The following is a 144,179-nucleotide window of genomic DNA, read 5'->3' on the forward strand; positions in this document are numbered from 1 at the left end:
AAGATGAATGGTGCTTCTTGAAGAAGTTGGGAGGGGGAGAGAGAGAGAGAGAGAGAGAGAGAGAGAGAGAGAGAGAGAGAGAGAGAGAGAGAGAGAGATTGAGAGAGAGATTTATGAATTCTACAAAAATTAATAATATTATTGAAAGAGATCACTCTCTCCTGGTATGTGTATCACACACAGCTAACTCAGAAATGATCTGTAGACCTTATCTCTAAATAAAATGTGAACAAAAGAAATAGAAGAAAAACAGGGCAATTTTTGTGAGTTTATATTAAGAAAATGGCATTAAGGTATTTGGAACTGAAGAGACGGCTCAAGAGTTAAAAGCATCTACTGTTCTTTCAGAGAATATGAGTTTAATTCCCAACACCTGAAACAGGCACCTCATAACCATCTGTAATTCCAGCTCCAGGCAATCTGACTTCTCTGGTCTCCAGGATCTCTAAGGCCTCCATGAGCAACTGTAAATTCAAAGGACCAAGGGAAAGATTTAGGTCTGCTTTTGGCAGTTTGAGATACATGACTACTTATTACAAGTATGTATCTCTGTCTCTCTGTCTCTCTGTCTGTGTGTGCGTGTGTGTGTATGTGCGTGTGTGAGTGTGTATCTGTGTGAGTGTGTGTGTATGTGCGTGTGTGTATGTGCGTGTATGTATGTGCGTGTGTGAGTGTGTATGTGTGAGTGTGTATGTGTGTGTATGTGCGTGTGTGTGTGTGTATGTGTGTGTGAGTATGTGTGTGAGTGTGTGTGTGTGCGAGTGTGTGTATGTGCATGTGTGTATGTGCGTGTATGAGTGTGTATGTGTGTGAGTGTGTATGTGTGTGAGTGTGTATGTGTGTGTATGTGCGTGTGTGTGTGTGTATGTGTGTGTATGTGTGTGTGAGTGTGTGTGTGAGTGTGTGTGTATGTGTGTGTGCATGTGCATGTGTGTGTGCATGTGTGTGTGTGCGTGTGTATGTGTGTGAGTGTGTATGTGTGTGAGTGTGTGTTATGTGTGTGTGTGTATGTGCGTGTGTGAATATGTATCTGTGTGAGTATGTGTGTGTGATTGTGTATGTGTGTGTATGTGCGTGTGTGTATGTGTGTGTGCATGTGTGTGTGCGCGTGTGTATGTGAGTGTGTGTGTGTATGTGTGTGCGTGTGCGTGTGTGCGTGTGTGTATGTGTGTGTGAGTGTGTGTGTGCATGTGTGTGTGCGTGTGTGTATGTGTGTGAGTGTGTATGTGTGTGAGTGTGTGTGTGTGTGTGTGTGTGTGTGTGTGTGTGTGTGTAAAATAGCAAGTACTATGGTGCTTATGTGAGTGGAGAATTTTCACTCCAACCGTTCTTAGAGCGCTGCATATTTTACTCCCCACAGAGTCCCCTCAGTAGCTGGCTTATACAGATCTTAGTGATTTAGAAATCAAACTCTCCTCGTTTTTCACGGGGAATTTACATCTGACTAGAATGCTAGAATATTATCTCAAGAGGTCCTAAAACTCCTCTCTGATACTCACATTTTTGATTCTGTTCTGGGCTATTTTTCTCTGTTCATAAATCACTGTGACACACATAGGCAGACAGGCACAGACCAATACGCATGCTTTGTGTCCACAGCGGGTCATAGAAATTGGCATAACTGATTGGAATAAGTCACTGCATTTTTTTTTAAAAATTAAATACAGAAAATAAAGTGATGAATAGAAAAATAGTGCAGAGTCCTGACTTGTGGTCTTCTATGATAATGTATGAAATAATATCTGTCTCCCACGCTTGTGTTTTTTTTTTTTTTTTGTATAATTGCTTGATTTTAAGGGTTTTTGTTTTGTTTTATGTATGTTTGTTTTTGTTTTTTTGGTTGTTGGTTTTGGGTTTGTGTTTTTTTGTTTGTTTGGTTTGGTTTTGTTTTTTTCGGTTTTGTTTTTTTTGGTTTTTGTTTTGTTGTTGTTGTTGTTGTTGTTGTTTTGAGACATGTAGCCTTTGCTGTCCTAGAACACACCATGTAAAACAGGCTGGCCTCAAGTTAGAGATCTGCCTGACTCTGTCTCCCAATTGCTGCTATTAAAGTTTTATTTTGTATGGTACCACCATCCAGCTCAAAACTTGTTTTTAAGGAGAAATAATGTCTGTGGGCAATTGAGGTATAAATAATATCCCCCAAAAATCTCTTTTGAATACTGTGTTATCAATACTTTATAAAATTTAACCACGTTTTTTAATGTCCCATCTTTCATGTCTTCAAGGCAGCTATAAAATTGAGTCACAAAACAGGACTTTTCCCTCTGGGCCCAGATGACTTACAGTGTGAGACCTTGTGTTGTTACTAAATGTTTCTCTGCTCACCTAGTCTTTTGATTTGACACTGGAAACCTTTAGTGCTTTCTTTAACTTTTAAAATCACATATCTCACTATCAAAAATGATGGCATGTGCTGTGATTGCAGTCGTCATCTGCAGACTATGATAAGAAGTGACTATTGGCTACAGACTGATTCTCGTGTGTGTCCATAAGTGTCTGTGATTTATCTTACTGTGATTTATCTGTTCTTTAGTCTTACTGCAAAAATAGAAGAGATCAAAATGAAGAAAGTCACATATATACATAAATATATATACTTATATATACTTATATACACACATACATATATACATATACGTGTATGTATATGTATGTGTGTATATGTGATATATATATATAAATGCTTTTTAGTCTTCTGATAATTTTAGTGAATGCATAGAAAAAGTAATAAGTTCACTGTTTTGTACAGTTTTAGTATTGGTTTTGTGTGTGTGTGTGTGTGTGTGTGTGTGTGTGTGTGTGTGTTTGCAATTGCTGCCTAAGAAACTAATCAGATACATAAAGCCATTTTGTTTTATATAGATGTGAAATTATTTGACTACATCAGTGTATCTGTGGCTTACACCAGCCAGATTGATAACACTAAACACATAATGAAAAAAAAAAACAAGCATAGGTTAATATTTAACTAAGTGCACATGAATACTAAAACTGTAATTCTGTAGCAGAAATTAATCTAAATTTATTTAGTTCCCTGCAAGATTTTCATAGATTTTTTCTCAACTGGATATAGTCACACTACAAAAATGAAATGCAATTCGGTTTATTAACAGTTAGGATATCATCTGGAAATGAAGCTCATTGCGATCTCAAATGGGCTCTACAAGGAGCTAATGAGCGAGCTCCCGCCTGATATTGACAATTAATCAGGCATAAAGGCATTTAGGAGCAGGGCGCATTGACAAGCGCGTAGGCTCACGCAGACTTCAGTGCAACATGATATGTGAACATATTTGTCTAATTGTACTTCAGGTTTCCTGAACAAATTCCCACCAAAACACTTCATTATCCATAGGGATGACACATCCGTTTCAGGGTCTGTAGGAAGCTCTTTGGTTTGCTGTAACCATATATAATGGATTAAATGAAGTTTTATTAGGCTTTGTTGCCAGTTTTCCCATTTAATTGCTATAGCAACCTGAAGCCAAAGTTGGATCATTGGATAGAGTAACTGAGCGATTCATTGTGCCCTGATTATCCTTGGGCCTTCGGGAAGGAAAAAAAAATGTTTAAAGTAATTGGAAAGCTGGAATAAGAATTTTTTTCTTATTTTTAAATAAAGGAATTCTAAATTAATATTTATATTTCTCCCTTTAAATAGCAGAAGGCACTCAAAACTTATACTTGATGTCAGCTAGAATTAAAATTGGTGTTTTATCTGATAGAGATCTGTTACTGATTTTTATGCTGGTATAAGAAGGGAAATGGCGCAAATGCTTATTTCGTAGGCTGGTACAGTAAAAACAACTGTGTTCGTGTCTACCAGGTTCTTGACATTTTATGATAATCATTTTATTCTGCTAGAAGGTCGAGTTGTGGCACAATGTCTCCCACACTCTGTTCCTTACTCTATAGTGTAGACCTTCCCCCAGTTTATTTAATACTTTTTATTCCTAAAATATAAAAAGAGAACCTTTGCCACCTCTAAATCTTATAGTTAAAAGCAGCCTTTGCATCCTGGGAAAGGCGGAGTGGCTTGTGGAGGAAAATTGTTCTCTGTTGTTTGTAGGTGCAGACATACTAACCACACTGGTGTTTTAGGCTGAGTTGATCGTTCTTGTGTAGAGACTTGCTTTTCACAAGGACATTTGGCGAAGACTATCCGGCATATTTAAAAGCCGAGGGGCAAGCTAAGCTACATGAAGAAAAGACGAATAAGCTGAATGAAAGCAATCAGAGATCGGCAGTGGAGAGTCAATATATTAAGAGCTCCTAGGGAAGTCACTGAAGAACAGAATGGATGTTTGCAAGAATACAAGAAAAAGTAAGCCATTGTAAAATATTTTGTGAGAATAAATTTGTATAAGGTATAAACTATAAATGCTCTGGTAATGGTATTTTGTAGTTTTTCCTTAAGCTGAAATTTCAATGTGGAGTAGTTTATACATTTTTTAAAGAAAGGTTGGCAAAGCTTGTTAGAGAATGTAATGACTGAAATCTTAAGCTAGTTGGGAATTCGAACTCAAAAAAAATACTATTTTTCAGCATTGAAGTAGATTAGCCAGTAAAACATGAATGGGACCAGAGGCAAAGAGAGAGAGCGGTGAAACCAAGACTCACGGCAAGCTTCCGTGGATGTCTGGAAGATCCCGCCCGCGCTGTCGAGATGAGGATGTCTTACTGTTTGACTGAGGATAACACGATCGGGAATTGGAAGCAGATGCAGAGGTGTTTCATGTTCCATCAGGTTTCAAGATGGCGTAGAACTAACGAGGAATCCTGAAACTTTAAGAGTTGGCGCTGTCTCCTATGTCTCCCCTACTACAATCACTTTCTCAAGCCCTCAATTGATTTCCCTTCACAAAAGACAACGTCAGTGTCTGAGAAGCGCAACAGATGGTTACACATGTGGGCACATTATGCCATGAGAGGGATGGCTCAGCCATAATGCTGAGATATCATGGGTAGAAAGGGAATGCCCTCAGGAAAAACTGGTTCTAAGACTGAGGGTTACCAGAATCATGTATTGCTTGAGTGCTGTTGGACCAGAATCCACGTGAGTGACCCACACTTCCTAGGAACAGTTTGTGGGCCCTGAAATCCAAGTAAGGATTATTAATTCATTTTACACTATACATGCATATATACATGCATGCATACATACATACATACATAGCCTGGTGAGGCTCAAACCTTCATTCTCTTACCCTTTATAAAAACATTCAGTCACTACTTCAAACCAGGCCAGTGTTAGGGATAGATAACATTTTAATGAACACAGGGACACATGAGTTCCCCTGGTTGTATATCACTATTGAAAGGAGAATATTGGAGATTGAAAATATTAGACTAGCTAGTAAATATTAAGTCTAGGGATGGGAAGAAATTCAAGCAGACTTAACACTGAATCAGTCAAGAACATGTAAGAAAAGTAATTAACAGGCTCCGGGGAGCACATTGGTAACATTTTATAAAACACAAAAGATTTTAAGATAAGAAACACCAATATTCTAGAATCAATAAAGTACTTTCAGAAATTTATTCTACACACATGTTGACTTTCATAAAAGTTGTTTATGGAAGACCATTTGGAAAAATGGCTTGTACTATCAAATATTGGACGTAAGTTAGATGTCTACCATAACAGAATCAATTAATAAAATATGCAAATCCACTAAATTTAACATTATGTAACAATTAAAAGTATCCTGGGACATAGTCATGATCTCAGATATATTATTTAGAGAAATAGCAGGAGAGGGGACAGGCATGCATAATAAAATATGTCTCTAAAATACACAGAACAACAAAACTCATTCTTCATAGATATCAGAAAAGTTTAACTTTTAAATCACTTAAGTGAAATGGAAGAACTGGTTGTTCTCCATGAATAAGGAAGAAATTAACTCTGTGGTGAAAACTATTAAAACTGAAATGAACGAAGACAGATATTTAACGTGAAAACATTTACTATAAGAAGCAAGAAACAGTAAATATTCTCAATTAATAAAAGACCACTTTCTGAGTTCCAGACTCAGAATGAAGGGTGCAGCTGCTGATATGTGCTGATATGCTATGAAGATATGATATGATGATACGATATACAAAAAATAAAATAAAATTCATAAATTAGATTAATTTGTATTCATTAATCTCTCAGCAACAGACAACGTCTGCTTCCCTCAGCTTCCGTAAAAATGTGTCTTCGCCAGACTCAACTCCCTGAATCCACTTACTATAATCTATGGCAAGAATAATGGAATGAATAATATTGAAAGCATAAAAACATGAAGCGTGTTAGAGAAATAAGATTAACTATCAACTAAGTCAATGATGAAATCTAATAGATTCCCAATGGGAGACAGTTAAGTGTGAAACAATCCTTCATGGCCAAGGTCCATGTCACCAAAATGTGTAGAGTAAATATGTCTGTATGTGTGGGATGATGTCATACAGGTGAGGCAGATACAAGATAGAAGGAGGCCTGTCATTGGACAAGAAGGAAGGATGGGCGGGAGAAAAGTTTGAGGGAAGAGGAAGCAACTGGAACAGAAAGGAGGGGAGACTGGAGGAGAAGGCAGAGAAGCTGTGGAGAGGACATGGAAGCTGATGTTAAGATTCCACTCTGTGTATTTACAGGTTGTTATGAACATTCTTAAGGGATGGATGTGTACAGGGCTGAGTTCATCTAGGTGGGCAATTGTATCTTATCAATTGGGTCAGAGGTTGTTGTTTTGTGTGTTCTTTCGTGTGTTGATTTGAGTTGGGAGACAGTATGGCAGCAGAGACACTGGGCCACCACGGAATTAGGATATGTGCTTCTGGCAAGATATCTAGGAGATATCTTGGGGCACTCTGGTGCTGGATCTAGTGGGGGTAAAGGAAAACCCTTTTTTATAATTATACAACAACAGTATGGATGTGGTACCTGTCAGTAATAAATTTAATGGCCTATGATCTAGGCAGGAAATAGGAGGTGGGACATATAGGAGGCAGAAAGGATTCTCAGATGGTGATAGGTGGAAATATCTGACAACACACACACACACACACACACACACACACACACACACACACACACACACACACGGTACCTGCACACAGAAAAACAGCTGTGTGGCAGAATGTAGATTCAAATAAATGGGTTATATTAAGTTGGGATCTAGACAGAGAAGACCCTGTGTATATAGCCAAGATATTTATAAATATATTTTGAGTCTGATTACTTTGTGGAGCATGGGGCTGGTAGGAAAGAACCAGCCATAACTTCTACAAAACTGCTCCTAACTTCTTGACTCATAAGACCTGATTTTTTTTAGGAATCACCAAATGATATTTTAAAGAAACTTAGCTTTCTAAATGTTTGAATTTTTAAAAGATTATGGTGCTTTTAAATTTATACTGCATTTTATATTGTGACATTTACAATGAGTTCTCCGGGGAATAAACAGAAAAGTAAAGGTTATGATTTGATACTGATATATTTGTGTAAAAGGATTTAAGTGGCTAGTTTTTTTCCTCAATTTACCACAAACCAGAGTCATCTGGGGAAATAGATCCTCAATTGAGAATCCCCCCACCATTAGATTAGCCTGTAAGCAATTGGGTAAGCCATTTTTCAGTTAATTGTTGATGTGGGAGGATTCCCTGAGGATGGTGTTAATCTTGGGCAGGTGTTCTGGGATATTCAAGAATCAGGCTGAGCAAGCCATAAGGATCATGCCAATAAGAAGCACTCTTTCATGCCTTTTGTGTTAGCTTCTGCCTCCAGATGCTTGGCTTGGCTTCCTGTCTTGATTTTGCTGTGTGATGAACTAAGATTGGTATGTGGAAGTCAAATAAATCATTCCATCCCAAGCTTTCTTTTGGGCATGATGCTTATCACAGTTACTGGAAACAAAGTAGGACCCTGAAATCTAGTCCTTGGGGTTTTTTTTTGTTTTGTTTTGTTTTGTTTTAGTTTTCTCTGATGAAAATCCATTTACTTACTGTGTTTAGTTCATTCCTCTCCTGGATTATGAGCTGAATGCTATATAGTTAGTTGCTTGTTTATTTGTTTTTTATCTCCTTATTATGTGTTTTATGTATTTGCAGGTGTGCGTGTGTGTGTGTGTGTGTGTGTGTGTGTGTGTGTGTGTGTGTGTCTTTTTACAGAAGCATACAGTTGATGTTAGGAATCTTCTTGGGTTGCTCTTCACATCATTCATTGAGGCAATGTCATTCAGTGAAACCCAGGATTCAATGACAGGTCTACTTTTACTAGTCCTCTTACTCTAAGTAGCACCATCTTTGAAGACTGGAATTAATAGTGGGCTATATGCTCACCAATATATACTGGGTTCTGGGGTCACAAAATTTAACCTTGATTTGAGTCAGACATTTTTTGTTTCTTTGTTGTTATTGTTATTATTGTTGCTGTTGTTATTATCATTGTGTTTTGTATATTTTTTAAGGAGATCAGCACCTTCCTATGTGTCCCATAATGACTTCCTCCTTGCTATGTAGGCCATGTAGAGGAATTTTAATCCAGCAACATGGCTGTTCTCACAAGGTATCACATGTAAAGACCTTCTAGGTCTATTATCTGGCCAAAATGCAGACACTCCTTGGATTGTAGAATAATTTGGTTGGAATACAGACACACCCTTGGTACACAGTTTTAACCTCTAACAATGAGGATAAGGTTGGTTTCTAGAAGGAAGCAGTCATATTTGAAAGTGACATCTAATTGAGGTACCCAGAGAGTGACAAATCAGAGAAAGATTTGACAGAATGACTCAGAGATAGGAACCACCCAACTCACATGGGAACAGCACAGCAAAAAGAGGCCACACAAGAGCTGCAAGAGGAAAGGAAAATAAAAGGGTGTTGGTGTTGGTGGCGTGTAAGGTAGTTTTACACAGAGACGTTGCAAAGAGAACAAGCTAGACATAGGTGAAGACAAAGCAAGCCAGAGAATGAGAAGGAGCCAGACTATCAGAACATATTGCCAAAGTTAATATGAAGAGAAGTAGAATAATTTAGACAAAAGTGGAGAGAAACCAGATTGAATTAGTCAGAATTCAGAAGATGTGGTCTGACAAACACACACACACACACACACACACACACACACACACACACACACACACAAATACACACACGCACAAACACATACCCAGAATGGCTATTTTGTTCTGTGCATGCCAGCTACTTCATATTGATGCTGTATTATGCCTACCAGTCATTGAGACAGAAAAATAACGTGACTCAGAACAAGGTCACGCTGATCACATATCAGTTACATAATGCTATGTTATGTTATGTACATTCTGAGGTTTGCTAATCTTAAGATATTCCACAAAGCTTTATGTAAGACCCATCAAATCAAAGGTCAACATGAACCACTATGTGTAAAATATCTTGAGTCAGTGCTGAACACCAGGCAGCACTTCCTGCCCTTCACCTTTGTATGAGCTCATTGTGTATTTTGTGTTGTTTTTTTTCTTTGTAGCTGACAGAAAAAGATGTTCATTGTCATAACTCAGGGAATTCTGAACCATTTCCCTGGTCTGACCAGTATTAGGATGTGGGTTTAATAACCATCCCTGTCTGACTGAGATTGGTGTTTGTATGGTTTGTGGAGTGACTTCTAGATCACAACAATGATTAGATTATAGAGAGACTATCAGCTTCCATGTCTAGGCCTACGTTAGAACTGAGAAAGACATACTCTAGGATCAGCCTAAGGCATGTATTCATATTCACACAGCTTGCATATGGCTTTATCTTATCCTATCATCAGAGGAAATTAAAGAGACATTTACATCTGGCACCCAATATGGGATTCAAACCCATGACCCTGAGGTTAAGAGGCTAGCCTGGCCTGGTATGCCCAATTGCTGTACTTGCACCTCTTGAGTGCTGAATTTAAAGAAATATGTTACCTTTGCTTACTCCAGTAACTGAATCTTTAATTTAAAAAGGCCAATAAAAACATGAGTGTGCTAGTAAAAATTTGTAATCTCTGTATTTCTATGCTGAAGCAGAAATATTGCTATTTAAGGCCTAGATTGGAAAAGACAGGGGAACTGTACTTAAAACAACAATAATAATATCAACAACAATAACAACAGCAATAATTATAAAAATGAAAGTGAGTAGGAGGAAAGTAGAAGAAAAGAGTCATCCAATAAAATTTTTAAAACAAAATTACTTAAAATATTATATTTAATAAGAGCTATCCAAGTTTTTACAAAATAAAATATTTTTCTTACGATATGTTGTGATCACAGTTTCCCATTCCCTTGACTCCTACCAGACCCTCCTCCCCGTTTCTTTCCAACAACTCCACACCTTTTCTTTATCTCTGTCTTTAGAAAACAATTAGGGACACAAATCCAAACACACACACACACACACACACACACACACACACACACACACACACACACACTAACAAACAAACAAACAAACAAAACACCAAGTAGGAAACCACAATATATAGGCAAAAGACCAATTTAAAATTGCCTAAGCAAGGCAATATGAGAGGAATCACTCCACAAAAACACTGTTGAGTTCATTTTGTGTTAGCCAGCTATTTCTGGGCATCAACCATGCTTTGAACTGTGGTCAATATACCTAGTGAGACTCCATTGGAGAAAATTATTTTCTCCTTTGCAAGTGGAAGTCAATTGCAAATAACTTCTTGGTTGAGCTGGGATGCCATTTCCATTCTCTCATCTCAGTGGTAGGACCCTATGTGGCTTTAATCCCTGCAGGTCCTGTGCATGCTACCACAGACTCTGAATTCCTTTGACCATTGATTTCTGCTAGCTTCTCAAATCTCTCTGTCTTTTCTTCCTTATAAAATCCTGATCCCTGAGGGAAGGGATATGATTAGGACATCCCCTTTAGAACTAAGTATCTGAAAGTCTCACATCTCTGTGTTACTGCCCACCTACTATGAAAGAAGCAAGACACTGATCTATGGAAATAGCAAAATGTCATTGGCAGTTGTTTTATTACCACATTTCTTTATTTTAAGATTTATTTATTTATTTTATGCATGTGAGTACACTGTAGCTTTCTTCAGACACACAAGAAGGGGACATTGGATTCCATTACAAATGGTTGTGAGCCAACCATGTGGTTACTGGGAATTGAACTCAGGACCTCTAGAAGAGCAGTCAGTGCTCTCAACCACTGAGCCATCTCTTCAGCCCCACTACATTTCTTTAGAAGAACAATAATAGTATTTGGTTTTCCCTTAGGCCCACAGCATTTGCTGTCTCAAGTTCTGGGTCACCCAAGAATGGCAGGCATAGATTCCATCTCATGGAACAGGCCTTAAATTCAACCAGAAGAGTGGTTGGTTACTCAAATGATATCTGTGCCACTATAGCAACAGTGTACATTGAAGGCTAGTCACCATTGTAGGGTACAGGGTTGGAGAGTACTTTCCACTCATATGAACACTAGTTAGCAGGGGTGAATCCTCTAGTCAGACACCAGCTTGACTTCTCCACAACTATGAGGTTCATAAAAAAATAAAAAGTGATACTAAAATATGAGAAATCAGTGAATTGCCTCCAAGTTAGAAAGCATTTACACTTTCCAATATTCATATTAAAGAAAAAATAGTTGGGTTTTGAAAAGATATTAAAATTAGTTGACAGTTTATAGATCATGATTTGATTTTCTGTTTAAACTTTAAATACATTTGTTTGAATTGATGACAATCACCTTTTAAAGGTAGTTTTAGATTCAGAGAAAAACATAATGAGGGGAAGTAAGGAAAACTATAGCATAGCTCATCTCCACAATGGTAATCACCACAGTATCCATATTTCTCACACAGAAATGTTGGCTATGATCCTTTAACATGGTCATATCATGGAAAGCCAATGTTCATGACTTAAGTTTGCCTGTTGGTCTTGGTCATCTGCATTCTGTTACTAATAAGTAATGATACTTGTTTCATCTGTGGCAGGATCATTCTGTATAGCTTCACTGCCTTAAGAATCTTCTACTCTCCTGCCCATTCTTCTTTTCCATCTAACCCTCTAGTGTCTTAACTCTATCTGCTTTTGCCTTTTATAGATAGAAGTGTAATAGAATATCACAAATCTGAGGCCTGTCCAAGTTGATTTAATTAAAGGTATTTCTTTAGATTCCTTTGGATTTCCTTCAGGGCTTTTCATGTCTTAACCAATCTTTTCTTTGAATGGATAAACAATATTGCAGTATTTATGTATACTATAGTATACTCCTTCGCATGCTCAAGAGCCATGCTCTGCCACTCCACGTAATCATTTTATTTTGAATATTGTGTTATATGAAATGAATTTCAACCATAAGGTATTCTATTGTAGAATATGGAGAAAACAAAGTAGTACCCACCTGAAAACTTCATCCCTAGTGACTGGAATTCATGGTTCTGGAAGGTTCTATGCATGCTGCTGAAGGAGAAAAGTACTCAATTTCACCCAGCTGTGAACCCTTACAACTACAGAAATATTGCCCTGACAAGGCATGCCCACTGGAGCAATAATGACACTAAGTTAGGGGCATTAAAAATGACTTTCTGATAGGCTCTGACCCCAAACACACCTAACAGTGGTTAAGAGGCTGCAACCTTGTGGCTAGACAGAACACAGACTGCAGAGGAGAACCCAAAACTATTATTTTTCTAAGTGGACATAGTACTACATTTGCTCCTAATGACTTATGCTATCCCCGTAGATCAGTGCGTCTGTAATGTTCATTAGAAAAGGTTCATCTTGCACTAGCTGGCAATTAATAAAGAGACCCCCAACTACTCAACCTGCAGAGAACAAATGATTGTAGACCTTAAAAGGAAAATTCACATCACACACCACGCACACACAGACACACACACATACACACAGACTCAGGGATATATATGGATGATGGGACTTAAAAGATTGTAAGAGTCTGAGGTAGACATAGCATCAAGTAAGAGTGATTTCCAAATACCATAGGGCAATTGCAAATATTAACTCACACCAACAATGGCAGCATACACAAGACTGTACAAGCCCCATCCAGAAACAGAACCCTGCATAAGGAGGAAATACCCCGTCAATGCTATCTGTAGACATTTGACAGCTGCTAGGAAAGGGAGATTTTTCTTTAATGATGAGAATCTTGGTACACTGACCATCCAGAGCAAACCCCACCACAAGAACAGCTGAGCAACATAAACTAGACTTGACAAAGAAAGGAGAAGAAAAAGAAGTAATCCCAACATCAGCTTGGAGGAGATGGGAAGGTAGAGAGGTGGGAGGAGCAAGGGCTGATATTTTCCATAAACACCACATCAAGCACATCATCTTTAACTAAAGAGAATTTTATTCTGTATTCACCATTTTAAAATGACAGTATCTTTGATATATATATATATATATATATATATATACATTTATATAAATCTTGTCATGCTCTGCTTTAAGTTTGGTGTTAGGATAACACTGGCCTCTTAGAATAAGATGGGAAATACACTAAATTCTTAATTTTCTGAAAGACAATATTGAACATTTCCATAGCTTTTCAAAACAATATTTTTTAATATTCATCAGAAAAATCATCTTAGCCTGATGCCTTCTAAGAAAGTTATTAATTATTGATTCAATTGCTAAAATGGATAAGAGGCCCAGTCAGATCCTTTGTTTCTTCCCAAGTGAAGATTTTTTTAGATTTCAGTGTTGAAGAAGTTAATCCACTCATCCTGATTCAGATTGGGGCATTGAAGTCTCTATACCATTGCTATATTATCCTCCCATCCTGCTATCTGTTATCAATAACCTATACAAGTTCTCTCTTTTCCTTACTTCATTGGGCCAGTGACTGATAATTACACAGAAATTTCCAAAGATCTAGAATTTTGTTTTGATTAGTTTTTGTAATGATTTTTTTATTTTTAATTTCTTTGGATCTTATTCAAAGTTTTAGTATTAGTTTTCTCTTTCTAACTTTGAACTTAATTTTCTTATTTTTCTGGCATCTGGAGGTAGAAGCTTAAATTATTGATTTCAAATCGCTCTTCATTGCTAATGTATTTATTCAATGTTATAAATCCCCCCTCTAAGCGCTGCTTTTGCTGTGTCTAACACATTTTACTAAGTTGTCTCTTTATTTTCACCAGATCTGTCCCAAGATTTATTCCATGACCGTGTCTTCTAGAGAAGTGTGTTCCTAGTACTGGGAACCTTCCAGATTTTCTCTCTGCCATTGACCATAGTTTCCACTGTATACATTGAAATTCCTTTTATCCCAGTATTTTTACAAGATAATACCCTTTTAACTTTTCTTCATCCCTGAGGATCCATCTAGGGCCTTGTATATGCTATGTATGCTTTCTGCCAATGATCAACACCCCCGGCTCCATTTTCAAATGTGTTAGTGTGGGACGGAGAGGGGATGGAGAGGCAGCTCAGCAGTTAAGTTTCACTGCTTTTCCAGAGGAGCCTTGCTCAATTCCCGGCGCACACTAACTCCCTCCAGTGCTCCCTCATACCCCCATTCCATTTCTCTTCAAACTTCTTCACCTCTAGTTGTTGTCATTGATAAATTCCTGACTCCAATTTAGTGCCACAAAGTACACATAAATATCAGATCACCAATTGGATGACAGACCACATGAACCTATGCCTCTAAAAAAAGAATATTTCTCCCTTTCTTTTTTTTCTTTATTAACTTGGGTATTTCTTATTTACATTTTGATTGTTATTCCCCTTCCCGATTTCCCGGCCAACATTCCCCTAACCCCTGGGCTTCCCCTCCCCATCCTCCCCCAATTACCACCCTCCTCCCAACAATCCTATTCACTAGGTGTTCAGTCTTGGCAGGACCAAGGGTGTCCCCTTCCACTGGTGATCTTACTAGGCTATTCATTGCTACCTATGAGGTTGGAGTCCAGGGTCAGTCCATGTATAGTCTTTAGGTAGTGGCTTAGTCCCTGGAAGCTCTGGTTGCTTGGCATTGTTGTACATATGGGGTCTCAAGCCCCTTCAAGCTCTTTCAGTCCTTTCTCTGATTCCTTCAACGGGGGTCCTGTTCTCAGTTCAGTGGTTTGCTGCTGGCATTCGCCTCTGTATTTGCTGTCTTCTGGCTGTGTCTCTCAGGAGAGATCTACATCCGGTTCCTGTTGGCCTGCACTTCTTTGCTTCATCCATCTTATCTAGTTTGGTGGCTGTATATGTATGGGCCACATGTGGGGCAGGCTCTGAATGGGTATTCCTTCAGCCTCTGTTCTAAACTTTGCCTCCCTATTCCCTCCCTTTCTTAACAACCAGCACCCACTTCCAACAGCTCCACTGCCAAAGGTGGGGCGCTTTCTATTTCAGGTTGAGGATGTGATCCACTTGATCTTGAGCAGTTCCGATGCCCGTAACCACAGCTGCTATGAAGTGATGTGTGCAGCAGTCACATAGTTTCCAGAAGCAGCAGCAATTCATAGCTCTCCCTCTCATCCATATGAGCTCTTATATACTTCATACCTCCTTTTGCTCTGCTATGATGTTCCCTGAGCCTTGTGTGCTGGGCAGTTGATATAGATGATCCATCTGTAAGTGAACATTTAAGAACATTTACATGCTTCACTTTGACCAGGGACAAGTCACTGCATTAACCCACTCACTGCATAAAGAAGCATCTCTGACCAAAGTAGTTATAGAGACAAATCTGTAATAGTAACGTAAGTATTTAGAAGAGTCTTTTCAAATACCCCTTATGCCTGCTCTCCACATAGCCTTACCCCATTGCCACCCCTGAATCTAACCCAAGTATTTCTCTCGTCTGTCCAGCCTTGGCAGGACAAGGGCTTCTCCTCCCATTGGTACCCAACAAGGCCATCCTCTGCTATATATGCAGCTGGAGCCATGGGTCTGCCCATATGTACTCTTTGTATGGTGGTTTAGATGATGGGAGCTCTGGTTGGTTGGCATTGTTGTTCTTATGGGGTTGCAAACCCCTTCAGCTCCTTCAATCCTTTCTCTAACTCTTCCAATGGAGACTCCATTCTCAGTTCAATGGTTTACTGCTAGCATTTGCCTCTGTATTTGTCATGTTCTGGCTGAGCCTCTCAGGAGACAGCTTTATCAGGCTCCTGTCAGCATGCACTTCTTGGCATCAGCAATATTGTCTGGATTTCGTGGCTGTCTGTATATTGGCTGGATCCAATGTGGTGGGGCAGGCTCTGGATGATCTTTCCTTCATTCTCTGCTCCAAACTTTGTATTTCCTCCCATGAAAATTTTTGTTCCTCCTTTTAAGAAGGACCATCCACACTATGGTCATCCTTTTTCTTGAACTTCATGTGGTCTGTGGATTATACCTTGGGTCATCTGAGCTTTTGGGCTAATATCCACTTATCAGTGAGTGCATGCTCTGTGTGTGTGTGTGTGTGTGTGTGTGTGTGTGTGTGTGTGTGTGTGTGTTTGACTGTATTAACTCACTCGGGATGATATTTTCTAGTTCCATCCATTTGCCTATGAATTTCATAAAGTCATTGTTTTTAATAATTCAGTAGCATTCCATTGTGTAGATGTACCACATTTTCTGTATCCATGCCTCTGTTGAAGGGCATCTGGGTTCTTTCCAGCTTCTGGCTATTATAAATAAGGCTGCTATAAACCTGGTGGAGCATGTGTCTTTGTTGTATGTTGGAGCATCTTTTGGGTATATGCCTAGGAGTGATATAGCTAGGTCCTTAGGTAGTACTATGTCCAATTTTTTGAGGAACCTCCAGACTGATTTCCAGAAGGGTTGTGCCAGCTTTCAATCCCACCAGCAATGGAGGAATGTTCCTTTTTCTCCACATCCTCACCAGCATCTGTTACCGCCTGAGTTTTTTATCTTACCATTCTGACTGGTGTGAGGTGGATTCTCAGGGTTGTTTTGATTTGCATTTCCCTGATGACTAAGGATATTGACCATTTCTTTAGGTGCTTCTCAGCCATTTGATATTCCTCAGTTGAGAATGTTTTATTTAGCTCTGTACCCCATTTTAATAGGGTTATTTGCTTTTTAGCAAGTCCTTCACTTCGGTTAAACCTTTTGCCATCATCCACTCCCACGTTTGAATCTCTCTGTCCCAGCATTCTTCCCACCCTTTCATTTTGCCTGTATTTGCTGTCTTCTCTTCATTCTACCTATATGTCCTGTTTTTAAAGACCTGGCTTCAACATGCACTCCAGTCAAACACACAAAAAAACAAAGTGTAAATGCCAGGATTCATAAGGGAGAAACACAGTGAGCTTGTCTTTCTGAGCCTCGGTGACTTCACTTCAGCTCAATTCATTGATTTGCAAGTTTCATGGTTTCAATGTAATTTTTAGCACCAAGCAATGGTCCGTGGTGTATATAGCACTGCAGCATTCTCTAAGGGAGACCCTTTCCCAACATCAAAGCCCCGTGTGCCGTTATTTATACTTACAATCTCACTGGTGGAATGGAATCTTAAAATGGTTCTAATCTGCAGTTTCCTAGATACTGAAGAATGCATGACACAGTTTAAAGTCTTCAACCACCATTTATATTTCTTGTTTTGAAAACTACATTCTTATCAGCCAGGCAGAGTGCTGGTTGGTCCCTCTTCCTGTTGGCTTCTGGTTGTGGGCTAAAACTGACCCTTCACTCAGGTTTGAATTTGTGCTTCCTTGATGAAGAAACTTCTAGACTTCTTCTTATGTGCACTTTTAAAAACTGTTAGGGTATCCATGATAAAATTTCCATGATTTCTGCCAATTTTGACTGATTTGCTTTTTATTATTGAATTGTAAGAGTTCCTTATAAATTACAAGCACAAGTTTTATTATATATATATTTATATATAAAGTTTTATATATATACATACATATGTACACACACATAAACACACACACACACACACACACACACACACACACACACACATATATATATATATATATATATATATATATGATACCAACCTGGTATCTTTAGTTTTAATTTTCTGAATTGTCTCTAAAAGAACAAAAGAATTTAATTCAAATAGTTGAATATATCATTTTAACTTGCTAGGTACATGCTTCCAATCTGCATCTTGTCAGTGTAAACATCTACTCACCTAACCTATCAATATGTGCTAATAACACATTGGTCTTAGCACCTATAACTTTGCAGCCAACTTTGGGATCAAAATAAAAATACTGTAGATTCCAGGGATGTTTTCCTATGTACAGAAAACCTAGCCAGTTTAAGGACACTTTGCTGGCTGGCTTTGTGTGTCAACTTGATACAAGCTGGAGTTGTCACAGAGAAGGGAGCCTCCTCTGAGGAAATGCCTCCATGAGATCCAGCTGTAAGGCATTTTCTCAGTTAGTGATCAAGTTGGGGAGGGCCCAGCCCATTCTGAGCCCATACCATCCCTGGACTGGTGTTCCTAGGTTTTAAAAGAAAGCAAGCTGAATTAGGCATGGGAAGCCAGCCAGTAAGCAGCACCCCTCCATGGCCTCTGGATTTGATCCTGCCTCCAGGTTCCTGCCCTCTGTAAGTTCCAGTCCTGACTTCCTTTGGTGATGAACAGCAATGTGGAAGTGTAAGCTGAATAAGTCCTTTCCTCCACAACTTGCTTCTTGGTCCGGATGTTTTGTGCAGGAATAGAAATCCCGATTAAGACAGAGCTTCACAACACTCTGTCTCCAAGAGAAATAGTAGCTGTCCTTCCTTCAAACATTTGTTGTGTGTTTGGTGCCAGCTATTTAGTCTTCTAGTGTACAATTTAGATTTCTTTATAATACACAGTCCTATGACTACAAACCCCTAAATAGTACATTTAAGGAAAAAAGTAAAAAGATTTGGTAATACAATATAATTTGGAATCCTAGGATATCTGGCTTATTCTGGATCATTCAGCTGGATCTAAAATTGGATCACAAGTGTTATTCATAAGAAAGATTCAGCGAAAAGGTTTTTGAACACACACACACACACACACACACACACACACACACACACGGAAGGAAGAAAACAGAAGAACATGTGGAAGAAAAATAGGAAGAGAAGAAAGAAAGAGTAATAAGAAAAGAAAATAACTTCACGAATGTTCCTGAAGTCAGTGGAGTGATGGGTTCCCAAGACAAAGAATACCAGTAGCCAAAACAAGCTGGATAATGCAAGAAACAGTAACTTCTCTTGGAGCCCCGGAGGACACAAGCTACAGATTCCTTCCCTTTTGCAGAAGTGGCACTGATTTCACTTCTAACTCTCCTGAAATGTAAGACCATATGAATTTATTAATTTACTGTGCCCATCTTGTATGTGGCAATGCTTACCTGTAAGGTAGAAGGATCAATATTTGTGGGTGATTTGCACCCCGAGAAGAAGCAGTGAAGGGATCTTAGTCTAATTCGATTCGCAAGCTGCTTTTCTTTCTGTGTGTCCGCCAGAAACAATCATTCGTCTTTTCATGTGAGAAGTCTTACTTGGTGTCATAGTGGCATTGGTCTCAGAGTTCTCCTTCTGTAGTTTTGGGAAGCATCAGTAATGAGTCGGCATTCACGGCCTGATGGAGTGTTATTCAATTGATTTACTCACTACAGATGTCTCCCTAAGGTTCCCTTGCCTTTCCCCCTCTCTCTCCTTCAGGGAACAATAGTATAACTGTGCTACAGGTCCTCACAGTTGATAGAGAGACAGCATAAAGCCTTGGTTTTTGGATCTGTCTTCTAAGTAGATGAGTCCTTTTCTTTGCCAATTCAAATGGTAAATTCCATCAGTCTTGTTGTTGTTTCAGTTTTGAACACTGTCTCCACTCTGACCTAAACTCTCTACATAGTCAAGGATAACCTAGAACTCCTGATCCTCCTCTTCCCTTCCAAGTGCTCAGATTGCAGCTGCACACAACCATTCCTGGTTTACCCGTGCTGAAGACTGTACCCAAGGCTTGGTGTGTGATAGGCAAGCACTGTTTTAACTGGGCTACAACCCTAGTCACTGCTCCTCTAAATTTTAAACCTAGTACTGATCTTTCTGTATACTCCTCTACTTTCCACATACGGTTTCTGCCTCTTCCTTGATATTACTAGTTTACAGTGAATTGTTGACCTAATAATATTCCTCAGTTTGGGGGATGCTGCCCTAACAGAATGCTCCTGATGTACTGCTAATATCTGACTTTCACTTAATACAGTGTTTCCAAATCTGGCTCCTTGAGGGCAGTATATATCGGAGTCTGTTTGCCCTTGTGCATCGGGCATTCTTTCTGTGTCTAATTCTTTAAACAATATTCATGTAATTTTGGGGGTAAGCTACTTTCCTTTGTATTGGCAGTAGTTAAAGTGTCCAGAATGATTTCTAATGTGATAGCTGCTTAAGTGTGTGGTCTGAGGTAGTCAGCAATCGTGAGATTGACTAGAGCATTATTGATGTCGCTGGGTTTTATACATGCCCTGCTTTTCCAGAAGGTTATGTGTATTAGATCTGGTCTCCAGTCTAACACAGGAAATGTCTACCCTAGTCTCCATTTCTTGCATAAAAATCAGAAAGAGATGGGTGGTTCCCATCATAAAGATGTTTCCAATGTCTATGGAACCATTTTAGACCTTGGTTAAAACCCATTGGTGTTTTCAGATCTTCAGTTTGAATTTTTATGACATCATATTCACATTGGTTGGTACCACAGAAATAACTTTTCAATTAAATGAAAGTATAAACATTGTGTGTGTTTGGGGGGGGTTATGTGAGTGTGTATGTATGTGAGTATGTATATGAATGAGTGTGTGTGTGTGTGTATGAGTGGGTAGGTGTCTATGTGTTTAAGTATGTATGTATGTGTTAGTGCTTGGGTATGTGTGTGTGTGTATGTGTGTGCATGTATGTATATAGGTGTGTGAGTGTATATGTGTGTATGGCTTCATTCTTGCATTTAGCAAAATGTGCTTAGGGTTCCTCTATGTTAGAATTCCTATCAGGACTTAAAGTTCCCTGCTGCAAAAATAGATTTTTTTGTACAGACTTAACTCACTTTACCTATTTGGTGTCATTGTTTATAATGGGTAACACTGTTAAAAATATCTTTGTACAATTTTTAAAGACACATTTTCGCTTCTGAGTGGACTTGCCCTAGGTTACTTTTGTGTTTTCATGTTTTGTGTAAATGTCAAGCTCTTTGAGTCATGCTGGACAATCTCTCCAGTGATGCCTAATCCTTCAACCTCTATACCTGAACTTGCTAGGGTCCACTCTTTAGATCCTATCCATCTGGTAAGTATGACTTGCAACCTCTCTGTGGTTTTGATTTGCATTTGTGGAAACATCAGTGCTATCATGTTGACTTTGTTCATTTATTGTCCTTTTATATGGCTTCTTTGGAGAACTGCTGGGTTAAACATTTCATTCAATTAGAGTGGATCATCTTCCTTTACCCCTCATTTGTATAAGTTGTCGTATACTCCATTCACCCTTACATGTTGACAGATATGCTTTCCACACTATTGCTCATCTGTCTCTCTGAAAGAGATACAAGAACAAATGGATTTCCATAATTAACACTTTTTTGGGGGAGTCAAGGCTCCTGGCTTTGGTGTCATTCTTCCTGCAGCTCTGTGACCCAAAACTACTACAGCTTTATAGTTAGGATTTCCTCTCAGGAATGCCAACCTTAAATCTTAGATCTAGAATGACAATCCATTTGGAGTAATTTTTATATACAATATAAGTTGTACATCTAAATTCTGGGTAATTTCTGTTTATTTAATGTCTTGTTTAAGATTCTGAATTATTTTCTTAGTCTTTAATTCATATGCCACACAAATGTTACATCCCAAGGAATTAAATAACAGAATAACAGAAAAATTGAATAACAGAAATGAATTGACTTTTATGCAGCTGTTTAAAATTCAAAGAATTGGCCTGAACTAGATACAATTTGGCCAACTTATGAAAGGTACTCTTTGTTGTAAATATTTAATTAAATTTTTGCTAGTTACATTTTAAAGGAATTATTTGGTGATTCAGTAGCTGCTCTTTTATTTTCCCAAAATGTCCCCGTTTCCTTATTTGAAAGAGTTTAACATCTGCCTTTATATCTGAAAAAAATGAATTCAATAAAATGATGCCAAGTGATCCCATAATGGGCAGAGTTTTTGAAAGATGAATTTTAAAACTGTCAGCCCCATTGAATCAGCTATACCATAGGGCTGGGGTGTAGTTCAGTGGTACAGTGCTGCCTAGCATGGGTCCTGGATTCTATTACAGAACAGGAAAAGAAAAATAAATAAACTTACCAATAAATATCAAAGAAATGTATTACTGCAGTGCAGTCACCTATAGGCACATGGATATGCTGTGGTCTTGCGCCATTTTGGGAAGGATTATTTGAATTGTTTTGATTTTCACACTGCTTGATTGTGTTTGTCCATTATCCCAAACCTAGTGCACCTAACCATTGACCATAGTCAAGGATTTGTTTGTGAATTCTAAGATCTACCACAGATATGCGTATAGAAGGTCTAGGATGAGTTCTTTTCAGTCATCTGATTCACAAACTCAATAATGCCATGCACAATCTAGCCCCTTGCACACCACTTCCACAGAAGTTTTCTCACATAAGTTCTACCGGTTAGGACACAGATCTTTTTTCTGGATGTTATTATTAGGACAGCTGGCTTTATATGATGTAATTCAGTAAATGGTTTTCCTATCCTAAGCTTCACATTCTTATAAGAAATTCTACTTGGCTTTGGTGAATAATTCTTAATTAAACATTTTATGCAGAGTAGAAATATACATGTAGCATATCCCCAGTCTGCCTCAATGGTAACATCTTATAAATATATCCTACAGTATTAATAGGAGAATATTGATACTGGCACACCAACCTTCTAAATTCATCATGATCAGAGTCTTATTTTTTTTAAGTTTTGGAAATATTTTCAATTATGCATGTGGATGAATGTGCACATGAGTGCCAGTGCCCATGGAAGCCAGAAGAGAGCATAGAATCCCCCTTGGAGTTGGAATTAGAAGCAGTTGTGAGCCATCTGGCATGAGCGCTGGGACCTGAACCAGGTCCTCCGCAAGAGCCATATGTGTGCTCTTAACCACGGATACACCTTTCTACCTCCCTGACGGGGAACTTAAACCTAGTCCCTTTGAGCACACACCTGTCAAATGATTTCCTAACCCAACTCTACCTCACAGATATAGCAACTACTAACGTGTGTTGGACATTTATGGACTGTTTTCCAAGGGTGCTATATAAATGAAATCATGTTTTATACAGTATTTAGTCTGTGACATCTCAGCCAGAAAAATCCTTTGGGGATTCATTCAGTTCATGGTGCATATCCATCAGTAGAGTGTTGATCGCTTTCTTATGTAGTATTTGCATAGAATGGTGAGATCTTTGTATTTTATCCAATACTTTTAGAGTAATGCTGTTTTTAGAATAGGGAATATTGTGAATGTCAAAAAAAAACCTTCATGTATGGAGTCTTATATGGACATATGTTTTATTTCTGAGGTATATATGTAGAAGAATGAAATTGATAACATATAATATGACTTAAGAAGCCAGTCCCTTCACTTTGTTTAAACTATGAATTGTTTTATTGAAGGCTTTCGCCTTGTTAAATACTCGTAAGCAATATACTAAGCATCCAGTTTCTCACCCACTTTCTAACATTTGATGGACACAGTTTGTTTATATCTAAACAATATGGCAACTGTGGGGTGAAGTTTCCTTGGGATTGTAATTTAGATTTCCCTGATGACGAAGAAACACTTTCCTCATTTCTCTGTCTGCCATGTGTTTCCTCCAAGAAAGTTGCTGTCCCTGTGTCTTCTCTGAGAAAGTATCTCTTCCTGTCTTTTCCTAGCAGGGATATTTACAATCTTTGCACTAAATCTCACAGTTCTTCACGGATTCCAGGTTTGAGTCCTCTGCTAGCTATTCTATTTGCAGATGTGTTTTCCCAGTACGTAGCTTAGCTTTTCACCCTTCTCTAAGAATATTTTCTATAGAAAGAAAATTTTACGAGGGTAAGTCCAAGTAATCGTTTTCCCTTATTTTTCATCTATAATTTTTCTGTCATTGATAGATTCATACTGCTAATACTTCAGTGTTGAGAACTGAAGCTCATCTGCATAGACAATCACCTGGTCAGGGGATGAAGGCAATCATGGCTTCAGTAGCTCAGCTGAGGTGTGTTTACAATCTTAACGTTTTATTTATTCTCTCTCTATGTATACAGATGTGTGGGTGCACACAATAAAATAGCTTCACCTCTGACTCCCCATGCAAGTCCTCTCCCTGTTACCATATCTTTATCCCTAATTCACATTGCCATCAGTGCTTCTCCTTCCTTCCTTCCTTCCTTCCTCCCTCCCTCCCTCCCTCCCTTCCTTCCTTCCTCCCTCCCTCCCTTCCTTCCTTCCTTCCTTCCTTCCTTCCTTCCTTCCTCCTCCTCCTCCTCCTCCTTTGTCTTGATAACTCATAATACCCAGTTAGTGCTAGCCATATAGGCACAGTTATGGGAAGACCCACTGAAGCATAGGAAACCTAAAAGCAGCCACGTCCTCAAAACTAACCATTTTCTGTTCCTGAGTCCCTGTCTGCTGCCACTGGCTCCTATCAACAAGAATGTAGTGAAGGGCTCACACTCAGCTCTCATGAATGGACCTCCTTTTTTCCATTAGGGGATATTTTAAGTTACTGATGTATTCTCCTTGTATAATCCATGAGCTCATTTCCTTCTTGCCCTGGCATACTCTGTCTCTGTGCTAGTGATAGGGCTCAGGATACTGATATGGTAAGTAAGTATTGCTGATTTAAAGAAAACAGTCCTGGAGATGGGTGTTGTCTTCCAGAACAATGGGGCAGGGCACACTTCTGAAGCTCAAGCACTGACACTAACCCCAGTGGCATCCTTTTTAGTGACTTCAATTGTGTACTAGTGCTTTCTCCTGGCTTCCACAGCTAGCCTTTTAAAGGAGTCCACCTACAAGTGTACCATGGCATTTGCTGAAGGACACTGCTAGGGGCCAAGAACTTCTTATTTTTTAATCAAATTTTGCATATTTTAAATATGAACTCTTTATCCTATTATATACCTGTGATTAATTTCCTTAGAAGGGATACTCTAATTTTTGTCAACTGTTGGCAATATTTTCAGAACTTTTGTAAAGGTGTGAATTACAAAGACTCATATTACACTTTTTCAGATTTTCCCCCAAAATATAGGCTGTTATTGTTCTCTGGTTGATCACTTAGAAAAGAAGAAAACACTATATCTTAAACATCCAAAAGTGACTTTGAAAACTCAGTCAAGTTGTGTATTAGAATCATGGCATTTCCTTGGTTTTGCTCAAAATAGTATGAATTTCAAAACTCCTTCTGGGTGTAGGCATCACACTGTCCTACAAAGGCAAATTTTAAAAGTTAATAAGGTAAGTTAAATCTACTAGGCAGGAGGTGGCTCGGAAAGTAAAAATGCTTGCCTCTAAGCCTGAAGACATGAGTTACATCTTTCATCTCAGGAATCTTATGCACACAGTGTGAAGATGCCTGACTCCCATAAGTTGTTATCTGACCTCTACTTACACACACACACACACACACACACACACACACACACACACACACACACAGAGAGAGAAAGAGAGAGAGAGTCACACTCACACTCAAACTCACACACAGACATATATGAACGTACACGCATATACAGACACATGCACACATACTTTTTCTCTTTCATACACATTTTTCTCACATATATACACACACACTCACACATACATACACAAACACACACATACAGAGACACATACATACTTTTCTCTCACACACATATATACAAACACTCTCTCACACACATACACAAACACATTCACACACATACACAGACAAATACACACTTTTTCTCTCACACACAAATACACATATTCACACACACATATGCACATATACTTTCTTTTTCTCTTTCACACACACACACACACAGACACACACAAGTGTAAAAGCTTTTTTAAAAGGCCATTTTTATGAGTGTGCTGGCTTTTATTTGACTGGTGAAACCACCAGGACATACTTTTCTCATTATAAATACTTGCAGTGCCTCCTCCAGTCCAGGGGAACTGAGGACAATATGACCAGCATCTATTTATCATCACCACACTTAGCAAATTAAAGTGCCAGTCATCTCGTTTCTGTAACTGAAAAATCTTAAAATTTAGTCCCCATGACAATCATATTTTCCTTGTCTTTCTAGAAAGCAATAGATATTTTAGTAGTTATTATTAAATACATTATACTGAAAAAGAGCTTTGATGACAGTTGTTTTCTTTTAAATTGATGTACTGGCTTTTAATCATGATGTTGTACCATCTCTGTAACCTGAGAAAGAGTGTCATGTTTGATGGTGGTCTCTCAGAAAAGCTGAGAAGCTAGTCCTCTCACGGCCCCATTTGCACATACTGAAAGTATCATTTCGGCGAGTGTTTGATTTATGAGGGCAGAGCGAGACTTCAAATGAGTGGCAAGAGTAAAATTTCTGGTACAAGTCTCTTTCTGTTTTTAATATTGTGGAATTCATTTGAATATAAGGTCTTTCTTTTTCTTTCTGTAATCCCCCAAACTAACGTTTGTATAAAAGTCACCTGATCATACAACCATGGAACCACGAAGGGAAAAAAAAAAAAAGCGACTTCACATTTCCATCCGTTCTCCAAGGGAATGTGAGAATTGCTGATTCAAGGAGTGTTTTTAACCAGAAACACAAGTTCTCATTCCTAGCAAATGAAAACCAAAAATGTAACTGATTTTTTTTTTGCCCTGGTGTTCTTCATAGACCATCTATAAAAAAATGTATAATTTGAACAAAAAGAATTTCTGCTAGTCACTTTTGCATCCTGGGTATCTCTGTCCATAATGAAAATGGCATGCTGACTTCTCTACTGTCTTTCATTAGAGTTTACTCCTTGCTTGATGGGCACCTAATATGTCTATATAAAACTCATTAGTAACCATCCTTGATCCTGTTGATGCTATCCATTCAAACAATGTCAAAGGGCTTACTCCATTATTTTCTTCTGAGCAGTCAATAAAAAGAGAACAAACTTATTTTTTTTAAAAAAATCTTGTTTCCTAGTACCACAGAATGGCTCGCTGACTAAAAATAAGTGATGCTCTTCCAGAAAATCAGGGTTTAATTCTCAGCATGCACATGGCAGCTTACAACTGTCTACAGCTCTTGTCTCAGGGCATCCAATGTCCTCTTTTGTCCACTCTAGGCACTGGGCACTCATATGGTATGCAGACAAACATGTAGGCAAAACACTGGGACATACATAAAAATAAAGAAAAACTTCCATATATGTGTGAATATCGTTTCACCCAACAAACTCAGTCTGCTTGTGAATTAAGAGGGCTGGTTTAGAGTTGGGTCCTGCAGAAAATGAACAGAAATGGTTGTTAACCTTAAAGGTAGGGAAAGAAGAGAAATCAGACCTGAGAACAGACGTGTCTTGACACAAATAGAATACCCAATGAGCAGGTGTGTGTCTATGCTGGGAAAGCACATGGACCTCCCTGTGTTTGCAGGAGGAATATAGATTTCTGGAGTGTAATTCAGGACACTTTCCTACAGAAGTCTTCATGTCTGATACACTTCTGAGTACCTTGCTTTCATATCCTTCACTTTGTCCATAAGACTGTGTATATTCAGCATTTAATTAGACACTGACTCTCAGGTAGATGGTCACAGATCTTTCCAGCTCAGCATGTTCTCTTCACTCTGAGTTTGATTCTTATCTTTTCATTAATATGAAATGAGTGTGCATGTTAGTAGAGATAGTCTGATACTTTAACATGGCATTCTTGACTCTAGGGTCTCAGCTTTTCCCTTCACCCTGAATCTTCATCAAGTGGCTTGATAAAGGCACTTAGCATATAGCTGTCTATAGGAGCGATGGTTCTTGTTTCCAAGCTGGGGCCATTCATGCAGGGATGCTTCCTCATCTACCTCACCTCTGTTTATTAGTAAATGTGCTTGGCCTGACTGCCTAAACATATTCACTTTTATCTACTCTTGCTACTCCCAAGTAATTCCAAACATTTCATTCCAAACATACATTCCATTGCCTTCTACAGTATCCATTGATGATACATTTTTCAAAAACTATTTTATTTCTTAAATCTATTTTAGCTGGTGCATATAAACCATGAAAAATTTTCATGTCAATGTATTAAAGTGGTGTTTTGATACATGTTTAGTGTTTATTACTAAGTATTTAATTTGATAAAATATATCTGTCTTACTCTGGTGGTTTGAATAAAATAATCCATAGGCTCATGGGGAGTCACACAATTAGGAGGTATGGTTTTTCAAGAGTTGGTGTGGCTTTGTTGATGGAAGTCTATCACTAGGGGACTGCTTGCAAGCTGCCGTGATTCCCACGAGGGCAATAATATACTAAACCTCTAAAACTGTAAGCAAGGTTCCAATCCATTACTTTCCTTTAGAAGAGTTGCTAACTCTTCCCTACTACTCTATTGAGCAAATTTCCTACAGATTAACATAAAGGTGAACGTTCATGAATTAATACTTTTAGATGAATTAATGATTTTACAGAATTCCTGATTTGATTCAATTAATATTAGGAAGAAAGATTTAAGAAATGGCTTTAGCTTCTGTAAGGCAAAGGACACTGTGGTTAGGACAAAACGGCAACCAACAGATTGGGAAAAGATCTTTACCAATCCTACAACAGATAGAGGCCTTATATCCAAAATATACAAAGAACTCAAGAAGTTAGACCGCAGGGAGACAAATAACCCTATTAAAAATGGGGTTCAGAGCTAAACAAACAATTCACAGCTGAGGAATGCCGAATGGCTGAGAAACACCTAAAGAAATGTTCAACATCTTTAGTCATAGGGAAATGCAAATCAAAACAACCCTGAGATTTCACCTCACACCAGTGAGAATGGCTAAGATCAAAAACTCAGGTGACAGCAGATGCTGGCGAGGATGTGGAGAAAGAGGAACACTCCTCCATTGTTGGTGGGATTGCACACTGGTACAACCATTCTGGAAATCAGTCTGGAGGTTCCTCAGAAAATTGGACATTGAACTGCCTGAGGATCCAGCTATACCTCTCTTGGGCATATATCCAAAAGATGCCCCAACATATAAAAAAGACACGTGCTCCACTATGTTCATCGCAGCCTTATTTATAATAGCCAGAAGCTGGAAAGAACCCAGATGCCCTTCAACAGAGGAATGGATACAGAAAATGTGGTACATCTACACAATGGAATATTACTCAGCTATCAAAAACAATGACTTTATGAAATTCGTAGGCAAATGGTTGGAACTGGAAAATATCATTCTGAGTGAGCTAACCCAATCACAGAAAGACATACATGGTATGCACTCATTGATAAGTGGCTATTAGCCCAAATGCTTGAATTACCCTAGATGCCTAGAACAAATGAAACTCAAGACGGATGATCAAAATGTGAATGTTTCACGCCTTCTTTAAAAGGGGAACAAGAATACCCTTGGCAGGGAAGAGAGAGGCAAAGATTAAAACAGAGACTGAAGGAACACCCATTCAGAGCCTGCCCCACATGTGGCCCATACATATACAGCCACCCAATTAGACAAGATGGATGAAGCAAAGAAGTGCAGACCGACAGGAGCCGGATGTAGATCGTTCCTGAGAGACACAGCCAGAATACAGCAAATACAGAGGCGAATGCCAGCAGCAAACCACTGAACTGAGAATAGAACCCCCGTTGAAGGAATCAGAGAAAGAACTGGAAGAGCTTGAAGGAGCTCGAGACCCCATATGTACAACAATGCCAAGCAACCAGAGCTTCCAGGGACTAAGCCACTACCTAAAGACTATACATGGACTGACCCTGGACTCTGACCTCATAGGTAGCAATGAATATCCTAGTAAGAGCACCAGTGGAAGGGGAAGCCCTGGGTCCTGCTAAGACTGAACCCCCAGTGAAGTAGACTGTTGGGGGGAGGGCGGCAATGGGGGGAGGGTTGGGAGGGGAATACCCATAAGGAAGGGGAGGGGGGAGGGGGATGTTTGCCCGGAAACCAGGAAAGGGATTAACACTCGAAATGTATATAAGAAATACTCAAGTTAATAAAAAAAAATGGGAAGAATACCAAAAAAAAATGGCTTTAGTTGTTTTGCTCAAAAGAGGTAATAAAGTTAGAATCAAAAATAGACTATACCCACTCCTCAGAATAGTAAGGAAAGGCTGCTTATTAAGAAATACAATGGGCTTTTCTACTACACTAAAAAGAAAAATAGACTTGGAACAAACTTCTGTTCAAGGCAAAACATTTGAAGTTTTGTTGAAGCCAGAGTTATGCACTATGATAAGGCAAGGAAGGCCATATGGAAACTGTTGATTTAAACTTATAATGAGCTTACAAAATGAAACACTACTTTGAACTTGTTATTGGTATCCTTTGGTTATTCTCCTTTTATATAACATTTTATCTATGACAGAATTTTCTGATGAACTTTTGGCTAGGAAGTTATAAAAAGGCTAAAGAAAAAAAAGTTCGTGTCTTTGGGTGTAGGGTCTCTGTCCATCCATCTAAATGTATATGTCTGTCTGGCTGTACTTTTATACACTTAAGAGTTAAAAGACTTCAGAGTTTCTTGCTGGTCATTCTTGATAGCCCCAGATAATTTAGTTTTGTTCTGTCAATAGTATTGACCCTATAAATCACTTGGTCACTGTCACCAGGCCCCATCTCCTATCAGTATGATCCCATTTGCCAGTACTGCTTACCTATTTGCTGTCTTCCAGACCTGAAAACCCTATGAATGCCTAGAAGGTCACTGGAAAATTCCTTTCAGTTAACCTGTTTTGCAACATCCCATACATTCTTGTTGATATTCAAGACTAACTTAGTACCAGTAGTCAATCTTTCCCACTCACTCCACCCCACCTTCATTTTATTCAACTTCTGGAACATAAGCTTATTCAGATACCAAATATAAATGATCCAGATGATATTCTTGAGGTATGAGTCACAGTAGGTAATTCTTAAGTGTGTGTTCTCTCTTTTACTTAAACTAAGTTCTTAGGCATTATTCATGATCTGAAACACCGTGCAGAAGCTGGCTGCAGCTCAAAATATGGGACCTCAACACCTATATGTCCCTACCTTTGTCTTCCTCGCATGTATTGAGACAGTTCTGGTTTCAGAGTCTTCAAAGTCATTGTATCTATTAATCAGAATCTTCTACCAGACATCAGGGGCTTCCTCCTCTAATTCCAATATATCTCCATTCAAATATCACCCAAATCTGTTATGATCCCTATTCTAGAATGATCTTATCTCCATTTTATTCTTCATTTCTCTTGAATATGTTGTCCCTTTAAATCATAGGTTCCCAAACTGTGGGTCATGCCTCCTTTGAGGATCTCATATCAGATATTCTGTATATCATGAATTTACATTACTATTCATGACAGTTACAAAATTACAGTTATGAAGTAGCAACAAAGTAATTATATGGTTATTGAACAAAACAGGAGGAACTATATTAAAGGGTTACAGCATTAGGAAGGTTAAAAATCACTGCCTTAGGTAAATGTAATTAAACAAAATGTATAAAGATCATAAGATAGTTGAGAACATTTTGAAGAAAAAACACACTGCTAATTTGACCATGAACTGATTCCTTCTTTGCTTAGAGTTGTTTTTTTTTTCCTTCCTTTTTACTCTAATGAAAAAGAGAATGACCACTGAAACTTCATTCTATTACAAAACATGAGTTATTTTAATCTCTGTTTTCTGTGGCTTCACCATCTAAGAGCTTCCGTCCTTCTGATTTCTTAAAATAACACCTTGTGATTACCTTTTGCATTGCTTCCAAGGCACTGATGGCTCTTGTACAAGTTGCGATGGATGTGTTTCGTAGGCCTATGAAAAATAGCCCATCCTGTCATTTTGCCCCTAACATGCCATCCTGATACCATAGAATTATAGACCACTTAGGAATAGTTTAGGAAAGATGCAAACAAGTTTGAGTAGAAAATATGATCAAAGTACCTTTCAAAAAAAAAAAAAAAAACCAAGATAGGAAGACAGCAGTGGCCCCGTAAGGTGGAAGCAGAAGGGGACATAGTGAATGTCTTTCTAGCGCCACTAATGTTAACCCAAATTTCAACCTTTCATAAATCATGTGCCCGCTTTCTGTCTCCTTCACATTACCCGGCACGTATGAGATGCCAAGAGGTTAAAGCAATGTATCCTGAAGCTCCTTCATAATACAGTCAGGTCTAACTCAAAACTTCCCTTCTCTGCCGCTTAGCTACATACACAGCACCCCTGAGAGGGGTTACTACTTACACAGAAGCAGAGATCAGGCTTACTGGGCTCGTGTGTCCCAGTAGCCCTTCTCAGAAATGACGATACAGTGGAGAAATCACCTTCAAGAGAAACGTATTCTAGAGGGTTAGTTCTATAAGATGCTTCAAGTCTGTACTGAACATTCCCCTGAATTCACAGAAGCACAATGGACCTCCACATGCCCAGGAATATTTCTGGAATCCCCCCACCCACAACTTTCCTTCAGAGACAGCAAAGAAGAGAGCTGGATAAGCAAAGGATGTAGGAACACCAGAAGAAAGCAAGCACAGGCAGCTTCTCATCAAGGTTAGATTCTGAGAAAGTTCAGAGCGATCTGTTTTTGTTAACAGGACATATTCAGACTAAGCTAACCTAAAGGACAAGGTTTGCTCAATTGGAAAACATTTTCTAATCGAAGAAAACAGTGAAAGCAGAGGCCAAATTATGTCTGTTGGTTGCCAAGTGGTACGAACCAGACCTGAAAATAGCAACCCTTGACTTCTTCGCCAAGTTAAGAGTAAAAGGTAAGGGCTTAGGTTATTCACACGCTGAGCACCTCTGTCCACCGTCAGACTAGACCTAATAGTAAAGCAAGTGAGAGCCATAGAACAGAAAAAATATCCTAGATAAAGACAGGATCCCTTTCAATTTCTCTCCCATCCGTGGTTCCAGAATCACTCAGTGAGACACTATTGCCAAAAATCACTTCTTTATTTAAAAATTTGATATCGGGTTCATTATGAATATTTTTGCATTTGTTTTATATTTCATTGCTACATTAAAATAACATTTATCTTGAGAGCCGAGGGGTTTCTCTTTATGCCTCCCTAAATTTTGTACTCAGAGCAAATGCTTCAGCCATCTCCACACTGCCAGTTACTATTTATTTTAATAAAAAATATTTGTGTTTCTGCCATTGTCAGACTTGAGCTGATCTGTCATTTTCAGATATTAAAATGATACTGAAGTTTTAAAAACATTTCATTTCCACTGAAAGAAGTGAATTTGATCAGAGTGCGTTAGTTTCTCCGTTTGCATTGTGTACGTATTTCTTCTTGTTCCCAAATGTTGTTTTGCTGCACTGCTTCACTACTGTGTCTACCTTTTAAGATCGAACAATAGAGCCCCTCTGCTCATATTTGAAAGGATGAGGCACATACACATGAACTCAGGGAGATGCCGATCCCAGCACACCTTTTGACACATAAAAACAAAACGAAACAAAAAGGCATATGAATTTATATGCTAGATCTCATTTTGAGGTACACAGGCAGAAAGTACTTAACCTTTGGCAACACACAAGGGGATAAGGAGAGATGTCTACAAAATTTATGTGGATTTTGTGTAAATTTGAGTAGAAAGAAAAGGGAGGAAGGAGAAGGAAGTTTGAGGAAAGAACAAATCTATTTGCAGGCCTACGTATACCATAAAGTTTTGCTACTTTTTGTCTTGGCATTTATCTTAGTGTTCTTAATTTTTGGCTTGTTTGTTTTCTGAGGAGGTAGCCCAGGGCTCTTTGGTGATACCCAATGACAAGGAAAGATGCTTAATCCCAAGAATGTTAAAGAAAGGGAAAGGGAGTAAAATAAGAAACTTAAACTTTGTAGCTTTCCCTTTTTTATCTGCTACAAATGTTTCAATTTTTTCTCAAGTGGTTCTCTAAGTACCTATGTCTCAGATTGGTGAAAAAGTGCCCAAGAATGCAAACACTGTGCTGACTGGAGGATGACAGGACTTCCGAGGGGCTAGCAGGTGGATTAGCTCTTAGTCTCATTTATCTTAAATTACCTAGGCTCTGTGATGAGAAGGCAGGGTGGTAGGCCCTGGTCTCTGTCACTTATATTTCATGCAGCATCCAAGAGGACAGGGCTCTTCACTTTTACTGTTCTGCATCGAATATACATTTCCCCCCAGCACTAGAACAAAGCCGTAAGCAACTTTTGATGGTTATAAAATCCTGTTAATTCAAAGCACCATGTTTACGCTTATTGCAGGAAAGACACAGTCATTTTTAGAGGAAAGTGAAACTTAGTACCAGTTCCATCTACCATCCTAATGCAATCTCACTCCTTGGCAAATGATGCTACATTTGACTCTACACCGTTCCATTACCTGTGGTCATTTGTTGTCTGAAAAGCAAATGAAGAACTCCAGTTGGAAATAATTTCTATTATAAATTGCCCACCATCTGAGCAGTGGCACTGTGTGTGCTATCCAGTCCTACCGTGTCTAACCTGCCTATCCCACGTGTGCTGACCTCTCATGGGGCAGTAGAGCTGTCAGTGCACCAGAGTCACTGCTGCTGAAGCCACAGTTCACCTGACTGACTTTCATTTACCAACGGGCAAGAGTGGAGACATTAGTGATTCGGCTATGCCTTAGAGAGGCCACAAAGGGTTTCCTTTATGGGAAAAAGTGCAATTTCTCCACTGAATAAGAAGAAAATATCATGGACTGAGACTTCTAAGATCTAGGGAAGGACAAAACTTTCAGCCAGGTCCTGAGGAGAGAGAAGAAAAACCCTGCTTTGATGTTACCCCTCAGCCTACCAAGCAGAGGGCCACAGTGCACAGTCAGTGACTAGTGAAGATGGGAAAGCATCGCTGTCAGTGGGGAAACATCCTCTGACTGATGGCAGCAAGCGCTCAACCAACAAGAGCACTGCCAAGGCAGTATTCCCCCAACCGGTGACACAGAGCGGTTTACTACTAGAAAGTGAATGCTTCACAAACTCAGGGAAAAAAAAATTGGATGAAGAAACTATAAAATATTAATAGAGAGGCTGAGTCTGCCAATGAAGGCTGCCATCTCACTCCTAATGAGTTGAAGAACTTGATTAAAGAGAAACTGCTAGCATCCAGAGCACTTCTTCAATTATTAACTCATCATTATCAGTTAATTACTATTAACTAACTAATAATTAGCTGATCGTTATAATTATTACTCATTATAACTAATTGTTATTGGTTATTGTGGTTACTCTCTTGCTGGGTCTAACTTCTAGATTAAATACTGTCAGACATTTGTGTGCACAAAAGGAAGACTGGCATGTACTGGAGCTGGGACTGGCCATGGTCTCCAGTGTCCTCTGAGTGTGCGCATTGAGAGTATGGATGGGCGGGGGAGGGGGTATCCTAGACCAATCCTTAGTAGCAAGGAAAGACTGCTATAAACATGAAGCTCCTGAGGATTAAACAAAGCACAAACAACATTCAAATCTGCTTAAAGCAAAAAGAAAAAAACCCCAACAACATTGTTTTGAAAATAAATAATTATAGGCTGTCTCTTGTAAGTGGATAAACATAAATTTGGATTGTGGCAATGTAAACTTGGTTTTGTTATAAAATCTCATTATCATTTTTCTATGTTTTGTGTGTGAAACTGGGTCTCTGGATTTGATAGTTGAAGTAAAGATTGAGAGAAGCTCAGGATGTGTAGGAGGAGGGTGTGAAGTCGGGAGCAGGAGTGATGTCCCCAAACCTCCCTTCCCGACCATGCTGCAGTCTGTGAGCATACGACTGTACAGCGTGCGGTAGAGGGCTGGACGGAGAGAAGCACACGTAAGGGAAAGATGTAAAGCCAAGTGTGTGAGCTTTATAAAGTGTGTCAATATAAGGTTGAATGTATGGATTTTATGTCATTCGTGACACCGTGTGTCAATTCACTGGGATTCGATAATAAAGGCATTATACTAAATAAAACATTATATTCGTTTTCTTTGGACTTTGGGATTTTTGAAAGAAAAAAAAAACCCATGATGAATCTTATAATCAAATGTCCCTAAGATAATAGGAAGGTTAAATAGGCTGAATTGTGCCCAGTGTTTAAACTTACCACTCTGAAAACTTATTAGAAACATTTGAGCCAAAATCTTGTGGCCTTTTCGAGTCTTTGGGTTTCTTTCTAGGACAGGTTTCTGGAGATGGAAGAGATTCTGTGTTCTTTCTCTATTGTAAAGTACTGTGCTACTGGAGGAGATCTTCCTTATTTTAAAGTGGCAATATTCCTGTCTGCATGTGTGTGTATTTATGTGTTTAGAAATTGGTGGGATGTAAAAATGTGTGAATGTACTATAAGCATATTTATACCTCTACACACAAATATTTTCATGTAAACCATAATGACTTTCAATATATGTATACAAGATAATATGTAAATAAATACAACCTAAGGCACAAATTACTTACTAAAAAATGCTATATACCATACAATAAGTTATTAGCTTACCTGTTTAAAAATAAGAGGACTACATTTTTTTCAGCAAACATTTGTTAATGACCAACTTAGTCATAAGTACTGGTTGGAGATTAGAGAAACAAAGAGAAAAACATATGATCTACATGTCCTGTACCTGTGAGGTCATCTCCAGTGCTTGAGGAAGGATCTCCTGGTATCGCTACACATTTCAAAGTCCCAGGAGAGGCAACGTGATCCAAGAGTGATGAGCTTAAGAGGGCACACTGCCTCCCATGCTTCTTTAGGTTGGTGACCAGTGAGATGAAGAGCTGGGCAATCCCACAGTACAAGAGGCTGATGTAGAACAGCCTCTTAGTACAGAGGAAAGTGCTACCTCATCATGTGTCTCATCGTATCGATGCCTTTTATTACTTAACTGCTCTCAAAATCTTGATCCTTATCAAGAGATCTAATCTGGATCTATCTGTCTGTCTGTCTGTCTGTCTATCTATCTATCTATCTATCTTTCTGTCTGTCTGTCTTTTTGTCCTTCTCCCTCTCTGTGTGTATATAGGTGTGTGTGTGTGTGTGTGTGTGTGTGTGTGTGTGTGTGTGTAGGCCTATGTGTGTGTACAGGTGTGTATGGTTGTGTATATGCATGTGTATGCATGTATTTACAGGTGTGTGTGTATATATCTGTATGCATGTGTATGGGTGTGTGTACAGGTGTGTGTATGTGTATATGTATACAGGTGTGTATATGTGTCTTTTAAATAGCTTTGAGCAGATACTATGACTCTTTTTCATTGGATGATAAATCTGCCATTCCGTTCTATATACGTTGGCATCTACTTTTGAAGCATCTGATTGTTTTCCATCCATTTAAAAATACTACTAAATCTTTAGAGACAGTCTTGCTAGCTCAGTAGCTAGAACAGAATCTGTTACTTTAAATTGTTTTATATTCTTGGAAAAATGACTGAAAACTGTAATGATATTTTATTCAAACAAGATATGACAATTACATGTAAATCGATGAAAAGGTACTCAACGCCTCTAATCATTACGGAACAACTGAAACTGCCGAGCCCTTCTTCATAGCCATCAGAACAGGTACTATCCAAAACACAGAAGGCCGCTAGCTTTGGTCATTATGCAGAGAAGTCGGAGCCCCTGTGCACTGCTGGAGGAAAATATACAGTTGAGGAAAAAAGACAGTTCATCTAAGACAGGACACAGATTGCCAGGCAACCGAGATTCCATTTCTAGGTGTGCATTAGCCAAGGTACTGAAGAAGGGGTTTTAAATATTTGTACAACAGTGCCTATAATGGTGTCCTACATAACTACCATTAGGCAAAATGCATTCTACTATGCATCAGTAGACGAGTTAGCAGGTGGGGAGATTATACGTGTGTGTGTGTGTGTGTGTGTGTGTGTGTGTGTGTGTGTGTGTGCATACATACATCCATCATAATATAGATGTATAATGGAATGCTATTTGTACTTAGAAATGAATAATTATGAAACATGAATGAACTTGCGAGCGCTGTCCTCAGCAAAACAAGACAAACACAAAGGACGGTCTCCTTAGAGCAGTTGTTCTCAACCTGTGGGTCACGACCCTATTTGGGGGTCGCTATCAGATGCCTGGCATATCAGATATTTACATTACAATTTGTAACAGAAGCAAAATTACAGTTATGAAATAGCAACAAAATAATTTTTAGGGTTGGAGGTCATCGTAACATGTAGAACTGTATTAAAGGGTCAAAACATTAGGAAAGTTGAGAACTGCTGCCTTGGATGAAATATCTTAAAGTTATAGACAAAGACCTCACCGGTACCAGCCGGTGGCACCATTTGGGAAGGCTTGGCTCCTTTAGGATATGGAGCCTTGCTGGAGGAAGTGGGGACTCATAGCAGTGCATCACTTTGGGAGTTCATAGCCTTGGTCCACAACCCGTTCACTCCCTATCCTTCCAAACATGACTGAGATGTGATCTCCCTGTCCCCGCCCTTGCTCTCACACCTTCCCTGCTACGACGAACACTGTTTTCTTCCTCAACCAAAATTCCCAATAAATTACTCCTCCTAATGGAGTTTAATCACAGTAACAGAAAACTCAACTAATACACAAAGCACGGCGGTCACTGACAGAGTTTGACTGAGGTGGAAGTAGGAAGCTTTGCTCCATAGATGAACCGCTCTGGTCCGTGATGAGAGGGAGGCTTAGGGAATAACAGGGCTGATGGCCACAGAATCCTGTGAGTACTCTCAGTCATCCTCAGTATTGCACTGGAAAGGTCTAACAATTGTAACGTCTAGGTTCTGTGTATCCCCACACATTAATATAATTCTATCGCACAAAACAAGGAAAGTTTGCAAAATTGTCACAGTTAAGACAAGCACATGGGTCTCTGACAGCTCGAAATGATAGTGAGAACTGGAGAAGATCCTGCAGCAGAGAAATGACTTTAAGCTACACACTAACAAAATTTGAATTAAGTATGGAGTTTTTGTGAATAAAAATGTCTAAACATCACTTCGTTAATTATTAAAAATGCATGATGCTAATATATGATATTAATTACTTCAGAATGCAGCATTGGAGGGGACTACTATTTTGTAATTTCTCTGCAAATCTAAAATTATTCCACAATAAAGTTTCCTCCTGAACACTGCAAAATCAACGCTTATGTAAAAGGGCAGAACAATTGCAGATCAAACTAAGTCAACATTTGAGGCTGTAAGAAAACGACTGCTACTCTTAAGGAAAGTTTTTAAAAGATATGCAATGCCTCTGTAATAAGAACTCACACACAAGGAAACTTAAAAAGAACTATAAGTAGCAAATCATGAAAGAAAGAAAGGAAGAAAGAAAGAAAGAAAGAAAGAAAGGAAGGAAGAAAGGAAGAAAAAAGAAAATGATAATTTTCATGCCACAAGTAAAATGTATATTCGAACAGTTAGATGGTGTTCTGAAAAAAAAACAATAATACAGATGAGAAAATTTAATGAGGTTACTATAATGAAAAATGGGAACAAAGATTAACTTTCTAAGATGTAATAGGCACATAAAACATGTAAAATATCGATAAGAGGGTATATCATTTAAGAAAAAAGTTGGTGATTTTATTAGTTAAATTTCCATTTAAAAAGCAAACTGGGGAAGAATGTGTTTATTTTGGCTTGTGATTCCATAGTAAGCATAGCATGTTTACTATGACGGCATGACACGGCAGTACAGTCATGGCGTGTGCTTCTTCATGAGAGACCCTGAGTACAGGCTACATGTCCATAGTAAAAGGAATGGGTGACAAATAATTCAGAGTCCATGAGCTATTAGGGGAAATGCTCTCCAGAGGATAGCTTATCATATTGAGAGGAAGCTAGTGTGTGTCGTGTGTACAGCACATGCTCCTATTTTACCATGTCCCTAGTTACAATTTGCCTTTTGATCAGTGCTATCCTGCTTACTTATAAAATAGTATGTGTACATGATTAGATATATTCTGCTGTTTGGTTCCTACTTATCACTTCTCTCTGTCTATCTCTGTGTGTCTCTGTCTCTGTCTCTCTCTTTGTCTCTCTGGGTGTATCTCTGTGTGTCTCTGTCTGTCTGTTTCTGTCTCTCTGTCTCTGTTCTTCTGCTTCTCTTTTTTCACCCTGTTTCATGTTTAACAAACATTTAAATGTAGCTTTAAATGTATCTTCTTATCTATTTCAAAATCTTCATTTCTTAATGGCTGCTCTTAGTAGTATAATATCTCTTTCTTACTCCAAAAGTGGACTTCAGGCTAATATTGACAATTCCCTGTTTTGAATAAAGTAAGTCTATTGTAATATAGCCTTGCTTTCCTTTCCGTCTTTTTGTGCTATGTTTATGTAATAGATGCAGATTGTATGTATATCTGTCAAAAAAACAACACTAGACTGTGATAGTCACTCTCTTAGGCAGTCTTGCCCTAAAATAAAAATGCTGTTTGGCTACTATATTCCTCCAGAACTCAAAATTTAACTTTCTGTAGCCATCTGTATCAGAAAATATTAAATGAAGAATTCCATAAATAAGGAAGTTATAGCCATACATTTACACACCACAGAGCAGAGAATGATCAGACTTCATACCCTGCCCATGCCCACCATCTTCCCCTATCTCCAGGATTGATTGCTCCCTCTCTTTTTTTCCTACAAGTTTCTTCCTCGCGTTCTGTTGTTGTTGTCGTTATTGTTGTTGTTGTTGCTGTTGTTGTTGCTGTTGTTGTTGTTGTTGTTGTTGTTGTTCTGAGTCCTTTTGGGAGTTACTGGCATTGTCTGCATGACTATGGGTCTGAACTATCTCTTAGTGTCCTAGGGACTCTGCAGTGGGTACCCTACTGAAGAAAAGGATCGTCTCTTCTCTCCAACCATCAATCCCCAACATCCCAGCTTTTCCTGTTCTCTTTCTGTGCTTGCTTATGCCAGTGCCATACAATATTGATTACCATGGCCTTTGGTATATTTTGACCTTAGGAACTTGTTAATCACCCTGCTTTGACATTATTTGGAGTATCTGAAGCCTGTTGATATTCCCCCGAAGCTTTAGAGTGGACCTTCTTTATTCTTAACTTTAATTTAATCATTCATTAATTTTTTAATTGACAGATAAAACAATGGGTTTTGTTACATCATTTTCATGAATACGTATGAATGAATGAGTTATGAATGAATGATTTGTGAATGATTATGAATTGCTGAGTTATTTCCTAACCAACTAATTTCCCCATTCTGTTTGCTCACCTCTACTGTCCCCTCCTTCCTCCCAATTTGTCCCATTTGTGATTTAATTTGCATGTATGTACGTATGCATATGTGTATGTATATATGTATGTATGTATATATGTATGTATGTATTGTTAAATCCTGATGATGTTTTTTTCAAATGTATATTTCATTATTATTTGGTGTGTGTGTCTGTGTGCGTGTGTGTGTGTGTCTGTGTGCGTGTGTGTGTGTGTGTCTGTGTGCCTGTTTGTGTGACTTAGCAAGTGGGACTATCAGCATACAACTTTCAGGAGTCAGTTCTCTACTTTTCTCATCAGTTTTACTAATAAGTGCCTTTCCCTCCTGATCCATCTCCCTGATCCTGAGAACGTGTTTTCCATTTTAATAAACAAACAATTTTGCTTCTGATACTGATCACACTGAATCTGCAAATGTCTGGGAGATTGACATCTAAAATACAGTTTCTATATATACGGGGGGAGTGGCTTTTCATTCATTTTTGAATTTGGTTATTGTGTTGAAATTTTTTAATTTTGGGCTAAAGTCTTTTGCCTCTGTGGTAAATCTAACATTCAATTATTTTCTCTTTTTAGGATATGCACATAAAGTTGATCTCTTAGTAGTCTAACCAAGTTGTCCATTGTCAGTTTATAAAAACCAACAGACAGAGAAAGCTGGTGATGGATTCCTATAATCCTCCTAATCTGGCAGCTGCACAGCAAGCAACTGATTGATTCTTCCTGGTGTTGGGTCCTGTGTCCCCCACTTACCTAAGTTCATTTTGTAGTCCTAATCATAGTGTTTCCAATTATGTGGCTTGTGCTACTTAGTATTATAGCTTCTGTGGGAAAAGAAATGTATCTTTCCTTTTCTAAATGTAAAGGTCTTTTGTTTGTTTTTATTGCCTGGTTGTCTAGGCTAGAACTTCCAGGATTATGTAAAATTAAAGCGAACTTTTAAGTCATCTTTTTTGTTCCTCCCGATGGCAATAAGAATGTTCCATTTTTCACCATTTTCTATAATAGTGGATACACATTCTTATTTTCTCTTTACCATGTTTTAAATCTGATTCTATTTCTTGATTTTTTTTTACAAAGAGCATCATCCAGTTTTGTCAGAACCTTTCCCAGCTTTCACTAGTCGCATGCTCTATCACAATAATAGGGTGTATTTTATCACGTGATTTTCATATTTCGAGCTATCCTTGCACTCTTTGGATATGCAATGGTTTATTACTATTGTAACATGTTAACATATTCCACTTTCTGGTATGCTAGGAAACATTTCCCATCAGGATTTATAGGGATATTGATCATGTTATTGATATACTGCTGTATCTATAAGAGTATCGATCCACAGTTGCATTTTTCCTACTTGACTTTCATTGTGAGCCAACACTAACTTCATGAAAGAGTTGAGAAATATCACCTTCTGTTTCCTTTCGAAGGAGTTTGTGTAACATTGGTTTTGACTTTCTTTCAATATTCTATAAATTCTAACCCTAAAGCTGAATGGACCTAGGAAATCTAATGATAAATGTTTACCATTATTATTATTGTTGTTATTATTATAATTATTACTATAATTATTATTAATTCATCAATAGTGTGTCAATAGGTTTCTTAGCCTTGATATTTGGAGGGAAATTCTAAGAAGGATGAGAGGCAGAGTGTAGCTTAGCAAGTTAAATATAAAACAAAACAAAACAAAACAAAAATTAAAGCAAGCCACAATGTGTCTACAATTTGCAGATTGACTGGGAATACACTAAGTAGCTATGATTTCCAAAGAGGTTGGCACTCTTAAAGGAAAACCTCATTTTCTAAAAAGTGACTTGATGAAAAAAGCCTCCACCTATAAAAAGCTTGTAAAAATTCAAGCTTACGAAAATAAGAACAACACTCCCCCCTTTAAAACTTATTAAGAATATTGCTGAGGGGTTCTCTGACCCCAAAAGTCCATCTAGGAAAGCATTTCAAATTCAGGGGCAAGGGCACAAAACGCTTCTGTGGCTTTGGTAGAATAAGGCCACTATACCTTAATATCAGAGTATAAATTGTCAACCTTGTATATAAGGTGCTATTTTGTGGGGAGGTTAGCTGCAAAAGGGAGAAGATCCTGAAGGCTTATGCTCACTGCTTAGACTAGGAAGGGGGAGGGGTTGACTCAGAGTGGACATGGCCTGGACTCTGAGTGGGCATAGCTAGTCTCAGAACGATGAGGCCAGGCAATGGTTGTCAGGACTCAATTTCCCACAAGGAGGACCTGAGAGCCATCACATGGAGCTATGATGGTGGAGCCTAAGTTGTATTGCAGACATCAGGAAATGGATATGCACGACACATGAAGTATTCATACAATAAAACTATGGGACTTGAGTGCAGACTGGTCAAGAAGTGGTCATATATTCCAAAGTAAGAGTGCTAGGTCCTTTGGCCAGAGGATGCCATTAAGATTTCCAAATGTTAGATATGGACGGACAGAATTTGACAGGTTCCTCACTGACAGTTTCTATCACTTCTATTTTTGATCAATCTTTCCATAATATGCCCCCATTTAAACTCTTTTTGAAGTAAGAGAGTCTGGTGTATAACATGGTTTACTGATCTATGCAATTAGAAAAATGTTCTAGTGGCTCATAATTAAGAAATGATTTTGACTCCTAGAAGACACTTTAGATTTTAGATGTATTAAGTGTTGGAATTAGAAAAGAATGAGAACTTTTGACATTGGATGGAAATATGTAGTGAGAATTTTGGTGTCTTTACAAACACAGCAATATTACAAGAATATATTTTCATTTTAACTCCAGGTGTGTGATATGGGCCTGCTTCAGAGTATCCACAGCAGCTGACTATGATTTGCCTCGTGCTGGTTTTGACAGCTGCACATTGTTTCTGGGAGCTTGTGAAGTTTGGAATTCTGGGAATTCTTCAGAGAGTATGTAAATCCTGGAGCCCCGATTGAAGGGACTGGTTGGGCGGTTGGTGGTTGGTTGCTGTTGGTTGTGGTTTCTTGTGCTTTTTCAAGTAACAGAGTGGAAAGGGACAATAAAAATAAATTATATATATTGACAGTGAATATCAAAGTGCAGGAACTAGATGTCCCTAATCAGCAGGAATTACTTTAATGATATTGTTGACTATTTTCCTCTTTATTTTTTTTTCTCTTAACCAGTGTTAGGGGGATAGGAACGGTGGAAAAAGAAGGGTGGTGAGGGTGGAAGGCAAAAGAACTCACAAAATAGCAAAACTTATTTTTGGACTATGAGCCTATGGGAGGTGGGGATGGAGTGTTTCGATTTAAATGACCTTCATGGACTTGAGTGTTTGAACATTTGTTCTGCAGATAGTGGAACGGTTTAGGATGTTGTGGAACCTTTCATAGGTGAAGACTGGTTTGTGGAGGTAGGTCACTGAGGATAGCTTAAGGCTTGCAACCTGGCTTTAGTTCTAATTCTAATCTGGGTCAGTTTCCTATCTTTTGCAACAGCAACCAAGAACAAATTCCTAGATGAAGGCTAGAACCACAGACAACATGTGTTCTCCCTGATGAAACCGTGAACAGAAGGAAACCCTTCTTCCTCTAAGGTGATTTATTTTGGGCATTTGGTCATAGAAAAAGTATCTCATGTACTCCAACATCCTAATTTCAAAAATCAAAGATTCAGATGGCCATAGCTGAATGCACCCTGATTTATGTGATGTTTGGAACCACTTGGTACTCCCTTAACCATTAGATGACAAAGACTGCCTTAGGCACCCATGGAGGTGTACATTTATTCAATTTGACTCGCTTAGACACTTAGCCTTAGCTAGCTGAAGACTAGGGACATGAAATTTTAGCTAGTTGCATTTTCTTTAAAATAATGTTTTACATAAAAAATTTAAAAGTTGTATATAGAAGTATACATTTACCCATATTCCCAGAAATGTTTATCATCAGGTTTTAGTATCTTTTGGTGATTTTGGTGAATAATTCCATCTTATTTAAATTTACATCACATAAGTGTCTGTATATGGCCTTGGTATTCAGTCTTGACATTTTATTTCTATTACCAATGGTCTAAACTACAGGCTTATGTTTCTTGCTAATTTTGACTTGTTTTTCTTTTAAAGTTGGAGAGTTAGAAAGATAGAGAGATAGGTAGACAGTAGATAGATAGGTAGAGGAATAGGTAGATGGTAAATGATAGGTAAATAGGTGATAGACACATAGATTGATAGATAGATGGTAGATAGATAACTTGTTCTTTAGCATTCTATTCTGTGAAAACACACGTTCCATAGATATATTATTGTACTGCTATACAGTTTCTCTATGCAAGTTTTCACTTTATTATTTGTGTATTCAATCTGGGAATTAATGTAGTGTTACATCCAAGAAAAGACTCTGGAGTCAGACTGTCCATTTCTAAACCTTAATATCTTTGGCCAGCCTGGGAGTCAATAAGCTAAAATGCAGTAGGTAATATTTCTGTTATTATACAAATAGGGATTCTTAACTCATGGAAAACCTAGGCAACATAAATAATAGCAAAAAGAATAATGCTTCAAAGCTTTGATTATGGCATTTCATATGTCTGTAGGTCTATACTTTTTATAATGTTTTCACAAGTATTTCAAGAACTAAATTTGTATTATTTTACCTCTTTTTTTTATACAAAACACATTCAGTATTCTGAATATTCTTAATATTCTTAATAACTATTCCCAATCTGTGTCAATGTCTTTCATTTTCCCCATCTGGTGTTCTTATATTATACTTGAATCAATACTACCTGTAATTTTAATTGGCAAATTCATTTATTCCTACTATAACATTGTTTACCAATTTAATTTCTCCAGGCTAATCACATATTTTAATCTTTTAGAATTTGTTTAATGCTATTCTTATCTTTAAACAACTTTGGTTCTCCACCTATATTTACCAATTATTAATACAAGAAAATATTTCTATTGGAATTGTGTGTATGAGTATGTGTGGTTTCTGTGTGTGTTAGTGTGAGAATATTTGTGTGTGTGTGTATGTGAGTGTGTTTGTGTGTGTTTGTAAGAGTGTGGATGAGTGTATATATATGTAAGTGTGTATGCGATTGTATATGTATGAATGTGTGTGTGCATGGGAGTGAGTGTGTATGAGTGTGTGTGTATGGGTTTGTGATTGTGTGATTATATGTGAGTATATGAATGTTTGTGTGTGTGAGTTTGCATGACTATGTGTGAGTGTGTGTGTACACATTTGCCACAGAGCTATCTTGCATATTGACCTTAAGAATTGTCTACCTTGTTTCTTGTGACAGAGCCAAGAACTTGCCAAGAGGGCAGCGAGCCCCAGGAACACTCCCACTTCTCTCCCTGTCCCTGTCCCTGTCCCTGTCCCTGTCCCTGTCCCTGTCCCTCTCCCTGTCCCTCTCCCTCTCCCTCTCCCTCTCCCTCTCCCACTCCCCCTGCCACTCCCTCTCCCTCTCCCTCTCCCACTCCCCCTGCCACTTCCTCTCCCCCCCCCCTCTCTCTCCACATAGTCAAGTGTGTGCTACCATTCCCAGCATTTTACACGACTCTTGACTTGAGTTCAGGTCCTCATCCTCGCAAGGCCGTTCTTGCATACTTTATGGACCGAGCTGCTTCCTGGCCCTGTATTGAAATTTGGACATTTATTGAAATTTATGAAAATTCAAAGATTCTCTTCAGAAGTTCAACTTTTACAATACATCTTTCACTTTTTATAGCAATCAAGTACCTTTGTAAATCTATTTATGATCATGTGTAGGCTATACGGCATCCCTTGAGACTTTCTTGTTAGGGATATATGTGCAGTTTCGTAGATTCCTGTGTTTCTGTAAGTTAGCTCTTACACATGTTTTTTGATTAGTCATTCCTGATGCAATTGAACCTTTAATGTTGTGTTGCACAGTGCCCTCCTGCTGGATCTCTATTATGTCCAGACAATTTTCGTTTGTGCCTTTGGAGTCTCGAGTTGGCTCTGGTATGGCCCCAAACAGGGCATCTTGTCCATTGAGATCTTTCATAATGGGATTTTACGCTTCATGTTACAATGCACTGTCCAGGACATTCTCTACAGCATTAAACAGTATTGGAGATGCTTTCATTTATTCATTTCATTTATTCATTTTAAAATAGTTTTATGTGCAAATATGAAATTGATGCAGACATTTAACAAGTGCTAATTCATATCCCAAATACTTTCTTCTGGTTTTGCCATGCAAAGTGTTACGAAATAATGTGTAAAAATCTACTGATATTAAAATTCCCTTTTGCCTGTTATATAAAATACTCACTGGTTAATTTATTTTGTATTTCCTATTATATATTCCTATTTAAACTATATGCTTAATTTATTTAATCACATAATTTATACTGAGCGTCAACCTTGATTATAGGACACATTAACCATGTATGAGAAACGTTCCCCAACAACAGTGGCCAAATGTCTAATTCATCATTTTCAGCTGATTAATTCCTGTATCTTTATTTCTACTTCTTATTCTATTTCTTAAAAAAAAAAAGCGTAAATGAGGTCAACTTTCTGAGTGTTGCAACATGATCTGGTAGAGATATATTTGGATATTGTTTCTGCCTCCCCAGTATTTAGTTGAATAAAATTAATTGATATTATGTTTTTAAAGGGATCTTAGTTAGTGGAGTTCCTGAAAAAGAGAGTGATATTTTTTCTTCATTGCTCCATTCGTCCCTTCTTCACCATCTCTCACCCTCTCTTGCTCCTCACCCTCCATTCTTTCCTTCCTTTATTTTCAAGGGAATAAGAAATTTGCCCTGCAGCGGTCTAACCTAGTCCCAAACTTCTGACCTTCAGATCCTGTTGTGGTGGTAGTTTGCAGGCTCTTGGGTGTGTAGTCTGTGTTCAACTGATATACAGAGATCAAGGGAACAGGATTAGTTGACAAGCACCTGAACTAACGACAGCAGAAGGACAATCTTGCTTGGAAAACAATACATGATTTTATTAAACAAAGTTTAATGACAAGCATCTATGTGTCATAGCTGCTCATGACTCATAAGAAAAATAAAAGAAAATTCAGTTCAGGCATTCAGAGCAGGGGTAGATTTCCAAGGAAGTCACACATGTAATCAGAGTTGGTTGATAAGATGAAGATTAATACATACAATTAGAAAAAAATTGGTAGACAATACTAGCAGTGGCTATGGAAATTAGCTAAGGCTGCAGAGGGTGCTGGGCATTTACTCTGCCTGGTATATTTCTCACTACTAAGTTCCCATGTAAGGAGTTATGTTGATTTCCATTTGTTGCTTGGCTTGGGCACTTAGATTCACAGATCAACACATCTTTACTATTCCTCTAGTCATCTGTGTGCTTATTTGCTTGTGAATATATGTCTTTAAATTCACCAAAATGTAGTGAATTGATGGGCCTCTGTTTGGCTCAACAGGAAGTAGATCAAACTGGGTCACGAACCTGATAACATTTTGTCCTGGGAGACACTACTATGAACCGAAATCTCTGGGGCAACTAGCAGTCACAGGACAAATTAGGTTCAACCTAAACTTATAAATGACTGCCTAAGAGACAAGTACATAATGAAAGGAGGGTCTGTGAAGCTGTACTTGAGCTGAGGCTTAAGGAATGTGTAGGGTAAGAGAAGGAGCAGAGGTTACAGCAGAGAGGTCAACATGGATAAAGATTTTTCTGACAGAAACACGGTGCAAGAGGGCGAGAAAGAGAGGGAAGGATTAAGGGACACCACTGTAGCATGATGCTGAAGGATGAAGAAGAGCTTGTTTTTCCTGAGTCTTAATGACCTTGTATGAAGTCCCTTTTTGACACAGTAGGGAGCTTAGAAGGCGTTGAACATAAGAGGAGACAACTGATTGCAAGGTAGCTGCAGCTTGCCAAAAGCATTTAGTGTTCCCAGGCCCCCATACCCTATAGCCAACACACTGTGTTGAATTTATTCTTTCTGCCTTTTGCACTGGCTACAGACCCCACTGAGATCCTCAGCAATGCATAACCTGTAGTTTCTATCTGTTGACATGTCCTTAAGTGCTTTACATATATAAATTGTAAATTTTCACCATTCTTATAGTTTAACATCTACTAAGATCCCCAGGGTATAATCAGGAATTGCAGGGACTGAATACCTTACCTAACTTGTCTGATGTCGCAGAGATCTAACATCTACCATTAATTTAAGTTTCTCTCACCCCTGGCCTTTTTTTTCACATTAATTCAATCTTTTTAATGATTTCTACAAGATATCATCTTAGATTTATTGAACCAAACATTTCACCTTAAACTAGGCTGATATTTAAAACTTCCTACACAACATATGATTTTTCAGTTTCTGAATTTTTCTAGTTTGCTTTCCATGAAAATATAGAGAGGCAATTGGTGTACTGAAAACAACCTCATAGGCATCATTATTTTAATGAAATATTTGAAGATTTTAGGGACATTTGGGCTTATAATAAAGTATCTCATGACAAAGTATTCATCTCTCAGAATGATCTTGATAAGTTTTGAGTCATAAAGTGTTGCGATGTCCATGTAGTTATAACTTTTTAATTTACATATACTTCAAATGTCAATAGGTAAGATAGGGTTCTGTTGCATTTGCTGTTCCCAAAATAGCATTCTATTCTAAATGTATTGAAAATGCACAGTATCACTATCCTCACACAGTATTTGTAACAGTTGCACATTTGTGAATGTAATTTAGACCACAACTTTTGATCTACACTATTTTAATACAATTTATTTCCGTTCACCTTATAGAGGAACGTTTTTTCCCCAAAATGGAAAACAATGTGGTATTCAAAATATAGAGCTACTAGTTAAATGCAGATTAATTTTTTAGCAAGAATTCCTATGCAGTAGGCAGATAGTTCCCACATCCCATTGTGATTGACAAGCCTGACATATGGAATAGTTCACAAATTCCCAGGTGACTGACAGATGGAGAATAGAAAGGCGGATAAAGTTGCCTAGAGAGCTGAGGATGATTTCATATTCAGCGGTTTTGATCAAAAGGATTCCAGATCTCACACTAAATTTAGCACCGCTGGCAATTAGTGCGTGATTTATTCAGCCCTTTCATTTGCTGGTTGACAAATGGAAAACAAGCACAAAATTAAAAATAAGTTTTATTTCCAGCATTTCGGATATTTAAAATGTGTGTGCCTTTGTTTGCACATAAATTAACATGAGATGAATTTATAGTGCGATTGAGTCCTGAAATGGAGGAACAAGCAATAAGTAAGAGTGTTTTTTTGTGTGTGGCATGCGGGCAGAACAGGTGTTTGAATTAAGAAATACTAATATGTTTAGCAGCATGGCTCCACCTTTAGCTCTGGGAATTGATGCTTTCCTAAATTTAGAGTAGTCGTCCCACAATCTAGAGAGTTATTTTTTTCATAAGCTTCCAACATAGGTGACCATCTGTATGACAATATTAATGTTTTTCCACCTAATAACAATAAAACCTTAAGATACCCTGTCCTGCTGTTTTTTTTCCATCATTATATGGCTCTGTTTGCTCTTTGTTTTGGGGGTACCTATGGTAAAGAGACCCCTAACTCTCATGTTTCCCCCTCTCACACGCTCAGAACTGGATTTTCTACCCTTTCTTGTGACATTTTTCAAGCTAGTCTGTGCGAAATCCCACTTCCGCTCCCTCCTCTATCTCATGGAGCAAGATGAATTCAATGCATAGCTAGAAACCTTCTGTTGTGTTGCTGAAGTCAGAACAGGACCCTACCACATCTACAAGGGAGGACAATGGCAGGACTACAAATAACCTTTCTCAGGAAGCCAGAGAGGCAGGGCATTTGGAAGCACAATGACAAAGGAGCAAGAGAATGAATTGAGTGAACTACTTACTCTTTCTCATCGGGAAGAGTAACTATCATCGTGTCAGTAAGACCCTGTGATTTCTGAGTAGGTGTATCTGTCTACCTCCTTTCAGAAATCCTCCGGTTCTAATAGAGATGCTTAGAGAGATGAATGAATTCTCAAAACACATGGAAAAACAGGAACGTGTCTCGGAGCAAGGAACCTCAGCGTTCTTCATTGCACAGTCGTGACTCATAGAGGTGTCCTAACATCAGTGGCAAACCTGGGCAACTGTCTGCAGATGCTGAGCCAGGAGGAAGGTCCCTGAGATCTGGGGACTGAGAGGGCAGATGTTTGGGCTGCTTATGGGTTTTCTTATTTGATTTGTATTCCAGGTCTGACATTCAACTTTATTTGTATTCGTTATTCACAGTGGGGACCAGAATGGTTTCTAAAATAGCATAAAATCCACTTAAATTATAATGGAAAGAATCGTGCGCAATGTGATGCTTTAATTACTGTTAAGCTAACCTTGGGATATGGGAAATGTCAATTTTCATTGGCCACATGAAGGCTGAGCCCAGGATTTAGCCTGCAGATATGCACAACCAGTAGGGGTGCAGCTCATGGGCACAGCCTGCCTGAAGAGCTCCCACAGTGCTTCAAATCTGCCTTTGCCTCCTCCACATACACCCTGGGGCACCATCACCTTTTTATTAGTATTTTCTTCCTCCTCTGAAACGATCTCCCTTACTCTCAGCAGCAGCTGAAAGACATTTCCTTGGCAAAGGGCTTCAGGGATGCCATGCAGGGGGTGTTGTTTGTTTGTTTGTTTGTTTGTTTGTTTGTTTGTTGTGTTCTGGGTGGTACACCTACCCAGACAAGGACAAGAGAGTTCATAGGCAAAGGTCTGTTTTTGCTACTTTTCCTGTTTCCTCCTTGAAGACATTAGCCCAAGTGCCAGATGACTCCATATCCTCTCTTCCACATGCATTATCAGTACTTCTGTATAATCATCAACCAGAAATTCTGGGCCACTGAGGCAGCATCTTTCCAAAGCATCAAGCAACTTGGAAAAACCACCCAAATGAATGGACAGCCTATTTCAAGAACAGGATGGTGTATATGGTACCTCATATGAACCCTATGTCCATCATGATTAAAAAACAACAGTGCAGGTAAAACTGCTTAGACACAGGTCATACTGTGTGAGACATGGTGACACACCACAGCTTCCACAGTGAGAGTTCTCTTGTGTTTAGTTATGTTTTTTGTTTTATTTTGGGGGCAGAATGTAAGGGCAGAGAACACCTACAGAGGGACGGGGACATGAGTGGAATTGGGGTGAATGATGTGGAATTCACAAGGAATCAATGGAAAGTTAAAGAAAAAGGTAATAAAAGCCCACTCTGAGTTTCAATTTATTCCAATGGTGCACATCTAATCTACAGATTAACTATGAGCATATGCACAATTTTCTGTTAATTGACAGGTATACAAATACACAGAGATACATATCCTTGTATAGACATTATTTACTACATGGTTTCCTCCCAATGAGTCTAAAAATCACTGCAATTAAACTTATTCTCTATTTGGGCAAATTTACCAATAGACATCTTGAGCATATTATTACATTGCTGTCATCAAAGAACTATTCCTTGCCCTCCAAGCCCATTAAAAACATGTATTACCTCATTTCTAGAGAACTGTGCTATGAGATAAAGTGGGGGGGATGTGTTTCCAATGAAGATCAGACTTATAATGAAAATAGGATGTAGCTGGATGGAAGGGTGGAAGGATGGATAGACTCCCATAGTAGTAGAAAGATATACAAAATGATAATCATGGAGAATGAATATAGTTCAGGGGTAGCATATTTACCTAGCATTTAGAGGTCCTGGTTAAATCACAGCAACCTTTTCAATATTAGTGTGCCTACAAAGCAAAGCCTTTTTAAAAATAAAATTAAATTAAGAGTTTAAAATATGCATGTGATACTACTAGAGTTTATTTGCATAAAGTGTGTCACTCTCTTCTCAAAAACATAGTCAAGAAACAGCTGGATTTTCCAAGTTTTCTGAGTTCTGGAAAACTGATTTGCAGAACAGAGGAGAATGAGAAGTCGAGCTTTCTCTTGCTAATTGAGAGCCTCTTACAAGGATGCTGGCACATCACACTGACCAGTCTTTCCACCTACACTCACTTCTGTTTGCGGTCAGTACCTCATAAAACATGCCGTTCTGCAGAATGTGTTCGTGTCACAGGTCTGCAAAGAGCCACTCCCAGATAAATGGAAGACAGAGAAGAAGAGATATTAGACAAGGAGTTATCACATGCTCCCCTTTCACGACACTACTCAAAATGCTGAGTCAAAAAATAAAATCTGATGAAAACATAGGCATTCAGAGGATAGAATGTATGAAGGAAGACATCGTATAGAGTCAAACAGAAGATGCATAAAGAGGTAGACTCTGTGTCACAGTGTGTGCCTGCACATGCATGTGCAAGCATGCATGTGCACATGTGCTTGTGAATGTGTGCGCGTGTATACGCGCATGCCCGTGTGTGTGTGTGTGTGTGTGTGTGTGTGTGTGTGTGTGTGTGTGTGCTGGAAATCAAATACAGGACATGTGCATAGGCAAGCATTCTATTACTGGGCTAAAGCCCCTGCTTTTTCCTCAAACTTTTATGAATGTTTTCATCACAAAGAAATGACAACGATTAGTGGAGACAGATATGCTCACCCTGATTTCAGTACTGTGCAATATTTATACACATTGAAGCATCACATGATACCCTACAAATATGTATCATTCTGTGTGTCAGTTAAATATGCAATCACTAGAGAACTTTCCAACAGACCAAGTAGATCCTTAAGAACTATTGTCCTTGTAAAAGATTTGAATAGACATTTCACTTTTCCACAATTAAGTGAGACCATGAATCTTGTAAATACAAAATGTAAATGAAGAGTCTACAGAAACTGGAAAAGAAAAAGAGAGATAGCTGAGGACTCAGATACCTAAGTATTTTTGTTAATTTTACATTATTGTGACAAAATATGCCTAATAGAAACCACTGGAAAGACCTAAGGTTTCTCTTTCCATTGATGCTTTAGAGAAATTTAGTTCACCATAGATAGAAGGCAGGGTGCTATAATCCTTCCCTTCAAGGGAGTAGGTGCACGAGGCACTTGGTTTTCACAAACAGGGTAAGTAGGAATGGACCAGAGGTGAATATCATATCCAAAAGTCTGTCATAGACAGCCTTCCCCTGTCATCCCACATGCATTTCCTAATGGCCCAAAGTCTTCGAAACAAACTTCCAAATATGAAATGTGAGCCCCTGGATGACGACGGAAGTTTCACAGGAAGTACAGCATACAGTGAGGTTTTGTTCTGATACTTATAGCTGCAGAAAATTAAAGAGAAATAGAAAAAAGAAATAGGTAAAATTTTAAAAATTCAAAAAACAGAGGCCAAGGAAACAGAAAAATACGTCCCTACCAAAGTCAAATATACCTAATGAAACAGCTTCAAAATGGTTAGTCTCAATGGCACCCAGAGGTAATTTCATAACTGGGAAGATTGAGGTGGGAAGATCAGAATTTCAAAGCCAGCCTGGACTGTAAGAGTCTGTCCCAGGTTTTTTGTTTTTCAAGTTGTTTTCTTTGTTTTTATTTGTGTGTGTGTGCATGTATGTGTTTGTTTATGTGTGTGCTTATAGTGTGATATATATATTCACATACACATATATGTATATATTAGCTGCCAAGACATTTAATGGCTTAGCAGTTTAGTAGATATACATATCTACATATCTATATATACATATCTACATATATATACATGTATACATATATAAATTGCTGAGACATTTATATACATGTATATTTGGCTTAGCAGTTTTGTAGATATATATCTACATACACATACATATGTACATATATATATTCACATGTAGATGCATATACACACATAATATATACATATATACAAGCACATATGTACATATACATATATGCATATATACATACATATATGTTTATATACACTATATGTATATATTATATGCATTGTATGTGCACATATATATACATATATATATATATATATATATATATATACACACACACACATTATATATGGCTTTGGCTCAGGTTCAGTTCTCAGCATCCATGCGAGGTGGTTTAAAGGATGAACAAAATAGCTTACTAATTTATCGAACATTAATCGCTCAGCTTTTCTGCACACAGGGATAGAACTGCCATGGCTCTCTCCAGATATTCAAGCTTAGTGGAGTGCTCAGGATTCTACCTGATAAGGAATTGTGGGGTAACTGAATCCTACTGCTTGGTGTGAAAGAGAAGGCTGAGTAGGAAACTCTATAAGACTCTTCTCACAGATCGCTTCCATGACAGAGGATGCTGTGGGGAGGATTTGGACGTCCCTCCACATCCTACTTGGCTGTTGTTGAGGAGGCACAGTGGAGAGTTTAGTTGCCTTCCAATTCAGCAAAGCAATAGAGAGCTAACCTGACAGCCAACACCACCCCACGTGCAATCACGGGGCCTCAAATGAAGAGCCTAAACTCAATATTTCCAATAACAGTAATAAAAAGTGTTCCATCACAAGTCAACAGAAAGTGCATAGACCAACTGGACTTCCTCTGGACATCCCATATCTATCAAGAGAAGTAACGCCTCCCTACAATAAAAAAAAAGTCACAAAAAGACAAACATACCACTCAATGCAAATATTTATCTTTTAATGTAAAACTCAAAACGTCTATTTTTTATTAAAAAGTCAAGACTAGCATCAAAATTAATAAAGATCATTGAAATAGAGGTGCCCTATATGTAGATGAACATATGGTGGAGTTGTCTCACGGGATGGTAAGAAATAGTGATGATCCAGTGTGTAATTGTAAACACACATGGAACAGGAAAAAAGAAAGTCACAGCAGTGTAATAAAAAAAAACTGGGGGAACAAATGGAAGAGAAGGGGCAAAATTTGAAACGTTAGACCTCAAGACATAACTGACAACAGCTCTGCTTCTAGAGATTTAGGGGAAACATGTTGGCCACGGAATGGCCTCAACCATCTGTCGCAGTTACAACTTAAATAGATAAACCACAGCAAGAGCAGGTGAAAGGAGACCAAAAGAATTTGTCACATTGAAAAGAAGTATGGAAAAAGGGGCACCGTGAGCACAGGAAGCCCATCTGGGGGTACAGATAAGAACTCTGGCTTGTAATGGAGGACAAATCGGGAAAGAAGTGGGAAGTGTGCATGAATGGTTGTCTTCATCGGCATTCTGTATTGTTGTTCACTGTCTTGGTTCTGGTTCTGAAATGTGGCTCAAAGGCTCTTGCCCTGATGTAATTTCCAGTGATCAATATGGTTTCCATGAAATGACTGTCATTGCCCAAGGGGTATCCTGACTACCCGAAATGCTTCCCTCCCCTCAGAGCTACTCTGTTTTGTAAGATGTTACTGGTTCTGGTAAACAAGTTTCTGCAAGTTATAGAAGAATAATGGGAGACCTTCAGCACACTCGAATGTCTACAACAAGACATGGGACAAACAGACAGTAAGATGTCTTTGTTACTTTTATCTCTGTACCTCTAACCCTGATGGGGAATTACAATGGTTAGATTTAACCAGTTTCAAATAGATACATCTTTAGATAGATCTCTGTCTCAGGGTTTTACTGCTGTGTCTTATAAAGGACAATGTTTAATTGGGGCTGGCTTACAGGTTCAGAAGTTCAGTCCAGTATCGTGAAGGTGGGAATGTGGCAGCATCCAGACAGGTATGGTGCAGGAGGAGCTGAGGGTCCTACATCCTTATCTGAAGGCTGCTAGAATATTGGCTTCTAGCCAGCTAGGAGTAGGGTCTTAAAGTCCACACCCACAGAGCCACACCTACTCCGACAAGGCCACACCTCCCAAGAGTGCCATTCCCTGGGCCAAGCATATACAAACCATCATAATCCCTAAACTAGAATGTGACCTAAGGTAAAAAAAAATATACAAAACAAAGGCTTTTATCCTGTCTTTAGTTGCCTTGTGAGCCAAGCTATTATTTATGCTTATAATAAAAACAGTTTTGAGTGTCTATTGTAACAATACTTAGGGCTTCAGAGATAGCTCAGAAATTAAGAGCACTAGATACACTTTCAGAGGACGTAGATCAATCCCCTGTACTAGATTGTTGGTCACGACTCCTGTAACTGCAGTTCCAGGAAGACTTGATGGCCCCTGCCGGCACCAGGAAGCATGCACATGGTGCACATACACACATACAGGCAAACACTCATACACATAAAAATAAAAACTTTAAAACGATCACTCAAAGAAGAACAATCCTACATAGATAGACTCACCAGTTGCATTTAGAAGTCAGAGTTCTCTGAGTATTTAACATTCCTACCACTGGAGTTCAGAATGGTGAGACTAGGAGGTGATACGAAAATGCTTGTGAATAGCCTCTAGTGTTTCCCAAAATGTAAAAAAGGAAACCTTTCAGATTCAAAATATTGGACAACCCCCCAAAAGCTTACCCCCAAAAAGTATGCTTAAATCTTAAACATCAAAAAGAAGGAGATAGAAAGTCAGCAGGATACATGGTGATAGCAATAGAGGGGATACATGCCCAGGAGAACAATCTACATAGTAAAAGTTTTCTAACATTTTTAATAAATGGGTGCCTTATCCCTAACTAACTAGAATCAAAGCGTACATTTAAATGCATGGCACCGAAGATAAAACATTCATGGAAAATAAAGTAAAACCTTACGCTTTGGTAAAGATTTCTTAGACCTGTCACCTGTATCGCAAAATAATAAATAATTTGGGCTTCATAAAACCTTGAAATTGTCTGAGGAAGACTCTAATGAGAGAACTAAACTGAAAATTCCCATCTGGGAGGAAACCTTTGAAAGTCGATTTTTGAGGATGAACTCATATCTGGGATAGGCAAAGAATGGTCCTTTAAGAAAATTAGAAAAAAAATCATGAGCTGATTCACTAAGGGAAATACCTGACTGCCAGCTGAATCAATGGAAAAGACAAGCATACCACTAGCAGTTAGAAAATGTAAATCAGAACACACTGAGGTGTCACTATGTACATTGTCAGAGATTAACCCCTTGTCATTGGTGAGAAGCAGTCACAGAATGGCTGCCTCAGTTCATTGAGTCATCCACCTCTTAAGGAACACTTTCCTTTGCCCCCTCTCTCTGGATAGTATGAACAAAGCAGCTAAAAATGAACACATACACAGTATTACATGTATTTTCATGTATCTCAACACCCAAGGATGCAAATTTTGTCTCATAGGGTAACTGTGTTTATGTTCTTTGTTGGTCACAGATCTCTTATGGATAATGTAGAAAAAGACCAGCATCCATCTGCCTGTCAGCAAATGTTGCCACTATTTCATTTCTGACAATATACATGGTGACATCTCAGTGTGCTATTTACATTTTTCTAATCATTTTGCAGAACACTGAGGATGCTTTTATATTGAGTGACCAAAAAAATCTTTTATATGTGCCAGGGATGTTGACCATGAGATCATGGTCTCTAAGCAAGACTTGCGCAATGACAGCACCAATTAATGTGCCAACATGGATGAAGGAAATGTAATAACTTACCCTAAATGAAGAGCTACATGTAAACAGTGGCTGATGAGAGAGGCAAGATCAATTTTCTCTAGGACTGAGTCTCCTAATGGGTTATCCTATCCCAATAATAAGTTATCAAATCTCAAGTGGTCAGTCATACACATATATGTACAAGCAACATTAAATTCTCTGTCTCTCTCTCTCTCTCTCTCTCTCTCTCTCTCTCTCTCTCTCTCTTTCTCGTGTGTGTGTGTGTGTGTGTGTGTGTGTGTGTGTCTGTGAATCATAAGAATAATAATTTAAGAAAAGGCCATGAATTTGCCAGAAAGTAGAGAAGACACAGAGGGATTCAAACAAGTAGAAGGGGCAGTAATTGTGTTAATATAGTTCTTAGGTATGAGATTCTCAAAAAGTTTTATATTAAAAAACCCACTTTCTGGGCTGGAGAGGTGGCTCAGCAGTTAAGAGGAGTGACTGTTCTTTCAAATGTCCAGAGTTCAATTCCCAGCAACCACATGGTAGCTTAAAAACAATCTCTAATGGGACATGATTCCCTCTTCTGATGTATATAAAGACAGTTTCAGTGAGCTTCTATACTTAAATAATTTTTTAAATCCAATTTCTTTGACTTTGTTGTACTTCTATCTATGTAAAATTCACGGAATGACTCATAATGATAAAAGTACACAGTAGGTTCACAAATTGGTGCCTGGCTATCATTGGATGATGCACAGTGTAAAGGGGGCAAAGTGTTAAGTATAATTATAAGAAAGACCTTTGGACAGATGAAATAACCTCTGTCTAGGCTGAGGCAGAATCTGCTATAAAATGACAGAATTGTACAAGCACTGTACACTAAGGTCACTTTCTAGATCTTCACAATTGGGCTACCTTTAAAAAAAATTATACCCATCAAGGCATATGGCATAAGTTACACCCTGTATCCCTCTGTAAACCTTTGAAACTTCCTGGAAATCTGTAGTTATTTCAAAGAAAAAGCCTAACAATCACTATCGAAGTGTGAATACTGTTCTAAAAAAGGCACTTGGTCATGTACAGCAGATGTGAGAGGGATGTTCTAATTCAGTATTTATAACAATGGTCCTAGAATCAATGTTGGCCCAACATCAACATTACCCAGGCGCTTATTAAAATGAAAATCTCAGGGACTGAGGTAGTAATTCAGTTGTTATACTGTTTGTCAACCAAGCACGCAGTTCTGAGTTTGGGTCCACAGCACTCATGTAAGAAGCCAGGCTTCGAGGTGTATGCTTGAGAGTCAAGTGCTGGGAAAGCAAAGACAGAAAGATCCATGGGACATTTTGGTCAGATAGCCTCACCAAAGTGGCAAGCTGCAGACTCAGTGAGACACACATAGTGTAGAGAGATTGACAAAAGCACCCAACATGGACACGATAGATGGATGCAGACATACACAGGTGGTCAGGGAGAAAGAGGAAAAGAGGCAGCGAAGGAAAGGGCAGAGAAGCGGAGTAGATGGAGAGGGAGAGGAAGAGAGAGAGGGAGAAATCCAAAAATCCATAACTTCACTATTCTTCAGACTTGATGAGCCAAAAACCCTAGAACAAGGCTAGCCCTTTGAGCTCATCAACTTCCCAGGGAGATACTGACTCATGCTAAAATCTGAGAACTGCAGGTTTGGGTCAGTGTACTCAAATCTTGAAAGAAATCATGACTATAGCCCTAGTATAGGTTTCATGTCCATCACACACCTGAGCACATTCTCCCTCTAACAGGCAAATGTAGCAAGTGTTATGTAGACAGACTGTGTCCTAAACATGCTGTGGTGGTTTGATTGACAATGGCCACCAAAGGATCTTATGTTTGAATACTTGGTTACAGGTTGATGGGGCTGATTGGGAAGTATTGCCAGACAGTGCCTTGGCCATGTTTTGTCACAGCAATAGAAAAGTAACTAAGACGATGCCCCGATGGTTTTATTTCCCTGAATAATTAGAACATGGTTACTGTGCATTTATAACATTAAAGACCTAATAGTCACTGAAAACTTTCCAAATTTATTTAAACTCCACAGAATTACAGACCTGTCAAGATTCAAAGTGTCTTCTCATGATACAGAATCAAAAGTAAAATTCTTCCCTGTCCAATGCATTGAATTCCTGTTTATCATATAGTGTGTGTGTAGTTTTTCAATGAGCACATATTTCTATCAACAGAACCTACTTATTTCTGCAATAAATCAATATTTATTCAATTGTCTTGATATTGAATGCACCACTCGTTAGCCAGTTTTCACAGGGAAGTTGTCAGGTGTACGTTGCACCACCTTTGGGTGTAGGGGCTTTGATAGGTGGGACATGTTGCCTGGGAATTCCTATGAGTTGTCAGACTCAAGAGTTAGTCAGACTTTCATATTCCAAACATAGTGCTTTCCTCAGTCGCAGGGACTTAGACGAAAGCAAGCTAAGCAAACTCACAGGACTAACTAGCCAGCTGGGCTTTTATAGTTTTATAGTTTTAATATAAGTTATCAAGCTTCTAACTACTTCTTAATCAGATGGGAATGAATGCAAATCAAAAAGAGAAGTAATTGTGTGTGTATGTATGTGCATGTGTGTGTTCATGTATGTGTATTTGTGTGTGTGCATGTATCTGTGTGCATGTATTGTATGTGCTTATATGTGTATGTATGTGTGTTCATTTGTGTGTTTGTGTATTTGTGTGCATGTGTTTTATGTGCTTGTATGTGTATGTATGTGTGTTCATGTGTGTGTTTGTGTATGTGTTTGTATATGTTTTGTGTGTATGCATTTGTTTGCATATGTGTTTGTATGTTTGTGTGAGTGCGTGTGTGTGTATGTGTGTGTAAAATTAGACACATATAACTACATTGCTACCTTGGATTAGAATGACGATTTGCATCAAGAGTGGAAGCAACATTAATAAAAACTCACAACTTACTTTACAAGGAAGACTCCTTAACAAAGACCAGATTTTATGTTTCCTTTTTTAGGACCATAAGGAACAACATTTTAGCCAGAGGAAGTAAAAAGAAGCAATCTCAGATGGGCAGAGGGGAAAATGAGGGGGAAATGGTATAAAAAACAATGACTGGGATAATTTTACTTTTAAAAAAATGTCACACAATAATCCAATGTCTTTTTTTTAAGTAAAGTCATAAAGAGGTTACGTATATTTTTAATTACTATCAGATTCTCCTGTCAAATGCTTTTAAATTAATTTCCTGATATACAAATATTCCAAGAGGCAAAAAATGCAGATGGAGATATACGAAGGTGCGACCACTGCTGAGGAACAGAGCAGCAGGGAAGCAAGTTCTCTGGGAAAGCAGCAGCGATGGATTACTGCTCATGCGCAGGGAACAAATCGAAAGCATGTCCTATTACACAGGATGACAAACCTTCTCGGCGCATCTTCTCTCTGGGCAGGTGAAACTAAACTTATTTAAATGGCATAACCCAAATTTCTGTCTGAGGAAAATTCATCAGGGGTAGGGAGTGGGGGAAAAAAAAAGAGGGCACTCCACGCCAAGTTCAGTGCTCCACTGAGAATACACTGTAGATTGTCAGCCTGACCAGATAAAGGATCCTGGTGTGGCTCCAAATGCCGCATAATGAGAAATGCTACATTTCAGGAGGGGACATTCTTTGCAAAATTGTGATAAGAGTTGGGGGCAGCCCAGTGGGATATAATAATGGGATCCTACAAAGGCCAGAGAGGGGAAATGGAAAATATTCAGAGACAAATTAATGTATACCCGAAGGTTAAGAATGTCACATCCCAATAACGACACTCAGAGTGGGTGAAGGTTAACTCGCATAAATACGGAGGTAGCGAAAGTAATCAGGCCATGAGAGAGGAATGTGTGAAACACAAAACGCTACATATACGGTAACGGGAGATTAGAGAAGGAATTCAAGTGTAAAAACACATATACCAAAAGCAAAGATGAAAACTGAAGGGAGATTGAAGAAAAGTTTAGGTGAATATCAAAACATTTTTTGAAAGAACTCAGGGGCAAGAGGTCAGCAAGGGGACAACGGGATGCTGAAAGATAGAGCTGGGTAATTTACTGACCAAACAGGGCAATCGTAAGAATTAAATGTATACTTTTTTTTTCAAAAAAAAGTAAAAAGGATTTTCAGGACCCAGAAGGATTCAGCCACTCCTTAATGAAATGCTATAGGTCCTCACAGACCAGTGATTGAAGAGAGGAATATGAAAAGAAGTGTCCCAATTGTGGTTTCTCGACTGAAAGGGTATTACTGGAGCCCCAGGAGTGGCTCTGTGGTTGAGAGCACTGGCTATTCTTGCAGAAGACCCAGGCTCCACACCGAGCACCATATTCACAAACACCTGTAATTCCAGTTTCAGGGGATCTGAATCTCTCTCATGGCCTTTACAAATATCAGGCATGCATGTGGTACATACATATACATGTGCAGACACACACACACACACACACACAAATCAATCAATCCACTAATCATCAATCAATCAATCAATAGGAATTGGTGAGAACATAGAAATATGTTTTGAGAAACTCTCACTTCCTATTTTATTTTAATTGTTTGAAATTAAATCTATATGTAACCAGACTGGCCTTGAACCAATGATATTCCTGCATGAACTACCCCAGAACTATGACTATTTAGGCACCATCCAATCTTTTGTATTATATTCAGCTTATGTTTCTTATGTTTGAATTGAGATACCTTGTTTGGAAAGAAATATATATATGTATATATATATATGCATGCATGTATATTTTTATTTGTACATATAATAGACATACACACCACTCCATACGAGATATACACGCATTTGTATATATATATGTGTGTGTGTGTGTGTGTGTGCATGTTCTCCATAAAAGATATCTACATATATATGCAGACACTTATATGTATGTATTTATGTCCACAGGGAGACAGGAAAACAATCTGTATGTAGAATGTAAAGTACATGACATCAACTAGCTTGGACTCTCCTCTTCACCTCAATATACTCTAAAGTGACTGCTCAGCAAATCTTAGGGATACCTCCATCCAATCCCCGGCCTCAGTGCTCAGGAAACCCTGTAGGAGAGGAGGCAGAAAGAGTGTGCGAGCCAGAGAGGACGGAAGACACCGGAACAGGCTTTCTGAATCGCCTGAGCAAGGCGCAAATGAACTCACGGAGACTGAAGCAACAAGCCGAGGACCTACATGGGTCTACACCCAGTCCTCGGTAAGTCCATTATAGCGTTCAGCTTAGTGTTTTGATGGGACTCCTGGGAGTGAAGAAGTGGTTCTTTGGCTCTCGTGTCTATTCTTGGGTCTCTTTTCTTCTGTTGAGTTGCCTAGTTCAGCCCCAATGTGATGGCTTTTGTTTTATCTTATTGTATTTTATTTTGTCCTGTTTGGTTGTGTTCTCCTAGAAGCCTGCTCTTTTTCTAATCAAAGACAGAAAGAGAAAAGACCTGGAGAAGCGGTGAGGTGGGGAGAACCTGGAGGACGTACAGGGAGGAGAAACTGTAATCAGAATGTGTTGCATGAGAAAAAGAGTCCATTTCAGATAAATGGGAGAAAAATCAAAAGAAAAAAAAAACTGGGGCAATTCTATTCTCTCGCTGAAATTCTCTGGGTCCCTTTATCTTGTTAATATATATTTGCCAAAAAGATAATGACATACAGGCATTTTTTTCCTGTGGCTTATAGATAAATTATTCCCCACTTATATGAGTTTGGTCATACCCAACCTAACTGGTCATTGTACACTTCAATGTGAATTTAAATGGTGAGTTACTCAGATAACCAGTGTACCTTATGACACAGGCTCTTCTCTGTCCAGTGGAACCTACTTCTCTTCCTCCTTCTCTTCCTCGTCTCTCCTGACCTTCTTGGACACTTATGGCGCCATAGTTATTATAAAACCCTGCCTGATAGATGACATGTATGTTCAACCATCATAATTCCCTTTCACTACTGAATGACCATCTAACCCTCAAAACTGTATCATACCTTTAAAGCACATCTGTGCTCTGTTCAGTTAGCTAGAAGTTATTTAGGGAAAGGCTGTCTGTGTCCACCATAATTCCAAGGTTATCACTTATAACTGTACGGAGACCAAAGACAGGGTAGGAATAATGCTTTGGTGCATAGACACACTTTTAAAGTTATTTAAAGTTTTTAAAGTTATTAAATTGAATTGTAGGCTTTTGTTGTATTATGCTCAAATGTTTACCTTTGGGAAAGGTCCGTAGACCATCATCCTCAATCTCCTGTTCCCAACCTCTAATTAGCGCCAAGCTGAAGGCTGTTGTGGGGACTCAAGATCAAAGAAATTATTGGCTTACTAGATGAGAAGTAGTTCTTGGTTGTGTTTAATAAAATTATTAGAATCTTGTGCATTTGTAGGATCTAGCCTGGTTATGGTATTTTAATATTTATAGTGTCACAGTGTTATAATAGAGACTTGGAAAGGCCTTTAACCTCAAAGAACCCAAAGCCCTGAGGTAAGTCACTTCAACTCGAATTGTTTGAAGGCTGGGAACAACTTTTTAGATTAAAAGAGCCTTAGTTATTTTCAGTAAAGTTCCTTAATATTCTCTCGTAACCCCATAGGATACACCCAATCATATAGTTAGATTTTTACATTTAGACAAATAGCTTCAGAATTGTAAAACAACACAAGCAGGAAAACATTAAAAATTCATTAGCAAATGACTAAATGGGGAGATATTTTGTAGATCATAAATATTATAAAAGTTTGTTCTTAAATGTTTATACCTACCTTGTTTATACCATCTATATAAGTAGTACAAATGAACAGAAGCATAACTCTCTAATAATTCATGGGTGATTCTAGAGCTATATGAGAGGAAACCTCTATCATCAAAGTCCAGTGAGTTCTGTGGCAAATCCTGGCTTCTCTCTGTAGCCTGGGAAATTGAACATGCCTCTGGAGTAGGAGAGGGATCAGAGTACAGGAATTAATTGGAGTATCTAGAAATCTGCAAGCAAGCCACCATGGAACAAACGGATGAGAGAGTAAGGTGGACAATCTTGATTGTAAATTGAACACATACAGAACATCAAGAAAATGCGGAAGGAAACATGGGAGGATTAATAGACCCCATTCTTCTTGAATTAAGAAGGATTTGCTGATTCAGTGTACAGAAACAAGGACTTAGCCACAGATCTGGTGATTGAACTATGAAGCATGAGTCAACAAAATAAAAGGCATTTTTTCTTTTTCTTTCTTTCTTTCTTTCTTTCTTTCTTTCTTTCTTTCTTTCTCTCTTTCTTCCTTTCTTCCTTTCTTTCTTTCCATCTTTATTAAATTGGGTATTTCTTATTTACATTTCAAATGTTATTCCCTTTCCTGGTTTCCAAGCAAGCATCTCCCTAGCCCCTCCCCCTCCCCTTCTACATGGGTGTTCCCCTCCCCATCATCCCCCATTACCGCCCTCCCCCCAACAATCACGTTCACTGGGTTTCAGCCTTGGCAGGACCAAGGGCTTCCCCTTCCACTGGTGCCCCTACTAGGCTATTTATTGTTACCTATGAATTTGGAGCCCAGGGTCAATCCATGTATAGTCTTTGGGTAGTGGCTTAGTCCCTGGAAGCTCTGGTTGGTTGGTATTGATATTCATATGGGGTCTCGAGCCCCTTCAAGCTCTTCCAATCCTTTCTCTGATTCCTTCAACGGGGGTCCTATTCTCAGTTCAGTGGTTTGCTGCTGGCATTCGCCTCTGTATTTGCTGTATTCTGGCTGTGTCTCTCAGGAGCGATCTACATCCGGCTCCTGTCGGCCTGCACTTCTTTGCTTCATCCATCTTGTCTAATTGGGTGGCTGTATATGTATGGGCCACACGTGGGGCAGGCTCTGAATGGGTGTTCCTTCAGCCTCTGTTCTAAACTTTGCCTCCCTATTCCCTCCTAAGGGTATTCTTCTTCCCCTTTTAAAGAAGGAGTGAAGCATCCTCATTTTGGTCATCTAAAAGATATTTTTTATATTAAAGGAAATAAGAAAAACATGACTTCCCCCAGCATGCTTTATTCACAATAGGTCAATAAAGTATTGTAAAGAAGTTTGACCTAGGCATGTGAAGCATAAAGAGATGCCGTGTATCTTTTGACCGACAACTTAATATTCAGAAGGACCTGGGAAGGAAACAGCTTGTTTCATTCAGTCTATTTGCAAGGTAATTTCTTTGACCATTGTTGGGCCACCAGGAAATAGAAACAATTCCCACACATTGGCTGAATACGTCACAGTGAGTGTTTCACTACTTATAGTTCCATTCTCGCGTGAATCCTCCCAGTGTCACTTACACACCACATTAAGACAGGCATCAGAGTGCAGTGCGTGTAGACTGAGCCGTATAGCCCCATCCTGCTGCCCTTTGCCCTGGCTCACAGAAGCTTCAATAAGGAGGAAGGAGCCCAATCGAGTAGACGTTCTGATGTACGACCTGAGAAGACAGGGAGAAGTGGTTCAGAGTACACAGGCCAGAGATTGACTACGAGGAGGAAAGGGTTAGCAGACAGGTTTGTCTTCTCCCATCCCCTTCAAGCAAGTCCTTGAACAAAACATATAAAACTGAGATCAATGATAAATTATTCTGAGTTGTGTTCTGAATCACATTTCAAACTGTGAAATAGCCACAATGAGCGCAGAAGTAGTGTGAAGATTAATTAACAAATTAATTAATTTACCTACTTATTTACTTTTGTTCTTACATGTTAGTTTCATTGCACTTTTCTATTTTTGGATTATTTAGATCTGTGTGTGTGTGTGTGTGTGTGTGTGTGTGTGTGTGTGTGTGTATGCATGCATATACATATATATGCACAATGATGTTTTTATGTTCTCCAAGATAATTTTTTTTCTCGTGGACCAAACCCAATGGCAGGTGTTTATGCAAATATATGCATAAGCATGTTGGCTTTGGGTCAAGAGTTTGGAGAAAAGCAGTCATTCCTGAGTTCTGGCCTGGCAGGTAAGCACTTAGATGTCCCTGTTGCCTTCACAGGAAGAACAAATGCCTAGTAAAAATGGCAACAAGCTTCCTTAGGTCAGCAGAGAATTGGGGTTGCAGGAGAAATCGGAGTTCTAGAGGGAGAGAGGACACTGGAGGAGGCAGTTCACAGTTCACTGGCAACAGAAACTAAACCTGGAGTGAGTGACCTGTGGGAACACTTGAAGATACCAAGCATAGACTGTCCCAGAAGGTAAACACAGAGTTGCAATAGCCCAGTACATACTCCTGCAGAAATCCTTTCTTCTTTCCTCTTGAAGATTGAGGGGGGAAATCTACAAAAAGGAGGGAGGAAAGAAGCCACCTGACATCATCCAGAGCTTTCACTTTTGAACATGGGCCTCCCCTTAAGGAAAAGCAAAATTAAACAAAACAAACAACAAAAACAAACAAACAAACAAACAACACACTTTGCCAAAGCAAAACAATATAGATTTCCCAACATTGGTACTAGACACCCTCTGCCCATCTTCCTTTTGATCTGGGAGGGTACAGCTCTGTGCTTTGGTTCTCTCTGTGTGGAAGTCTGAGAGGCAGAGGGCGTTAGACAAATGATTACAGGGTCAAAGAACACTTCAAAACCCCTGTACCATAATCGAATCGTGTGGCTCCTGTAGAGACTACAAGAGGTGAATCTGGAAGAACTGCCAGGGTAGATCTCATTTGAGGAGTCACTAGGGAACGCAGAGACAACAGAGGGGGTGAAAATAAATGCACCAGAGGAAGCCTTAGCCTCTAAGGTTACATCTGTAGCAAGCCACAAAGAGCCTAAACCCTAGACGGACAAGCAAGAAACCTAACAACAATAGCCCATTTGTTCTATTTCCCTATGCCAAACTATTAGGCTTTCAATAACAATGTTATAAAGAATGATAAAAGGCAAATAAATGCCCAGCTGAAGAGATGAGTCACCAAGCGCTAATGGAACAGGACAGTGTGCATGAAGGAGTGGGTGACACAGAAAAGAAAAGAGAACTCTAGAGAAAATGTCAGTCACCTTCCAATAGCATTTTCCTGAGGAGGTGAAGAATCATATACCCTGACAGATCATCCCCACTGAACAGACAGAGGCTGCCTTTGCTGATGGATTAGAGTTACGGGCCTGTGCAGGCATGGTGTCTATGGTGGGAATAGTCACCTGAACCAAGATATTCCCTCATCAAGAATCAGGACACAGGCAAGAGGGGAGACTCAGACCTTCTTTTCCCATTTGCAGATCCAGTGGGAGGTATGGCGAGCTTGTTAGCACATCCTGTCCCTGTCTGGGCAGAGGAAGTGAGCTGTTGCGCTGACAAACGTGTATTCCACAGAGCTGTCTCACAGTCCCTGCATCTCCAGAGCTGACCCCTCATAAAGGCAGTGAAGCCTGGGCCATCTCCAGAATAGTCTAGTCAGGAGCTACAGGAACATACAGCTAGAAGAAGGAGCAGGAGAGGATGAGAGACAGGTAAGAGTTGTGTCTCTCATGTAGCCTCTGAAGTAGCCAAAATATCCCCATGACACTGACACACTTCTTAGGTATCTGGTACAGAGGACATTCACAGTCTCTATGAGAGTGTCAAAAAGAGACCATTAATCGAAAGGAACAACATCAAGTCTATGGGTTGCATGCACAACTGACTTCCCCTCTTTACCCGGTCTCCACACTTCATGGAAAAGAGCAGTCCTTAAGGAGATAAAGCCCCTCCAAATGATGGATCCAAAAATCAGCTGTAAATGCTGTGAGATTTAATCATTCTCATATCTTCATAGGAGGTGTAATCCCATCCTCCATACAGATCAGATAATTGAAATTGTGTGGGTTCAGTGCCGTAACCAAGGTCTCACAGCAAATACAGCTAAAGTATGAACCAGGGCACTGTACCATATTCTTTTTGATATAGCTCACTGCAATTCATAGAGAAGAGAAATTTAATAACATGAATTGATGTCAGAGTAGCTGAAATTCAGTATTCTTTATGTAGAACCTTGCATAGCATTCCAGGGTCAATGCTTTCTCCTGCCTTTAAAGTTTATATCACAGATAAAATAGTTTCATTGTTTCCAAGGCAATTTTTTTTTCAAGGAGAAATTGGGTTCCTACTGTAGTCTTTCTACTTAGACTTTCATGGGTAGTAGGATGCATTGTCAGTGACCCTCTAATATCCTGTATTTAAGCATGCATTTTATTCAGGAAAACCTAAAAATTTGGGGATACTATATGAGTCACCAGAGGAGCTTTTTTGTTTGTATTGTTTTTTACCTTTTCCACCAAAAGGCATTATAAAGAGTAAAGGTGAGTCCTGTGGGTCATACTATCATGAGTATCATGCGCATACCCTTTCAGAACGCCATAACTGCAGACAGGTTGGGCATCTTTAATCTGTAAATTCTGACCTAACAAATTCTCTAAAATCCAAAAATCACTGTGCATCATCATGAGATCACAACTAGAAACTGTCCACCTAACTTTGCCTCACACATCAAAATCCGATGCAGACATGAGAACGCACATGAAGTATTCCCTCAGGTCACAGGTATACACAAAACAACAACAAAGACTTCATACTTAGACTTGGGTGCTATTCCCCAGTTATTCGGCTGTGAACATCTGAATGGAAATCTGAAATCTGAGATGCTCCTAGGTCCAGACATTTTGACAAGAGAGAGTTGGGCTCCTACACTCTGCTGACATTATCTTTTTGATTCTGCTTTGATTTATAAAGTTTCCACCGTTTTCAAACTTGATTCTTGGATGTCTGCAAACCCTCTTCCCAAACACAAGGAACCTGGCTTCCTAACGCCTCTGTCATAACGACATGCACATAAGTCCTTAGTTCCTGGGGTTATCGAGCTCTCCTAAAACCAGGGGAGTTGCTCCTAGAATGTTACCTGCTGGATGGCAAATGAATGAACATTTTGTCTTTGAGAAACCTGGATAGTCTCTGAAGAACAGAGGACCATAGATTATTTTCTTTTGTTTTGGTTTTGGTTTTGTTGTTGATGATGAAGTCATTGTTGTTCAATCTTAAAAGTAAAAGCTTGAGGTATAATATGTTTACATTTATCCCTTCTCTTTCCTTTCTCCAAATCCTCCCAGGTAACCTTCCTTGTTCTCTTTCAAATTCAGAGCTTCTTTTATCATTAATTGTAGACACACACACACACACACACACACACACACACACGCGCGCGCGCGCGTGCGCATAAATGCTAGCTAATTTTATATAAACATGACACAGGTTAGGGTGATTGGAGAGGAGGGAACTTCCCTTGAGAAAAATGCTTCCATAAAACCAGCTGTAGTGCATTTTCTTAATTAGTGGTTGAGGTGGAAGTGCCCAGCCCATTATGGGTGGTGGCATCCATGAACAAGTGGACCTGGATTCTATAAGAAAGCAGGCTGAGCAAGCCATGGGTGAGCAAACTAGTAAGCAGCACCCATCCATGGTCTCTACATCAGCTTCTGCCTCCAGGTTCCTGTCCCACTAGAATCCCATGTCTGCCTTCAATGGTGGACTAAGATATAGAAGTGTAAGCAGAATTAACCCTTCCCTCCAAACATTCCTTTTGTCATATAGTTTCATCATAGCAGTAGTAACCCTAAGAGAGCATATGCATATATACATACACATATACATATACATGATGTATGCATATATACATTCATACACATACACATATACATCATATATGCATACATATATACATACACATACACACATACATATACATCCCTAAATATGCCATCCTCAGTCTGTGTAATGTTGCTTGTATGTATGTTTTCAGATTTGACCATTTGGTAATGAGCAACCAATTGGTGTGCTCTTCCCTGAGGAAGACTATTTTTCCTCCTTTCAGCATTTCTTATTTGCCTGCAGTTCTTTTTATTGTGTTGAGGTCTCCAGTATGGTCTATGCATTGGTGTTGTCCTTGTTTAGGTCAAGTTTAGGCAGTCATATTGGGGAGACTTTACAGGTGTAGCCTCTGCCATTACTTAGTGTAGCTCTTCCTATTGGCTAAAGTTCATTTACCCACAAAGGGTCCAGGAAAGTTTGTGACTTCCCGATCTACTCTTTGAATAACATGGTAGCACACACCATACAAACTATAATGTAAACTCTCACATAAATCCTCCCTTGATTTCCAAAGCGCACGGTCTTGAAAAATCACTACTATGCCCTTCTGTTTCTCTGTCAGAACAGAAATGACAGCACCGGTGTAGGATGTACTAATGTGTTTTCAGGGGACTGAAGGGGAAGCAAAATGTGTTAGATAAAAACATTAGATTGGGTGAGGGTACCTGAATCTGATTGAGAAGAATACATTTGTCAGAATCCCAAGCAAACCTATAGTTTATCAAAGCCAAATTGGGATTTAAAAGACAAGAGCAGAAGATAGCCATGACTATGCAAGCCTCTAATAGCTTCATTTGTGAGAGTGAGGCAGGAGAATCCTAAGTTGGAAGACAATGTGCCCAATTTGGTGACACTGACTCTCCAATCCTCTGAAATCAGTTTTCTTCTGTTCTACGGTTATAGATATAAAGAGTCAACTTATGCACTGTTAACATTTAATACATTTAATACACACGCACGCGCACGCACGCGCACACACACACACACACACACACACACACACACGCGTGCGCGCGCGCGCTATAATTCAACCTTTAAAATTTTCCCTTCTACTAGCATTTAAATTGTTCACAAGTAAAAAATCTGAATATTTTATGGAATATTCTTGGGTGTATGTGTTCAAGTGTGTATATGTGTTCACATGTGTATTCTCATTTTTGTATGTATACATGTGTGTGCATATGGAGGGCAATGTTTGATGATAGCTTTATTCTTCCATTGTTCTTAACTTTCCTTTACTAGAAGAGGGTTTTTTCCTCAATCCAAAGATCAAGGGGTCCCTTTGTACAACAGGTTAGCTTGTCCTATATACTTCCTACCTCTAACTCCTGAACCCTGGAAGGACCTGTGGGCAGCAGTTTCCTTTGGGACCTTCCTTCTTGGAGTAAAACTTGTTAAGACAAAATGGACCAAGGCAGTGGTTCTCAACCTGTGGGTCAAAAGCCCTTTTGTGAGTCAAAGGACCCTTCCACAGGGGTCTCCCAAGACCATCTGAAGACACAAATATTTACGTTACTATTCATTTTTATTAGATTTTTTATTTACATTTCAAATGTTATTCCCTTTTCCATCCATAACCCTCCCCAACCCATCCTCCCTCCCCCTTCTTCTATGACGGTGTTCCCCCACCCATCCACCCACTCCTTCCTACCTCCTTGCCCTGACATTCCCCTACACTGGGAGGGGTCCAGCCTTGGCAGGACCAAGGGCTTCCCCTTCCACTGATGCCCAACAAGGCCATCCTCTGCTACATATGCAGCTGGACCCATGGGTCCATGTGTATTCTTTGGATGGTGGTTTAATCCCTGGGAGCTCTGGTTGGTTGGTATTGTTCTTATGGGGTTGCAAATCCCTTCAGCTCCTTCAATCCTTTCTCTAACTCCTCCAATGGGGACCCCGTTCTCAGCTCAGTGGTTGACTGTGAGCATCCGCCTCTGTATTTGTCAGGCGCTGGCTGAGCCTCTCAGGAGACAGCTGTATCAGGCTCCTGTCAGCATGCACTTCTTGGCATCAGCAATATTGTCTGGGTTTGGTGGCTGTATGTATATGGGCTGGATCCCCAGGTGGGACAGGCTCTGAATGGCCATTTCTTCAATCTCTGCTTCAAACTTTGTCTCTGTATCTCCTCCTATGAATTACAGCAAGTGAAGGAACAACAAAATAATTCTATGGTTGGGGGCCACCACAACACTAGTATTAAAGGTTGTGGCATTAGGAAGGTTGCACTATTCTAACATAGTTGAAATACTGCTGGGAAGCTCCTTAAGGCTGGCAGTAAACAACTCAAAATAGCCTTAAGAAGTCCCTATAACTAACCAGATTCACTAGAACCCTCCATGCCCAAAAGTATATAAACAGTAAAGATGGTTGAGAGTCATTTTCAGACAAACTAAGCTGCAAAGAAGACTCTCAGATATTCCCAGAAGCCTGGAAGAAGCGGAGAGCAGCCAGGCTGCCAAGAAGAAACAAAAACCACTTAAGCTGCCTGGAAGAAGCCAGACTCAACAAGCCTCTGGGAAGGACACTCACCAACCTGTTGAGCTCCCCGCGGGCTGTGCAGTGAGCTCCGGGTTGCCAATCTCTGTGAGCTGTCATCTTCACTGTGGTGGGGCTTTCGGTATGCACACAGCACAATGAGTCATTTTTATCCCTACAAGTGACCCCTCACCCATATTTCTAGAAGTAAATCTGGTGAAATGTATTGTCTCACCAAGCTGGCTACTGGTGGTACCCATACCTGAGTCTGCCATTTGTTCTCTATCTTGAGTGAGTAGACATGTGCACATTTGCCTCTTCCCAGAAAAAAAAATCTGTCTCACAAGAGTCACCACGACCTACTGGCTTTTATGTGGGTGCTGGGGATCTAAAATGTTGTCTTCATGCTTATGTGGCAAGCATTTTATCCACTGAGCCATCTGCCAGCCCCTGATATTGTGAATTTTAAAGAGAACAGTACATCATTAGTATAGTGTTGAATATATTTTCTTTTTTCTTTCTTTTTTTTTTTTGGCACATCACACTATTTGTCAATGAAAATTCAGGACTGACACAGCACACTGGTCAATGCCTCAAAAACAATGCAGGGTGTAGTAAGAATAGAGCAGAGATCTGCTTTATTTTTAAAGCAGATCCAGCCTCAACCCACCCCCGCCATCAACTGAATGAAAGTGATCAGCATATGCTGGGGAAGAAATGCATATGGTTTTCAATTCCCACCGATGTCACTTCTGAAGCACTTGGCACAAGACTTGTGAGACCAGGAGGCTGTTACTTGGTTCTACCCATTCTGGAAATTACAGGGAGAAAATCACAGGCTGGTATCAGGTGTCCAAGTCTTCAACTCAAAGGGCGAATCATAAAACTATTATAAAAAAAAATGCATCCTGCTGCAGTGACAGCTGTCATCCCAAATCTACCCAGTGCAAAGCTGTGGTGACAGTCATTAATGTCTTAAATGTGAGATTAGGTTGTGGTGTTTAATGGCACGGATGGGAAACTTTTTTTAAAAAGTTATTAGAAGTAAAATTACCCTGTTGATAATGGAGGGAAAACAGCCTAGGGATATGAGGTCATTTAAATAATTATGCAACATTTTGCATATCGATAGAATTACATGGCTCTTGTGTGTCTTGACAGGTTAAGAGAAGGCAGTATTTAAACTGAGGGGACACTCCCTTTGATATTGTTCCTTTGAAATTAGAGGTTCGTCCTTATTTGCTGTTTTATAAAATGTGCAAAGGGGCATTATGACAAATAGGACACTTGGAAACGCAATGCACAAGAACATAATTCAAATGAATGAGGGCAGAAATTCACGGTGAAAATACATTTCTAATATCTATTTCCGGAGCCAACTGATTAAAGAGGGGCGAGAACTTACACATCCAATCTTTGTTTGGCAAAGACTCAAACAGTGCTTGGGTGACTGCATGGCCTTAACTTTTTTGTCCATGGGTTTTCCTACTACTATTTCTGATAGGCTGGGACTTTATTTGGTAACCTTGAATTAAGGATGGAAACTTAGTTGTTTTGAAGGTATGCATCCTCTTTTGGAAGCACAGAAGTCAGAAACTGCAAAACTAAGTCTTCAAATGGAATCTCATAAAAATTAATCACACATGCATGCACGCACATGCGCACACATGCACACACCACACACACACACACACACACACACACACAAGAACACATACTAAGCAAGGAGAAGCTTGCTCTTATGTCAAAGCTAATGGCATTAGAAGGCAATAGAATCAAACAAGACAAAACAAACAAAAATCAAAAATTAAAAAAAAAATTTAGAGGAACAGAATGGAGTAAAAGGCCAGCAAAATGCCATGAAGGAAAAAAATAAAATAACATCAGGTGTCCTTAACCAACAGCTTCCTGTAGTAGTAAATAATAAAAATAAAAAAATAAGATACCAAGCTATTTTATTGCCAGCACCATAGGGCCACATGGCATCTGCAGGGTATTTTCTTCTCAATCAACAAAACATCTCCATTCAAATTGCTAAATTCCCAATTTCTATTTTACATTGCTAATAGCTTCTCTCTGGGCCCTGTGGCAATCTCAGCATCCATCTAGTTCCCAAGGCAGGTCACTGCCACGTCAGTTCCATACAGAGACCACTTATCTCATAGCTTTCTTGCTTTGGACTCTATTCATATTTCCAGCATCTGCCCCCTGTGGTTATAGTCACAACTCCAACCCATTAAAATCAAAACTCAATAAGCTTGTAATCAATCAATCAGATTTATATCAGTAAATTCTCTCTCCACAAAACATCCACACAATAAACTCAGAGCCAATTAATATTGATATAAGTTTCTCACCTCAATGAGACAAATTGTTCTATAAAATTCTATTACTTATAAAATATTTGTAACTACCTGTGTGGCCCTTTAAGGTCACACAGATCTGGGTCATCCTTCTAGGCCTCCATCTTGGTTCTTCTCCTTTCAATTCTCTCCAAAACTCTGTGCCTGCCTTACTTTTTCACTGCCTAATCACAGGCCTTGCTTATCTTGTGCCTATCCTCACCTGCATAGAGCCAACAATCTACAGCTTCCCCAAAATGCTTTCAACATCTCCCAATGATTTGAGACATTATTCATAACTCACTGGGTGTTATGATCTAAATGTTTGCATCCTCCAAACTCCTATGCTGAAATCCAAACCTCGGAGGCAATGGCATTAGAATGAAAGACCACTATAAGGCACTTAGGTCTCAGAGAGAAAGTTTCATGTATAGTGTAAGCACCTTTATAAAAGAGGCCCCAGAGAGTGCTCTCTGTATGTATTAATCACCTTTGCCTCACCACACAGACACACCTGAGGCAATTCACTTATAAAGGGGAAAGATTTATTTATCTTGCAGTTGGGAGACTCAGACATAAAATTAGCAAAGGCGGTGGTTAAAGCTCTGATGAGGATATCAGGTAGTAATGGAAGAGACTAGGATGGAGACAGGATTCACATCTACAACCGAAGAAAGGCATTGAGAAAGAATCCCTAGGTCCCTTCTGGGGAGTTTCCCCGGAGACTAAAACACATGTCATAATCTACCAGCTCCCAAATCTGATAGCAACCAACCTCAGTACTAAGACCCAACTCATATTCAGTTCAAAGGATAACACACCCCCGCATCAGGTGAGGACCCTCTTAAAAGTTGGTCATGCACCAACCCAATGGTGAAGCCTCACTAGAACAATGGAGTTTACCCTGCTTCTGAAGTTCCTAGCTGTAAGAATTGTGAGAAGCAACTCATTTGTGTTATAAACTAACAGATCATGGTATTTGGTTGTAACAGCTATGACTGTGTTGAGATAGTTACCTTCCCCAACAAATGTAAAGACGCTGTATTGAAAGCACTGGGATGTGTGGGGCCAGATACGGACACTCATCTCTTTGGTGATGCTGTGAATCTAGCAGGTTTACTGAAGTGGAAACTTACGGGGTCTTTTCAAAGTCAGCTGTGTTGGGTGGTGTTTTGCTAAAGCAGACACAGGAAGGAACATTTCACTGAAGTGGACACAGGTGAAAGGCTAAAGCAGACTAGCGAGGGAACATGGCACTGATGCAGACACAGGGGAAAGGATGCTCTGCTAAAGCAAACATGTGAAAGGATGGGTGATGAAGGGTTCTTTGCTAAGCTAACAACACACATGTATTGGTCCATCTTACATTGCACAGTTGAGCTTCATTTGTGAGGAATCCATTGAAAGAAGCACACCGAAAACTTCTGGTGGTATGCTGTGGTTCCTTGCCCCTTCCATAGACTGGAAAATTGGCAGTTATGTCAGCTGAGACAGATGCACATGGGGTTTTGTTATTCTGGCGCAAGACATGTGGTGAGACAAGACCTGTGGTGGACAGGCGATGTTTGGAAGGAGTATACAAAGGACTGGACAGACAGTGACAGAGGCTGAGCAAGTCTTGCTTATAAAGCTACTGTGCAAAGCTTCGCTTTGCTCAGAGAGGCACAGCTGAGAACTTCTGGTGTCTCTCCAGGTCCCTCCTGCTGATTCATGCCAAGGCTGAGGCCTGATTGTCTCTGCTAGGTCACGCTATCCCAACTCTACCAAACTGGATTGCTGGTGTTTGCCAGTAGCTCTAGCTGCCACTGCTGACCTGGGAACTGCTCTTTTCCTGACAATGCAGATGGAATTTGCTCAAAAGGACCTTCCTAAACAGGTCTAGTTCCCCCGTATCCTTCCTTTTCCACTACCTGTGTGGGTGGTTGGCTAGAAAGGAGGTTAAAGTATTTAAGAATCATCATTAAAAGTAGGCTTGGAAAAAATTAAAATTATATTCTAGAAAGTAGGAGAATTGTGTAAAATCAGGAGGTTGACTCAGGAGAGGAGAGAGGAGGAGCTTTGAGGAACTGTATAGACAAGATCCTTGACATGAGCAGAACTTTATCATTTGTAATTCCCCCAAATAACCTATTGTGCATTCCACTTCTAACTGGCTCTTCCGAGATGACAAAATAAAGATACTCTTGAGATGGGATGTCTATGGGAAAAGAGGGTGAGGAACGCCTGTTATCTCTGCTGTGATCTCTGAATTAGACCATTTGAATGAGGCATATGTGGGATCTGATTGCATCGGTTGGTAAAAGTAACTCTCTCTAGCAAGTCTGCCTGTTCTGTGTGAGTCTGAGGAATAATTGGCTAATGAGAGAATGATTACTTTGTTCAGACATGATTACTGAAAAAAGAATGTTTTACCCATATGTTGCTAAATAATAGGAAATTTTCCAGTGTAGGGGCGGGGCACAATGATTAGAAGAAAGAAGATAGGTCAAGAAAATGCTTCAGAATGTGTTAGTAAATTTTTGGGAGCAGGCTAACTCTGAGAAGTATATTTTATTGTACTAGATGAAGCCTGCATATGCCCTGAGAGTTCAGAGTTTCAGTTGCAAAACAAACAAACAAAAATACTATGTAGGAATATCTTTTAATCAAAGAATCGCGCCTTCTCTTGCTCTATTTTGCAGCCACAATAACCGGCTCCTCTCCTGTTTTTCTTTTTGAAGCCTTAATGTCATTCTGGTTGTGGTGTAGAAAGAGCTAAGTCGTATGTTGATATTTCTGAAAATAGTCTCCAGAATGCTTAATTAAAATTCATTTGCTGGAACTGACCACATCAACCTAGCATCCCAGCAGAGGCTACTGGATCCCAGTGCGTTGGCAGATTTACTTTAATTTTGAGTGGTCTCCAGATGCAAGGTGACTATTCAATGCCTTCCAACTTTCCCAAAAATCATATAAAGCCAAACAGAAGAATAGTTGTTTGTAACCTGGAAGCTGTTTTGGCCACCCTGGTGGACAGGCACAAAGCACATTATTCTAGTACGAAGAGCAGTTTACCCCTCCTTCCAAAGGCTTCCTTGCCTCAAAACCTTCCAAACAGAACCACAGACCTCTGCTTTCAGCTGCCTTTGGGTAAGGCAATGTCGAAGTTGGCTCCTCAAAGTTTTACGTAGTCTTTTCTGCAAATGAATGCCACACTGTTTAGTTTATTTATTTAAAGAATCAATATATGAATGTGAGCCAAGGGTCTCTGACAGGAACTGAAGATTGCCATCAAACAAAATTATCACTCGCACATATAAAGAATAAACCATTATGGACACTCATTCAGTGTAGCCAGTCTGCAAGTGTGTGGTGGTTCACAACCTGTGTTGGCCAGGGTTTGAAAAACGACAGGAGTCCATTCAGAGGAGCAAAGGCACTGCTGGTATGGAGCAAAGCTTTTGTGTAGATTGAGCCTTTCAAGCACACAGTATTGCCAAGGGACAACATTCAGTATAACCAGAGAGAAAGCATGTCGAATGTCCACGTGCTATACATAGGACAGAAAAACTGGCTCTGGAATTGGAGGAAATGAGTGTGAGTTAAAACATAACTCACTAGTAGTGGATTAACTAGTAGTAGATGCCATGTAGCTTGACTAAAGAAAGAGAAGAGAAACAGATCCACTCAGAGATAACGTTAATATCTAAGTTCTGAACATAAAAAGATGAGCTTGGCGATGGAGAAAATAAGCCAAGGATTGGAAGCATGGATAGGGAGAAGAGCATGCAGCAGGTCAGAGGATTTGAGGATATGGTGGCAAATGATGTACAAAGGAAATGAAAAAGGGTAGTCACACGGAAGAAACACAGAGAAGAGCCCATAGTCACAGGCTTCTCAAAGGCTCATGTTACTACTCTCAAAAGAATCTTAAGGCCTGGATCCTACTATCTCTGGTGTGCTATCTAGCAAGAATAACATTTCAGCTCTGATAGCCTTAAGAAACCAACAATTCCCACTCGATGTTGGCCACTGGCATGAGGATATCATGTTCTCAGGCCAAGATACCTGTGGATTTCTAAGTGGCAATCTTATAGGCAGAAAGAGCTTTTGATTTGAGAAGGTCCTTTAGTACTTACTCTGGTCATGCCAAGGATGCTACATGGATGAAGAATGGGACATCTCTGTGTAGCTTTGCCCACATAACACATCCATCAACAAAAAGAGTAATCGGTAGCAAAATTGCATGTAGATGCATTCAAGTAGGTTGGGATGTATGAAGGAGATGTCCAGGTTTGTGACAATGCAGTTGCCGTGAACTAAGCTTTAGAGACAAACTTAGGAGAAGAAAAGACTAACTAGGCACTAGGAATCTGTTGTACAAGCAGGGAAAGGGAAAAGGTGACATTGGAACGGGATAAGAGCCAGAACACTGTCACCTCCCCATTGCTGTAATGAAGATGATAACTTGGGAAGAAAAAGGACTTATCTGGTGCCATAGTTCTTGAGATTTCAGGCCCATCGTCTCTTGCTCTGCTGCTTTGGGTCTGGTTGTGGGAACATATCGCGGAGAAAACTGAACTATCTCAAGTTTTTAGTGAAGAAAAATAGATAAGAAGGAGGTGAGATCCTGTCAGAGATACACCCCAAGGGCCAAATGTCATTCCTCTTGGCATCATCTGCTCAAGGTTCCATTTGCTCCCGGTAACATTAAGGTGTGGACACTAAGCCTCCAACCCATTGGCCCCTGGAAGACACTTAAGACCTAAGCATAGTGAAGTTAAACACTCAGAGAACTTGGAACAAGAAGGCAGAAATAAGCCACTGTCAGATGTTTAAAGAAACGGGAGGAGGAAGTAGCTATTGTAAATGCTCCTTATTCCTAATTTTGTAATTATCTTTAAATGGTGATAAATTATATTTTTCTTTAGAATATAGTACATAGAGCATATGCTACATTTTTTATTTATATTTCTCCCATTTTTTCAAAGCATAGTCTCCAGCTGAGAGAGGAGGAAGGATGGACGGGCCAGGGCCAGAGTAGCAAAGCACAGAGTAGTAGAGTAGGGTGCATGAAGAACATGCAGGCTAATGTGAATGTATGAAAATAATTTTGAGAAAACATGTGTTATCCAATGAGAAAGCCATATAACGTAAAGTAGTTCTTCCATTATTACACAAATGAGGCTTGGGGAGGTTATTATGAGGGAGAATACATATCAATTTATTCAGGTCAAAGTAGTGGGAATTGAGTAAAACTAAAGATATCTAGAAGGAGATAGCACACTGCAGGCCCCAGCTCAGATCTGCTCAACACTGGCTTTTATGTGGCCTGCAAGATAATAATGTTTTCATTTATTAAATTATTGAAGAAAATAAGAAAAATAAGATTGATGTTTCATATTAGGTGGAGATGTATGAAATCCATATTGTAATGTCAGTAGGTGAGGTTGTAATGAGGCACAGATGTACCTGGAGTGTTCATCTCTGTGTCCACTTATCCAGTGACAATGCAAACATCTTCGTCAGAGACTGTACAGCTTGCAAAGCCTAAAGCATTTACTATTTTCTGGCCTTCATGGAAAAATTTGGAGGCCACTGAACTAGAAGTCTCTATTTTTCTTTTCTTCCAGCTTTGAAAGTTGTTTATTTTCTTACATATATGTTCCCATGGATGCAAACTGGATTAACATTAACTTGTGTTTGACATTGAGATTAAATTTTTTAGGGCAAAGAAATAGTAATTTTTATTGATTCTTCTCTGTTTCTAAAAACACTTGGAAAAGAACCAGACTTTTCATTTGTGTCTACCCCTGGGCTGGGATCTCCTCAACAGCCGCACAGACTGTAAGCATATGCTCTTGGTGGAAACATTTTTCACCCATTTCACAAGCATTTGTTGAGCAATGTCCAAGACATCGGGAGAGTCTCAAGAGAAAAGGAGCAGTCTCTATCACCACAGAGGTTATATAATCGTAGTGAGGTGTAACCTTTAATGGAGGAAATTGGGAAGAATGAAATTGAGAGAATGACAAGTTCTGTGTGTGAAGTGAAGTTGGCTGGAGGTGACTCAGTTAGGAGAGGGGGCTTACAGGAAGGGTAAAACGGAGCCTTGACCTGAAAGCTGGTGAAAGAAGGGAGCCCATCAGGTACAGAACCCAAGAAACACGATCTGATGAAACCAAAATAAATGCTCTTTCCCCGAGAAAGAGCAAATGGGTGGCTGAGTTGCAGAGAGAGGAAGGAAGGATGGGAAGAAGTAAAGAGACAGAAGAAATAAAAGTCCACAAAAGACAGGAGCAAGTATCTTGATTATGTCATCATCAGGAGTCTGAATTTTATTCTGAGCACAATAGGTTTAGGTGGGGGCAGTGGTGGGTGAGAACATTTTCAAAAGAGCCATCTGCGTGCCACGCCTCTGCACCAATACCATAGTTGCGAGTGTGTAATCACAGACTACCAGGGGTACAGAAGAAGTAGGCGGGAAACGGCAGATGCTGGGCCCCAGCAGATGGTAAGAAGCAGGAAAGTATGAGTTGTGTTTTGGAGATGAAACTGGAAGTCTTTAATATAAGTTAGAAAAAGAGAAAAAGAAGAAGAGTTCTGATAAAAAAAATGGTGTTTGAAAAATGATCTCAAGCCCACTCAAAATCCACATATTTAGATGAAAGCGAACATAGAGGAGAGAGAAGTTTAGCCACCGTGGCATGTAACCATCTCAACTCAAGTGTATGAATGCACAGACTGTGCAATTTAAGGTGGCACCCATTAACTCCGTGTCCTAGGTTCTGTTTTACCAAGGAGAAGCATTGAAGTATTGATATCCTGATGTGCATTGGTGATCAGTGCACATCTGCCAATATTCAGTCCGTGCTATGTGGAAATTTGAACACGTATTTCCACACGATCCAAACCAAACGCAATTTTAATCACATCACCAAAAACAAATTTTAATTGCCCAGTGAGAGATCATAAGGATAGACAGACGATATGGCCCAGGGAAAATCCCATTTCAAATGTTAAAGTCCTCAGGGTGGTCTGGGTTTTAAAACAGCACCTAAGACCCACATACAAGAATGGATATGCAGGGACATCTATTGCCCACAAGGTGTGCATTGCATCTTTACTGAGCTTGGGAGGAGTTGAGATTTGAAACTCAATAAATTCTCTATGTTTCCATGCAAATAGGATGGATAGATAGATGGATAGTTGGCAGACAGATAAATAGATACATAATAGAGATATAGATAAATAAAATAGATCAATAGATAGACGGATGGTAGATAGATGATTGATAAGGATATTGACAGATGATAGATGGTAAATAGAAAAGTGATAGTTAAAAATAGCTAGATAGGTAGATAGATAGATGATAGATATAAATGAGATAGATGATAGATTGATAGATGATCAGTAGATAGATACATAGAGAGATACATAGATAGACAGATGGATGAAGACTGTATAATAGACTTTATAGGGAGAGGGAGGGAGAGAGCTTAATTTTGAAAAAACAAGAAAATAAAACTTTATCTTTGGGAAAGGAATGCAAAGCTTAAGTGCACAGAGCTTGAATGTAATGTGTACCTCTCTGAACAAACAAGAGATTTGTCTCAGATAGTAAGTACAGTTGGGGCACATAAATAGTACCCACCCCCCTTTTGTGATGAAGGGTCATATTAACTGCTTATTTAACAACCAACAAAGTTGTTCACATCCAAGCAGAGCAAAGGGACGTGGTGCGCTCACTATCAGAATAGCATGATGTAGCTAAGATGCCCACACTTACTCCGTGCTATTTCTCACTGAATTCGGCATCCGGTGGGCAGGAAAGTAATGAGCAACACGCCCAGTATTTCAATTGTGTCTGTTTGTCTGTTTTCTAGATTTCTGAAGAGATTTCTCTTTGGATCCTCACAGCCACAAGAAAAAGCACTTTCTTCCTGATTAGATGTTTCTCACCCTTCACTTGTGTACGTGAGAAGCTGGAAAATGAGGTAACAGTCTTTGACCTTGACGGGCTCTAGAGTTCTGTGTGTGGACCTCTTGTGCATCCTTACCTTACCCACTTCTGTGAGGTCTGCCCCTCTACTCCATCATTACTTATATGACAGGCATAACTCTGGCAACTGCCTTTTTGGTCAAGTCATAAAATTACTATTTTGTGTGTAGCAAAAAAAAAAAAAAAGGCAGCTTTCAAATGCTACTTTCCTTCCTCTAATTTTGAAACCATCATTCTTCTCCTCTCATGAAGCACTTAACTGTAGGCTGTTAAAGTACAGGATGAGGCTGCATTGGCTGAATATGAAAAAACATATCTCCATTGTTTCTTCTCCTTTTCTCCTTCTCTTCCCCATCCTCCTCTTCCCTCTCCTCCTTCTCCTTCATTTCCCTTCCCTTCTTTCTCTCTTCTCTTCCTCCCTCCTCCTCCTCCTCTTCTTCTCTTTCTTCCTCCCCTTTTCCTTCTTCAACTTCTTCTCTTTCTTCCTGCAAATAAAGTTGTATTTGCCAGTTAAACTCTCAGCTTTCAAATGGTCAGATGTAAAATTAGCAGACGAAGCACCTGTTTCTCGCTGTTACTTTACAATCGCATTAATTGGCAGATGTCTTTAGGTAACAGAGAGAAAGCATATCAGGCATTACTTGTGTTTCCATGGGGCTGTGCTTCTGGCCACTAGATATCACAGACCTAAAAGACCATCCCAGCAGGAGATTAAATTACACTCGACACAGGAGAGAGTAGCTGGCTTTTTCTCTGTGTGCAGAGCCTCCCGACAAAAGGGCCAACTGCCCACTGCCAAGTACAAATAAGATGCCCTGTTAGATTTCGTTGGGGAGAACCTTACCCTCCCTACTTCCAGGTTTGGTTTTTCAATTATCGTGTAGTTTGCACAAAAGCACTGTGCCAATTCAATTACTGCCTGATTAATGGAGTGTTGCAGCTTTATTTCAGGGGTCTAGCTAGCTATTAATTAGCATATTGGGGCCTATACTCTACTGTTTTGTCCTGATATGCTTTGAAAAGTCCCCAGTGCAATTAAAAAACTCTAATATGCTTTAAATAGTTATTTGAGAAAACACATCCAGACTTTTTAAACTCCTCGGGGATTTTTAAACACATCCAGATTTATTATACGGCATCTAAAGTTCTTTGAAAAATCACATTTTTTTCCTACTAGGATCTGAAGTGCATCTCTCTTGGCTAGTAGACACTGTCCAGGAGCTGGGAAGGTGGTGTCCTCAAAGATTAAGCCAGGATCCTTCGCTGATGGTTTCCTTCTTCAGTATCTTCTACAATCTGCTCAGAATCGTGCTATCGTGAAGATCTTGCTTCACCCTGGGTTACCCAGTAGACTGAGTTGTGAAACATATTGAGTTGAATTCCAGTCACTGTTTGTTGTCATTCTTACAGTGTAGTGTCATTGACTTCTCTTACTTGGGAATATAAAGCGCCACATCTCGGCCACTTTATGCCTCTTTTATGTGTGACGAAAGATGGGCTAGGAGCATTAGACTTTCATTATTCTTAAGATGTGCCATTTGTACTTAAGATGTGGGACATAGCAACTATACTCAGCAGCTAGCGAGAGGAGACTCCTGCAAAGGAAGGACGAAATGGAGACTTAGACAGGAGCTTGTGAGCACATTCAGATAACAAGGGGAATAGTGTATTTTTCTGAACTCTGGTGATTTCCTAATATTATATGCATAAACAAAATTTAATTTTAAGTATATTATTGAGTTTAATATTTTGAGTACCATATACATTTAAAGCCTTACAGAATATACAACATGTATGAAATTTTATGTAACAAATTCAGTAAATTATAAAGTATTATTAATACATTAAGAATCAAGGTCTTTTGAAATATCCACAATCACTGGGGGCTAGGGAGAGGAAGAAAACCAATAGGTGGCCCTTTATGCAGGGACTCAGCAGAGAGAAGGCGGAGGATGGGACGACTAATGCATCAAGATATGAATCAGTAGCTGTGTCTCGGCACTCACTCACCTGAGCATCTCCACCTACAAGGTGCTGATGGTGGCCTGTAGGCCTGAAGACTTTATAAAGGTAATAGAACATTTGCCAACGTGTTTCCCTTATGAGGAGAATGCTCTCTCACTCTCACTGGGTAATAGAACCGGGATTTTATAGTAATGATCTTACAGCACCACCACAGCTGATGCACCTCCAATTATATTCCTGAAAAATAAGGATTCATAGTGATGTGTTGTCTGTACTTAACTGCACTCAATATCCAGCGAAGGTAAATACTGATACAGTTCTCTGGGTACTGTTAACCTATTCCATGACCATGCCAGACTATCTCCAGAGAAACAATCAATAGGGGATAAATTAAACATGGAATATTGACTGAGGTAAAAAATAGATTGTTGACTGACAGATGGAGAGAGATACATAAATACATGATGAATTAGATAGATAGATAGATAGATAGATAGATAGATAGATAGATAGATAGATAGACAGACAGACAGATATAGCATAGTGGGTTGGTCTATGCTAATGCTAAGTACTGGCCTCCAAGGTTTGGAGTCAGCATACTGCTTTGGAAACCTGTCCCCAGTTAATTAAGATTAAATAAAGATGCCAGCATTCAATAGCTGGGAAGAAGAGGCAGGGTTTTAGATTTTTGGGGCTTTGGACTGTGAGGAAGAATAAAGGAGAGAGAGGTTCCATGCGGTAGGAGTGTGTGGCCACCATAGGACCGAAGCAAGGAGAGCAACTTGGGCTCTGAGCCAAGAAAATACGATCCAGAGCACTGACTAATTGCAGTTAAGAACAGCCAAGATGGAGCATAAACATTAGTAAGTTGCCACTTGGAGTTATTGGTGGGAGGGCGAGTCTAACAGCATGGAAAGTAGGCAGTTGCCCAGCTATTGTGCTGCTTAAGGCACATGAAAATATAAAGGTTGTGTGTGTGTGTGTGTGTGTGTGTGTGTGTGTGTGTGTGTGTGTGTGTGTCTTTTATTTGGGAACATAAACCATTGAGGTAGGTAGTAACCCCATGCTGGGATTTATCAAAATATTTACACAACAAGAGATAAATTGTTAATTGATAGATGGAGATCATTGACGATAGATTAGATAGATAGATAGATAGATAGATAGATAGATAGATAGATAGATAGATAGATAGATAGATAGACAGACAGGCAGGCATAGAAATAATGGGAAAATGGGAAATTTTCTATAAGACTTTGTTCATGTGATTACGGAATCTGAGAAATACTGTGATCTGCCATCAGCAAGGTGGACAACCAATAAAAGGTAGTAACTAACAAAATCTGATCTTCATACAGAGACTGGAAAGACAGGGTGACTGCTAATGTTCCAAGTACTAGAAACTGCCATGTCTGAGGACTGAAAATGGATGTCCCACCTAATGAAGGAGAAAAACTGTCCCTTCCTTGCCCATTTCACAATCACCTAGAAATTAATAGATTGGTTTATGCTCACCAACATAAGAAAAGTTTGATTCCTCTTTATTTAGAGTGACTTAAATAAACCTTTTCTGGAAACACCATCACAGATGAGCCCAGAAATATGGCTTTGCAGATATAGAAGCACACTTATTTTCCCAAGAAATTAGCAAAGAAATAGTGTTCTGATCTCCTTAGTGAGTGACAAATATGTGTCATCCTAGTGGTGACAGGCAGAAAACTTTCACATTAAGGTTTTCAGTCCTCCAAATCACTGTACTTAAAAAGTGTTTCCAGGGTTTGCTTCCTGCCCAGGGGATGTGTCTCAGTTTGGGCCAGTCATCGGTTAGTTATTCCCTCAGTCCCTTCTCCCTCTTTGTCCATGTGTATCTTGTAGGCAGGACACAATTTTTGTCTGTGATTTTATGGGAGGGTTGCTGCCTTTATCCCTCCACTGGGAGTCCTGCTTATCTGCAGAAGGTGTCCACTTAAGGTTCCATATCCCCCACTGCAAGGAGTCTCAGCTAGAGTCACCCATAGACTACCTGAGGTCTCTGCCCTTTCCAGGTCTCTGGCACACCCTACAGTCTCCCCTACTACTGATTTCCATTGTGTCTCCCCTGCTCTCCCTACACCTGATCTCCCTGCACTATTCCCTCTCCCACCCAGTTCCCTCTGTTCATTCACTTCCAAAATCTATTTTATTTCCCCTTCTGAGAAAGATTCAATCATCCTCCCTTGTTATTTGGTGTCTTTGGGTCTGTGGATTGTAGCATGGTTAACTTGTATTTTATGGCTAATATCCACCTATAAATGAGTACATACCATTCATGTCCTTAGGTCTGGGTTACCTCACTTGGGACTACATTTCCTAGTTCCAGCCATTTGCCTACAAATTCATGATATCCTTGTTTTTAATAGCTGAGCAGTACTTCACTGTGTAAATAAGCCACATTTCCTTTATTCATGCTTGCGATGAGGGACATTTAACCCACACTGGGGCCCATCCCATGGGCAAGAACTAATCCGTGAAACTATTAATGATCCTCTGGGTTTGCAGACAGGATCCTAGCATAACTGTCCTCTTAGGGCTCCACCCAGCAGCCAATGGAAACATGTTGACCAGAAGCATTGGTCCTGGACAGTAAAGAGGAGCAGATCCTAATGCTTGGCACTCTGAGCAGAGAAAGTCAGGGATCACGTGGTGAAGGGTGGGGACTCCATTCATTCACACACATTCAGGCTACAGATCTTGTAGCCTGTGTAACTGCCCATTTCCTAAGGGTCTTCAGTCATAGAACTTAGAAGAAAAGAAAAGTGACTTTTAGGATGAGTGTATGACTGGTCAATGTTGGAGGGATAACTCCTGCTTCCAGCACTACCTTCTCAATAGGGGTTTTCTGGAGGGTATACATGTTTGAAAGAATTATTTCAATGCATAACAGCGAATTCTTTTGACCACAACCTTGTGTTAACATCTTTCATAAACCCAACTAATAAATCCCTTCCAAAATAATACGTAATATGCTTTGTTTTGACGAAACTTTTCATCATCTTCGTAATTACTTTAGTTATATCAAAGAATTGCCCGTCAGCACTGTGTCAAAAGCAGCATTGATTACTTAACATACAAGCAATATTGAATTATTTCTCAAAACTATTCCTTTCTGTACTTTAGTAAATGGTTTAACTGGTAACGTCATGAAGGAACTTGTCTTTAGGCAGATCCTCCTTTTAAATTATCTTTACGTGAGCCACTGCCCACTCCCTTCCCTCTGGAATAGTGATCCACAAAGACAAAGAAAGCATGTGTGCTTCCTGACCACCTAATCCATTTTCGTATTGAAACTGGAGAAATGATGCTTCTTACGTTAACTTAAGATTGTTGGTAAGAATCCTAAGACTGTTTGAAATATCGCCAGTGTTTGGGAGAAAAATGAACGCTCATTCTGCTTCACTATATGCACAGAGTGTGTTTATGGTTTGTACATAAAACCTCAGGTATAAAAATGTGAAGACAACCATAACTGCAGTGTCACAAATACAACGTCATAAATGTAGATGCTGATCTATCAATATGCAGCATGTGGGAATGTATGTTTATAGATAAAGAGAGAAGAAATTCTTGTATCTCACTTGATGCCCCATAATTTCTATCAACTTGTGGGAGTTTTGTTTCTGTGCTATGATTTCGCTTAAAGCTGGCATGATGCAACTTGGGCTTATTTTCGAAGGCCTCATTTTCATCACCAACATTCTCAGAGCGAGACTGACTGCCAGCCTCTGCAGTGATAGAGAGGAAGCCACCTGAAGAGTCCACTACAAGCAGCATGAGGAAAGAGTGCAATGAGGAGCTTCAGGGTGGTTTTGGTAGGCACTGTAGGTATGCATTCAATTTTTATAAGCACATCTGGTTTACCTATATTCCTAAATTTGCCCCTTAGAGGACTGTAGAAAGTTTGTGGCAGAAGAAAGATAAACCGGCAATTTGACAGTCTTCCTCTGACCTACCAAAGCAGCCCTGCCCATTTGCTAACCATTATAAAATGAAACCAAATTCAGGGACAAACATACAATTTATTTATTTCTATTTGAAGAAGGCCCCCTGCACAAAACGCATTCCTCTGTTGATGGTGTGGGCTCCACCATGTAGTCCTCGGTCAAAGATTAAAGAAGGGTTGGTCTCAGCATACCTTTTTTGAGTTTACTCGAGTTACACGATTTTGCAAAAACATTAGGTGAGGTACGGTGCAGAATTAGCAGATGGCTTTAATTTTCTTTGGGGATGGGAAGGCATACTCCAATTTTCCTTACTAATGTGATGGATGAGTTTTGGGAAAGTTTAAAGTACTAACTTTGATAGTTGTATAAAGGATGTGAAATTATATTATTAAAAAGCTAGTATGGGGGTTTGGGGGAGTTTATAGAAGATTATTCAAAATATTTCCATCAGACAGACTCTTGATGGAAATTCTTAATACTTTCTGTTACTGAAAAATAAGGAAAGATATTTTCAAAATTTTATTACATTTATTATCTTTATATTTGTGTGTTCATGCACATGTGTTTGTATATGTGCACATGTGAGTGCATGTGCATGCACCTTTTATAGTTGGCCAGTGGAGGTCAGGGGATATCATGCAGGGGTCAGTTTTCTCCCTACATCCTATGAGCACCAAGAAGTGAATTTAGGTTATCAAGCTTGGCAACACGACGCATCACAATAACTCATACTTAAGATCTTTAAAGATGATCCTGAGTTTATTTTTCTCCACTAAATCTAGCTTTTCTAACTTTACTATAAGAATGGAAATGGATTATAAATGTCTTAGGTCAATATCAAACCTCAACAACTAAGAGTTAAGTGAACAAACTGGAGAATGCCTATTGAGTATGATGCATGAAAACTGTTTGCTGTGCAAGCATGAAGATCCGAGTTTAGACTCTCACTACTCACTCATGTAAAATCATCCATGGTAACATGAAGCTATAATTATGGCGCTTTTATAGTTATAACATGGAAGACAGAGACAGGAGGAATCCTGGAAGATTCTATAACACATGCCTGGCACATTCAGTCATGAACAGCAAGAGACTGTGTCTCAAACAAGAAGGAAGCAAGCATGTACTCTAACATCAGGACACAGGCTATGATATGCTCCTGTTGGCATGCACACATGCTCAATTGCACGTTCAAACACACACACACACACATACACACACATACACACATACACACACATACACACACATACACACATACACACACATGCACACACATACACACACATACACACATACACACACATGCACACACATACGCACACATACATACACACACATACACACATACACACACATGCACACACATACACACACATACACACATACACACACATGCACACACATACGCACACATACATACACACACATACACACACACATACACACATACACACACATATACACACACACACAGAGGCACACATTGATATTTTTAATTTATTAAATAACTAAAGAATTCCATGATCCACCAGTGATAACCACACTAATGTGCTTGCCAAAGTTCCATGAACATGTATATGCATTGCACACATTAATGCAGACATTTTTGGGATATCTCTGTGTGAGAATGTGTTTATAAACATATCCATGCATCCATCCATCTAAGTGAATAAATGAGTCAATTGCAACATGATTTTCCCAGCAGAACTTTATGAAGATACAGTTCTTAGTCAATTATAGTGCAAAGTATGAGATATTTTCCTGGGGCTTCCCTGGTTCAGATTTTGTGATATGGTAGTGGCTTTGCACTTGAACACTGCTTACACTTGACTTGTGTCTTGCACACCCTCTTCCTTATTTCTAGCAATAATCCCCCTTCTTCCATTTCCTATTAGCATGTAAAGGTTCCTTTGGAGTAGTGACAGGAATACCTTTTCAAGTATCCTTGTCAATTTCCTTACATTTTAATTGTCATGTCACTTGAAGTCACACAGAAAAAAAATTCAATGTACTCAAATATAACTGTTGTTTTTTTTTAATGATAATTACTGGGGAAATAGCATCTTCATTTGTGCCTGTAAAAGTGAAGTATTTTGACACTTAGCAAGACAAAAGTTCACTCCATTTATAAATGACCATTCCTGCTAAATACAGATTCCATGGCTGGTTTGTTAGCTCCAATAACACTTTGAGGAATTATTGCTCAGTCATGCTTTGTCTCTAGCGGAAGAGTGAAAGGCACACCCAAGGCTGGAAGTCCATCTCCTAAATTGGAAACGTGGTAGATACCTGCACAGCAAGTCTCAGAGAGACACTCTGGAACCCAGAAAGGGCCATTTCCAGACTTCATTAACACCACCACCAACAACAATAATAACAGAATGTTTACCTGTAGACACTTTTTTAAATGGACAAATGTTTTTATAAATATCATGCAGTGACCTCAGAATAAGTCCCACCATGTTGTCAGAGGTAAATTATTGATGATAAGAAGAACATTACATTTAGACGTTGAAAAAGTGACATGTTCAATGGCATGTGTCCACAGACTAAGAACAGGCAGATGATAAATGGTATGTCATACTTCAGACGAAAGGAGCCAGTCAAGAGCCATAGAGAAGGAGAGGGAGACCTGTATAAAGCCACAAACACAGTTTTAAAAGGAATGTAAATTTAGTAACTAAGCGTGGTTGTGTACTGAATTAAATGGAGAGTGGGGGCAGAACATGGGGTTTGAGACGAGGGTGAGTATTTGGAACTGAGGCACTGTGTCTAGGTTCTAATTAAATGGATAACTCTCACGGTGACTGGGTCACAGTATGAGAAGGTAGAAGTTTGGAACTTAGGTTGGACATATCAAGTCTGAGAGGTCACAGTGTCCCACAGGAGACCTTCAGTAGATGATAAAGTATTCGGATCTGAATTGGCAAAGACAATGCTTGCAGGATATTTTGCTCAAGGGTATTTGGTGATGTCTCAAGGTATTTTTGTCACAGCTGGAACAGTGGAGAATGTTTCTGTTTCTAGAATGCACAGAGAATTCTGGTGTACACATCACAGCCCTTCAAGACTAAGAATTACTCCACTCACAATTTGGGCCTTGCCAAGTTTGTGAAATCCTGTCATAACCCCTAAGTTGTTGATTTCCCTTGAAGTTCTGTCAGCCAAATAGATCACCTATGACCAGAGTGTGCAGAAGCCTATAGGTTGATGTCGTTATGCAGTTGAAGACAAACTCAAGACAAAAAGATGCCTGTCATTGGATGAGAAGGATGGGTAGGTGGTAACAAAGTTTTCAAAAGACAGGGAGAAACCAGGAGAGACGAATGAAGATGGGGACAGAGAAGGATGTCCCAGATCTAGGTAGTCTTAAAAGGACACAGGTAGTTATGTATATTTCTTAAGGGATGGATTTCTATAGCTTAATTTATCTTATCTAGGTGGGTAGTTTATATTGTTATCAATTGGTTGTGAGTTTATTGTGTGGATGTCTTTGTAGATTGAGAATTTAACATATAAGTCTGATTGCTAAATTACAGCTTATTGAGTCCTGATTTCACCGGGTAGTTGGGAGTTTATACCTTAACTACCAGGGGGAGGTTGCTGAGAGTGTGGGCTGAGTCCATGGCAGGGAGCCGCCATAGGCCAGCCGCTGCTGGACTTCTAGAGCCCTGATCTTAGGTTAGTTCCATACGGCCCTTTGGTGCCAGAAATAACTCTAGGGAGCAGCGTGGCAAGGTGCCACGCTGGAAAGGCTCATGGACTGCCTGAGTCAAAGAGTAATTTGGAACCACTGAGATAAATTATTGTTAGTTCTAAATGGCCCTACGGTGCTGGAACTAATGCCAGGGAGCGACCGCCTAGGTCAGAGAGTACCATGGGAGCAGCATGGAGCGGTGATATGCTGGAACCGGCAGCCGCTGAGATAAAGGCCATGTGGCCCTACGGTGCTGGCACTAGCACAAGAGCAAAGGTACAGATTTTTTTTTAATTTCTGCAGCAGAAGCAAGTTGTAAGAAACTCAGCTCCTTAAGTTGGGTGGAGAAGGAGAGTTTCTAAAGGGTGAGAGCTATTCTTCCAGCAGCACATACATTGAAGTTGAACAGAATAGGGGAGAATTAGCCCAGTGTCTGCACAATTTATACATTTAGATGTGTGAAGTGTATCCTATTTGGGGAGCTGGTGAGAGGACTCATTTGGTAAGGGTGCTTGCTGTCAAAACTGTCAATCTGAGATGGATTCCCCAGGTCCCAAGGGGTGTAAGCTGTGTTGATATCGTCATGCATATTGTGGCATGCCCAGGTACCCACAAACACGCACTAAATAAACAAACAAGTGAGTAGATAAGTAAATAAAAATAAATAAATAGATGTAGGAAATGTTTGTAAAGAATTATTAGGACATGTGCCTGAATAAACTGGACTCCTTAGGAATCACCGTGAGACTAGAATTCTGAGTACTGTACTGAAATGGCCGCATGGTATCTCTGTATCTTGCCATGGAATCCCATTTCAATCAACTGTGCTAATCATCCACTATTTATTTGTGAAATGCAACATGATGTCGGCTCTGTCTCAGCCTCACCTGGTCTCTATAGGCTTCACAAATGACTGCTGAAGTTCCTCATAGAGTCTTAGCTGACCAATTTTAATGGAGTCCCATCAAGGGCATTCATTGTATCGTCTCTGTGTTACACTCTCACTAACAGCCTATTGTCTACTACTCCATTTCCTTGGTTCAATATTAAAAGCATCAAGATATGAAAAAGGGCAAAGCCACTTAAGAATTTTTAAGTTTAAAAAAACCAAATTATACAAATCTACCAGGAAGTAAGCCAACATCATCTCATTATTGCATCATTCCAGAAAAGGAACTCCTGCTAAATTGAAATACCAGAGTCGCCACCGTTGGAGTACAGGGAGTTACAAACTCCTCTTTTACTAGACCATAAAGTAATTTCTTTGAAAGAAGGAGTTCTTATCTCATTATTGTCTTATAATGCAACAACATATGGACCCAGGAAATAACCCATGCACATTGAAGATCTAGCATAGTTTAAGACAGTGACACTGGAAATGATTCATTTTGTTAAGTGGTGTGTGCATCAACAACTGAAAGCCTTGTAGCTTTCAGAGACTCCAAACCCAGACAAAGAGATCATGATTCTAAGTATCAACCAATGGTGAGACAAAAGCTGTCCAGATGCTAGATAACCATGATATCAAATGCTGCCAGAATCACGGACCAGAATTCCATGATTGATGTGGTTGATTGTACAGCTCATACCCAGATGCTGAAAGAGTCATCTAAGGGCAAAGTCATCACAGGAGACCTGTCTAATTGTGAAGAAATAGCTTCAACATTACCACGGATACGTGTTCAGTAAATCGGATCTGCTTGATTTGGACTTCGACTCAGCAAGTTGGCTCTTCTATCCAGTGGATGCCACCATCTTGTAGTGGGTGGCATCTAAGTGACCCTGACAGACATTGTTTATGCAGATGATCTTAAAACAAACACGTGACTACAAAAATCTTACAACTCTAAAGTCTGATCATGGCCCCTGAGAGTGTGAACAGGATTTTTTCAGAGCAACTCGAAGCCCGGAAAGGCGTGGAATGAATGGTACGAGGATATTAAATCCTTAAGGTCACTCAAGGCTGGTAAGCAAGATTCTAGCACTCCTGGCACCCATGCTGTAATTTTGACCCATATTCCTTTCTATCCCTCTGTCTAGTTTGCCTGGTGAGCAGCTGCCAAGCAGTGAACAAAAACATCTACTCCTTGGTAGAATTACAAAGAAGGAGGGAGAAGGGGATGGTGCAGAATGTTGTGCATCAAGGTGCTCCATTCATCCTAGTCTATATTTAGCTTTGACACATTCCAATCATCATCAGGTTGGTGGACACTTCAGTCCGACACAGGAATGGCATCAGTGGGAGGGGCTGAGGCTCATTCCCCGAGCAAGATCCAAGGAATGAGCTCATTCGCCAGCAAAAAGACCGGTCTGCAGAGCTGGAAGCTGATGGTTTCTCAAGCAACAGAAACACCCTTTGTCAAAGACATTATTGCAGTTACATTTTTTCCTGGAAGACTCCAAAAAAGAGCAAGTTGGAAAAGTATCACATTCATTGTGTAAAAATAAGATTTTCTTTTTATATAGACTCCAAACTTTGCTCTTCTATTTAAAGTTAGAATCAGCATCCAGTTCTCTTATTCAATACTATATAGCACAGGAAAAAAAAAGGTGTAAGTTTAATTTAGACATTTAAGTAATGAAATATGAGTGGTTGACTTGGCCATAATTGTTCTCCAAATATATTGTGAAATTCATCCTCAGCTTTTACACAAAAACTGTATGTAGCTATGTGTTATGCATTTTATTTCACATATGGTGCTGGTGTTAGATGAGGGTAGTTGGCATGCTCATTACTTAAAACACTTATTGTCTTTGATTTAGGAATATTCAAAATCCTGTCTACTAGCTATTTCGAAATGCAAAATAAAATATTAAAAGTATTGTTGGATCTATTTTCAAGGTACTTAAAAAATAAATTTCAGAGATGCGGCATAAGACTTCATCACTCATAAAATATTAGTTTAGGCTACACGGACTTTAAATTATTTTTAAACAGTGTTTGATTCTTGTAAAATATCTTCTATCAAACTCATTCATATGTTGAAGTGAGAAAGTATCTTCTAAACTATACTATTTTAGCTAGATTCAGGAAAATGTGTGACAATTGTGGTATCATAGAAGTAATGAAGATGACATAATACACACAAAGAAATATATTTAAATGAGAGATATGGTTTGGCATGTTACTCAAAGGACAGATCCCAGGCCTGCAATATGTTTTTGTTAAATATTGCATTGATCTTTGAAGGAGCATTCACTCCAACTAGTGGTATAATTTGTGTGTGTGTGTGTGTGTGTGTGTGTGTGTTTATAAACATAAAATTATTTCCCTATAGCTTTTAAGAAACACTTACTCTTATCTAGCCCTACAACCTCCCTCTCTATTATCTTCCTCCCCATTTCCAGTTAAAGCTCCCCATCCCTTGCCTTGTTTCTCCTATTTATTACTACTTATGTCTTAGAACTCCTTCTTCCACCCCAATATTACCCCTTTTTGGTATCTGTAGCTATTTCAGATTATGTAGTCACATCTGAAGGTGTGGAGCTAGGACCCCCACATAACAGAGAACGTAGTGTTTGCCTTTCCGGGCCTGAGTTACCTCACTTGGTAGAGTGGATCCTAGATCTACCCATTTAGCTGTGAATTTCAGGATTTCACTTCTCTTTACAGCTGAGTAGAATTCTGTGGTATATGTGGGCCATGCACGAGAAGGAGAGGGAGAGGGAGAGAGAGAGAGAGAGAGAGAGAGAGAGAGAGAGAGAAGAAAGACAAAAAGTAGGAGTGTAGCTTTCAGAGATAAAGGAGGGATCCATTGAGAAGAAGTGAGGGAATAGAGAATAGCAAGAAGATATGGTCAAATTTCATTTTGGTGTGTTCGTGTGTGTGTGTTCGTGTGTGTGTGTGTGTTCGTGTGTATGTGTGTGTGCGCTTTGCAAAACTGAGAAAGAATAAATTAAAATGTTTATTTTAAACCTTTTTTTCTCTGATCCTAAGCTTGAATATATCCCAAGTGCTTGTAGGTCTTTCTGTATTTTGGATTAGAAGTTCCATTTCAGATTGCCTTCCCTTTTTTTTTTACTTTCTAAGAGTGCCTATCGTTTCCCATAAATAATTCATATTTAATAGTAATACATTATCTTAGAATCTGTACTAGGAAGTTCCAAACTTGCTAGACTCAACCAAGAAAATTAAACCTTCAAAAATAATCTTGCCTCTGTTCCAAGTTTAAAGATTCTAATTTAATCTTAAACATGGTCTGGGCTTTTAAATAAAAATATCCCAAATTATTCCAATGGACATATTTAGAGATGACAGAGTTAGTGTCCTAGGGAGCTGTCCTTCAGTGAAAACCAATGGATCACATACAAACCAGGTATGGCTACCCTACCTACACTGTGTCAGAAGTCAATACCACCAGTGGCTACAAGATTTCTCTAGACTGTCGGTTCTTGTGCTTAATGCATGAGACCATATTAATAAGTATAAGGGTGGAAAAATGATCCTTCGTGACTGAAAAAGTCAATTATACTCATGAGTTTACAAGAAATTTTGCAGATACCTCTTCCTACTCATTTTAGAAGTTAACCTAACAGTCTATAATACTCAGAAAGATATTCATGGTCTTGGGATCATGTTGGAGCCTGTGTTTAAACACTGATTGAGAATTCCCTCACTGCCCCATCCATCTGGAATATCAATGAAATCTGCCTTCAGAAGGCTCATATATCTATGTAAAGTAACATATTCAGACAAGGTACTCATCCTTGTAGAGTACTCCCACGGGTTGACAAATTAGAATTGTACATACCACTGTTAAACATTTACCATAATCTGGGGAGCAGGGAAGAAAAGCAAGTCCCAAGTGTAGCTCATAAAAGAGAAGTACACAGATTCTTCTGGCCAGGCTGAAGGATCACTCAATGGTCAAAGGCATGGCTGACTTACCTGATGGCCTGAGGGTGATCCCAGGACCATGATGGTGAAGGATAGAATTGTCATCTCAAGTTGTCCTCTAACTTCCACATGTGGACTGTGGCATGAGTGTGCATAGGGGTGTGTGTGTGTGTGTGTGTGTGTGTGTGTGTGTGTGTGTGCGCACGTGCACACACACACACACACACACAAACGTGCACATTAACAGAAATATTTTTAAAAGAGAGAAGCTCACACTATATTTAAAAAGATAAAGATTGATGCCATCTATAGTTAAATACGAGGTTGCTGATGAGCTGTAACTAGAAACAAGGAAATGGCAATACTTTTGATCCCATTTTTTTTAATACTTTACTTTCATAGAGTTACATAAAGAATATGCCCATGTGGGTCTAGCTTCTTTAGGTGGATGTAATCCAATCTCAAGAACTGATGACTTCTTTATTCATCCTATTGACTCCTGAAGAACATTTGTTGTTTCCAGTTTCTGGCATAAACAAAGATCCTATACTTATTTACATCAGTTTTCAAATTTATTTTAATTACATGTTCATGCCTGTCTGTGTGAGGGCATATACACATGAGTTAAGTTGCCAGCAGAGTCCAGAAGTGGGCATCTGATCTCTTACAGCTGGAGCTACAGGGGGTGGTGACGAGCCCAGCAACAGTGCTAGGAGCCTAACTTGGTCCTCTCCAGAAGAAGGCATCTCTCCTAAGCCCAACATTTCAGTTTTTACAAAATCCAAGCTGTGAGGGTCAATAATTAGGATACATGCCTACTACAGACTTTTCACCTTCTTTTTAATCCAGTTGATCTGCCTTCTGATTTTAGGTCACTTTATTTTCTCATTAGATACATAGGTATTTCTCTCATTCCAAAGACTGTGTCCTTGCGTTCAGTGAGATACAATGCCACATATCTATTTCTGGGTTTGTTTCCTATATTTTGAGGATCAATCAAAACATGCTTCATCAATACCAAGACTGATAGCCTTTTTCCAGGATGTGTCCTTTTGTATGTTTATAGTAATCTTAAGCCTTGAGATGATTTTTATATAGCGCTTAAGAAATGACCAAGTTGGGGTTGGGGATTTAGCTCAGTGGTAGAGCGCTTGCCTAGGAAGCGCAAGGCCCTGGGTTCGGTCCCCAGCTCCGAAAAAAAAGAACCAAAAAAGAAAAAAAGAAAAGAAAATAAATGACCAAGTTTACTCTTCTGCTGGTGAATGTTCATTTTCCCAAATTTATTAAATTCATCAGTAAATTATAAAAGAGACTGTTCTTTTTTTCAATTATGTGTTCCTGACATTTTAGGGGTCCATTCACTGTGAATGCTTATCTCTGGGCTGAGTTATGTTCCCTAATATTCTGTGTCCATTTGAGAGACAGCATCATGCTTTGTTTTCTACAGTGGGGTCAGGACTTTTCCTTGAGGAGTTAAAGGGGGATTAATTTATGATTCACTCTCTTTCCTCATTTCTGGTCTACAGAAATTCTCTTATTATCTGTGGGTCTAGTCACATACCAACTCCACTATGTTCTCTGGCCCTTAAATATAAAATCATTTTCTCCCATAATGTCTAGATTTGGTGATAACCTCTTACTCTTCGGCTTTCAATTCAGTTTATTCTATTTGTGCTAATCCAGATCTTAGAATAAGATTTTATTTATTATCTTAAAAATAAGCCATGGCATGTTTTTTTTCTATTGATTTTCTATTTGTTAATCTTTTCTGTTGGTTTTGCATATTTCTTACACTTACACCTGAGTTTGTTCTTCTCTTCCATGATAAGAGAGCTTACATTATTTTTATTGCAGGCGTATCTTGCTATAAGCATTCCTTTTAGGCCTGCTTTTGCTGTACCCAACACATTTTACTGTGCAATAAATCTATTTTCGCTTGATTCAATATTTTACAATTTCTCCTTTAATTTTTTTCCTCACTCATCCGTTGTCTGGGAGAGTGATAATCTGCAGGAACTTCTGAATTTCTTGATCATGATTCCCAGTTCCATACCACTCTGGGCAGAGGTTCATGGAAAACTTGCTAAGACTTGCTTTATAGGCTAAGAGGACGCTTCTGTGTGCACATGGGAGAGAGACATTTCTGTACTTATCTGAGATGTAGAGATTTGGTGTCTCCCTACTCATTTTCCTCTCTGAATCTTAAGTCCGTGACTTAAAGTAGGGTACTGAAATCCTTACAGTTGACATATTTTAGTCATCAACATGATTTAGTACCATCATGCTTGTCTTAGACCCCTTACTGTTTGCAGGTAGACGACAGAAAGTCAGTTAGAGACCTGACATTTTTAATTCAGATTTTGGACTCAATTTGCTGTGCTACATTCGAAATAAAATGCTGAATTTTGTTTGTTCACAAGTCTGGTTGATGAATTTCTTTGCTTGGATGTTGCTTTGTTTTGACACTGGGTCCCACTAAGACTTAATCCTCATGCCTAAGTCTGCTAAGTGGTAGGATTGCAGATGTATGTGACCCCCTCATTCAAGCCTTTTTGCGTTTGCACAGGACTATCATCTTATTTCCTTCTTTCTCAGCCCTTTGTACTTAACCCTGTAAATGGACCATGGAGACCCTTGAGTGCTTAGCTGTTTGACGTCGTTACTTACACATATCGGCATATGTCAACCTCCATGTCAAAGAAGCCAGTTCCATTGATTAATTAATTATTGATTTCTATTAGTTTTATTGGCATCTCTAACATATACAGACCATGTTTTCAGTCTCTGTCAATGTTTAAATATCTATAATTATGGACCAGGCCATCCTCCACATTCGATGTTAAGATTTGAAATTATATCTACTTTATATTATTTTTATTCTTCTATTTCTTTTTTTCCTCTTTTTTTGGAGTAGGAATATAATAAATGTATTTATTTGGATTTGGGGCATTGTTTACTTTGTTTTGTTTGAAGTACTGGGGTTTGAACTGAAGGTCTTGAAGATGCTAGGCAATCTGCCGCTGAACTAAAGCCCTGGGCCAATGTGATGGATTTCAGCATTTCCTTTCAATTGATATGTTGATTTGTGCTACCTCTTTTGTTATTTTTATTGCTTTTAGTGGTAGGTTTTAATATTTATTATATTATAGAAATGGAAGATGGAATTGTTACTTTTTAAATTGCTTTGCAAATTTGTAACATTACAGATAGGAAGGAAGAGTTTACATTGGCTCACAGTTGCAAGTGTGACATCCTGGTGGGAAGGCATAGGGATACAAATAAGAGCCGTCTGGTTACCTTGTATCTGCAGAGAGACAGAGCAACACTGGGATCTACTATCCTCTCCTTTTCTTCAGTCTGAGATCCTATGTCCATGTATTTTCTTCTATACTTTCACCTGATCCTTCTCTGGTTATACTTCTCCAGATACCTTGGTTGTCACTCGACATTTTGAATTTGTTCTAATTTTAAGTTGGGTGCCTCACAGTGGTTGTTCCTTGGTTGGATGCTGGATGCTTCTGTATGACCGTCATGGCATTTGCTCTTTGGCTGTGTTTTCAGTAAGTTGCTCGCAAAGATTTCAAATGTGGGGAGGGTTTGCTCTTCAGCTTGGACTGACTTGGGGGAAGCTCTTTGGTTTACAGATAAAGTGACTAAAGTCCCAGAGTTATATCTTTTGATTCTTAATAATATCACTCTGACATTCCCAGACACATGAGCCTTGGAAGCTGTTCTAATATTTTCAGATATTTTTTAGCTCCTATCATCACATAGCTTACTCACATTGCACACTAATAATAAACAGCTAAGACTTGCCAGCAATCTCTGACAACTGACTTTCTCTCTCTCTCTCTCTCTCTCTCTCTCTCTCTCTCTCTCTCTCTCTCACACACACACACACACACACACACACACACACACACACACACACACACACACCTTCATTGTCTTGCCTTCTTTGAGGTTTCTGTGATTGGACCCTGTGAGCTTTACCTCACCCATGGAGGGAGCCCCTTGGAGTCTGCCTACTTCCCTTCTCCCTGTGTTACAGCCTGAAAGCACTCTCCAGGCACCAGAGCAGGCACACCTGCTCATCTCTCTCCCTTCCCTCAGGAGTTACTCCCCTGTGCTGTCTAATGTCCACTCTCTGAAAATCATTGTCCAATACATTTAATCCTGTTTTCAGGCTTCCTCAAGGGAAGAGTTGATCCCTGAAAATCTAGCTCAGCTAAAAACAGGATTTCCAAATATTGATCTTTAAAGGAAATTTTGTCACTTTTTCTTGTGCTTTATGTTGGCAAATTTTCTACTGATATTTTTATAACTGTTATATGAGCTAAACTTAACCTAACACACAATTATGTCTTCCAAAAATGATGCTGAATCTTAACTACCTGACAACTATTTTATCGCTTAAGGCTTTGTCTTCATTTTTTTTTTTTTTTGGTTTTGGTTTGTTTGGTTTTTATTACTGTTCAAATTAGGGATTTGGATGACATTTTCAGATGTTAGCAATCAAACTGTAAATTCAACAGTTTAAAACCACATTTAGAAAAATAAATATAGTAACAAGCACTTACAAATGTTTCTTGGTGGTTTCCTGTAAGGCCCTTTCCTGGGTCGTTTAGCTTATTCACAGTGCACCGCAAACCAATAGCTTTAGAAGAAACCAGATTCAGCATAGACCGGACCAGCAGGGAGTATCACTATCTAGTGCCCAGACTTGAGACCAGGTCTAATTACCAGGAGCTCACTCTCCTAACTCTTGGGAATTAGGTATAGAGAGAGGACATGAAGCAAGTGCAGACATTTAAGTAAATTGTTTTATGAAGGTTTAATACTAAATCTGCATTGTTGCAGCACAGTCCGTCGGTGATGTCAGCAGCCGTTCCATAGGGCACATATACACATGGCCTGACACAGAGCATCCCGGATGCCTCACTCCTCCTGCTCTGCCTGTCCTCTCTCCGTGAAGGTCATGAGCTCTGTGGATGACTCCCATTCACTCTTCCATGTAGTCTATGATACAGACCAATGCCTGGCTCCAAGCAAGTCTTCACCAAATACTTATTGGATAAAAGAATGTGTCCAGTCCACTAATGTGTTTAACTCCAATAAAATCCATTCATATGATGTTATGTGTAAGGTAAAGAAGAGGAACAAAATTCTTTATAAGAAATGAACATACTGCTCCCTGGTTGCTGCCGCTGCAGAGAGCCCCTGGGCAGCACCCCACGAGCGAACCTGAGCCTCAGGACCACAGGTAAGACCAAATTTTCTGCTGCAAGAAAGCTGCCTGGTGAGCTTGGGACACGGAAGCAGAATTTCTCTAGGAGGCACGGTCTGTGTTTACCGGAAGTCCCACACCCGCGGATCCCGGCCCGCAGCAGCTCTCTGCTCCCAGACCCGGTGAGAGAGAGACCCAACCGCCTGGTCAGGTGGGCACTCCTGAGGCTGCAGAGCGGAAGAGACCACCAACACTGCTCACCCCTGCCCACATCCCTGGCCCAAGAGGAAACTGTATAAGGCCTCTGGGCTCCCGTGGGGGAGGGCCCAGGAGCAGCAGGACTTCTGCGCCTGAGACACCGCCACCGCCGGAACCTGAAAGAAACAGACCGGATAAACAGTTCTCTGCACCCAAATCCCGTGGGAGGGAGAGCTAAACCTTCAGAGAGGCAGACAAGCCTGGGAAACCAGAAGAGACTGCTCCCTGCACACACATCTCGGACGCCAGAGGAAAAAGCCAAAGACCATCTGGAACCCTGGTGCACTGAAGCTCCCGGAAGGGGCGGCACAGGTCTCCCTGGTTGCTGCCGCTGCAGAGAGCCCCTGGGCAGCACCCCACGAGCGAACCTGAGCCTCGGGACCACAGGTAAGACCAAACTTTCTGCTGCAAGAAAGCTGCCTGGTGAGCTTGGGACACGGAAGCAGAATTTCTCTAGGAGGCACGGTCTGTGTTTACCGGAAGTCCCACACCCGCGGATCCCGGCCCGCAGCAGCTCTCTGCTCCCAGACCCGGTGAGAGAGAGACCCAACTGCCTGGTCAGGTGGGCACTCCTGAGGCTGCAGAGCGGAAGAGACCACCAACACTGCTCACCCCTGCCCACATCCCTGGCCCAAGAGGAAACTGTATAAGGCCTCTGGGCTCCCGTGGGGGAGGGCCCAGGAGCGGCAGGACTTCTGCGCCTGAGACACCACCGGAACCTGAAAGAAACAGACCGGATAAACAGTTCTCTGCACCCAAATCCCGTGGGAGGGAGAGCTAAACCTTCAGAGAGGCAGACAAGCCTGGGAAACCAGAAGAGACTGCTCCCTGCACACACATCTCGGACGCCAGAGGAAAAAGCCAAAGACCATCTGGAACCCTGGTGCACTGAAGCTCCCGGAAGGGGCGGCACAGGTCTCCCTGGTTGCTGCCGCTGCAGAGAGCCCCTGGGCAGCACCCCACGAGCGAACCTGAGCCTCGGGACCACAGGTAAGACCAAACTTTCTGCTGCAAGAAAGCTGCCTGGTGAGCTTGGGACACGGAAGCAGAATTTCTCTAGGAGGCACGGTCTGTGTTTACCGGAAGTCCCACACCCGCGGATCCCGGCCCGCAGCAGCTCTCTGCTCCCAGACCCGGTGAGAGAGAGACCCAACTGCCTGGTCAGGTGGGCACTCCTGAGGCTGCAGAGCGGAAGAGACCACCAACACTGCTCACCCCTGCCCACATCCCTGGCCCAAGAGGAAACTGTATAAGGCCTCTGGGCTCCCGTGGGGGAGGGCCCAGGAGCGGCAGGACTTCTGCGCCTGAGACACCACCGGAACCTGAAAGAAACAGACCGGATAAACAGTTCTCTGCACCCAAATCCCGTGGGAGGGAGAGCTAAACCTTCAGAGAGGCAGACAAGCCTGGGAAACCAGAAGAGACTGCTCCCTGCACACACATCTCGGACGCCAGAGGAAAAAGCCAAAGACCATCTGGAACCCTGGTGCACTGAAGCTCCCGGAAGGGGCGGCACAGGTCTCCCTGGTTGCTGCCGCTGCAGAGAGCCCCTGGGCAGCACCCCACGAGCGAACCTGAGCCTCGGGACCACAGGTAAGACCAAACTTTCTGCTGCAAGAAAGCTGCCTGGTGAGCTTGGGACACGGAAGCAGAATTTCTCTAGGAGGCACGGTCTGTGTTTACCGGAAGTCCCACACCCGCGGATCCCGGCCCGCAGCAGCTCTCTGCTCCCAGACCCGGTGAGAGAGAGACCCAACTGCCTGGTCAGGTGGGCACTCCTGAGGCTGCAGAGCGGAAGAGACCACCAACACTGCTCACCCCTGCCCACATCCCTGGCCCAAGAGGAAACTGTATAAGGCCTCTGGGCTCCCGTGGGGGAGGGCCCAGGAGCGGCAGGACTTCTGCGCCTGAGACACCACCGGAACCTGAAAGAAACAGACCGGATAAACAGTTCTCTGCACCCAAATCCCGTGGGAGGGAGAGCTAAACCTTCAGAGAGGCAGACAAGCCTGGGAAACCAGAAGAGACTGCTCCCTGCACACACATCTCGGATGCCAGAGGAAAAAGCCAAAGACCATCTGGAACCCTGGTGCACTGAAGCTCCCGGAAGGGGCGGCACAGGTCTTCCTGGTTGCTGCCGCTGCAGAGAGCCCCTGGGCAGCACCCCACGAGCGAACCTGAGCCTCGGGACCACAGGTAAGACCAAATTTTCTGCTGCAAGAAAGCTGCCTGGTGAACTCAAGACACAGGCCCACAAGAACAGCTGAAGACCTGTAGAGAGGAAAAACTACACGCCGGAAAGCAGAACACACTGTCCCCATAACTGACTGAAAGAGAGGAAAACAGGTCTACAGCACTCCTGACACACAGGCTTATAGGTCAGTCTAGCCACTGTCAGAAATAGCAGAACAAAGTAACACTAGAGATAATCTGATGGCGAGAGGCAAGCGCAGGAACCCAAGCAACAGAAACCAAGACTGCATGCCATCATCGGAGCCCAATTCTCCCGCCAAAACAAACATGGAATATCCAAACACACCAGAAAAGCAAGATCTAGTTTCAAAATCATATTTGATCATGATGCTGGAGGACTTCAAGAAAGACATGAACACACTTAGGGAAACACAGGAAATCATTAATAAACAAGTAGAGGCCTACAGAGAGGAATGGCAAAAATCCCTGAAAGAATTCCAGGAAAACACAATCAAACAGATGAAGGAATTAAAAATGGAAATAGAAGCAATCAAGAAAGAACACATGGAAACAACCCTGGATATAGAAAACCAAAAGAAGAGACAAGGAGCTGTAGATACAAGCTTCACCAACAGAATACAAGAGATGGAAGAGAGAATCTCAGGAGCGGAAGATTCCATAGAAATCATTGACTCAACTGTCAAAGATAATGTAAAGCGGAAAAAGCTACTGGTCCAAAACATACAGGAAATCCAGGACTCAATGAGAAGATCAAACCTAAGGATAATAGGTATAGAAGAGAGTGAAGACTCCCAGCTCAAAGGACCAGTAAATATCTTCAACAAAATCATAGAAGAAAACTTCCCTAACCTAAAAAAAGAGATACCCATAGGCATACAAGAAGCCTACAGAACTCCAAATAGATTGGACCAGAAAAGAAACACCTCCCGTCACATAATTGTCAAAACACCAAACGCACAAAATAAAGAAAGAATATTAAAAGCAGTAAGGGAAAAAGGTCAAGTAACATATAAAGGGAGACCTATCAGAATCACACCAGACTTCTCGCCAGAAACTATGAAGGCCAGAAGATCCTGGACTGATGTCATACAGACCCTAAGAGAACACAAATGCCAGCCCAGGTTACTGTATCCAGCAAAACTCTCAATTAACATTGATGGAGAAACCAAGATATTCCATGACAAAACCAAATTTACACAATATCTTTCTACAAATCCAGCACTACAAAGGATAATAAATGGTAAAGCCCAACATAAGGAGGCAAGCTATACCCTAGAAGAAGCAAGAAACTAATCGTCTTGGCAACAAAACAAAGAGAATGAAAGCACACAAACATAACCTCACATCCAAATATGAATATAAAGGGAAACAATAATCACTATTCCTTAATATCTCTCAATATCAATGGCCTCAACTCCCCAATAAAAAGACATAGATTAACAAACTGGATACGCAACGAGGACCCTACATTCTGCTGCCTACAGGAAACACACCTCAGAGACAAAGACAGACACTACCTCAGAGTGAAAGGCTGGAAAACAACTTTCCAAGCAAATGGTCAGAAGAAGCAAGCTGGAGTAGCCATTCTAATATCAAATAAAATCAATTTCCAACTAAAAGTCATCAAAAAAGATAAGGAAGGACACTTCATATTCATCAAAGGAAAAATCCACCAAGATGAACTCTCAATCCTAAATATCTATGCCCCAAATACAAGGGCACCTACATACGTAAAAGAAACCTTACTAAAGCTCAAAACACACATTGCACCTCACACAATAATAGTGGGAGATTTCAACACCCCACTCTCATCAATGGACAGATCATGGAAACAGAAATTAAACAGTGATGTCGACAGACTAAGAGAAGTCATGAGCCAAATGGACTTAACGGATATTTATAGAACATTCTATCCTAAAGCAAAAGGATATACCTTCTTCTCAGCTCCTCATGGTACTTTCTCCAAAATTGACCATATAATTGGTCAAAAAACGGGCCTCAACAGGTACAGAAAGATAGAAATAATCCCATGCGTGCTATCGGACCACCACGGCCTAAAACTGGTCTTCAATAACAATAAGGGAAGAATGCCCACATATACGTGGAAATTGAACAATGCTCTACTCAATGATAACCTGGTCAAGGAAGAAATAAAGAAAGAAATTAAAAACTTCTTAGAATTTAATGAAAATGAAGATACAACATACTCAAACTTATGGGACACAATGAAAGCTGTGCTAAGAGGAAAACTCATAGCGCTGAGTGCCTGCAGAAAGAAACAGGAAAGAGCATATGTCAGCAGCTTGACAGCACACCTAAAAGCTCTAGAACAAAAAGAAGCAAATACACCCAGGAGGAGTAGAAGGCAGGAAATAATCAAACTCAGAGCTGAAATCAACCAAGTAGAAACAAAAAGGACCATAGAAAGAATCAACAGGACCAAAAGTTGGTTCTTTGAGAAAATCAACAAGATAGATAAACCCTTAGCCAGACTAACGAGAGGACACAGAGAGTGCGTCCAAATTAACAAAATCAGAAATGAAAAGGGAGACATAACTACAGATTCAGAGGAAATTCAAAAAATCATCAGATCTTACTATAAAAACCTATATTCAACAAAATTTGAAAATCTTCAGGAAATGGACTATTTCCTAGACAGATACCAGGTATCAAAGTTAAATCAGGAACAGATAAACCAGTTAAACAACCCCATAACTCCTAAGGAAATAGAAGCAGTCATTAAAGGTCTCCCAACCAAAAAGAGCCCAGGTCCAGATGGGTTTAGTGCAGAATTCTATCAAACCTTCATAGAAGACCTCATACCAATATTATCCAAACTATTCCACAAAATTGAAACAGATGGAGCCCTACCGAATTCCTTCTACGAATCTACAATTACTCTTATACCTAAACCACACAAAGACACAACAAAGAAAGAGAACTTCAGACCAATTTCCCTTATGAATATCGACGCAAAAATACTCAATAAAATTCTGGCAAACCGAATTCAAGAGCACATCAAAACAATCATCCACCATGATCAAGTAGGCTTCATCCCAGGCATGCAGGGATGGTTTAATATACGGAAAACCATCAACGTGATCCATTATATAAACAAACTGAAAGAACAGAACCACATGATCATTTCATTAGATGCTGAGAAAGCATTTGACAAAATTCAACACCCCTTCATGATAAAAGTCCTGGAAAGAATAGGAATTCAAGGCCCATACCTAAACATAGTAAAAGCCATATACAGCAAACCAGTTGCTAACATTAAACTAAATGGAGAGAAACTTGAAGCAATCCCACTAAAATCAGGGACTAGACAAGGCTGCCCACTCTCTCCCTACTTATTCAATATAGTTCTTGAAGTTCTAGCCAGAGCAATCAGACAACAAAAGGAGATCAAAGGGATACAGATCGGAAAAGAAGAGGTCAAAATATCACTATTTGCAGATGATATGATAGTATATTTAAGTGATCCCAAAAGTTCCACCAGAGAACTACTAAAGCTGATAAACAACTTCAGCAAAGTGGCTGGGTATAAAATTAACTCAAATAAATCAGTTGCCTTCCTCTATACAAAAGAGAAACAAGCCGAGAAAGAAATTAGGGAAACGACACCCTTCATAATAGACCCAAATAATATAAAGTACCTCGGTGTGACTTTAACCAAGCAAGTAAAAGATCTGTACAATAAGAACTTCAAGTCACTGAAGAAAGAAATTGAAGAAGACCTCAGAAGATGGAAAGATCTCCCATGCTCATGGATTGGCAGGATTAATATAGTAAAAATGGCCATTTTACCAAAAGCAATCTACAGATTCAATGCAATCCCCATCAAAATACCAATCCAATTCTTCAAAGAGTTAGACAGAACAATTTGCAAATTCATCTGGAATAACAAAAAACCCAGGATAGCTAAAGCTATCCTCAACAATAAAAGGACTTCAGGGGGAATCACTATCCCTGAACTCAAGCAGTATTACAGAGCAATAGTGATAAAAACTGCATGGTATTGGTACAGAGACAGACAGATAGACCAATGGAATAGAATTGAAGACCCAGAAATGAACCCACACACCTATGGTCACTTGATTTTTGACAAAGGAGCCAAAACCATCCAATGGAAAAAAGATAGCATTTTCAGCAAATGGTGCTGGTTCAACTGGAGGGCAACATGTAGAAGAATGCAGATCGATCCATGCTTATCACCCTGTACAAAGCTTAAGTCGAAGTGGATCAAGGACCTCCACATCAAACCAGACACACTCAAACTAATAGAAGAAAAACTAGGGAAGCATCTGGAACACATGGGCACTGGAAAAAATTTCCTGAACAAAACACCAATGGCTTATGCTCTAAGATCAAGAATTGACAAATGGGATCTCATAAAACTGCAAAGCTTCTGTAAGGCAAAGGACACTGTGGTTAGGACAAAACGGCAACCAACAGATTGGGAAAAGATCTTTACCAACCCTACAACAGATAGAGGCCTTATATCCAAAATATACAAAGAACTCAAGAAGTTAGACCGCAGGGAAACAAATAACCCTATTAAAAAATGGGGTTCAGAGCTAAACAAAGAATTCACAGCTGAGGAATGCCGAATGGCTGAGAAACACCTAAAGAAATGTTCAACATCTTTAGTCATAAGGGAAATGCAAATCAAAACAACCCTGAGATTTCACCTCACACCAGTGCGATTGGCTAAGATCAAAAACTCAGGTGACAGCAGATGCTGGCGAGGTTGTGGAGAAAGAGGAACACTCCTCCATTGTTGGTGGGATTGCAGACTGGTAAAACCATTCTGGAAATCAGTCTGGAGGTTCCTCAGAAAATTGGACATTGAACTGCCTGAGGATCCAGCTATACCTCTCTTGGGCATATACCCAAAAGATGCCTCAACATATAAAAGAGACACGTGCTCCACTATGTTCATCGCAGCCTTATTTATAATAGCCAGAAAATGGAAAGAACCCAGATGCCCTTCAACAGAGGAATGGATACAGAAAATGTGGTACATCTACAGAATGGAATACTACTCAGCTATCAAAAACAACGAGTTTATGAAATTCGTAGGCAAATGGTTGGAGCTGGAAAATATCATCCTGAGTGAACTAACCCAATCACAGAAAGACATACATGGTATGCACTCATTGATAAGTGGCTATTAGCCCAAATGCTTGAATTACCCTAGATCCCTAGAACAAACGAAACTCAAGACGGATGATCAAAATGTGAATGCTTCACTCCTTCTTTAAATGAGGAAAAAGAATACCCTTGGCAGGGAAGGGAGAGGCAAAGATTAAAACAGAGACTGAAGGAACACCCATTCAGAGCCTGTCCCACATTTGGCCCATACATATACAGCCACCCAATTGGACTAGATGGATGAAGCAAAGAAGTGCAGACCGACAGGAGCCGGATGTAGATCGCTCCTGAGAGACACAGCCAGAATACAGCAAATACAGAGGCGAATGCCAGCAGCAAACCACTGAACTGAGAATAGGTCCCCTATTGAAGGAATCAGAGAAAGAACTGGAAGAGCTTGAAGGGGCTCGAGACCCCAAAAGTACAACAATGCCAAGCAACCAGAGCTTCCAGGGACTAAGCCACTACCTAAAGACTATACATGGACTGACCCTGGACTCTGACCCCATAGGTAGCAATGAATATCCTAGTAAGAGCACCAGTGGAAGGGGAAGCCCTGGGTCCTGCTAAGACTGAACCCCCAGTGAACTAGTCTATGGGGGGAGGGCGGCAATGGTGGGAGGGTTGGGAGGGGAACACCCATAAGGAAGGGGAGGGGGAGGGGGATGTTTGCCCGGAAACCGGGAAAGGGAATAACACTCGAAATGTATATAAGAAATACTCAAGTTAATAAAAAAAAAAAAAAAAAAAAGAAATGAACATACTAAAATTAGCACATAAAATTAAATAAATATAAAATGATTTGAAATTCAGGAAAGATGAAATATAAACTTTTTATAACTTTGTAAAATCAGTATGTAAAATTCTTCCTGAAACCAAAGGAGAGTTTTATTCCTTTTCAAGTAAATAATCCCTCTACACACACACACAAACACACACACACACACACACACACACACACACGCCCGCTCTAATCCTTTTGCTGCCCATTCCTTGTCTAACTATCTCTATATACGTACCATCAAAACATAATGCAGTTTTTAAAATTCACCAACAGAGCTTTTAATTATTTATTTTATGCATGTGAATACCCTGTAGCTGTCCTCAGACATACCAGAAAAGAACACTGGATCCCATTACAGATGGTTGTGAGCCACCATGTGGTTGCTGGGAATTGAACTCAGGACCTCTGGAAGAGCAGTCAGTGCTTTTAACTGCTGAGCCATCTCTCCAGCCCCAACAGAGATTCTTAACCGATTACAAACTGAAAGCTTCATATTTAATGCAAGGATTATAAATGGACTGTGAATTCTCTCAACTTTATTTATAAAGTATTGTGTATATATATATACATTTTTCTTGGCAGAAACATAATAGTTTTATGTTTTCTGAGGGATGTGTGATTCCAAAACGTTAAAGAGAGTCCATGAATTATCTCTTAGGCAGTCTGTCCTCTGTGCAAAAAGAGAAAACGGTGGAAGAACAGAAGATTCGAGAAAGGAAGGAAGGGGAGGAGAAGGAGAGGAAGAAGGGGTGTAAGAAAAAGGGAGTGAGTTCAGAAAGAAGATGCAGAAGTTCCTCTCTAATTTGTGTGTGTGTGTGTGTGTGTGTGTGTGTGTGTGTGTGTGTGTGTGTGTGTGTGTGTTTTCTCTCTCTGGTATATTTCGTAGGCTTCATTCTTATTAATCTTTGGCACCAAAACATTTTTGCCAAAAGTGACCTCTATTCTGAAATCCACAGGCTTCCATTCTCCAAGTCGAATAGAAGGGGACCTCAAGGAGACAAGAAAGGATTTGGAGGACAGATGGGATTTTCACTCAGGCATGCATACTGTACCACTGAAATCTCAAGTATACTTCAAAAATAAGTGAGGGCCCAACAGGTGGTTCAAAATGTAAGTTTGCTCACTGTGCAAGTATGAGGACCCATGTTTGGATCCCCAGTACCCATATAAAATCAAAGCTTGTCTGTGTGAGCAAAATCAAGCAGATCCTTGGATCTTTCTGGCTAATTGCCTGGTTGAAGCATATGACAAGCTCCAAGTCTGAGGGGATAAGACAGGACATGACACATTCTCCTCTGGTCTCCACATGTGTATGCACATACATGTCCACGCTGTACACAAGGAGAAATGCAACAGTTGAGATTTTATCCAGGAAAGAGATTCTGTAAGTGGCTGGAGAAGGAGGGTCTTTGGCTCCAGTTGTATCCTTGAGGGAATGACAATATCTGACAAGAGACACAGCCTTTGATAGCTGGAGAAGTCTGAAGGAACACAACAGGTCCTTTCATTATCGCGATGCTGGCTTTCCAGACAGTTTCTAGATGGCCTTCATGGTCTTTTGATGTTTTGTATCAAAAGTCCCCAAAGCAACAAAACGGAACAACTACTCCCACCCTTGGAAATGTTGAGTCAAATTAAGTATTTTTTGCCTTAAAATATTCTTCATGGGAATCTTGTAGAAACGCAAAGGTGATGAGCAACCACCCTTGCTGAGCTCACTGATGGCACCACTTTTACATGTGCGTGCAGACATTGTTAGACAAACTTTCTGGATCTTTTGGAAAATCCCACCTACTCAGAGGAAGACAGACAAGTACTTGTACCTCTGGGAGACTTCATCCCAGGTCCTTACAATGTTTCTTGTCTTTTATTATACTTGGATATGTTCTTCTGGGGTTTGTTTTAGCCATGTATTTCCATCCATATTCGACTTCCTACCAGCACTCTGATCTCTACCCACTTCCTACCCACCACCCACATCCTATCATACATACAAGCACACATTTTTTATCTATATCTAATTGAATTACTTTTTTCACAAATGTATTATTTCACTGCATTATTTGAGTCTTTGTGAAGCACCTTAAATATAGTTAGCTTAAAAGCCTTTTTGTTTGTGAAGGATCCTATTTATTGTAACACAAGAGGGGATTCCTGACTGTGATTCTGTCTTCCTGTGAAGAGACACTATGGCGAAGAAAAGTGAGAAAAGCATTTACTGAGGACTTGCTTACAGCTTACGGAGATCCTGGATTCAGGATCATCCTGGTTGGAAGCAGATAGGCTTGGTGACTGAACAACAGCTGGGAGAGTTTTGCATCCTGATCATCAGGCAGCAGGCAGAGCAAGAAAAACACCTGGCCTGACCTTGGGTATTGAAACCTCAAAGTCAACTCCTAATGGCACACCTCCTCCAGCAAAACCCGTCTACTCCAACAAGGTCAGAATCACTCTAACAGGCCATATCTTCTAATTCTTCCCAAACAGTTTACCAGCTTAAGACTGAGCATTTAGACATGAGGATATGGGAACCATTCTCATTCAAACGATGAGGAGAATCATGGCTGTATCTACATCATGGCTGTACTAACCAATTTATCCTGGACAAAGAGGCTTGCCAACCAAAGCTTCCTTAATGAACAGATGCAAGTCATCAGTGCACCATGTAAGAATAGGAAGAGGGAAAAAGGGGAAAAAAGAATAGGAAGGAACCTTATGGGCAGTGCCTGCTCAGACCCTGGAGAATATTTTTATTTTCACATTTTGACGATCTTTGAATGTTCACTTCACTCCCCTTACTCCATCAGCCCAGTGTTTGGCTTGATGCAATAATATGTATAATATACTTTAGATGCATGAACAGTTACTCAATGGTAGAAAAGTATAGAAATAGAAACAAATAGTCAATTGCAAGTTTTAATAATCATGCTCTGAAATAACTTTTCCTCCTTAAATGTTCTTAAATATGATAAACCAGAGATTCGTCTGTGATAGAAAAAAAATTGACAAAAAATTTGACATCGACCAGGAAGGTTTGTAGAAAATATGCTTTATGGGTTTCTTGAAACATCTTTGAATTGATACTTTATGAGGTTTTTTGGAAACAGCTTTAAATTCAATTATAGCAAATGAGCATTTAAAAAAAGAGTTATGCCAAGTCTTTACAATCTCTCTCTTATCCCTGCAGACCTACCTCTAAGCCAGGAAGCTATTCTCACCAAAATCAAATAAGCAAAAGCAGGGCAGATTTCCAACAAGATATTCCCAGCTTACTTCTCTCATTTCCTGCAATTTTTATTTTTAGTAGTTGCTTTATACATGTTTGAACTACTACCTTGAATATTTATATAATTCTACATATTAAAAAATGTAATTTCAACAATGCTCCTATAGGACTCCTCTGCCTGTTAAAAATGTGTTTGCATTAATAGTATTAGTGTGAGCAGTAAGTACAATTAATTGGGTAATTAATTAATTGAAATGGGTGCTAGGATGGAGATATGATTCAGTAGTAAAATCTCTACTGTGGAAACATGAGAAACTGAAGTCAGATCCCCAGCACCCCATGGTGTCATGTGTCTTTAACTCCAGCACTGGGGAAGCAGAGACAGGTAGGTCATCAGAGCTCACTGGCCAACTAGTCTGGGTAATACAGTTGGTCTCCAGATCCAGGAAGAAAACCTGAGATCCTGTCTCATAAGGTAAGGAGGAGAATGGTTAAGAAAAACACCTGACACTGACCTCTCCTTCCACATATGCCCATGGCTGAACATACTTCCTTATAACACCAACACACACACACACACACACACACACACACACACCAAAACACACAATCGCCACCACTCCCACCAAACTAGTGCAAAATAATCCCTAATCAAGGAGAAAATAGACAATTTAGCAATTTAATTATAAAATTTGTATAAATGCTTACTGAAAAATGTTTATAGATTTTATAATTATTTTCATTTTATGTGCATGAGTATTTGCCCTGAATGTTTTTGCCCTATGTGTGTGCTGTACCCAAAGAATTCAGAAGAGGACAAGATCCCATACAGGTTTTGAACATTGACTCCAGGTCCTTTGCAAGGGTAGCCAGTGCTCTTAATCCCTGAGCAATCTCTCCACTCCCCAGAGAGATTTTAAATTGGTTTTGTTTTAACGGTCCCAAATCATGCAATTTGAATAATACTTGGTGGGTATTGCTCTGTAGCAGGGCAGTATCTCTACAGATTAGAGTAGAACACAGGTAAAATAGTTTTCAATCAAGCAACAGTAACGTTCCCGTGTCTCTGTCTCTGCACGTCACTGGGGCTGTGCTCTCCTGTGCAGACATTCTTCACTGCCCAAACACACAGCATAGCTGTAAGTGGATCTGTCAGCTCTTTCTGCATTTGCTGCTGCTGTTCGTTCATTCTTACCCACAAAAGGATGGGGAAACATACAGTCCAAGAGTTTTGAGTCTTTTTCTTCTGGCTCTCCTCTAGTTCAGATTCAGAAATCAGGAAGTCATAAGTGTCTTTAATTCGGCTACACAGTATTGAGTAACTGCAAAACTCCTAGACCATGCTTATTGCCTAAAGTAGAGTTACTATTGCTCTGACAAAATACCAGGAACAAAAGCAACTTGGGAACGAAAAGAATAATTTTTTCGCAGCAAACCACTGAACTGAGAATAGCCATACATATACAGCCACCCAATTAGACAAGATGGATGAAGCAAAGAAGTGCAGACCGACAGGAGCCGGATGTAGATCGCTCCTGAGAGACACAGCCAGAATACAGCAAATACAGAGGCGAATGCCAGCAGCAAACCACTGAACTGAGAATAGGTCCCCCGTTGAAGGAATTAGAGAAAGAACTGGAAGAGCTTGAAGGGGCTCGAGACCCCAAAAGTACAACAATGCCAAGCAACCAGAGCTTCCAGGGACTAAGCCACTACCTAAAGACTATACATGGACTGACCCTGGACTCTGACCCCATAGGTAGCAATGAATATCCTAGTAAGAGCACCAGTGGAAGGGGAAGCCCTGGGTCCTGCTAAGACTGAACCCCCAGTGAACTAGTCTATGGGGGGAGGGCGGCAATGGGGGGAGGGTTGGGAGGGGAACACCCATAAGGAAGGGGAGGGGGGAGGGGGATGTTTGCCCGGAAACCGGGAAAGGGAATAACACTCGAAATGTATATAATAAATACTCAAGTTAATAATAAAAAAAGAAAAAAAAACCATAAAAAGTCTGTTAGAACAAGAAAAAAAAAAGAATAATTTTTTCTTACAACTCTCAGGTCATGGGCAGTGAAGCAAATCAGGTCAGGAACTCAAAGCCAGAACTTAAGAGATGTGAACGGAAACAGAGGCTATGAAGGAATATGACTTACTGGCTTGTTGTCTAAGCCTTGTTCAGCCTGCATTCTAGCTCAAGTCAAAACACTGGTCCAGGGGTGGCACCACATATTATGGGGTGTACCTTTTTCACATCAATCATTAATTCAGAAGAAGTCACACAAGATGGGCCACTCACTGCTCTTATGCAAGCATTTTCTCAATTAACTTTGCCTCTTCCTAGATAGGCCTAGGTTTGTGTCAAACCCAACCAGCCCCACTGTTGTTAACTGTCCTTCTTGAAGAGTATACATCTACCTTGCTCCCTAAGGTCCCAATGACAAACAAAGGGGTAACTTCATGATGAAGCCATTGAACTTATTGGACTTAGGGAGTGATGAGTGTGATTACAGAGCCTTGGAAGGGAGAATGTAGTACATATGTGCCCTTCAGGGAAGAACATTCTGCTGTCATTTATTCTCTGGACCAGGGTCAGTTGGGAATCTGGTGTTAATCACTCTCCATTGAAAATAGAATCTTCTCAGATGAAGATTGAGAGATGCTTTGGCTTATGGATATAACAATAATTCATTAGGAGTCAGCTCAATACCATTTAGCAGTATCATTGTGGCAGGTACTCCCCAAGGGCCTATGACCTGTCTAGTATTATGTTCTTAGTCTGATAATGGTTCCAGGTATGGGTTTCACTTTAGGTAATGGGATTTAAATCTAAAGAAGTGAATGTTTACTCCTGTGTTATCCATGCCACAATTAAATGTGTGAGCATGTCTTTATAAGCCAGCCATTATTGTATCTCACAGGTTCACAGTTGGGTATAATTAATGACTGCTCTTCTCTAATATCTTACATAGCATCTTGGAGGAAGTGATGAAGTTTCCATTTAATTTTTCACATTCTGTGACTCAAGTAGGTGGTATCCTCAGCAACCAGTTCTTCTTTTTTAAGTTATAGGCTATAACAAAGAGGGATGGCAATACCCTGTAATGTTTTAGGCATCTGTGGGAACTCACTGGACAATCACTCTAAAATAAGTAACCGTTTCCCAGCTTTGTTTTTTTATTGTTGGCCTCTTAATAGAGTAATTAGGTACATGTGCAAAGAGTTCCCACAAAGTAGCCATGTCCTTTTTGAAGACTTTTTAGTGCTACTTATCCCCCCCCATATCCTCCTCTAGCATACATTTTGCTCCCCCAGTCCAGTTTAACCTTTCCTGTTAGACTGTGAAAGCCCCTCCCTATATTCTGTTACCTCCAGAGATGCCAAATGAAACACACTGAAAATGCGACACTGCTAGTCACAGATGACAGAATAAAACATGGTATTCGGTTTTAGGATCTGGGTTACCTTTAGAATGATTATTTCCAGCCCTATCATTTATCCACAATTTAATAATGTCATTTTCCTAACACCTAAATAATGGTCTATTGTCTAAATTGCTCAGTTAATGAAAACTGTTTTCCTGGTTACTTCGGGCAGAGGATCAATGAACACATATGAGCCAAATAGGTTATAGAGTCACTTGGGTCTACACCCAAGAGGGTGTAGTTGGATCATATGATATTTTTTAGCTTTCTGAGGAACTGCCTTGCTAATTGGAAAATATATAGGTTGTTTGTTTTCTTGCTGTTTGGTTTCCTTTTTAATTTTCTTTATATTCTATCTACCAATCCTCTATCAGATGTATAAGTGGTAAAGATTTCTTTCCATTCTTCAAATTGCTCTTTATTCGCGTGATAGTATCACTGCTGTGTGGAAACACTGTAGTTTCAGGAGGTTCCATTGATTAACTGCTTGTTTCAATGCCTTGGTATTTTGCCCTATTCAGAAAGTTCTTCCCTGAGCAGATGAGTTCAATGATCTTCTCAACAGTCAGATTCAGAGTTTCCAGTATCATGCTGATGTCCTTGATCCATTTGGCAACCAGTTTTGTGTAGGGTGAGAGGAGATATTGAGTTTCATATTTCTATATTGTAGCCAACCAGTTTGACCAAAAGTTGCTGTGTTTTCTCCAATGGGTATTATTGACTTTTAAAGGAAAAATGGGTGGCTACAGAAGTATGGTTTATCTTCCTCCTCCATTGCTTCCATTGGCAAATGAGGATGTTTTTATGCAATATCACCCTCTTTTTTTATTAGTATATCTTGAAAGCTGAGATGGTCATACATACAGTAGTTTTGTTGTATTGTGGGACTATTTTGACTAGCCTGAGTCATCAGTATTTCTATGCTTTTCTATGTTTTTCAATTTCTGTGAAGAATACCTTTAGATTAATGGAGATTACACTGAATCTGTAGCTTGTTTTTAGTCAGATTCTCACATTATTAATCCTGTTAATCCAGGAGGTCTTTCCACCTTCTGGTATCTTCAGTTTTATCGTCAATTTTTCAGTGTCTTATGTGTTCATTATATAATCTTTTACTTCTTTGATTACATCTATTCCAAGATAATTTTGATAATAAGTAGTACTGTTTTCTTGATTTCCTTTTTGTGTGTTTGCTATTTGTATAAACTTCTGATTGGGTGTGTGTTAGTTTTGTACTCAGTTAAATTTCTGGGTGTATGCATCAGATGTAAAAGTTTTCTGGTGGTTTCTCAGGTATACAATTATATCATACAAATAAGGTGGCCTGACTGCATCTTTTCCTATTTATATATTTATATTCCTATTTCCTATTTATGTTTCTCCTCTTTCCTTTATCTTATTGTTCTAGATTGTTCAGGTCAACATCCTTGACCTGTTCCTCATTTTAGTGGGAACATTTAGAGTTTTTCTCCATTTAGCCTGATACAAGCTGTGGCCTTCCTTTATATTCCTTGTACTTTATTGAGATATACCCATTGTCTCACTGTTCTCTCCAGGACTTTTACCATGGATGTATATTGAATTTTGTCAAAGGTCTTTAATGAAGGAATCTAATGAAATGATTGTCAAAAGAATTTAATGAAGTGTCAAAGGTATCTAATGAAATGTCAAAGGTACCTAAAATAATGTCAAAGGTATTTAATGAAATGATTCTGTGCTTTCTCTTCTCACACTAATATGTGGATTGTATGTGTTGATTTAAATACACTGAACTATCACAGAAGCTCGGGCATGAAGATGCTTGACCCAAGGTGGATACAGTTTTTTATGTATTTTGGGAATTGTTTTCAAATACTTTGTTAATTTTTCACCTATGTTCACCAGATATTTTGCCCTATAACTTTCTTCTTTGATGAATTTTTTACTGGTTTTGATATCAGGGGAATACTGGCTTTATAAAGAGATTTTAGAAATATCCCTTTCTTATATTCTCTCGAATAATTTGAGGAGTTTGGATAGTAGTTCTTCTTCAAAGGTCTGGTAGAATCCTGTATTACATGTATTAGTACTGGTATTTATTTTAGTTGGGACATTTTTAATCACAGCTTCTATCTCATAGGTTAAAATGGAGTCCACTTTGGTTATTCATTTTCTAACTGTATCTAACTTCGGTGGGTTGTACAACTATAAATTTACTCATTTCTTTTATGTATTTCATTATTTTCATCCTTTTTTATATTTATATATGTCGTTCCTACCCCCCAGGGTATTTCAGTGTAGCCAGCCCAGGTTTTCCTAGACTCGCTTTGTAGACCAAGCTGACCTCAAACTCACAGACACTCTCCTGCATCTGCCTCCCCAGTACTGTGACTAAAGGCATGCTCCACCAGACCTGGCTTTTTTTTTTATGTTTTTCATTTTGGTAGCAGGGAGATTTTTAAAGTTATATTCTTGTTGATTCTCTTATTTCCTCAGTATTAGTTGTAATGTCACTCATGTCAGTTCTAATTGTATTGATTCTGATTATCCTATTTCCTTTTGCTTGGTTTGGTTAAGTTTATCAAAGTTGTTAACTTTCTCAAAGTAGCAACTCTCTGTTTATTTGATGATCTTGTGGTTTTTAGTCATTAAATTCAGCATTATTTTGATGATCTCTTCCTTTTTCCCCTTTGAGATGTTGACTCTTCTTGGTTTTTCTAAAGACTTCAAATACATAATTAAGTGATTAATTTGAAAACTCCCAACATTTTTATACATATTCACATAGTGTTATAATAAAATTTCTTCTTATAATTATTTCCACATTTTCCAAAAGATTTTGAAAAGTTGTGTTTTTATTTTAATTCAATTCTAGAAAATTTTAATTTCCTTTTTGATTTCTTCCATTATCTAATTTTGGCTTAGTATTGTGTCATTTTAATCCATGAATCTCTCTGCTTTATATCTTTTAATTGTTATAATATCTAACTTTGATTTATAGTTAGTAGATAAAATATGATCTCAATTTTCCTTTATTTCTTGAGACTTGCTTCATATACTACTATGTGATCTATTTTGGAAAATGTTTGTGGGTTACTGACAGCAGGTATTCTTTTGTGGTTGGGTGGAATACTCTATAGATAATCTGTCAGATCTCCTTGATTTTCGATGTGATTTAGCTCTAAAATTTTTTTATTTAGTTCTTTTTCTAAAAAGATGATCTATCTATTGTTGATTGTGTGATATTAAAACCACTTATTACCACTGTGATGGGGCCAATATGTAGTTTTAATTCTAATGAAGTTTCTTTTATGAAACTGTGTCCTCCTATGTTTGAAGCATATTTTTTATGGTTGCAACATCCTAGTATTGATTTTTATCCTTTAATGGACATAAAGCATTCCTTATTTTTCTGGATTAGTCTCATTTAAGTCAGTTTTTTCCAGCTATTAGAATAGCTGCAACTTCTTATTTCTTGCTTACATTTGGGGGGAAACCTTTTCTATTCTTTTACCTAAAGGTGTAATCTACAATAGCTGTGAGGTGTGTTTCTTAGAAACAACAACAGAAAAATAAACCCTGTATTTTGATCTAGTCTGCTAGTTTGTGTCTCTTTACTGAAGAGTAGAGACCATTAATGTTAAGTGCTATTAACAATGTCCATCCACTCTTATCATTTTGTTGCTTTTCTTATATTCTATCAGAACTCTTTTGATTTATTGTCCTGGAACTTTTGTTTGTTCCTGGTACCATTGGGAAGTGTTCAATCATCTCTTCAGACCTAAATATTTTTTTCCAATTGTTCTATAGAGCTGGCTTAGTGGTTATAAATTCCCTAAATATGTTTTATCATGAAAAGTTTTCTTTCTTCTTCAATTATGACTGAGAGTTTTGCTGGGTATAGTTGTCTAGGCTGGTATCCATGATCACTCATAACATGTAGAATCATTCATAACTCTTTAACTCATGTTATTGTTTGATAAGTTGTAGATTGTTAGTCCAATCTTTGCAAGTTTTCATGTTCTCCATTGGAGGAAGAACCCTGCTGTTACTCTGCGGACTTGCCTTTGCATGCAAGTTGATCTTTCTTTCCTCATTCAATATCCGCCCTTGCTCTGTACATTTAATGTTTTGACTATTACATCGTGTACTTAGTTTCTTTTCTGGTTCCATGGTGCTCTGCAAGCCTCTTGGGTCTTGATAAGCCTCTTTTTTTTCTACTTAGGCTAGGAAATTTGTCTATGATTTTACTGAAGATAGTTTCTGAGTCTTTGACAACACAGGTATCTTCTTCTTTCAAGGTTCTCATTCACAGGTTTGATCTTTTGTATGGTGTCCTAGAGTTCTGCATGTTCTACCTCTGACTATTTGCAATTTCTTTCCATTTGATATTTCCTTTGACTATGTGACCAATTACTTGTCTTAAAGACCTGGTATTCTGTCTGACAGTTGGGCCAATCTAGTGGTGAGAGTTTCCTGTGAATTTATTATCTGAATTCCTGAAACTTTCATTTCATGTTTCATTTTAACTTTTTTATTTTTTATTTTTAGAGACTTTATATTTTAGGGAGTTTATCCTGTTTTCACATCTTGAATTGTTTTCACTGTCTCAGTCAATTGTTTGATTGTATTTTGTGGCCTTCATTCTGACATTTCTTAATATCCTTTTAGTCCTTTGATTGTGTTTATTATTGTTATTTTGAAATGATTTTCTTGTATGTCATGTAAGTCACTTTTAATTGTCATTAAAGACTTATTGCTTTGGCTAACCATGTTATGGAAACCTTGTCTCTCTTCTGTTGAGTATGTTTGAAGTTCTATTTTCTATTACTTTAATTTGTCAGAGAGAACCAGTACAAGGGTCAGGGTTCAATCTCTAAGCAGTTCATTGTTGGTATTGCAATGGAGTTTTAGAAGTCATTTTAACTTAGCTGGAGTTATGTGTGTTTTTTAAGCCCAAGAGCAGTTCTTCTATACAGTTAAAGATTCTCACAGCCAATATTCAGGAATCCTAGTGAGGTTCTAGGGACTTTTCATAGGATTTATTATGTGAATCTGGAGTCCCTACATGAAGAGCTAAGACTGGAGGTGATGGGTGTGGGGCAATTGGTGGACACATGGTCCTTCAAGCATCAGAGCTGAGTGGAGTTGCTCGAGTTTAATATTTGTCCTTTGAGTTGAACATATCTTGGTTTTCAGGAAAGGGTAGGGTTCACAACAAGAGAGTCTACTCTCTCTCTCTAAAGAAGGTGTGTGAAAATGACTGCAGAAAGACAGGTAGATGTCCCTTAGTTGGATCTTAGGGATGAGAGGAATTGCTGGCATGGATCTAGTGCAAGTTCTGGAGAGGAACACTAGAGCTTTGTACAGTTAACAGTGGGAGTCTCAATAGGTAAATTGTATTGACTATAAATTAAGGCACCATAAAGATTATGAAAATCAATGCAAAATAATTAGCTTCTTTGATTGATCTCTTTTACTTACCCTACCCTTACATCACCTATGTGTGTAGATTGTGACTGAATTTAAGTTTAGTCCTCTGTGACTATCCACTTTCTGAGTTGATGCTACCAGACTGTAGATATTTACTCAATACATAATAATTTTATGCTTCAAAACTATAAATATTAAGACAAAATTTGTCTTTTTATCATTTTTAACTTTATGGAACTAAGAGCCATAAGAACGCTCTTTCATCAAGGACACCCAATATATAACTTATGGAGCAAACTCTTCAGAGAGGGATGTAAGTGGCTGTGCTAATCAGTAACTGTTGAGTAACATGCCCTGGGGACATTGTGCGTACTCCAAAGAGGACCAAAGGTTTTGCAGGCTAGCAGCTATCTAATACCATGCTGTAATAATTTGAGGTTGACAAGTCATACCTAACATATAGCTTCACTACATATTTTAACTTCCTATTTATTTGTCAAAAGTTGTTCTAATAAATCTAAAACTTATACCGACTTTTCAATAGTGTAGAGTATAAATTACAGAGCCAATGATAAATTCCTTCAAAGCAGGGTCTTACCTTACTGTAACTTTATTATCTCCTACAATGTCATCTCTTAGAACACATCAATCAATCAATCAAGATCATCTTTATTTTGTATGTTTAGCACACATCGTAGCAAAAATAAAATTTCTATAAAAGTAAAATCTTCTTTCTAGGAGAGACAAGATGCTTCTCCTAGACAATTTAGAATTCTTGGGTTGGACATAGTCATACTGCCTGTTTCAGTTTCTGTTCCTGAAAAATATATGCACATCAACATCATAACCATATATTTTCTTAATATTCTATCAGATGGGCTTACTCAGAAGAAAAACCTCCTTGAATGGGTTTAATTGACATTTTCAAATGTTTCTAATTCCTGACATGTTTATTAATGCCTCCTTAAAGAAATCTGTGACAACATAGGAAATGATAACCTTTACATATTCCCACACAATGCTAATGACCAAGTGGGAGAAATACTGATCCAACTCATAATCTAAAGAAATTACATTCTACTACAGGAGCTAGGGGCATCGTATCCTCTATAGATTCTTATCCTCTACTGAACTGTGAGTATAAGCGGAGGTGATATGACTATAATATCTTATGGTACTCACAAATCTATTGTAGGATTCTGGCCAGTGACCTGTCGACTGCCAATCATTGTGTAGCCTAAGTTCATTCCTGAAGGTACTAATTGGTTTGAATTTTGGAAAATTACATCCCAAAAGCTACTGAGGAGATAAGTGTGACCAGATAAAACAATACCAGGCACCAGACAAATGACCTTCACCAAAGGTGAAATAAACAACATTTACATGTAAGAAAATCATCACAATTTTTCAAATTATGTTGTCCGGTTCTTCCAAACTAGGCTGACTAAGAATGCATTTGCCCCAGAACAGGCTTAGCCCAGCTAATGGCTCTGTCATGAATTGTGTCTTTCACATATCTAACATAAAAAGCATATTCTGCTTCAAGCAGTGAGATACAAATGTTCTCATTTAATGCGTGAGTGATTTTGATTCGACCAATTATTATTCATATTGTTGGTTATGGATATGGTCTCAATGACTCTTTCAAATCAGTATGTTCATTATAACATGGCAGGTTTTACTTCCCTTTCTATAGATGCTCTTTGCACTGTATTTTCAATAAATATATCTTACCCCAAGCATCACTTAATTTGAAAAAGACCCTGTTTTGTGGCTTAAGATCATCTTTGAAGCAGATTGAAGCAATTCATAGACTTGTCAGTTTGCACTACAACTACTTTTCTTCTTTGTGTTCAATTCTGCTAAGACAAACCACCTCTGGGATCCATGAAAGTGAGACACTTTCCTATGACAGGGTTGACCAGTTACCTACAGTGATCAGACCCCTCCCCACCATATGAATAACCTTTTCAAATCCACTGGGAAATGCACATTGGCATGAACCCTTCCTTTCTTCCTTTCAACAGTGGTTAGCAAATGCTTATGTCTGAATTCCTATCCCCGCATGATTCCTAGAATCTCAGGAGATATTTTGTGTACATATCTTGGATTATAAATTCTTTGAGTGTTCATTTAATATGTTCTCCTCCCTCCCCTGAAGGTAGAGTTCTTGGCAGCTCTCTTATCCAAGAATCATCTTTCTTGGAAATACATAGTTGAGTCTTAAAAGCTAGTAGTCACTTCATTAATGTGTTATAGAAACATAGAATGAGACAACATAAACATAACACAGTAACAATAACACTTGAATGATTATTGCAAATCTATAATACTCAAAGTTTCTATATTAGCTACTTCCTACTGCCATGATCAAACATCATGAGCAAGGCAACTTACAAAAGAGGGAAAAATGATTTGGGCTCAAAGCTCTAGAGACTTAGAGTCAAGGTGTCTGAGTTGAAAGCTGAAAGCACGGGGTTCACTGCTCTAACCATAGCAGAAAGCAGAAAGAGTGAATTAGCACTGGTACAAAGATCTGAAATTTCAAGGCCCACACGAAGTAACATACTTTCTTCAACAAGGCCACACCCCTAATACTCTAGTCCCAAACAGTGCCACCAACTGAAGACTAAGGATTCAAATGGCAGAGGCTAGGAAGAATATTGTCCAGCAAACCACCACCACAGTTGGCCAGTTAACAAGAAAAAAAAAAAAAAAAAAAGGATTCAGACCAAGCTCTGAATTAAAGTCAATTTCCCTCTCCTGTGTCCCATCACTACTGATATTGCCAAATTACCATTTCTGTTCACTAATCCTAACCTCAGTGGGGCATCCCATTTTTTTCACTTCATCCTTTTTGGTCCTGGGGAGCTCACTCTCAAAAGCAAATGGAAGTCTAATCTATCTCCATGCCTGGGGATGCTGTCAAGGATGTAAGAAAGATGCAGGAAAACAGGGACTTTTAAACGAGAAATGTGATTGATTTGTTCCTAACTCACTAATTACGTTTTATAGAGAGAGTTTACACATGGCACTTTTCGGTGCGCTCCAAGGAAAAGGAGAAGGGGAGAGCATTAAAAAGAAGAGTATGCCATTCATGTTGACTAATGAAGGCATCTCTATCTTTTGTGACCACCTTTTCATGTGTTCCTTTTTAAACTGCAATCAATGGGAAGGACAGACATTCTCAGTATTAATGGACATTTGATTAGGCGGAAGTATGTGTCCCTCATGCTAATGATCCACAATACTTCTCTGGATGTGAATTTCATTGCCCTGAGGAGGAAAAAAAATGCCTCTTTCATTTGCATGATTTAAAAAAATCCCTCTCGATCATCTCACATTAATTCAGTTAAACATTTTTAACTCAAAAGATAGTTCAACATTAACAGTGCAGATCGTTTCCCCAAATTCCTTTGAATTTCCAAGTGTGATACCTTGAAGCCTGGTACCTCCGCAGACTTTGATGGTGACATTGACTTCAATGGCAGAAGGACTTCTACCCCCACCTCAGCTCCGTCTGTTCTGATCTCATTCTTCAGCTGCTCACACCCAAGCCCAGTTGGAAACCAGGTGCCATTTCTGTTACTGAAGAGGCAGCTGCATCTTTTAAATCATGGCCCCTCCACTGAAGATGGGGAATCTTCAATGTGATTTTCAATAAAGGAGCTATGTCGAGCAGCTGTAAAAGAACCAATGTCTCCTCTCTTTCATCTCATCTAACACTCACCAAAGACCAGCAGAATATTCCTTGCCCATGAAAATGTGGAATTCATGCCAAAGAACAAGGGACTTCAATGAAATGCTTATTTGAGGTGTTCCCTTCCTCCAGTCATGTATGAAGCAGTGAATCTGCATGGTTAATTATTGCAAGGCAGATTGTAAGGTGAGGCAAATTAAGTCAACCCTGAGGAGACTTCTTTGCCAAACAAATAAGTAGAGATATAAGCTTGTGACTAACCTAATGGTATCATCCATCTCATTTCCAAAATGAACTTTTGAAGAGAGAGAGAGAGAGAGAGAGAGAGAGAGAGAGAGAGAGAGAGAGAGAGAGAAATAGTAGTACCTTGAATCCTTTGGTTTCCTCTCCTGAATCAGTTCATGTCAAATACTTTCATAGCATCTGGTCCCAGCTCAGAAAGGAAGAAGTAGCCCTTTGGGTGCTAACCTTTTCAGAAAGTTGTAAATCTTCTCTTTTTAATAATCAATCTCCAGGAAGCCAAGATCAGGAAGAGTGAACACTGGCTATACTTCTACTTTATGTTTAGAGCCTGAGGTGTAGCTTTGCTTTTGAGCTCTGCTTGCTATTGTTTGACTTTTCCTAGCGGGTGAACTCATTCTATGAGATGATCTGGAACTCTGTCAGTTTAGTTCATTCAGTGTGCTCTTTTGGGCCACACTGGATAGTATTAGATAGGCAAAAGTGAGTTGTGTATGTCAGGGTTTTAAGAAAAAAGCATTATGGGGTACTATGGCTGAGGATAGAGGAGAAATACATGTGAGGGGCTATGAATTCCCAGCTGGAGGTGTGCTACTGAAGAAATGGGGCAGGTTTCCAGCGGAAAGACATGTTGACTGCACATTGCTTTTTAGCCTGAGGTGCACATTACTATGAGGTATTAGAGAGAAGAGCTATGACTTGTATCAGTCCTGAATTAGGTACAAGTGGAGAACATTCCAGAGAAGGCCATATTAGCCATCTTTTAGGTACAGAATACAATGATCTGGAGTCGTTATTGTGGAGTGCCTATATTAGGAATTCAGGGGTTAGAATGTAGTAAGCCACAATTTAGGCTAGCCCTCAACACGAAGCATGGGAAGCTTAAATTGCCCATCAAGAAAACATTCTATTTTAAGTGATATGATAATTTCCTTTCCATTTAAAATCTCCCAGTTATCTCGTACTATGTAACAATATCTAACACAGAAAAGTTATCATGTGCCCAACTCCAGGTGTGTTACTCTATTTCATTCTTAATATAATTATGAGTTAGGCAATGTTAGCATTTAAAAATTATTAAAAAATAATATTTGGAAAAATTACGACCCTTGGATACAATTGTATAGTGTGTATTATCTACTGCAGATGCTCAGACTATCATTCATCTCAAGAAACTGTCATTCATTTGTGCTAAAACGTTTAAGAATCCTCCCTCTCCTGTGTCTATATTTTTATTAAGCATTATGAAAAGACAAGATTGTTGGCTATTACCCTCTACAGTAGAAGATGAACAATGGTTCTTCCTACCTAACTATGGCATTTCCTAAGCAATCTACATTTACATTTTTCTGAGTTCTCTTGTCCCCAACCTCTAATGTCCACTGTTCTGCTCCCCAAGTCTACGAGCTAAGAGCCTTTTAGATGTCATGTCTGACTGAAACCATATGCTACCTGGACTTCTGTGCCTGGCTTACTGTATGCTTATCGTTACTTTTTTCATTCAACAGTATGAACATCAGGTTGAGACACTTTATAGTGAATGACAGAATTCCTTTGGTTTTTTTGTTTTTGTTTTTGTTTTGCTTTTTTTGTTGTTATTAAGGTCATATCATGGTCTATGAATGTTAGTACCTGTGTTCTTCTTGATTCATCCATCATATATGTGACTGATTCCATATCGTGTAGCACAAATAGTGCTACAGGAAACACAGAGGTTGTAATGGTTTTTGTCAAGATAACAAATGCTGATGAGGATGTACAGAAAGGGGCGCTCTTACCTGCTAATACTGGAAATATAAATTAGCATAACCACTATGAAAAATGATAGGGATGGCCCTTGGTCTTTATGAAATAACTGTTGCCATTTTGAAAAGGAAAAACTAAGAACCAGTAAGCAAAGAGACTTTCCAAGGTCACACATCTAAAACATGGCGAAGTTTGGGCTGTGTCTAGGTTTTTGCACCCAATACTACCTCTTAATCTGCTGCTGTGCATGGCTCACAAACATGATATGGAGTTCAGAGCACTTTCGGTGGAAAGAACTTCATTTTTGAGTGCGATAGCCAAGTAAGATAAGAAAAATAACGTATGGAAAATATATGTGTGTATGCATCTTTGTATCAATTTAGACAATTTTTCCTCCAAGGTCTTTTCTTCCATTGAAAAGCTCTCTGGAAGTTTGGAAACAGCAGCATAAGTGGAAAAAAAACCTGATAGAATATTACACAGACAGGAGCCATTATATGCTCAAAGTGGTAGAGAGAGGAGTTTCAACCCACACTACACTCACATATTTGCATCCACAGAACTTTCTGGCATATTTGCCGCCAAACACAGATGAGGCAAACGGGGTGAGGTCTTTCAGTAGGGTCACATAACCATTAAACATGTTCATGGGTGTATAAGCTTCCGAGCGTGACTCCTGGGAGAGCTGAAGTCACACATTCAACAAAACCGAAGGGAAGGCGGGCATCAGCGGCCTTCTGTCCCCGAGGTTCCAGCCTACGTGACCTGGTTTAAAGGCTTGCATTTGCTCTAGTTCTGTTTCCTTCTTCTTCTTCTTTTTATTTATTTATTTTTTTTTTTGTTTTTGTTTTAACTTTAAATTTGTAAACACTACGCCTTTGAAAACGCTCAGGATCCAAAAACTCACACAGCGTTCAAGCTGAAATTCAATCAGTGGTTATATAGCATAATGTCATAATATTTTCTGTACTATTTTCTCTTGCCTTATTAATATAACCATCCGTCTATTAGCTTTAACTGCTTCTGAAGACTGAGCAGATGTCTTCAATGAATACTTCCACCCATAATTACCCCTTATTTTTTTTTCTGGAGAAGTTCAGCTAATTCACATCCTCCCAATGTATATGAAAAGTTTAAATGATTTCTCCCCAAACGCATTACCTTTTTCTTATCTACATTAAGTTCCATCTGTCATACGGCGTACAGTCTCACACTTTGATTAGGTCCTTCTGGAGCTTTTAACAATCCTTGCTGGTTTTCTTTCCTTTCCTTTATTTTTTTTTACTAACCTAAATAATCTCACAGCATCTTATACAAGAACTTTTTAACAGTTATGACTTTTTGTCAGTCTTGCTTTGTATGGATTTGCTATTAGTATTGCGTATGCATAGAGATGTGTTCAGGGTGACGATTCAGCGATGAGCACGCAGAGCTCCTTAAACAGAAAAAAAAAATACAAAAGCAATAAAATCAAGCCTGGAAACCTTTTACTTTCCTTTGTGCAGTGTTAACATACACATGTTTCGGGAATAATTTTGATTAATTGCTACCAGAAGAATTAAGGAAATTCCCATAGGCAATTATGCCTTTGGCTCAAAATTGTATCTGAACATCTTTGCTCGCCAAATCTTCTGAAACAATGGTAATTGGAAAAAGGCTCTTGACCTTCCATCTATGAAGACATTTTTTAAACTAAAAAAATTATTAATACATTCTGGGTCACTAAAGGGAATAATTTGCCATATATCCAAGATCCAACTGGTTTTCCTTGTTGAAGGCTGACCGAGGAGTGGGTACTGGGCTTTCGCGACCTGGCTTCATCCTAATAGACAACGCTGGACTTCCAATTTGCAATATCATCTCTCCCCCACTTTTGCTCCCTGAGTTTGGAAGTCATCTTTAACTACAATTAGATGCAATCTATAAATTCATTCACTCAAAGCTGATCGATGTGTATGCGGCCTCTGCTGACTGGAATTATGAGCACAAACAGCCCAGACATGGTCTCCGACCTTCTAGATCAGCCCAGACTATGTCATTACCATTGAGCTGGAGTCTTCCCATCCCTAAGGAGTGAACTTAAATACAGCTGTTGAGAACTAATTGTTCTCTGGCACTCTGCTAAGTGATTACCTATATTACCAATTTTAGAATTTGTTTGTATTTCACATATGAAATTTATAAAGATTGAGGGTTCCATTCAATGCTGTTCATGTGCCAAAGAAAGATCTAGGAGTGGAATTCAGACACACCACATTCCAGACTCTGGTTTTTAGTTATCTTTTTCCTTTTTTTACAAATAGCTGGTCACAACTTAACTTTTCACTCATTTGCCATCACATCATCGGAAAGCGCAGTTCACTGTTTATAGTCCCATTGTTTGACATTAGAAACAACAATCTTGATTTCATTAGGAACTTCTTAAATCATTGAGGCTAGCTTTCAAAATCACTGTACTTCCTCTTCAAATTTCACTTCTCTATAAGTCAGCAAGGGCAAATCTTTCATATCTCATCATCCTTACTACGAATCATCTCAAAGTATACAGACTTCTGCACATTCTAACACCTTCTTCTCTCATGTGATGCCCACCTGTATTTGTGTAATATGATCCTCGATTCCGTTGGAGGAACCAGTGTTTGGTGAAATCAAAACATACCATGTTTTTATTGGAAGACACAGCATGGATGGGTTAGACAAGTATAATTAATCAGTTCTTTTGAAATCCACCGGAACAATTAGAAAGCTAATCATTTCTTGGTGATGTAAATAACTATCGCTTATTGATGGATAGTTAAACATTTCACAAAACTAAAATAATTTACAGTAAGAATAAGCATGTTATTCCTTCAGAAGCGAGTAACTCCACGACTTTTATTGACAACTTGACAGTCTAATATCCTCTGAAAATATGATCTGTGTGCCCGACTTCGTAAATCCAGAAGACCCCAGGAACATACAAGTTTCACACAGAGCCAAGATCAGCTGCAAGCTTGGCAAGTGTCTGAGTGTCAAATGCTCAAAACTAACTCCACGGGGAGAAATGAGTAAAAGGAGGCAGAGAGAATACAGCCTTGGGACAAAACACGAAGAGAGAGAGGAGCTGGCTGGCAAAGGCATCCGGGTCTAAGAGATTCACAACGAAAGACAAAGGGGGCGCTGTTTCTGGGGAACACAACCTAATGACAGTCAGCAAGCCTGCAGGCAAGTGTGTGTTCCTATAGGACAGAACTGAGTTCTGACAAGTCCTGGGCACTGTTCTGTGCTTTACTGAGGAAGAGGATAGGAGGAGCATGAACCCTGCCTCACAAAGCACTTATCTTTACTAGACCTACACATGTGACTACATGTGCACAAAAAAATGTGCATAAATGCAACTTTGTATCTGTTTGGGTGTATTCCACACTGGTCCGAGAACAGCCCTTTCTTCTCCAGTTCTGTGGGGAAGCTCCACCCTCTCTGTCACAACCACCACACCCTAGGCACCAGTTTTAACAGTGACCAGAGTTTGTTCAATCCTAGAAATGGTTCGGATTCCACTCATACACCTGCAAGGCTGCAGTGAGACAATGCTTTCTTATAGCCTTTTCCCGCATCTTTTCCTAGCCAGTGCTATAGGCGGATTATTTTAATTGGCATTCCTGTTATTACAATGTACAGGTCTTTATAACATTTTAAAAGCTACACCGGAGTCTGTATTGATGAAACAATAAAATAAAGTGTTTTCCTTAATGCTAGCATTATGGCTAATCCAAACCAGATTTCAAGGGAGAAGAGGGAAGAAAAAGCCGAGAGGAATGGATTTTCCTCACTTCAGGTAATTAGCTGGGCAGTGGAAATTTGGATGTTTGGAGTATCAGCTATGTCCCTTCTCCAGGGTACAGGCGGAGGCTCCCCACAACAGATTGTAGTCAGGTGACGGTGCACATACTTTTTTGCATACTGAATGTAGATTTAAAATTAGTAGAAATACAGCAGCCATCCTATATAGTTGAGCCTTTTCTTTTTCTTTTTCTGTTTTTCTTTCTTTTTTCTTTCTTTTTTTTCTTTCTTTTTATCTTTCTTTTTATCTTTCTTTCTTCCTTTCCTCCTCCTCCTCCTCCTCCTCCTCCTCCTCCTCCTCCTCCTCCTCCTCCTCCTCCTCCTCCTTCTCCTTCTTCTTCTTCTTTTTGAGTTCTTTGTTCCCTAACTGCGTGATCAGTTTTGTTTCTGAGGTTCTAGTTTTCACAGTAGACCTTTTTCTTTCCTCTTAAAATGTTTAACCTTTATTTTGATTTCAGGCGAATGGGTGCTTTATTTGTATGTTCATCCAGCTGTACAACACAAGAATGCACTGTCCACTGTCCAGATAAGAAGGCACAGGATTCCCTTGAAATTAAAGTTACAGATAGGTGTGAGCCACTGGGTGCTGGGAACCTGAGCCCTCTGGAAGAGCAGCCAGTTCTCTTAGCCACTGAGCCATCCGTCCTACCAGTCAGAAGTTCTTAAACAATTGACACATCGTGTTTGTGAGCTATGGTGGGGTCAACAACACCTTTTACCATTTTTCCTTCCTAATCTTTCATTGCCTCCTAGTCTTAGTCACAGATATGCACCCAAAATAATGTACTCAGATATTTTGCTAAGGTGAATTAAACATATTCCGCCTTCAAGGATGTGCTCGAACAAGCTGCACTAACTGCTCTATCCCGCTGCAGAAGATGACATAGCTTGTTTACAATAGCTTCTTATAATCCAACTCATAACATTTTAATTCAATGGGATATGTAACTCATGTTTCAATTAAAAGTAAAATTATTACTTTCCTTCATTGCCGTGATTTTTTTTGATAGAATAGTACATTTATATGGTAATTTTCCCAAAGATCAACTTTATTTATCGGCAAAGAGCTACTCCGTGATTGTTGTATATTTTCTTTGCTTCTGAAATGTTATCACATTTAATTGCCTGATCTTATTTGGGTTGCAATCATAGTCATTAATTAGTGAGAAGGTGAGGGACAGCATCATATCTAACTATCTGTTATGGCTGCTTTAATGAGGAAAATACCTGCCATCATTTTAAAGGCATCCTGGATGCTTGGCAAATGCAGCTTGCTGTAGTGTTCTCATTTAGGCTGTGAACATCAAAGGAAATTGATGTCAGGTGTGAACAGAAGCTGTTGAATATATCTGCTGAGGAAGCTGAGTGGTGTGTCTGGGTAGGAGAGATGAAGGGCAGCTCATAACATTAACGGAACTACAGGTAATTAGTGTAAACTTTCAGTGCCTGGTGTGTCTTCGGAACAAAAAATACATTATTTATATCTATCCAGTATGGCCCGGTAGAAGTTTAAGTATTTCCATTGCTTTTTGTTTGCTCGAACGCTAATACTGAATAATAAAACTATACTATTTCTGTTTTTCAAAGGTTATAAGAAAAAATCATGGTTTAGAAGCAAGGAAAAGTATATTTTAGAATTGCTGCTAAAATAGCAACATGTAAGTTAGGACCACTCCTTAATTTTTGACTGTGTTACTAACTTCAGAGGGGCAAATGGGAGAGTGACTGATTAATAATACAAATGGCTTTAATAAGCATTTCTTGTGGAGCAAAGCTCAGCACTCTAAATGGCGGTATTTTAGCAGAGTAGATCCTTTAGCAACTACACTTATATATGGTGCATCTGTAATTCAACGTGGAAAAATAATATTTACATTCCCCAAAGGCTGTTACGATATATTACACACAAAAATGAGCGTGTATAAGAAATGCCAAACTACAGATGTGTTGGCGGCGGACACAGCCGCTGTGGATTGCTCTGCATGGCAAGTCCTATCCGTCTGGAGAAACCACCCTTCCTCAGTTGAAAATTGGAATTAATGTACTAAATATACCATGGGCTTTCCTTGGCTTTTAGGGGTAGAATTGAACTTAACTCCCATTAAAAAAAATATGCACGGAAGTCCCTTCTTCATGCCCTTATTTCTCCTGAAACATTAATCTGATAAATCTCGACTTCTCTTGATAGTCAGCCAGAAAAGACTATTCTTCTTAGAAGAACTTTTTTCTATTGAGAAAAAGAAATTTTCCATCATTCTGTTTGTGATATGGAAGATTGCTCTTTCCCTACTGGTCACTCACCTGTGTAGATTTTGCTGATTAGATTCCATTTCCCCAGTGACCATTGACTACAACGAGGGCAGCTTCTTTTCCCTTAGGATCCAATCACTGGAACAGGCGAGCTTCAGCCTCAGTGAATATTCCCAGCAGACAGTGCACGCTCATAGGAAATATGGGTTATCTATGTATGCATATCATACACATGGCGAAGTGCTCTGGGAGTAATGTGTTGACTGCTCATCTTCTTAATATCCTTGATATCTCTAATTATGAAAGATAATAATTACAATATCATAATACTGTATAATACCCTCCAGCTAGACCACCGAAAAAGCAAACAACCCAAGATAGATGTTTTGAACTTAAATTAATTTAAAAAATTTAATCTATAATTTCTCTGTCTCATAAAATACACATTCATGAACCCAATGTCCACATATGTTTTATGACAAATTTATTCATTTGGGTGAAGTCCAAGATCCGTTTTTGAAGGATCAACCACAAGTTAAGAAACAATCTACCCAAGGCAATTCAACAGTCCAAGTACTGTGCAATGCCAGAAATCGAACGAATTTGTGTTTATAGAGTTTTGTGTGTTCACACTTTGAGATAAATAACCATAGCCTTTATCTCCTTTTTAAACTCATTTATTATTCAATGAAAAACATTTCATTCACCCCGGACTAAATATAGCCATATATTTTCAAATAAAATATGTTGATAAAAATTACATATATGTTCTGATCTGAGCCACTTCAGGGGGAGTCTAAACTCTCCAGCATGGGTTTGACTTTGACTCAGTAGATCTGAGTCTTTGGGATCCTGGGCAGCCATCATCTTGATTCTGGTCCAGGCTTAACCACTGCCCTGGAGGGTGATTTTTTTTTTTATTTCTCAGGAATGTGAGGATACACACACACACACACACACACACACACACACACACACACACACAGAGGGAGAGAGAGGACTATAAAGAAAGTACCAAATTATTCTATCTTCATCATTTTCAAATGTTGTTAAGGATGTATTTCTTTTTGTTCAGGTGTGTATACATGCATGTGATTGTATGAGACACGGCGCACAGGCCGTGAGAGGTGAGAAGGGGACATTGGACCCCCATGGGGTTGGAGCTACAGGAAATTATGGGCTGCTGATATTGCAGCTGGAAATGTAGTCCAGGTCCTCTGGAAGAAGTGCTTCTAATCCCTGAACCATCTCTCTAGCCATGTAGTTTCATTATTTTTACTCAATTATTTGGATATCTGCTTTGAAGCATGAACATGTGAACATACCATCGGAAATAAATATTAAGTAAAATATTTATTTACTTAATTGAATTTATTTACTCAATTTAAGAGGTTAAGTTACCTTTATAGTGCCCGTGGAAGTATAAGTACACTCTGTGGGAAGCTTTCTCGTGATCATGCTCAGTTGAGCATCATCCTTACAGCGAAATGACTGTGCCAGTGACATTTTGTGGACAGTGATGGTTATGAGTCACGGAGCCAGACTCACTGTGCTTAAGTCCAAGTTCTATTACTTAATGGTGCTTAATTATTAGCTCCTTTGAAACACTTTTCCACTGGATGATCAATGAATGCTTCTCTCAGTTGACCACGTTGAAAGGGTTTGGTGCATACTTGGCACAATATACATTGGAGCTTTGTGATCAGTCATTTGCTTTAATTATCAAGCTATTGGTCTCAAATCAAAATAAAATTCTGGAGGCTGCATATCGGAAACTCTTTCCCTATTCCTTTATTTATTTAACTCATATTTGTTAATGTCCTAGATTTCAGTGCCCCAATAGAAGCATTAAAAATAGAAGACCTCAGAAGATGGAAAGATCTCCCATGCTCATGGATTGGCAGGATTAATATAGTAAAAATGGCCATTTTACCAAAAGCAATCTACAGATTCAATGCAATCCCCATCAAAATACCAATCCAATTCTTCAAAGAGTTAGACAGAACAATTTGCAAATTCATCTGGAATAACAAAAAACCCAGGATAGCTAAAGCTATCCTCAACAATAAAAGGACTTCAGGGGGAATCACTATCCCTGAACTCAAGCAGTATTACAGAGCAATAGTGATAAAAACTGCATGGTATTGGTACAGAGACAGACAGATAGACCAATGGAATAGAATTGAAGACCCAGAAATGAACCCACACACCTATGGGCACTTGATTTTTGACAAAGGAGCCAAAACCATCCAATGGAAAAAAAGATAGCATTTTCAGCAAATGGTGCTGGTACAACTGGAGGGCAACATGTAGAAGAATGCAGATCGATCCATGCTTATCACCCTGTACAAAGCTTAAGTCCAAGTGGATCAAGGACCTCCACATCAAACAAGACACACTCAAACTAATAGAAGAAAAACTAGGGAAGCATCTGGAACACATGGGCACTGGAAAAAATTTCCTAAACAAAACACCAATGGCTTATGCTCTAAGATCAAGAATCGACAAATGGGATCTCATAAAACTGCAAAGCTTCTGTAAGGCAAAGGACACTGTGGTTAGGACAAAACGGCAACCAACAGATTGGGAAAAGATCTTTACCAATCCTACAACAGATAGAGGCCTTATATCCAAAATATACAAAGAACTCAAGAAGTTAGACCGCAGGGAAACAAATAACCCTATTAAAAAATGGGGTTCAGAGCTAAACAAAGAATTCACAGCTGAGGAATGCCGAATGGCTGAGAAACACCTAAAGAAATGTTCAACATCTTTAGTCATAAGGGAAATGCAAATCAAAACAACCCTGAGATTCCACCTCACACCAGTGAGAATGGCTAAGATCAAAAACTCAGGTGACAGCAGATGCTGGCGAGGATGTGGAGAAAGAGGAACACTCCTCCATTGTTGGTGGGATTGCAGACTGGTAAAACCATTCTGGAAATCAGTCTGGAGGTTCCTCAGAAAATTGGACATTGAACTGCCTGAGGATCCAGCTATACCTCTCTTGGGCATATACCCAAAAGATGCCTCAACATATAAAAGAGACACATGCTCCACTATGTTCATCGCAGCCTTATTTATAATAGCCAGAAGCTGGAAAGAACCCAGATGCCCTTCAACAGAGGAATGGATACAGAAAATGTGGTACATCTACACAATGGAATATTACTCAGCTATCAAAAACAACGAGTTTATGAAATTCGTAGGCAAATGGTTGGAACTGGAAAATATCATCCTGAGTGAGCTAACCCAATCACAGAAAGACATACATGGTATGCACTCATTGATAAGTGGCTATTAGCCCAAATGCTTGAATTACCCTAGATCCCTAGAACAAACGAAACTCAAGACGGATGATCAAAATGTGAATGCTTCACTCCTTCCTTAAATGAGGAAAAAGAATACCCTTGGCAGGGAAGGGAGAGGCAAAGATTAAAACAGAGACTGAAGGAACACCCATTCAGAGCCTGCCCCACATGTGGCCCATACATATACAGCCACCCAATTAGACAAGATGGATGAAGCAAAGAAGTGCAGACCGACAGGAGCCGGATGTAGATCGCTCCTGAGAGACACAGCCAGAATACAGCAAATACAGAGGCGAATGCCAGCAGCAAACCACTGAACTGAGAATAGGTCCCCCGTTGAAGGAATCAGAGAAAGAACTGGAAGAGCTTGAAGGGGCTCGAGACCCCAAAAGTACAACAATGTCAAGCAACCAGAGCTTCCAGGGACTAAGCCACTACCTAAAGACTATACATGGACTGACCCTGGACTCTGACCCCATAGGTAGCAATGAATATCCTAGTAAGAGCACCAGTGGAAGGGGAAGCCCTGGGTCCTGCTAAGACTGAACCCCCAGTGAACTAGACTATGGGGGGAGGGCGGCAATGGGGGGAGGGTTGGGAGGGGAACACTCATAAGGAAGGGGAGGGGGGAGGGGGATGTTTGCCCGGAAACCGGGAAAGGGAATAACACTTGAAATGTATATAAGAAATACTCAAGTTAATAAAAAAAAAAAAAAAGAAATGTAGAACTGTATTTTGGATGAGTGCATAGTGTGGAGCTACAACTAAGTCATTTATTAAAACAATGTGGAAAAAAAAATTCTTCTGGAGATTTTGCATGGGACCAAACAGTCTAGATCTTTTCTTTTGGGTCTCATTTGATTAGTCCCTAGCTCGATGTTTCCAGATAATCCAATGGGGCCCTGTGCATTTTACAGTCCCACCATTTCTGACATCAAATTCTCCCTGGTGTTGACAATGAACTCAGCTCTGCTCCTAATTTCCCTTGAGGTGTCTCATCTGCCTTCAGGGTTTCAATTTCCACCTATGGATTTGCTAGCACCTGAACGTAGAATGCCCATTACAGAGCTCACTCTAAGTCTGAGTCCTGTCTGAAGACAATCTTCCTAGTTCCACCTGGAGATGTCGCAGAGAGACATCAGCTTCACCTCAAGTTCAAATCCTCTCACTATCTTCGAGTCTTCTCACTCTCCAGAGCGGTATTCTCAAGAGACTGGCTAGTGACGCCTCAGCCTCTCAAGTTAGCAATATGGCATTATGTATGTTACAGATTGTACCACTTTCTGCTACCTCATATTCACTTTAAATCCAAATTTCTAAAACATATGTGGCAGGAAATAAGCTTCATGGAATTTATAATACCCCAGGTTTCCCACGTGTGCTTCAAAGATTTGTCTAAGTATAATCGTTGTCGATGCCACAAATATTAGAGTACCCTGGAGAACTAAAGTGTGGCATCAAGGTCATCTCTGACTTTTCCTAATAACATTTTGATTATCTCACATTTAATTTGATAGTGGACACCTTCACACCAGTTGTCAGTAGCCTATAGCAGCTCAAAGCAACTGTTCTACCTGTGGTATTTCTCATAGATAGGCCTACAGATTTGGAGAGGAAAACATAATTTATTTAAGGCTACGAAAAAGGGGAAAATGTGAGTGCAAATGTGGGAAACATGAAAGATAAAATGTGTTGGGACAATGTGTCCTGCAGAACAGATGGCTGCTACAGGAGGGAGGTGGTTGAGTAGCTGTCCTGAAAGAAAAGGAGAGTCTATAACAGGGAGTGTCTATATAAATCTCCCCAGAGTGCTAAGGAAGAAAAATTTAGACTAGCTGTGGAGCTGAATTCATTTCAGAACTCGGTGCCTTTGGGTAACTGGACATTTTCTGTTCTAAGTTTCTTTGGTCCTCTCATCCAGGAGAGTCCATCACTGATAAGATGCCAGTAGACAGTTTGTTCCTCTTGAGACAAACAGACCTTAGAGAACTAAAATTACTGTTCTCAAATACTTTCAGCCTTTTCATACTTGCTCTTCTCTGTAGTGCTTAGCTAAGAAGTTGGGTTATGTGATCATTGTTGTATCCTTATCAGTACCATGTCCCTTCACACTATTTTGAGTAAAATACAGAGCTACACAATAACAAGATTGAGCTTACTGCTGTAGAAGTATTCCACAGATCCTAAATGTTGACTCTGTTAATTTTAATAAAAAAAATTGAATACAATCTTTGGAACTTAGTCACACTAGAGGAAAGAAAATAGTACAGTTTCTACCCAATAGACACTTAAGTCAGAGTGCATTTTTGAAATGTGCGTCTGAAGTGGAACCCATCTGCTGTGCTTAGCTGTGAAGTTAAACAATAGGAGAGACCCCTCCATGCCTTTCCATGGGCCACCTATGCGGATGTGCAGTTATTAAGCAATCTGAAACACTGACCAACTCAAAGAGGAGGTTGTGCATTCTAGAGATGTCCTTGAAATGTCATCACTACCCAACTGGTTTTCCTATCCATGAGAACTGTCAGTTCAACTCTGTATCTTCTCTTTTCCCAGAATGATCTATGAGAACAAAAGAAGGTAGCCTTAAAAGCATATGCCCAAGAAACTAATCACCACTGCGTGGATGTGGGTCAGTGGCTCAAAGCAGAAACACAAAGAAACTTGAGAGCTGAAACAAAAAGAAGAGGTGGGTCACTTAACTCAGAGCAGAAAGAGACAAAGTGAGAACAGAAAAGATATTTTGTTTCTTTATGTCACCCCCACTGATACTTTGTTTCTTCACATCACCTCCACGCCTAGCAAAAATACAATTATTTCTTGGAAAGATCTCAGGAGTCACAGTGACCCAATATGGGTCATTTAAGGTCAAATATCAGCATAGCTGAGACACAATTAAAGACACCTCTCTTGTTAATGACTCCTGACTCTGAAATTCCAGCACCGGGTTACCCTGTCGCAGTATTGGAAATAGTGGAGAGGTGCCTATGGAAGGAACATGCATTACAAGGACTTGGAACAAGTTAATGACCAAAGAAAGCATTCACTGTTGGTAGGTACTGAGTTCCTTGGTCTTATAATTTAGGAATTTTGTAACAGGGCTTTGTCATATGCCATTGGATGAAAAGGTTATGAACCACAACAACAACAACAACAACAAAAAAAAAAAACCCAGCCTATTCTGAGTTTAAGGACAGATTATTAGCCAGTTTAGCCTAACAAGACTTAAAAAATAAGATGTAAGACAGATTCCTTGTTCCTCAGCAAGTACAGATTGTCATCAAGCAAACATAGGAAAGAACTGCAACTGTAGACTTAGTCTGCTTCAACTTCGTTAATCTCTGACAAGAGAATTATTGATTTGATATTACAGTGAGGTTGGGGAGAGAAGATAAGAAATGTTTAGTTAGATATAAGTTTTAGAAAATGGAATACATAACCAATAATCCTGTAGTAATTTCCTCTTGTGTAATTATTTTAATCTGTTTTTGAAGATCTGTTGTTGTGGTGATTGACTTAGAAAATGAGGACCTTTTGGTTCTGAGGTAATTTTCTTACATAGAAAACCTTTGTCTTAGGGGATATGAAAAGTGTTAAGAGAAAAGATAAAATGCTGGAGGCTGTCTTTGTTTCAAGTAAAAAAAAAGTTGTACTTAGTAGTTCTAATGAGGTTCTGGCATTTGCGGTATTTGTTTTTAAAATATAAAAAATACATGGCTTAAGTTCTAACTCAGAAAGGTGGTGTGGGACGAAAAAGCATCTAACTGAGTTGAAACCAAAGTGGTATCCAAAATAGAGTGGCAGACAAGGGGTGCCCCATAGAGCAGGAGACAGGGAGCAAATACTTCATTGTGTTTCTACTGAGAGAAATGTCACCACACACACACACACACACACACACACACACACACACACACACACACATACATACACTAAAAAACATAAAATGACCAGAGGTGTTCTGGGATTGTAGCCACTTTACATGCATTGATTTATTGATCCTCATCATTGTATTAAATTATAAAGCCAACATCAAAGAATTCTGTGAAAGCAGAAGTTATCTTCCTATGTGGATTGGGTGAAAAGAATTGTTATGTTACCCTTTGGGATATGAGTTCATGACAATCAGAAGAAAGGTAGAATGATATTTTAATTGAAATACTAGCAAAAAGAAAAGGCAAGACTGATCAGTCAGTTAAAAGATAAACAATGAGAACTTTATACAACGAATACTAAGAATTTAGTTTGCTTGGAATTGGTTTACCAGAGAACTTTTCAGAACAGAGATAGGAAGATGGTAGCCCCAGCAGAAGCAATGATGGTCTTCCTGGCTCCATGGTACCAGTGTCATTTCACTGGATGCTCACGGTTGGCTGATTCATCCTTCTTCACAGGACTGTGTGGCTGCATTCACACTAACTTGCAGAAGATTAAGGAGCTGGGGGGTGGTTAAAGGAGAACTTTGCCTGGTCTTTCTGACATCTAACTAGCACTCTTTCTCTTCTTATTTCAATAACTCACTTCCACACACCCAGAGATGAGGAGGAGTTTCAACATCCAGTCAAAACAGTATTCAGAGAATACTTGGGTATATTTTCAAAACAGCAGTTTAACTGTATCTTGCTTCCTTTCTTACCTAGAAACTTTTAATATGAGAACCTTTCTCCGTTCTCAGGAACACTTATGGGCTTTGACTTGAATGTTGCCTCATTCACTTACT

This window comes from Rattus norvegicus, chromosome 9, assembly GCF_021556685.1.
Source record: "Rattus norvegicus strain SHRSP/BbbUtx chromosome 9, alternate assembly SHRSP_T2T, whole genome shotgun sequence".
NCBI classification, from domain to species: Eukaryota; Metazoa; Chordata; class Mammalia; order Rodentia; family Muridae; genus Rattus; species Rattus norvegicus.